General features: G+C 35.1%; 1 protein-coding gene and 1 long non-coding RNA gene across 3 annotated transcripts; both read right to left on the bottom strand.

The window, feature by feature from the left end:
* Nucleotides 1–27,370: 27,370 nt before the first annotated feature.
* On the bottom strand, nucleotides 27,371–64,835 carry DCN (decorin). Of its 2 annotated transcripts, none has more exons than XM_012753880.2 (8): nucleotides 64,644–64,835; nucleotides 60,468–60,714; nucleotides 46,431–46,543; nucleotides 40,746–40,959; nucleotides 39,796–39,909; nucleotides 35,109–35,202; nucleotides 31,659–31,797; nucleotides 27,371–27,761 (listed from the first exon to the last, which is right to left on the bottom strand). In XM_012753880.2, the coding sequence occupies exons 2-8, from the start codon at nucleotides 60,679–60,681 to the stop codon at nucleotides 27,567–27,569; spliced, it is 1,083 nt and encodes a 360-aa protein (XP_012609334.1). In that variant the 5' UTR covers nucleotides 60,682–60,714; nucleotides 64,644–64,835; the 3' UTR covers nucleotides 27,371–27,566. The 2 variants fall into 2 exon arrangements, with proteins under 2 accessions (XP_012609334.1, XP_012609333.1); XM_012753879.2 differs by lacking the exon at nucleotides 64,644–64,835 and adding an exon at nucleotides 61,502–61,697.
* A 25,818-nt stretch (nucleotides 64,836–90,653) lies between these two features.
* LOC142873273 (uncharacterized) lies at nucleotides 90,654–105,839 on the bottom strand. Its single transcript, XR_012921322.1, has 3 exons — nucleotides 105,720–105,839; nucleotides 92,893–93,094; nucleotides 90,654–91,521 (listed from the first exon to the last, which is right to left on the bottom strand). It is a non-coding gene; the product is annotated as an uncharacterized LOC142873273 (long non-coding RNA).
* Between the last annotated feature and the right edge of the window lie 38,340 nt (nucleotides 105,840–144,179).

Below are 144,179 nucleotides of genomic sequence, written 5' to 3'. Positions count from 1 at the left end.
TAAGGAACACTGGTAGAATACATATTTTTTGAAAATTTCTTAGGAAAAGTTTTTAAAAGGTAACATGTACTTAAATATAGTTAATATGTGCTTTTATTTGAACCCCATCTGTTTCTTCCTCAACTCCAAATATCACATTCTTCCTAAAAATATTTTATAATTTGGAAAGGAAAAAGTAACACTGTGAAAGTTGTTTCAAACATAAATGAAATTCCAAGATCTCCCTGTCTCACCAATACATGAATCTTTCTGAAGGGGTAGTAAAAGATGTCCAAAACATTATTTGGCATTTATAGACTATGACGCTAAAGCACTAGGTTTAATCTGGTCTTTCTAAGCAGGCTTCATTGTCTAAGTGAAACTTCATAAGTAGCTTATTTTAATGCCTTGTTCCTTAAAAAAGTCTTTCATGGTAGTGATAGCCAGAGAAATTTACCAGTTTATCATTCTTGACAAAGATAATAAAGATCATTAACATTTATTTACTGATTTACAATATAGAAAACCCTTTCATGTATATGATTTCACCTGATCCTTATTAAAGCCCAGAGAAATATAAATCAAGCCTGTGTTAAAGATGAAGAAAATCAGGCCTCAGACACAGGATTTATGCCTCCAAATTCCATGACTTTTCAGCTTTACCACTATTGAAACAGATAGTATCATTTCTCATGATTTCCATAACCCTTTGGGTACTGGTTCTCCCACCAACCCTCTCCACCACCCCCAACTCAACTCAGCTTCCTTTACCACGCATAGCACATGTAATCCCTTGAGCTTTCTCTCAGCATGCTTTCTACTAGTTTCCATTGCTCTTTGTTTTCATCAGAGCGCCTATTGCAATGTGCCTTTTATTTATTCTTCTGCTTATTTTTATGTGTGTATGTGTGTGTGTATCCCTCATCAGAATGGGACCATGCCTACTTTTAACTATGTTTACTGTTTACATTGTTTCCACTATGGTACCTCCAGCATCTAACACAATGTTCTGCACAGGGGAGGATTTCAAATGTTTGTTGAATGAATAAACACATAAATGAAAACCATGCTTTAGTCTAATTATAGTTCAGAACGTTATCTATACCAAAGGATTCTGAATTCTATTAATATCCTTTTGAAATATTTTATATGAGTTAAACCATAATGGGAAATGGTTTCATCATCCAGAAATGGATGATACGATGCCTTTCAAGAGTCTGAGAGGCATCAGAATGTCCCCACACTATTTAATCTATCTCACGCAAGTATTTAGGTTTGACCCTCTTGCACTGCAGCAGTCTTTTAAAACTTCTACTACCCAACCAATCTGTGTTTCAAAAATATTCCTGCTCTGGATCCACAGTTTTAACAATCTGTCTTTACCAATTTAATATATGCTATGAACACTAAAGTTCCATGTAACTGATAAGAATACAGGACTTGAGGGAAGGTAGTAGTATTCATTTTTTCACTATTGTTTTATTTTGTTTTGTTCCTTTCTGGCAATCATTTAACATCTTTGAGCTTTACAATATTTACCATTTTAATGAAGTTAGTGAAGTATAATTAGTTAGAAAACATCAAAAGCAATAGCAAGAATAGAAAATGTCAGTTAAAATAAGGCATCATTTTGGATTTATGAAAGTAACAAAATTAAATATATGTACTTCATTTTATAATGGTAGTAATTAAAGAAATATTTCCAATTGCCAATATGTACCAAAATATTCATGCCTTTTGATCTAGTAATCTCAATATCTAGACATCAAAATATTAAGTGATTTGTAATCAGGACAATATTTATGTCAATACTATATAATAATAGAAACTTAAAAGAAATTCTAAAATAAAGGAGTATGAGTATGGATGACTATGTGGTTAATTCACACAATGAAGTATGTTATTAAAATATAGCTATGTTATATAATAAAAGTAGAAACAATTATATTCAATAAATATAAATCAGTAAATGTATAATAAAAGTTCTTAATATTTATAATTATATAATAATATGCACATAGATAGGCATACATGTCTTATAATTTAGCAAAATAAAATAAAGTGAAATCATCACAGCAATTATCTCCTTAAACTAAAGATTTAAACTTATTTGTGCATTTTGGATAAAATCTTGAAAGCTTTTCATTTAATTTTTATGCTTTGACAGTTATGATAGCTTTCTGAAATGACATTATATTTTCTGATTCAAATTGAGAAAAGAAAAATTAAAACTATATTTTCTACAAATGCCACCATCTTTTTATATAGTATGATAAATATTATGATATAATTTGTAAATCACTTCTCTCTTTGTTTTTATACCTATGTCTATTTTAAAGAAAATAATCTGGTTACTCAGAAATCATTACCTCACTTCAAAAAAATTCTTTTTTTAAATAGATGTACAGTCCAATAATTAAAGAAGACTTTTCAGACATTATGCCTAGTGTAAATATAAGCAAACCTCAAACAAGACCTGACCCAGTTTGTAAAAAGGAATCTTTTAGGTGATTGTTTTTAAACTTCATTAACTCTAATTTTCCATTTCACCAGTGACGGTATTTCACAGTTCCTAAGGACCATTCCCTGAGATGTTTTCCAAACTCACCAACACTTACACAAACCAGTAACTGCAGAAGTAACTCTCCATTTTGTTTGCTTAAAATAATGTGGTGTTCCACCACAACTATAGTTTTCTGGGTCCAAAACAAAACCAAAGAATTTCATTTGGTTTTATGATTTAATCCAGCTATTGAAATGAATCCATCTTTCCTTCCTTCCTTCCTTCCTTCCTTCCTTCCTTCCTTCCTTCCTTCCTTCCTTCCTTCCTTCCTTCCTTCCTCCCTCCCTCCCTCCCTCCTTCCCTTCTTCCTTCCTTCCTTCCTTCCTTCCTTCCTTCCTTCCTTCCTTCCTTCCTTCCTTCCTTCCTTCCTTCCTTCCTTCCTTCCTTCCTTCCTTCCTTCTTCTTTCCTTCCTTTCTTCCTTCCTCCCTCCATCCCTCCCTATCTCCTCTCTCCCTCCCTCCCTTTCTTTATTTTTTTTTCTCCCACTCTCACTCCCTTTTTCTGTTTCTTTCCACCAACCATTCTTTGGACACTTATGTCAAAATGAAAGTCATCTTGTGGAAAGAGTAAGTTTTCATCATCAAAAGTTGTACTAGCACACTGGTTTCATAGTGCAGTTATCAGTGGATATTGACAAGAAGTTAAGACTATACTAAATGTGCTGAAACTGTGTCACCCAAACCCTCTCTAGTATCCAAGGTACTCCCTGGGATTTCTCTGGAAGAACCAAAGGAAAAAAAACATCCCTTTTAACCTAACTTTCCCCCCATCACTACAAATTAAGTACAAGGGGGTAAATGAAAGAAAAGTTTACAGAGTTTTGAACAATAATTCCCAATCTTCTAAATAATGAGGGTGAGTATAGAGACTAGTCAAGTAGTCTCCTTTGTTCAATCATTCATTTATTTAATCATTCATTCATTCATTCATTCATTCAATATGGAATGCCCAGCTGTGTGCCTAGACTCATCCTATGTCCTGGGACTATCACAACTAACAAGACAGATGGAGTCTCTGCTCTCAAGGAGCTTATGTTTTGGGAAGAAGAAAGATAATAAACACTTAATATTATTTCTGAAAATAATATGTACTATAAAAAATAAGATAAAATAGGATAATAAAAGGGTGTAAAATTAGGAAAGTATGCATTGTTTTATAAATGGTGGCCAAGGAAGTGACATGTGAGCCTAGATCTGAAAGTGTCCCTGGCAAAGTGAAGAGCAAGTATAAAAGTTGTGAGGTAGGTCAAGCTTGTCATGTTAGTGGTGAGAGGTAAGGACAGAGTTGGGCAAGAAAGTGATCCTCTATAGCCACATGGCTTGTTTTGTCTAAATATAATGGGAAGCCCTTGAACGATATAATCCTGGAGGGAGTGATGTGAGATACAGCCTAAGTGTTATAAAGGACTGAGGCTGCAGGTTGAAGCAGGGGCTAGGGAGAGGGAAGAGTGGAAGCAGAAGAATCACTCCCACTATTTCACAGCCCAGGTGAGAGAACCATGGTGTTGAATAGGATGGCAGCAGTGGTGATGATCAAAAACAAAAATGTTAAGAATATGTTTGGGATGTTATGACAATAGTGCTTGCTGAGGGATTATCAAAAATGCTTCCTAGGTATCCCAAAAATGAAAAAACAAGCACCACATGTACTCACCATCAAATTGGTATTAACTGATCGACACTTAAGTGCACATGTAGTAATAACAGTCTGGTGTTGAGCAAATGGGAGTGCGGAAGGGGATGGGTATATACACCCCTAATGGGTGCAGTGTGCACTGTCTGGGGGATGGACATGCTTAAAGCTCTGACTCAGGTCAGGCAAGGGCAGTATATGTAACCTAAACATTTGTACCCCCATAATATGCTGAAATTTTAAAAAATGAAAAAATAAAGTGATTCACCAAGCAAAAAAACAAACAAAAAAATGCTTCCTAAGTTTTGCATATATGAATAAATAGTGCTATATTGCATACATAAGAAAGAACTTATGTTCATTTCTACAACCCTGAAGCAATAAAACCCACTATGCTCTCTTGGGTAAAAAATAAAAGGCTTAATATTAATACTGATTAGCAGTAAATAGATTGAAAACCAGGTACAATAATTAGTACTTAAAAATTAATAGGAAATATCCACATCTCTTGTTTAATATTCAGAAGTTTTATAGTCAGTGCATTATTCTGTTCCCTAGTGATTTGAAAAGATGTGATCTACTCACATTTTTATTTACTCATTTTATCATTCAATTAACAAATATTTATTATTAATAAATACTTACTACAATCCAGGTCCTGGTGAAATAACATAAATGAACACATAGACATAGCCAAAAGTTGTTCTCTTAAAATTCTGACAATTTTACTTTATTTTCTTCTGACGTTAAGTGGAGAAGAAGTCTGAAGTAGGAACACTTGTTTTTCCTTGGCAGAGAGTCTGTTTTATTCATTGTTGTTTGTCCCATATTATGCTTGTTCAATTTTGTTGCTGATATTGACGTTCATTTTTGAAATTCGAGTACTTTACCAGGTTTTATTCATTTTTTAATACTTCTTTGACCCACATTTAGCCTGCAGATTTGAATTTTCAACTCAGAGAATGTGTCTCCTATTTTATCTTTGATCATTCTTTCTTCACTATTTGGATCAGTTTCTTTTTAAAGAACATCAATTCTTTAGGGCAGATTTCTCTTTTAGGTTTTAATTTTCATCACATTAGATAATTCATTTCTGTGCCTTTTCCTTTTGCCTCCCAGTAGACAACTAAAATCAGAAATGTGGCTGATTTGGATTTCTGTAGTGTTTATTTACTTCTGTACTGTGTGTGAAGTTTTATTTTTTTCTTCTCATATTGTGCTTTCATTTACTTAAACTTTGCCTATCATTGAATTCTTTATTTTCCTATATTTCATTATTTCTTATTTCATGCATACTATTTATTATTTATTTAGAGTAGAGGATGGAGCTTTTGAAATTTGTTTCCTAGAAAAATGATTTTCAAAATAGAGCTTGCTTTCTACAACTTCAGCAGTGTTTCTTTTTATTTTATTTTACAGAACCTTTTCATAAGGTTGTAACTATCTTTAAATGTTTTCTCATCCTTGAATGATTCCTACTAAAGCTGGTATTTTGCCCATAAACACAACTCTCAGCTTCTACTTGACATATTTTTCTTTCTTCCAGCCTATAAAGAATAAATGTGCTAAATATTAAGCAGGAAGACCAAGTGGTGGGCAGCATTTTGAATTTTTCTTAAATATGAATTTGCTGAAGTAAGGGGAAGTTTCTGATTCCATCACCTGGTCATCTTGTCTTACCAGACACAGTAAAAAGGAAGTTTAATAAATAACTTAGGCCGGGCGCTGTGGCTCACGCCTTTAATCCTAGCTCTTGGGAGGCCGAGGCGGGCGGATTGCTCAAGGTCAGGAGTTCAAAACCAGCCTGAGCAAGAGCGAGACCCCGTCTCTACTATAAATAGAAAGAAATTAATTGGCCAACTGATATATATATATAAAAAAAAAAAATTAGCCGGGCATGGTGGCGCATGCCTGTAGTCCCAGCTACCCGGGAGGCTGAGACAGAAGGATCACTCGAGCCCAGGAGTTTGAGGTTGCTGTGAGCTAGGCTGACGCCACGGCACTCACTCTAGCCTGGGCAACAAAGCGAGACTCTGTCTCAAAAAAATAAATAAATAAATAAATAAATAACTTAGAGACTCAAGAGTCTATCTGTGGCTCTGTCAGGAAACATAAAAACAAAAAGCTTATATTAGATGTTTGTAAAATGAATCACCTCTTTATTTCCAACTTTTTACGTTGTTAGACATGAAATATCATCTTCTGTCCAATTTTGCATGCACTTCTTGAAATTCTAACCCCCATATTAGTGCCATATAAAGGTTGATTGGGGCACAGATTAGGGATTATAAAAGCTTTTGCTACTCCAGAAGTTAACTCTAGATAAATAGTGTTCTTGGTTTCCTCACTCTAGGCAACATGTATTTTAGTGATAAGATAATGCAGTGGAAAGTATGCATGGAAGGCTCTTAAATTATATTCCATGACTCCCCCAGTTCCATGGAAATTCTGTTTCATGGCTTCCCCCAATTCCATTCTATGTCTGAGATTGGTTAGGGGAATTCTTCCTTGTTTTTGACAGGGCATTTATCAATAATATTGTTTTACTGTGCTGCTGAAAACATGCAGCTTCTGGTAAAGAACCCATCAAAAATGTATATTACCTCTTCTATAGTGTAGAGCTTTCTCTGGGAAGAGCTTCCTCATCAGGGATTTCATTTTCTAGCCCTGACGATTGCAAAAGGAAGCACCATGATTAACATGCACCGAAGCAATTTGAGTGGAAATGGTGGCTGTCATTTCTAGGTTTAGATGTGTATGAGATGAGGTTTCCCTTTTCACACTCTTATCTCTCAACTTCCAGCTGAATGCAAAGATGCCAAGCCCCTCAGGGAGGGTGGGGCCACAAAATGGAAGGAGTCTGGGTCCCACCATCGCCACAGGAAGGAAAGTTGCATAACAACCAGTAAAATCGATATCAGACTGTTACATGAACAAGATATTAACTTTTACTGTATTAAGTCACCAGGAAGTAAATTTTCTTTTCTTTTCTATTAATAAAACACCCATTGCCATCTTAACTAAAATTAGTTTGTGTTTGGTTTCTCATTAACTAAATAAGAAGTTATTGGGGAAGATCAAATCGGGTATTTCTAACTTTCCAATGTCTCTCAAAAATATCTCAAAATGGCATGTAACATGAGCAGCTGTGTCCTTCAGCTCTAACAGCATTCGAGTTGCCTTTTCAATACACAACAAACGCGGATTGAGTACCTTATCCTGCATGTCTGCTGGGATTTTACAGAATTCCCCCTCTGTGTGTTTCCAAGGATCCACATGAGATGAAATTTCATGAAATACTTCACCTTGCTTGCACCTCTCACCTGGAACTTCTTCCCAAATCTCATCCAACTTTTATGTTACAATTCGTCAATACTACTGGAAGAATTTCTTAGGTCTGCCTCACATTTGATGTGGACCCTATTCTTCGGTCTGTAAAGCACAGATGATATTTGGCTTTAGGTATTAGGGAAATCATAACATGGAAAAGCAAAATTTAAAACACGACACATATCACTATTTATACAGCCTGCCAGTATGTCCCTTCACATGGAACTCCATCTTGGCTCCCTTTTTTTGTATACCCTGTACTTTTGCCATGTTGACCATGTTTCTGGGGCAGATCTTGTACTCAGCATTAATGACTCCTATGTCTTTTCTTATCTAAATCGATATATAAAATATCCTGGAAGCATTAAATGAGTTAGGGCATGTATATGACCTGTGAAACCTCTACCTTATTTAGAACTTCACCATCATCACCAGAAGTTTTTTGTTTTTTCTTTTTGCTGTCTATCTCTCCTTGGGCCCTCCTTTTATTACAGAGTACTATTCCATTTTATGAATAAAGTATTTTATTAAAAGTTCCATTCATCTGTCCATGGACATGTGGGTTGTTTCTGGTTTTTAGTTATTGCAAATAAAACTGTTAGGAAGATTTATGCCCAAGTCTTTATTTGGATTTATGTTTATTCTGGTAAAACTACAGAGTAGAATAGTGGGGTAATATGGTAGGTTTAACTATTTTTTTTTTTTTTTTTTGAGACAGGATCTTATTCTGTTACCCAGCCTAGAGTGCAGCATCATCATCATAGCTCTCTGCAGTCTCAAACTCTTGGGCTCAAATGATCCTCTTGCCCCAGCCTCCCAAGTAGCTGGGACTATAGGTGTGCCTGGTTAATTTTTCTATTTTTTGTAGAGAAGGGGTCTTGCTCTTGCTCAGGCTGTTCTCGAACTCTTGGCCTCAAATGATCCTCCCGCCTCAGCCTCCCAAAGTGCTAGGATTACAAGTGTGAGCTACCGTGCCCTGCTGGTAGGTTTAACTTCTTTAGAAATTACAGAAATGCTTTCTAAAGTGGCCCTAGTATTACACCTTGTCATTACATTATCAATATCTGAGAGTTCTAGTTATTTCACATCATTGTCAAGGCTTGGTATTAGGAGTCTTAAATTTTAGCAGTTTTCATAGGTATGAAGTAATATTTTATTATGGTTTTAATTACCATTTTCCCGATGACTATAGACATTGATCTTATCATGTGGATTTTTTTTATAGTATTTATATATTTTCTTTTGTGGAGGAGCTCTTCAACAATTTGTGCATTTCTTGAAAATTGTTTCCTTGATCTTATTGAAATTTGAAAGCTGCATGTATATACACTCAATAGCAATCTTTTTTTTTTTTTTTTGAGACAGAGTCTCGCTTTGTTGCCCAGGCTAGAGTGAGTGCCATGGCGTCAGCCTAGCTCACAGCAACCTCAAACTCCTGGGCTCCAGCGATCCTTCTGCCTCAGCCTCCCGAGTAGCTGGGGCTACAGGCATGCGCCACCATGCCCGGCTAATTTTTTTTTTTTTATATATATATATCAGTTGGCCAATTAATTTCTTTCTATTTATAGTAGAGACGGGGTCTCGCTCTTGCTCAGGCTGGTTTTGAACTCCTGACCTTGAGCAATCCGCCCGCCTCGGCCTCCCAAGAGCTAGGATTACAGGCGTGAGCCACCGCGCCCGGCATCAATAGCAATCTTTTATTAAATATATATATATATATAGTAAACATTTTATCTCAGTCTATAGCTTCATTTTTTTTACCCTGGAGATGTCTTTTAAAGAGTAAAAGTTTTCAATTTTGATGAAGTCCAATTTGTCAACTTTTATATTGTGGTTTATACTTCTTGTACCTTATCTAAAAAAATCTTTGCCTACCTCAACTTCACAAAGATTTTCTCCCATATTTCCTTCTAGAAGTTTTATATTTTTAGCTTTTAATTATACTTGTACTCCATTTTAAGTCAATTTTATGCAGACTGTAAGGTAATGGTCAGTGTGCATATCCCATGCCAATATCCAGTTGTACTAGCACCACAGTTAAAGAGATCTTCTTTCCTGATTGAATTGCCTTGTTACTTTTGTAGAAAAATCATTGGATTGTTTATGATGGACTCATTTCTGAAATCTCTCTTTTGTTCAATTCTGTCCTTTTGCCAATACCACCATAGCTTCATGGAAAGATTTAAAAGCATCAAGTCCATATTTTTTCTTCTTTATAAAAGGCTTTGTATCCATTAGGTTGTTTGCATTTCCATATAAACTTTAGAATCGGCATGCCAATTTCTGTATAAAGGCTTACTAGAATTATGATTGGCTATGCTAGGAATCTATAAGTAAATTATCTTAGCAACACTGAAACTTTAAATAATTAACATTGTATAAGTCTCTATTTTTAAGGAATATTTTACAGTTATTTATGTACATATCATGTATATCTCTCGTTGAATTTATCCAAAAGTTTATTATATATTTTCTTAATCTAATATAAACAAAATGTTTAAGAAAATTATTTCCAGTTGTTTACTACTAGTAAATAAAAATAAAACTGGTTGCTAGATATTGATGTTGCATCCTATAACCTTGCTAAATCTATTTATTAATTCTAATACGTATTTTTTATTTGTGCCTTAGTATTTTCTATAGACATTTTCATGCCATTTTTAAATGAACATGGTTTGACATTTCTCTTTCCAATCTTCATGCTTTTCGTTTATTTTCCTTTTCTACTATACTATCTAGGACTTTCTCCTGAATGTTTAATAGAAGTGTTAAGATCAGTCATACTTGCTATTTCCTGATCCTAGGGGAAAAGCATTCTGTCTTTTATTGTTTGTATGCAATATCTCAGTTAATTGTCCTATGGAACTTACATAGTAGATACCTTTATTATTATTCCTCGTTTTAAGTGTAAAGTGTTAAACTGATATGCTTACTGTGTCACAGCCATGACCACCAAAACAAAAACTAGCCCAGGTCAGTTTGACTACTGGGTTTTATTCTTAAGGGCTGCTCTGGGCTGACTCAGCAGAAGCTGAATCACAGTTTGCAGCTACAGTTGGGCCCCCTCCCAGGCTGCCTGCAACATGTTTAGACCCCCAGGCACATGTTCCTTCAGCTCTGAAACCTGGGCCCGCACTAGACACACAGCCCAAGCTCATCCTGGGGATCCCCTCTGCTGGGACAGAACTGTTCTTTATGACCCATTCATGTAGCAAGTATGTGACTCCGTGCCCGATGGAGACCAAATGCATAAATGGGAGACCCAGGGAAAAAGAAAATGAAAAGTAGAGGGGATGACACCAAGAATATGGAGTCACTAAAAAAAAACCTTTTTCTTCCCCTACTCTGTTAGCTTCTGAACTGGCTTCTTCCCCTGGCTAATGGATTAGGCCTATGTCTAATCTCTTAGCGCTATTTGTTTTCCTATCAAGCCCCTTTTACATGACTTATTCCTTGTCTCTTTTTCTTATCATGATATAACTCAATTTCACAGTTGATTGTGAAACAGCAATGAGATTATGTCAGTGAATACACTTGTAAGTCAAAAGCTTCCAGATAAATTCACGATAGAAGTGCTATTGTTGTTATTGGTACTGAAGGAAACCCAGAGAATGGATATAAAACTGAAATCCGTTTTCTATTAATAATTTCAAGAGTCAAAAATCACCAAGGTCGGCCGGGCGCTGTGGCTCACGCCTGTAATCCTAGCTCTTGGGAGGCCGAGGCGGGCGGATTGCTCAAGGTCAGGAGTTCAAAACCAGCCTGAGCAAGAGCGAGACCCCGTCTCTATTACAAATAGAAAGAAATTAATTGGCCAACTGATATATATATAAAAAATTAGCCGGGCATGGTGGCGCATGCCTGTAGTCCCAGCTACCCGGGATGCTGAGGCAGAAGGATCATTCGAGCCCAGGAGTTTGAGGTTGCTGTGAGCCAGGCTGACGCCACGGCACTCACTCTAGCCTGGGCAACAAAGCGAGACTCTGTCTCAAAAAAAAAAAAAAAAAAAAAAAAAAAAAAAAAAAAAAATCACCAAGGTAAGGTGCTCCCACAGCCTTTACCTGATTTCCACCCTTTACCGACTAGGATCTAGGTAAGGCATCCATTCTGAGAAGTGAATTTGAAAGTAGACAATAGCATCTGGAGAAAATGTAGGCTCTGTGAATGTGGCAGCAACTTTTAAAACTAGACCAAATTGTGCAGCCAACTGATAAGTAGTTAAAGTTTTTTGCACTAATTTTCCCTTGCAGAAAACTTCTAACTCCATTAGCATTCATCTTAAGTAAATATATCTCTATTATATTTATCCATGAGAGTTGCTGAAGCTAGGAAGACGTAACTTTTAAAAAAATCTATCTGTTAATCAAGATGGTGTGAAAAGAAGAAGAATCTTAAAATAACAACATCCAGAAACATCTGGTCTCCTAAGCTTTGTTTATCATTTCCTGGACCTCTGTACAAGCTTTCTTTTGCAATTTGTAGGTGGCCTGGTATTTCTTACAGTGTTCCAGATGTTTTTCCTGAAGTCAGGACAGCCACAGGAAATTTGTTTAACATTATAATTTTTAATCATGAATGGTACATAATACTTTTGACTTTCATTTCCTCTCTGAACCATCTCAGATATTGTCTTTTTATTCAATTTTAAAGGTTATTGAAATAATATCTCACTTTCACATTCCAAAGTTATCTACTAGAAGGAAGAAAATATATGCTTTTTTGGTTTTATTTTCTCCAGACTTAGCATAGTTCCTAAGTCTTTAATAAATGTGTGAATTAATGGAATAAACAAGTGAATTGTTGAACTAATTAAAATTTCATTTTATCTCATATGAGCATGTTAAAAGTGAAAGAGGACAAGGCCACACCCCACACATACCTGGTTTTATGAAAACAAGGGCAAAAGTAAATTATTTCAAGAAATTCTTTACATTTTTCATATATCAATGCCAGATCAAGTAACCACATGGGTTCCTTATAAACTGGGGATCAATGTAAGTTACTACAGAATTGTCTGGAGCCATTGTATGTTAGTATTCCATGTGAAAAAATGGCCCTAGCTTATGAAATTTATACTTATTTCCATAGGTCTCTAGTTAAATGTGCTGGTACAAGGCTGAGGCCCACTGAGCCCTCCTGAAGTTTCAGAAATACACTTTCTTTATGGTACAGAACTGTTTATTTATAACTGTCAAACCACAGCAAGTCATCAGCCCACATTCAAGGCAGGCACTAAGCCATAATTTTGTTAATGTGAATTCTTGAAGGAAACAGAAACTAGACTGTTTTTATGAATTTTAAACTCATAAGTCAAAACACAGAGATTTTTTTTTTTTTAAATAGATCCTTTCTCAAGAGGCTTTTCTTCTTGGTGTTGTTTAAGCAAGGACTGTTTTGGAAATGCTGATGGGATCACAGCAAAGGCATCCAGAGGGAAACATATAATATGTTTATTTATCTTAGAAACCACAGAACATTGCAAAAGGCCAAATTGGCCCTGTAAAATGTGTTGCTAACATGTACAGTATGATTGCTTAGTTTGGATAAAGTCAAGTCATTTCTGTTTTGATAAAGAAGGACCACAATCTATATCCTGGCATCTCCAGAATTTATGTTTGTAACCCAACCCTTTCCCCTGAACTCCAAAGTCCTCGAGCAAAATCCGCTTTTGTACCTCCGCGTGGAAGTTGAATAATTATCTCAAAATGAACAGATCCAAAGCCAAACCTTTGATTCTCAGTCCTTCCAACTCAACCTCTTTGCAGTCTTTCCCATCTCAGTAAATTGTGACTTCATCCTTCCAGAGGCTCAGGCCAACATTCTTGGAGTCATCCCTGTCTCTATTCTTTCTCTCTCACACCCCGTCTGATTTCTCAGCCATCCCTGTTCTCTGTACTATCAAAACAAATCTACATTCTGACCCCTTCTCAATGCTTTCTCTGCCACTATCATTGTCAAAACCACCATCATCTCCTGCTTGATTATTGCACTGTCATCATAATACTGTTTCTTGACCCATCCCTGTCCCTCTACAGTCTATACAGGCAGAGGCATCTTTTCAAAGATAGTTGAATCGAGTCATTCCTTTCCTGAGACTCCTCCAATAGCTTCCCATCTTGCTCAGAGTAAAAGCTAGTAAAAGCTAGTCTTTACAGTTGCCTAAAAACCCTCCAGTACGTGGTTCCCATGACCTCTCTGACCTCATGGCATATCTTGTCTCTCCTTACTCACTTTACTCTGCTTACGTGTGCCTTCACCAATCTTACCTAAACTTGCCATGTATCATCCTAACTTAGGGCCCCCTTCCTTGGCTTGTTCCCTTCTGTCTGTGCTTCATCTCTCTGCTCAAAGTCACTTCTGATAAGATCTTTCTCCAACTATTCTATATCAAGTAGCAAGTCTCACCCACTCACATTCCTTATTCCCCAGTTTTTATTGACGTTCCTCTGCTTCAGCTGTCATTCCCTGGAATGTCCTGAGGGCAAGACATTATTCATTGGTATATACCAGCCACTAGAATGGTGCCAGGCACACAGTAGGTTGTTAATAACTATTTGTTGAATAAATGAAATAATAGGTGCTAGTAGACACACCAGGGCAGGAGGGTTGGATTATTTTGATATTTTTGCTATATTTTTAAATTGATTTGTTTCTGTGCTTGTTCCCGATGGCCTGGAAGAATTAACTTAGTCCTCACAGACTCTGTTGGAATAAGAACCCTGGGAAGAAAGTCTCCTGATCTCTGATGCCTAACACATTGGTGGGTAGCATATTCAGGAAGCATCTCACCAAGCCCTTTTCTGATTATCTCATTTTTGGGGAACATATAGCCTTTCTCTGAGTTCAAAATTATTTAACCCATCTAAGGTTGTTTTACTTTCCTAGACGTTTATGTTTGTGTGTGGTTTTAGTAGGTTTAGTGTTTTTCCTCTCTTGATTTTGCTTTGTTTTCCATTATTATACTCCATTGCATGAAATTGACAGTCTGTCACAGACCTGTGACTTGAAGCAACCATGACAGATGGTATGCTCAAATACTTAGACAGATCCACTAAAAGGAATGGTTTAGCAATAAATGTGGGAATTTAAAAGTGAGCAGCAAAGTCAAGAATGAGAGGACTGCAATGTTGACTCAATAACCTCTAACCCCGCTGTTGTAGGAGGTTGGAGGCTGAAGGGTGATGGGATCTCGTGAAGAGTTATAGGGGCATAAACGGGCCGTCTTGGACCAGGCCTGGCTGGAATGTTGGATGTATGAGAAACTACTATATAAAACATTTTTAGTTTACTTGAGGGATTAGGCGTTTCTTCATTTGCATGAAGATAAGATGATGATATTCTGCAGCTGCAGCTGCAATAAAACTGTGGAATGAAGGAGTTCCTTGGAATAATAGTATGGAGAGGGAGAAATGGAAAAAAGATAATGATTATGACACACCAATAAATGACTGAACCAGAAGGAAAGAGGAGATCCAGGTTACATCTGATTTAAGTGATGAGAATGACATAGTAACACTCATTGCCAGGTCAAGGTCATGGAAGAGAAATGCTTTGAAAGAATTTAATGCTATGCTCTAGAGAATTTGAATCACTTAAATGTGCTAAGATAACTTCCCATTAGACAGAAAGTGGTACAGCTTGGGCTAGCATAAATTGGAGAGAGTTTGCCCAAGGGTCAGAAAAAAATTCAGTTTCTAACCTTTTATATAAGCCACACATAATTTGACAAAAAATTTTGATAAAAATAAAAACAAAAAAATAAGCATTTTTATAAAGCCAAAAATGGGTGTTAATGGTTAACATGCGCCTCATCCCAGAAGATATATTCAACAATCTAATCCCCAATATTTGTGAATGTGTCTTTATTTGGAAATAGGGTCTTTAAAGATGTAATCTAGTTAAGATTAACTCATACTGGATTGAGGTATTCCCTAATCCAACATAATTGGTGTCCTTTTGAGAAAAGAAGAGGCACAGACAAATGAGAGAAGCAGGTCATGGGAAGATAGAGGCAGAAATTGGAGTCATGCTGCTACAAGCCAAAGAACACCCAAAGCTACCCAGAAGCTACAAGCAGCAAGAAAGCATCATCTTCCCCTAGAGGTTTTGAGCAGGGCCCAGTTGACACCTTGGTTTTTTTACTTCTAGCCTCTAAAACTATGAAAGAATACACCATCATTTTAAGCCACCCAGTTTTAGGTTCTTTGTTACAGCAGCTCTAGGAAAGTAACACAATGGGGATTTCTTCCAGGGGCCAATCAGCAGGAGAAAAAGGACAGACATGGTGCAATAGGAAACGAGAGGACTGACTCGCTATTGCCTTATTCCTCGAAGTATGGGCCAAGGGGAAGCAATATTCCTGGAGCTTGTTTGAAATGCAGAATCTCAGATCCCAATCCAGACCAGAGACATAAGAGTTTACCTTGAGATGATTGCAGCCCAAACTATGTACCAGGAATAACAACAGTAATAGCAACAGACATATTTGAGAGCTTCCCATGTACTTGGCTCAGATCTAAAAGTCACACCCTATGTTAATTCATTTAATTTACACACCAACCTATAAGATATGTACTATTTATGTTCTCATTTTACAAACAAGGAGATGAGCCATGGAAAGGTTAATTTCCCTTAGTCACATAAGCAGTAAGTATTGAAGTCAAGGAAATGAGCTACATTTATCTTTACTTCAATTGAAAGATATATAATAAAGGAAGAGTTGTGTCGATATTTAAGAGAGGGGTGCTGAAGTATGAGGTCTCTCTCTACTTAAGATACTAAACCAAAGTAGAAATAGCCTGACTGCCAAAGTAGAAATATGTGTGTTAGAGGTTCTGCCTTGCAGATGAACATCCAAGATGGTCTTCCCCTCTTTCTATTTCTGCTTATCCCTCACCACAGTTGCCAGTTAAGCATCAGGATAAATGCAGGCTTTCCCCTCTGAGAGGAAGGCTGCAACATAGAGGGTGCATCATTCAAGGTCCAGCTTTGGGGAAAAGAAACGTCCAGTGATGGACATGGACCTTGAACATCTGAATTCCTTCCAACTGAAACCACCTCTTCACCTGTAGTCATGACAGTGGGGTCTCTTGGGAAGTGAAAAAGAGAAGAAAAGAAAGAAATTGCCTTCCTCCTATTGAACATACTGGGAAATTCACATTTTGTGGTCTCATAAGTCTGTGGAAAGAGGGAAAAGGGTAGCTTCCCCTAATGTTATTATTAGCTCTTTATATATCAAATGTATATGAAAAACTACTGCTTCTGCTTCAGAAGAAGGAAAAGAAGTTAATTAAGCCCTTCTTTATGCCAGCCTGTCAAAGATGTGTCCAGGCACATCTTGGTCTTTGAATTTACTCTCTGCCTTGAATAGCACCTCCCCACCAAATCTTCCTGTTGAACTCTTATGCATATATCAAAACCCACCTTAACCATTATCTCCTCAATGAAGTCTTCCACGTTCCTCTGCAATCATTCTACAGTTGGCAGAAGTGATCAGCCCTTTTGGTTGCTGATGTAACTTGCATATATTTCTATGATAAAATTTATCATGCTGTATTTCAATTGTTTGCTATATTTCAAATATTTAATAAATTATTAAAATGTATTCTGTTGTATCTCAATTACTGCTTCTTCTATTGAACTATGATCACCTTAAAGTTCAGGATGGCATCTTATTCATTTTTATATCCCCAGTGTTCACCATAGGCCTAGTAAATATTCTTGCATGGATAAAAATCTACTCTGTACTGTAAAAGTCATATTAAACTCATTGGTAGTGTATAGAATGGCCCTGTTCAATATGATATCAATTATTTGAAATTAAATTTATTATAATGAAATAAAATTTAAAATGTAGTTCTTCAATTGCATTAATACATTTATAGTTCTCTGTAGTTACATGTGGCTGCCGAGTGGATACCTTACTAGAAAGTGTTGATATAGTACATTTTCAAAATTGAACAGTTTGGAAAATATTTGATTTTTTTAATGAAAAAAACCCATCCCTTTAAATGTAACAATGCTAATTCAGGCTGGTGAGATTACCCATTATTTTGTAGCCCTACACTGTAATGTAAAGAAGATGGGAGATGCTGTGGATATGCCATGATTCTCAATAGTTAGACATGAGTAATTATTTTCTAAAGTAGTAGAAGGCAACTCAGCTTGACAATAAAGTGACAAAAAATTTGCCTTCTTCCTTACAAGTGGTATGTCTTCTGGCAAATTACTTGACCTCTCTGGGGCTCCATTTTTTTGTGGGTAAAAGGGGTATTAAATAACCATACAAAGCACATAAGGCTATTATAAATAATATATTGTATGTAAGCCATTAGGGCATAGTATCCAATAAATGACAGTTACTATCTTTATGGCATCTGCACTTGGGGTCCTCAAACTATGGCCCGTGGGCCACATGCGGCCTACCGAGGACATTTATCTGGCCTGCCAGGTGTTTTTGCCCTGGTTGCCTGTCCTGCTTAGCAGCTGACTCATCCCGGGCCCACAGTGTGCATGTGTGGAATGTGTGCCGCACTCTCCAATGGCCATCCAACGGTCTGAGGGACAGTGAACTGGCCCCCTGTTTAAAAAGTTTGAAGACTCCTGCCCTAACTTATTACCTCAGATGAACTTCTAAGAACCATAAATAGATTCCCATCTTAGTTTTTAAGACCCCTATGGTCTCCATATATCATGAATTGTATAAACTATTGTGAAAGCGAAGACTGACCACTGGATCAGCACATAGCAGGATTATAATTCCTACTCTGCATTTACTATATCTCAATTTCCTCATCTGTGAAATGGGAATAATGCATTCTTATGGGATTTCCATGAAAAGTAAAGACATGGTCCAAAAAGAGCCTATAACAGAAGTTGGAAATTTGTATGCACTTTTAATAAACTCCAGAAATAAGTATCTGTTGTTGTGTGTCCAACTCCCTACCATGAGTTATCTTAGGTCTACTTTATTGAATGACTTAATCAATGAAGTAAGTATACAAAATCAATTAATGCCCTCTCCCAGCTATTGCCTGATACCAGGCTATGGATAAATATTACTGACTTAATCACTTCATGAAAGTCTAACACGTAGGTAAATAGTCCATACAAAGGCTTTGTGCATTTCAGGCAGTAATTAGTATAAGGGAGAAAATGACTTTAACTGCAGCAACTTAGAGCTCTATACTCTGATTTTCTCAATTCTCATGATTATCTAAATATTATTTTTGCTTTCTGCTATATTTATATAATATATAATTGACTTCGCATTAAGATTAACTGTGTATACGTTTCCTGTTTATACTTTGATGTTTAACACTAACCATATTTTTTAAATAAGTGAAGTCTGTGTTAGGCATAGACATGATAAAAAGAGCTTGGTGAGGGGGCGGAGCAAGATGGCGGACGAATAACACCGCCAGACAGAGGGTCTCTGCAGAAAAGACCGATTCTAGCAGAAACTAGAGGAAAGAAGCAAGAAGACGAGCATACAGCGGACAAGGGCCGGAAGGAGGGGTACCTGAGACCCCGGGAGACTCCACGGGAGGAGGCTGCGGAGGAGAACTGGAGGCTGAGACCACCGGAGCAGCCCGGAGACCAGCGGCAAGGGTAGGTGGATCTGCTGTTTCCCCTCCCCTGCATTCGGGACTGCTGGTGGGCTCCCCAGCGTGTGGAGAGACCTGCGGACATCAGCCCAGAGACTGCCGCCGCCTGCCAACAGTGAGCCTGTAGCAGACGTGGCACCAGGTTCCCAACTTCCTCCGGGCACCTCCGTGTGCACGGACCCGAGCCGCGCGGCAGGCACCATATTGCCTCCTCCTCCCCTCCGCCGACCCTACCCACGGCTGCCCAGAGAGACAATACTGCCACCAGCCGGAGGCACCTCCAGGGAACGGGACCTTCCCGTTTGGGACCCCGCCCGCCCTCCCAGGTGCTGCTGGCACCGTGTTCCCAGGAGACCGGTGCCGACTCAGAGGCTGAGAGACATAGACCCAGCTTGGGCTCCCTGTGGGTGAATTAGGACCGGAAATCCTCTCCCTGGTGGGAATACAGTTTGAACTCTGGGACCCAGAGGTCGGACCTGCAGACCAGATCCCCTGCACCGAGGGCTAGCATTGCCCGGGGCACAGAAGGGTTATACGTGAACAGCCTACTGAGGGCTGTGTGCCTCCAGGGGCGGATCGGAGCCCTAGAGAACAACCCTCCTCCCAGGAGGAGGCCGTGTGCCCAACCCAGGTGGCATTCCTGTGCAGGGAACCTCCCCGCCGGCACCACAGTCCGGGGAGGCCTGGTGGCTTGTGGTCTGGCCTGCTGGCAGAGGCCCAGGAGTAGCTGCAGAGATGGGGAGGGTGGAAAGAAGCGAGGCCTGCTGCAGACTGCGGGTCTCAGACAGCCCCACCCCCACACCCAGACTTTGTGGCTGAGCGGGACCATTCCAGCCCCGCCTTGACAGCTTTCCCTGGAAGCTGAGAACAGAACTTTGACCCCTGCTAACGGCCTGAGGGCAGGCTTATTTAACCCAGCTCCGCCCAGAACGAGAGCTGATAACAGGACTCAAAATCAACACCATAGCCTGTTCCTCCAAGCAAACTCCACTTACTGACAGGGACAGCATCTTGCACAGCCTTGCCACGGCATCCACTGACTCAATATACAGGGAGTGGTCCAATTTCACCCACAGGCACCACCTAACGCCTCAGAAACTAAACAAGGTGCGTGAATACCCAAACAATAACCAAAGGAAAGAAACAACAACTGATCTACATGGGAAGAAATCAGCGAAAGAACTCAGGAAATATGAAGAACCAAACGGAAAACACACCCCCAAGGAGGAGCACCAGCCCCCTAGAAACGGACACCGACCAAAATCAGGCAACCAATATGACAGAAAAGGAATTTCGTATGTGGATCATAAGAACACTCACCCAGCTGCAACAACAACTCAATAACCAACACCAAGAAAACACAAAAAACCTCCAAGAAATGGAACAAAGGTTCAACAAAGAGATTGACACAGTGAAGAAAACTTTAACCGAAGTCCTGGAGATGAAGAATCAACTCAGAGAACTACAAAATACTGTGGAAAGTCTCAAGAACAGGGTAGATCAAGCAGAAGAAAGAATCTCAGAGATTGAAGATAACACCTTCCAATTAAATAAATCAGTCACAGAAATACAGCAGAGAAACAAGAGAAAAGACCAAAGCCTACAAGAGCTGTGGGGTTATGTGAAAAAACCTAACGTGAGGGTCATAGGTTTAGCCGAAGGGGAGGAAGACAACACTCAAGGGCTGGACAAGCTTTTTGAAGATATAATAGAGGAAAATTTCCCAGGCCTTGCTCAAAATCTCGATATACAAGTTCAAGAAGCCCAGAGGACCCCTGGGAGATTCAATGCAAACAGGAAGACGTCACGTCATGCAGTCATCAGACTGACCAAAGTATCAACTAAAGAGGCCCTTCTAAGAGCTGTAAGACAAAAGAAGCAAGTGACATACAAGGGAAAGCCAATTCGAATAACATCAGACTTCTCTAATGAGACTTTACAAGCAAGGAGAGACTGGGGCCCCATTCTCACTCTTTTGAAACAAAACAATGCCCAGCCTAGAATATTATTCCCTGCAAAACTAAGCTTCATATATGAAGGAGAAATAAAAACATTCTCAGACAAGCAAACGCTCAGAGAATTCACCAAGACAAGACCAGCCCTACAAGAAGTACTTAAAACGCATTATGCACGGAACATCATAATAATAATCCACGGATATAAAAACAACCAAAACCCAAAGATATTAAAGGCCAGATATTACAATGGCTCAAGACAGAAATCATAGCAACAACATCCAACCCAACAGAATGATCAGTAATCTACCTTACCTATCAGTTCTCTCAATAAATGTGAATGGCTTAAACTCTCCACTCAAGAGACATAGGCTGGCTGAATGGATAAGAAAATACAGGCCAAGTATATGCTGTCTTCAGGAAACACATTTAACCTGCAAGGATGCACATAGACTAAAAATAAAAGAGTGGAGATCAATATTCCAAGCAAATAGAAGCCAAAAGAAGGCTGGTGTGGCAGTTCTAATTTCAAACGATTTAGTTTTTAAACCAACAAAAGTAGTAAAAGACAAAGAGGGTCATTATATAATGGTGAAGGGCACAGTCCAACAAGAAGAGATAACAATTTTAAATATATATGCACCCAACTTAGGTGCACCCAGATTCATAAAGCAAACCTTACTGGAGCTAAGCAAATGGATTAATAGCAACTCCATAATCGCCGGGGATTTCAACACCCCACTGACGGCACGAGACAGATCCTCCAAACAGAAAATTAATAAAGAAATAATGGACTTAAACAAAACTCTAGAACAATTGGGTCTGACAGACATCTACAGAACATTCTACCCAAAATCCACTGAATATACGTTCTTCTCATCAGCTCACGGGACATTCTCTAAGATTGACCATATACTAGGACACAAAGAAAATCTCAAGAAATTTAAAAAAATAGAAATCATACCATGTACCTTCTCAGATCACAGTGGAATAAAACTAGAAATCAACCCTAACAGAAACTCACATTTCTACACAAAAACGTGGAAATTAAACCACCTCCTACTAAATGATTACTTCGTAAATGAAGAAATCAAGACGGAAATAAAAAACTTCTATGAAGAAAACGACAATGGAGAGACAAGTTATCAACTCCTCTGGGACACAGCTAAAGCAGTTCTGAGAGGAAAGTTTATCTCCATAAATGCCTATAACCAAAAGGCAAGAAGATCACAAATAGACAATCTAATGAAACGACTCAAAGAGCTGGAAAAAGAAGAACAGACCAACCCCAAACCCAGCAGAAGAAGTGAAATCAACAAGATCAAATCAGAACTAAACGAAATTGAAAACAGGAAAGCTATTCAGGAGATTAATAAAACAAAAAGTTGGTTCTTTGAAAAAATAAACAAGATTGACACGCCGTTGGCTAAGCTAACGAAAAGCAGAAAAGAGAAATCTCTAATAAGCTCCATCAGGAATAAAAAAGGAGATATCACAACTGATCCCAAAGAGATACAAGATACAATTTATGAATACTACAAAAATCTTTATGCACACAAACTGGAAAATGTGGAGGAAATGGACAAATTTCTAGAAACACACAGCCTCCCTAGGCTCAACCAGGAAGAAATAGATTCCCTGAACAGACCAATCTCAACAGCTGAAATAGAAACAGCAATTAAAAATCTCCCTAAAAAGAAAAGTCCCGGTCCAGATGGCTTCACACCTGAATTTTACCATACTTACAAAGAAGAACTAGTACCTATCTTGCAGAAACTATTCCACAACATCGAGAAGAACGGAAACCTCCCCGACACCTTTTATGAAGCGAATATTACTCTGATACCAAAACCAGGAAAGGATGCAACAAAAAAAGAAAACTACAGACCAATATCCCTAATGAATATAGATGCAAAAATTTTCAACAAAATCTTAGCTAACCGAATCCAGACACTTATCAAAAAAATAATCCACCACGACCAAGTGGGCTTCATCCCAGGGATGCAGGGATGGTTCAACATACGTAAATCTATAAATGCAATTCACCACATAAACAGAAGCAAAAACAAAGACCACATGATTCTTTCAATAGATGCAGAAAAAGCTTTTGACAAAATTCAACACCCTTTCATGATACGAACACTTAAGAAAATAGGCATAGAAGGGACATACCTAAAAATGATACAAGCCATATATGACAGACCCATAGCCAACATCATACTGAATGGGGAAAGATTGAAATCATTCCCACTTAGAACTGGAACCAGACAAGGCTGCCCACTATCTCCACTTCTGTTCAACATAGTGCTGGAAGTCTTGGCTACAGCAATCAGACAGGAAAATGGAATCAAAGGTATCCAAATAGGGGCAGAAGAGATCAAACTTTCACTGTTTGCTGATGATATGATATTGTATCTAGAAAACCCCAAGGATTCAACCAAGAAACTCCTGGAACTGATCAATGAATTTAGTAAAGTCTCAGGATACAAAATTAATACACAGAAATCAGAGGCATTCATATACGCTAACAACAATCTAATTGAGAACCAAATCAAAGACTCAATTCCCTTCACAATAGCAAACAAAGAAATTAAAGTACCTAGGAATATATTTAACCAAAGAGGTAAAAGACCTCTACAGGGAGAACTATGAAACACTGAGGAAGGAAATAGCAGAGGATGTAAACAGATGGAAATCCATACCATGCTCGTGGATCGGCAGACTCAATATCATCAAAATGTCTATACTACCCAAACTGATCTACAGATTCAATGCAATACCTATTAAAATCCCATCAGCATTCTTCAGAGATATAGAAAAAATAATTTTACGCTTCGTATGGAACCAAAGAAGACCCCGAATATCAAGAGCAATTCTAGGCAACAAAAACAAAATGGGAGGCATTAATATGCCAGATATCAAACTATACTACAAAGGTGTAGTAATTAAAACAATATGGTATTGGCACAAAAACAGGAATATTGACCAGTGGAACAGATGTGAGAATCCTGATATAAAACCATCCTCATATAGCCATCTAATCTTTGACAAAGCAGACAAAAACATACGCTGGGGAAAAGAATCCCTCTTCAATAAATGGTGCTGGGAAAACTGGATAGCCACCTGTAGAAGGCTAAAACAGGACCCACACCTTTCACCTCTCACAAAAACCAACTCATGCTGGATAACAGACTTAAACCTAAGATATGAAACTATTAGAACTCTAGAGGAAAAAGTGGGAAACACTCTCCTGGACATCGGCCTGGGCAAAGAGTTTATGAAGAAGTCCCCAAAGGCAATCACAGCAGCAACAAAAATAAATAAATGGGACATGATCAAACTACAAAGCTTCTGCACAGCCAAAGAAATAGTCATGAAAGTAAACAGACAACCTACAGAATGGGAGAAAATTTTTGCATCCTATGCATCCGATAAGGGACTGATAACTAGCATATACTTAGAACTCACGAAAATTAGGAAGAAAAAATCAAATAACCCCATTAAAAAGTGGGCAAAGGACTTGAACAGAAATTTTTCTAAAGAAGACAGAAGAATGGCCAACAAACATATGAAGAAATGCTCAACATCTCTAATCATCAGGGAAATGCAAATCAAAACCACAATGAGATATCACTTAACCCCAGTGAGAATGGCCTTTATCAAAAAATCTCCAAACAATAAATGCTGGCGTGGTTGCGGAGAGAGAGGAACACTCCTACACTGCTGGTGGGACTGCAAACTAGTTCAACCTCTGTGGAAAGCAATATGGAGATACCTTAAAGCGATACAAGTGAATCTACCATTTGATCCAGCAATCCCATTGCTGGGCATCTACCCAAATGATCCAGTGACACTCTACAAAAAAGACACCTGCACTCGAATGTTTATAGCAGCACAATTCATAATTGCAAGGCTGTGGAAACAGCCCAAGTGCCCATCAATCAAAGAATGGATTAATAAAATGTGGTATATGTACACCATGGAGTACTATTCAGCTCTAAGAAACAATGGTGATATAGCACACCTTATATTTTCCTGGTTAGAGCTGGAACCCATACTACTAAGTGAAGTATCCCAAGAATGGAAAAACAAGCACCAGATATATTCTCCAGCAAACTGGTATTAACTGAGTAGCACCTAAGTGGACACATAGGTGCTACAGTAATAGGGTATTGGGCAGGTGGGAGGGGGGAGGGGGGCGGGTATATACCTACATAGTGAGTGAGATGTGCACCATCTGGGGGATGGTCATGATGGAGACTCAGACTTTTGGGGGGAGGGGGGGAAATGGGCATTTATTGAAACCTTAAAATCTGTACCCCCATAATATACCAAAATAAAAAAAATAATTAAAAAAAAAAAAGAGCTTGGTGTTTCATAAAGGAAAACCAGAGTCAGCTAAACATTTGACAAAGTTTCAGCATATATTTTTAATTTCTTTGCACCTCTGATAAATGCAGAAAAGTCTATAAGAATCTATAATTGGAGTTCAGAAACAATGTGCAGCATATGATGTCAATGTCATACTTATCTGTGTGGCTGGTGATATTCATTCAATAATGCTACAGTTACACTAATCGTGGCTGGGCTAGCTATTCTCCATGGGTCCTGACCAAATCCATTTCCCTCCCTTCCCTGCCCTGCTGCTCATCTCCCTGGCTGTTTTGATGGTTGTCTTCCCCCTTGGGCTTGATCAGTGGGAGGTACCAGCAGCTGCGTCTGAATGACAGAAAGTAGATACTCTGCTTTGGTATTTCACCCATGTGGAAGTTGAATCCCTTCCAGGATCATAGCTGTCTGGGGATTGAAATCCTCCTCAATTGACTCACTTGGCTTCAGAAAGTGAAGTTTCTTCCCTGACCCTTTAGCCATATGGGTGGAAACGGATTGATTCCCCTCAATGCCCATCTCTGGGTGCCTCTCCATCATCCCTTGTTTGTTTCAGTAAAACCTCACCACACTCTAAAATAGTCCCTTCATCAAATCATCTTCATTTTAACTCGCTGGAGCAAATTTTGTTTTGTACCAGACCCCAATTTGTGCACATATTAAAGGAGAAAGCACTGGTGGCAGATACTTACCAGGTATTTGACTATGAGAAAGTTGTTTAATTTATCCTAACCTCAGTTTACAGATCTCTGCCAAAAAAATAGGTTGTGGAGTAGATATGTAGTAATTATAATTCATGATTATTCCTAGAAATTTTGAGATAACATGCTTGTATGTTCTGAATGTGATAAATAACAGGTGAGACTTATATTTTTCCACCATGAGGGAAGCCACCCTGAAAATGAAATGAAGAAAGATAAAGCTAAAAGAACTGTAGAGAAACTTGACCAGAGGTCTGATCAACCGGTAGCTGAAGGCTTAACCATAGCAGGACTCTTTTTATTTCTCTTTATAGTTTAACACAGTTTGGGTTTTTCTTTATGATATGCAACTATAAAGGATCCAACTTCATAGAAGAAACATACCTTTCACATGTTTACTTATTAGATGTGGATAATATAAATGTACAATTCAATAAATATTTAAGTAAATCAGCCCATTTCCCAGGCCTGTTGAATTGTCTGCTTGGATAGGTATTTCTGAATTATGTAGAAAAAATTATAAAATTGATGGTTTAACTAAAGACAATAAGTATTACTAATACATGCAGTAATTGCAGAAATGCTCAAACAGCCTGATTATATGTGTATGGTTGTTTTAAACTGATTTAGTAAATTAGCAATTAGAAATATTAGTCCTCTAAACTATCAGAAAAAGTCTGCTTTGTGCCTTATAAGCTTAACATTGAACATGGATAATGTAAGTTACCATACTAAAGTGTAATAGATGGGTAGAAGAAATGGCTGAGAACTTGAAAAGATGTGTTGTCATTGTGGACAAAGCAATGTCTACTCTATTTGGAAAATTGGCTTCAGGGACTATTTACAATTAATCTTTTATACAGTGGTAATTTTGAATATATTTTTTAATTTATTTTTCAAAAGATTGACATTAGCAAAAACTTTTACATAGCCTGTACTGAATTCACACATTCAAATGAGGCTTCACCAGTAATAATGGGGATTAATACAGAGCAAGTGTTTGGCATTTGACTTTATGTCAAAGGAGTTGATTGCTCAAAGAATTACAAAAGATCGATACTCTTTTTATTTGATTTTTTTCTGAAAATCAAAAAAAAAAGCTTTACTAAATGTTGACATATATATTTACTCCAAATTTTACATTTAGTGAAATAAAAATATCCGTAGTAGCTCAGTTAACATCAACAGAAAGCTTCAAAAAATGATTCTGAAAATGGCAGGCAAAGTATTTTTTTTATTATAGGCAATTATTTAAACTGCATATTTGGCTTTATGCATAATAAGTCATGTGGGTAACACATCCACATTGAAGTTAGGTTTCCAGTATCTAGCTTTTATTTATTTACTTATTTTTAGCAATTACATTAATGAGATTTTGCCAGGTTATAAAAATGAGGGCTTTCTTAAGAATTACTTGTAGTTTCCGAGCTGAATGGCAGAGCGCACATAGACACATCGGAAGGTAGATGGCTGGATCTCCCAGTACTGGACTGGGTTGCTGAAAAGACTCACACCCGAATAGGAAGCCTTCTTGGTGTTGTATCCAGGTGGGCAGAAGTCATTTGTTCCAACTGCAGAGATGTTGTTGTTATGAAGGTAGACAACCTGCAATATGCAACAATGGGGATGATTATTTTTCCCTAAATATATTAGGGACCTTCCTGTTAATACTTTATTCTTTTCAATATTTTCATCACTCAGTTTGAATACTTTAATACTTCTCAAACCAAACTTTTTATTTCACCTTTCTTTCCCAAACTTGCTTTGCCACATCTCAGCAAGTTTCATGTTAATCATTCCAGATACTCAGGCTATGAACGTTGTCATTATACTTGAGCCTCCTTTTTTCATACACTCTCTACTCAGTTGTCAACAATCTCACAACAATCTCACTAGGTCAACCTTCAAATGTACACATCATCCAGTTCTCCCCCTGTCTACTTCCATAACTTTGTCCATGCCATTATTTTCTCTTTCTGGATGATTGAAGTCATACTGATTGTTTTTCCTGTTTCCCTCTTTGCCTTTCTAAATTCTATTCTTTCTTTCTTTCTTCCTTTTTTTTTTTTTTAACTTCAGAGCAATTGTTTTAAAAAGTAAGTCAAATTATATGTTATTTGCCTCAGCACTCCAGTGCTTCTCCATCTTGTGCAGGACAAAATCCAAAGTTCTCACAATGCCCTACAAATTCTACATGAGCTAACATCCTTCTGCTTTGACCTCATCTCACTTCACTGTTCAAGCCAACCATCCAGTCTACTTGCCGCTGTTCTAACACACAAACCATGCTTCCTCCTTAGGTTGTCACACATTGCTTACTCAACCTAGAATAATCTTCTCCAAGGTATAACAGGGCTTGCTGACTCATGTAATTCGTATCTTCTTACCAAAGAGGCCTTCTTTGATCACCCTGTTCTGCCATTGTCTGTGGCATAATTATGTTACATTTGTTTAATTTTCTCCATGGCAATTATCAAGATGTATCATATTATGTAATTATTTGATTTTTGTCTGCTTTTCTCCTATATACTAAAAGCTCCATGAGGCAGAAACTTGTTCTGTTTGTTCATTGCTGTGTTCCAGTGCCTACCAGAATAGAGTAGGTGTTCAATAAAAATGTATTGACCGAATAAACATTATTTCAGGTATCAGGTCTATATGGACTATTTGGGGTCTACATGAAATATTATGTTTTCAGGTCAAAAATAAAATGATAGACCTTTTAATAAAATTATATGGAATGAGGAAGTACTGTGTAGTGAAAAAAGAAGAGGGCATACAGTATTGGTATTTAAATAATAACCATAAACTCCAAGAAATACTTACAGTTACAGCATTTGATATAAATATACCTAGAAAGTTTTAACAAAAATGTATCCTATGTTATTAGTTCTAATCTATGAATATAGTGGCATAATTCATTAGGATTTCTTCTGAAATATATTTTATAATCATGTTTAAGATAACAGTATTATAATTCATGCATAGACTTTTTATAGTCATTAAATATCAGATTTATACAAAGAACTTTAGAAATGAATTTACATTTCCACTTTTTAGATGTGAGTGATAACACAACCAAGGCTGGAATATAATGCTAAAGCAACCATGTCTAAAGTGAGCTATAAAACCTATGAGGAGCTTCCTTAAAAAATTGACTTGAAATATTCTACTTACAAGAACATTAACTATTTATGTTGGTGAGGGCCTTGTTTATGAAAATGCTTAAGAAGAGACTAGTGGAAGTGTGACTAGTGGAAGTCACATAAATGCAGTGCTTTAAAGTGAAAGTAATATTTGAGTATGTTTTATAAGTCTCAAGTTTTAAAAATTTCTTATTATCATTTACTATTCTCTATTTTTCAACAGTGATTAGCAAAAAGGAGAGAAGTGTTTGGTGAGTGTTTATGGCTGCCATTGAAAGTGAGGAAAAAATATCAAGACATAAAGCAAATATTAGTCTATGTAAAAGAAAGAAAAAAAGGTAGATTCCCACCCCATTTCATAAAGTCAATATTTTCTAATACCAAAGCCAGACAAAAAAAAGAAAAGAAAACTATAATCAAATATCTCTTATGAATATATGCAAAATAGTTTAAGAATATTAGGAAACTGTACTTCACAACACAATAAAGAACTATTATGTTATAATAGTATAATAGCCAAGCAAAAGATTCTTCCAAATGTGTGGAACTCTGCAAATTCCTATGAAATTCTCTTACATTCAACAAAGACTCCAAACATGCGTTATAACTTTTCTCTATGACCCACAGTAAGAAGCACATTGTATATTGGGACTTGCATATATGCATCCATGCATACGAAACAAAATTTTACTGAAGTACTTAACCATTACAGGAATCTATTATATTCTATTTCATTCTTTAAATATCCCTAACGAACCCACTAAACAGATTTTATTAACTCAATAATGTGTCCTGATATCTAAATAAACAGTGATCAAGAAGGTGAAAATAATTATTCTGGGTTAGTAAAACAGAGACAAATAAAAAACCCACAAGCAACATACTAGTAAACACAATTACTAGTCTTACTAAATCTTCTAAACATCTTGATTTTACTTGTGGCTTAAAATTCTCCCTACTTACTAATCCACCACTACATTGAAAAATACCATACCCTCACTGAAAAATAATCAGCATTAAAAAAGACTTTAAGTTTCATCTTCACACTTATAAATCAATTTATTGAAATCTAGCTGATGTAAATTGTGCTTGCCAATTAAATTTGGAATTTATGTCACAACTCAACAATAAAAAAGATCAGAAATTTATTGACATTGTTGACAGTAAAGTGAACAATATCTTGAACACCAACCAAAGTTTAGATACTAGATTATCGAAAGAGCAACTTCATAAAATAATTTAACCTATAAAAGAATGTCAAAATAGTTTCTGAGTCACTAAGTACCTATGTAAATTTCTGAACAAAACAATTTAAATATGACCTTAAAAAACTGAAAAACTAGATAAAATAAGAAAATATGTAAATTCTATGAATAATCACATTATTGAATTTTTTAATTGAATCATTTAAGTAACATTTTTGTTTTTTTTCCTCAAAGTAACAATGGAAATCTTATACTACAATACATGAAATTTTTGTTGCTGTCTAACCTAATCAGCATGCTTTTTATTTATAGATTTATAGACTGCAAAACACTGTCACCACCATAGACCATTGAACCGTATCTTCTCATTCTTATTAAGCACTATAACTTGATACTTTATATAAAATTAATTCAGTCACACTGCTAGCTAAATATTCCCTTTTGAGCTACATATTTGCTGAAGATAAAAGTTAAAACTACTTTTTTATTCCATATCAATCCATCACAGGTTTTGCCCAAGCAGTATTTATTTGTTACTCTGGTCTGTGACCTGAAACTACTGTGCTTCATAAAAGAGATTACATTTTGTCAACAAACATTAAAGCAAGTTCAATTAATACAATGGTATTAATTTTTTTTAATTAATTTGAAAGTATATTTTTCATAAAACCAGAATGAATATGTGCAAATATTAAAAATCTCTCTCTGAGCAATGGACAGAAGGTGTGTATCCCCCAAAATGCATATGTTGAAACCTTAAACCCAATGAAGTAGTATTTAGAGGTGATTAGGTCATGAGGGTGGAGCCCTCATAAATGGGATTAGTGCCCTCATGAGAACCCAGAGAGCTACCTAGCTCTCTTTCTTCCATGTGAGGACAAAATGAGAAGTTGCCAGTCTGAAACCTGGAAGAGGGCCCTCACTAGAACTTGACTATGTTGGTACCTAATATGAGACATCCAGCCTCCAGAACTGTGAGCAATAAATGTGAGTAGTTTAAGCCACCCAGTTTCTAGCATTTTGTTAGAGCAATCCTGGCTGACTAAGACACTCTGCCAAAAAACAGATTTCTAAGCAGAGATTCCTGCCTTCATCCCAGTGGGAAAGATTTAGTCTCTAGCTCCTCCTCACAATAAGTGGATTTGCATTACCTGGATGTACTTGTGCTCTGCCAGCCCACCAGGTACTTTGGTAAGCTTGTTGTTGTCCAAATGAAGCTCTCTCAAATGAGGTGTGTTGGCCAGAGAGCCATTGTCGACAGTAGAGATGCTGTTGAAGCTCAGCCCCAACCTACCAAAGAAGGCAGAAATTAGTGCAAACACCACACATGGATGCCTTACTTGTAGGTATTTTGTGATTGGTCAAGTCAACAGAAAAGAAAGTTTTTAGTTTTGCACATAGTGTTCCCTCTGCTTAGAGTGCTTTTTCCAACCTCTCTGAGCCTGGACAAAGCCCATTTGTTCTTAAGGTCTTAGCTCAGTTACCTTCTTTGAGACTCCTCTAACAGATAATGACTGGACAGGTACCCCTTATAAATGCTTTATAGCATTCTGTGATTAATCTCTTATAAAACTTACAGGACTATATTTTAAAAACTTGTGTACTCGTGTGCCTCTACTTTGGAAAAGTGACTGTCTTGAGGTACACTTGATACTTAACACAGTGCTTGAAATGCTCAATAAATAGCTATTGATTTCTATCTGTAATGAATATAGTAAATTAATATGAAAGAAATAAAATAAAAATATTATCACTTTGGTCAGTTTGCAAATAAAGCAATTACACATTTATCCTGTAAATTTATTCATTGAAAATAAAAAGTACAGAGCTCTAAACGGTCAATAAGCTTACCCACTAGAAACAGAATTAGCATTTTGCATTAGTTTGAAAAAGTTCCTCAGTAACCATCTAATAGTCACTCTGAGACTTTACCTGGTGCCAACATTTCTGGTTTCTGACCCAAATCTCTATCTCTTGGCCCCTCTGACATTCCTCATAAGTGACCTTCAGGTTTAATTCACTCAAGATTTTGGTTCATATTTTTTAAATTAAATGTGTAACACGTGAGAGTTCTGCTGCTATGATATCCCTTCATAACAAATGGGAGTCCAGAGGAGAGGAAGTTGACTTGAAGACATGGCTGATTTGTTCAACATTCTAAGTATGAACCCATCAAAAGCAGAGTGATATCAATCCAGAAGTCAAAGAAGGAATACCAGTTATGAGGCAGCAAGATAATGAAACAGAGCCTGAAATCTCCAAGAGAGAAAGGGGAAGAATTTATACAGCTCCTTCAAATGCAATGGAAGAGGAGTGGACATATTCTGTAGGGTGGTTTCTGCTAATCTTCAGTTAGTTCTAATTGTTCAGCTCTTTTGGGATTTAGATGCTGGGTTAGATAAGCAAAGTTTCCTGATTTTAATTATGGCTTGATATTTGAAATAATGAAGGTTAAAGATGGCTGACTTTATGCTATTAATAGTGCAGTTGGCTTTTCTTAGTTGTTGATTATTAACCTGGTATCTTGGCTCAGAATATTTTAGTTTTCCTTCCATCTTGGGGATCCCTCTTTTATTTATCACCTTTCCTTTTTTACTTAATAATTATATCTCCTATTCAATACCTTAAGTTCCAATATTCAATTTTGGACTAGCATATTCATTAGAATATAATATTTCTACTAATTTATTTAAGGAAACTATTCAGTTATTTAACCATTTATTTAAATATTCAATCAACAAATGTCTTTTGATATTACTATATACATAAGATTGTTATAAGTATTATTAGGGACATAGGTTACATGGACCAAAAACTACGATTGTTTTCATCAAAGACTATTTTGCCTAGTAAGAGAGATGATTACATATACATACACACATAATCATACATATATATACATATATATACTTTATAAAAAATTAAGAGAATTTTGTCTGAAAACCATCTTGCAGCTCTGTAGAGGGGTATATACTATTTGCTTTTTACTTGTTAATAACTAACTAAAACTTTTGCCCTGAAACATGTTCTGAAATGTTCTGAGATCAGTGACTTCTTTTTTCTTCTTTTCACAGTTTGGATTTTAGGCACCAAAATACTTCTCATGTTTCAACCTCAATTAGTAACAACAACATAAGGATTTGATTCCAAAAATAAATGAAAAAATTCTTGAATTTGATAAATTCAAGAATTGAGAAAATTCACTTGACCAATGAAGCAATCTACTCTAATTTAATGAATGGAATTCAAAAATCCATTTAAAGACAAATCTGAATTTCTATTGGATTTTTCAAACTTTATTAGTTCTTTATGCTTCTGTTTGATACAAAGCATATGACATCAATATTAAAATGCAGAATCTCAGAATCTCCATGCCACTTTCAGTACAAAATGAATATTTTTTTTCTAAAATAGCACCCATAATATAAATTATTTTATATATTTAGAACTTTCAAATATTATTTATTAATACTAGTACTAATAATAATCCAATGGTAATAACTGTCCCAAAGACAGTTCTATGCATTAAAAGATGCAACTTAAATCTGCCTACATTCTCCTGCAGCTAGAGGGATCTAATCAACAAAGAAAGGTAGATGATGAATAATACTATTGTGAAAAATGTTTTCAACATTAGAGACTATAATGAAAATAGCTGAATGAAGGATTTAGTATTATTTGAGACACCAGGGGAATATTTTTCAACTCACATACATATGCTCCTCTTTAGCCTTCACTATCCACCTGGGTCATTGGGGAATATCAACAGAAATGGGAAAAGCTGCATTATACATCCATTTGGTCACAGGTATGTCTCCAAGATGCAAGGATATACTTTATATTTATTTATCTACCATGAAATTTATATACAAAAATGAGAGTGAGTAAATCTGGCATAATACTTCTCTGTAGGAACATTCAGGAATGCGTGTGGATCAAGAACAGAGTGTTCCTTGAAGACAAATGAAAAAGTTAGCCAGAGCTCCCCTCTTCTTTTTACTTAACCAGATTACAAACACGAAAAGATTGGAATCAGAAAAGGCACTAGTAATCATTTATTTAAAAAAAAAACACCAAACCAAACCAAACAAAAAAATATTTTCTTTCGTTGGCCTACATTAAATTTCCAGGCACATTTTTTTAAGCTCTTTAGAGAATAGGGGATTATAGAATCTCATCATAACTATTCTAATAGTAATTTGTGGAATGCCCTATATTTCCATGTCCCGGTAGCTTTCATTTTAATGCATTTTCAAATTCTGGACACTACCTTATTTACTTAACCTTCTGTTTGATGCAAATATGTTAGAACATAGTAAATGTACATACTGAAATCAAACATCTTGTACATAAAATATAACTAAAATAATACAGAATTCACAAAATAGAAAGCTTATCTTGGTGGTTATGGTAGCTATACTATTTCATTGACTTCTCAAGAAATAATTGGATAAGCTAAAGTTTGAGGTTGTTAAAAACAACAAGAACAAAATATGGTACAGTCAAAAATAAATCATCACGTTTTTAATTCTGAACATGTTGACACTAATTTATATCCCTAGCCAATGTTCTGATAGAAAGTTATGAAAGGATATTATTACTTAGCCAAATTATTCAGTCCTTTCAGGCTGCCTGCATCAACTCTGCTGATTTTGTTGCCATCAAGATGTAGTTCAGTAAGGGAAGGAGGAAGACCTAGAATATGGAAATACATGATACTACATTAGCAGATAAACATTATAAATACAGAATGTGGAAAGACTTAATGAGGGCATATGCTATCAATGTTTTAAAAGATATACAGTTTCAAATAATAAGTTTTGCTTTTTTTTTTCTTCCTCCCTTTCATAATAATATATGCTTTTGGAAGTAGTGCAAACCCTTGATACTTTTCTCTTAGATTGACTTTAACCAAAATATGCATATTTTTTATCATGTAGTAGATTTTTGTCATTGCAATTGTAGAACTAAAGTCAAACCCTGAATTTCATAGTTATCTTCCATGTTTGTTAATGGACTAACAATAACATTGATAAAAGATATTAACTATAAAATGGGAAGATAAGCATTTGATCTATAATGAGATTATAAATTAAGCCTATATACAAACTTAACCAGCTATTTCATTAGTGAGTATGATTAATAAATAACACTGATAAACTATGCTGGCTTTAGCCTTACTTGACTTTTTCATAAAAACATCAAATGCCTCTGCAACACGTCTGTGTAGAAAGAGCTAAAGTTTACTTTTACCTACTAAATCCAGAATGTTTCTTTATACAACAGGAGTGCAGAGGCCTATAATCAAGTGATCTGCCATGTGTAGAGCACCTGGGGAAATAATCTTACATCCAGAGTACCCGCTAAACCTCCGGACAGTACTTCTTGAATGTCTGTGATTTCCAAAGATTTAGTAACATAAATACAAAAGTTTAAATATTTTTTTTCATTTCCTCCTGCCATCTGAGGATATAATTTATACAGCTTTTTAAACAGCATATTGTTCCATTTAAAAGAATAGTAACAAATACAAAGAAAATAGCAAATTGGTTACGTGTAGAATTAACATCTGATTGGCATAAAGTCTTGCTTATTTGTCTATAACGATATAGAATTGGAAAATCACAGGCTATATTTGGTCTGAAATTGTCATTCCCTCCCACTGAACTCTGTCAATATTGTCTATTTAATATAACAGTTTAGTCCATATTTGATTTGAAAATGGTTATTAGTTTCTCTCTTTTTTTTTTAATTTCAGCATACTACAGAAGTACAAATGTTTATTTTACATATATTGCCTTTGTCACACCTGAGCCAGAGCTTTAAGTGTGTCCATCCCCCAGACAATGCACACTTTACCCATTAAGTGTGAATATACTCATTCCCTCCACCTCATTCCCACCTGCCCCACACCCGACGAATGTTACTATTATATGGACACTTAAATGTTGGTCAGTTAAGTCAGTTAATACCAATTTGATGGTGAGTACATGTGGTGCTTGTTTTTCCATTCTTATGATACTTCACTTAGTAGAATGGGCTCCAGCTCTATCCAGGAAAATACAGGAGATGTTAGATCACCATTGAGTAGTTTTCCATGGTAGACATATACCACATTTTACTAATCCACTCATGTATTGATGGGCACTTGGGTTGTTTCCACATCTTTGTAATTGTGAATTGTGCTGCTATAAACATTTTAATGCAGATGTCTTTTTAGTTTCTCAATAGGAGTATGTTTTGTTTGGGAGATGCTAAGGAAAGGAACCTCTACTTACTGTATGTCTGTTAGGTACAAAACATTGATCTTGGTACTTTTCCTAGCTCAAATCCTTTAATTCTCAATGTATAAATTATTGACCATTAATGTCCTTTCATAGATAAAGAAACAGAAACTCAAAGTTATAAGTTTTTTAGTCTATCTATTTATTAAACACGGAAATTAATATGCTCCCAGATGGCCAAAGGAAGTTAAGATAGCATGCTCTTAACTAGAGGAAATGAAATAACAATTGCATTATTCTCATGTATAAATATTATGAAATCACAATCACTCTGGGAATAAGAGATTTCAACCACTTGATTATCCTTAAAATAAATAAATATGAATTTTTAAATACTCACATAAAGCAAGTAAATATGTAACAAAGCAAATTTAATGCACACTTCTCCCCTATCACCATGAAAAGATTTTTTTTAACACAGTGTCTCTAGTATACTAATTACCATCGCATTCATTACCCTTACCTAATTTCTAAGTGTCCTCCCTTTTGGAGTGTCAGTTTTCCAAAAGTGAAGCTACAACCAGAAAATTTGACTGTAGAAGAAAACTTTGTAATAAGACAGAGAGAGGTGAGTTTATAAAGAGCCTTTGCCATTATGGAATTTAGCTAAAGAACGTAACTATACTTTTATTTTTTTCTTTTCCTTTTTCTTTTTTAAGATAAAATATATTGAAACTTACATTGAGCCAGGTATTATGTGTATACATTATAAGCCTTACTTTTATCTAGTAATCCTCACAATAATCCTAGAATATAGGTGTCATTAATACTTCCATTTTACAGATTACAAAATGTAAGTTTTAGAAATGTAAAATAATTAGCCTAACAGCATAAAACAATTAAATAGTTGAGTTGGATCTATCACCCAGGTTGGTCTAACTTGAGAGTATGATTTTATAATCTATATATTCTACTGCCTTTCTGTTTCCATGACTGATGGGAAAAAATATCACCAAGAGGTTGTCAGTATTTGAGTATAATAATCTCAGCCTAAACACAGCAGAATCATACATGAGATAGGCATACATATACTTAAAGATAGAACTTAAGATAGTAACAGAGTGAAACAGTTCAGCATATGATTTCTGACATTGGTCCTGCACAATCCCAGCTCTGTCACTTCCAAGCTCTAAGACTTTGTTCACAATTTACTTAACTTATTTAAGCCTCATCTTCCACATTATGGAACAGGGATGATAATACTACTAGATAGAGATGTTGTGAGAATAGTATAGAAGAATTCATGAAAAGCATTTGGCACAATACCTGGAACTAAAAAAGTGCTTAATAAATTATAGTTATGATAACTTTTGTATTAGGTGGTAGTAAATAAAAACAAGCTAGAAGTAAAAATAAAAGATTGCCTAAGATAAGGAGAAAACATAAGAAAGTAAAAGAAAACAGATTACTAAGTGATAAAAGGTGTCACTGAAGGATATTTTGGAGGATACATTAAGAGGAACAGCAAAGTCTAAGACTGTGCTTAATGTAAGCCTTCTGGTAGCATGAAATAGTGAAAAAAATTTCAGCAAAATATATCTATATAGATATAGATATTTCATCCCTACAGTAGGAATAAAAAATATCACTTATTACATGTTACAAATTATAGACTTAAGATTAAAGCACTTTTTATAAACTATAAATCTATTTCTGTCATCTGTCTATGTATATATCTATCTAGCTCTCCATCCATCCATCTCAGTAGTTATATTAAGGGCATCAAAAGTGTACTCTGTAGCCAAAAGACTGTAAAGAGGGCAAGGGGTAGTAACAAAGCATGCCATGGAATATGTCCTCTCAGGAGTTGAAATTTCTGTGGAAGCACAATAAAGAGCAATGAGTGTTTTCTGTGCATATGCAGTCCAAGGACAAGGCATCTAAAATGAGAAAGGCACTGACTGAGAGGAAAACTTGAGACCGTAAAGGGGCTTTTTTGATACTGAAAAACCTGGAGTAGGGAAAATGTGCAAATTAGATAAATTTATCATTGGTGGTTTCACGCCTTTTCTGATTCACAAAGATTGGCTTATGTGCCTGTCTCCTGGGTATAGCATAGCAGGCAGAATGAGCTTACCCCTGTGACTATGTGGTCAGTGCTGTTTCCTTGTCTGGCTTGGCTTTAGATAGTAACTCCTAAGGCAGGTAGGATACCCTGTTCACTGGCCTGTCTCCAGTGTTTAGTACATTGTCTAAGCATAGTGAGTGTTATAAGGCAGGTAGGATACCCTGTTCACTGGCCTGTCTCCAGTGTTTAGTACATTGTCTAAGCATAGTTATTTATTAAAAATGATTTGATTTTTAATAAATAACTGAAGGTAATATTAACATCCTACTCATCTACATGCTAAACATTTCTCTAATTATTTATTTAATTTTAAAACAACCCAGTGAGGTGAATATTAATATCATTTCCACTTCATAGATAAAGAAATTGAGGCACAGATGAATAACTTGCCCAAAGTCATTGAGCCAACAGCCAATTAATGATAATTTGAACTCAAACAAGCTGACTCCAAACTTTATACTTTTTACAACACACAACCACGATTATTAAGAGTGTTATATCCCCCTATTCAGACATTAATGACTAAAATGTTCTAAAAAGGAAAAGAATTCCCTAAGGGATTGGAGATTCAAAGTAAAACTTGGCTAAATTTTAGAAGTACTTCCATAAGTCTTTTTTTTCCCACAAAGTACCAAAGTATACTATTTTTAAAATAACTTTACTTTTTTCTTTGTGATTTAACCATTGTATAATATAAAATCATTGTGCCTTAAGTTATATCTTGGAAGGGACTTTATAAGGAGTCTATACAATTCTACAGTGAGCCTTGATGGCCTGGTGGTCACCCAGGCTCTGTAGAACATTTCCAGGATTACAAAATTCACTTGAAATAAGGTTGACCACTTGGATCACAATTCAAATTTGCACAACAATTTTTTTAAATGTCTAAGTTTTCGAACTCATATTTTTCAAATGTATTAGAGAATTTTCTATCACCTTGAGGGATGCTGGTGATGTTAGAGTCAGCAACGCGGATGTAGGAGAGCTTCTTCATTCCCTGAAAGGCTCCATTTTCAATTCCTGAGCTCTTCAGCGGGTTGGTGCCCAGTTCTACAAAACAATAAGTGAAAGGCTTTTAGGGGCAATTTTAGGATATTATTTGTCAGAGTAGTGTCTGTTTCTGCAAAGAATCTAGAAAGAAATTTGGGTAAATAACAACTTGACTGAAAAACAAAAAATAATTAAAGGGCATGCTCCTCAGGAGGATAGCAAAATAGGATAAAGATTTCCCTTATTAAAACTATCAAAACCCCCAAAAACAATAAAAAAAACCAAAGATTTATGAAAAAAGAATAGTAGCAAACACAATAACATTGAAATTATGTAAGGGGCCTATGCAGGACTGTTTAAAAATCAACTAAAGCAAGTGTTTACAAATCACACCTTATGCTATTTATTATTTTCCTAAGATACTTTACAATGTCATTAAAGAATTTGAATTAAGCATTTTATAAACTTAAAAAAAATCAAAAAACTTAAAAAATTTACCATACATTTAGCAAAACATTATAACAGGTTTGTTTTTTTTTTTTAAAGCAAATGACTTATGGATGTTCAAAACACAACAAATCCCCACAATGGAAAGGTATCTCAAAATATCTTTAATTATGCTCTGTTGAAATCCATCCTGCATATTAGTCATGCGGTAGGGTGAGTTCAGCACTGGAGCTTTCTCCATATTCTCGGATCCTCAAGGACAAGGAATAAAAACATCACTGAATGGTACAGATTCAAAATCCCATTTCTTCTGGCCCTGACGCTGTAATTCATATAAACATAAGGCATGGAGGCTCTAGCTAATTTACCTTCCTGCACTTAAAGCTTACTTGAAATCTCTTAAGATGAAACTTAAATCCTGATATTAAAGTTTAAAAAAACATCTGTACCTATGACAATCATCTGGTTCATTCCATTGAACACAGCTTTTCGTACTTTGGTGATCTCGTTCTCATGGGCGCGCAGCTCCTGAAGAGTTTTGGGCATTTTTTCTGGTAATTCCTTCAGTTGATTCTTGGACAGATAAAGTCGTTCTAATTTTACCAGAGGTGTAAATGCCCCAGGGCTAATTTTGCTAATTTTGTTGTTGACAAGAATCAATGCCTGTAGATAGCAAAAAAGAAAAACATTTCCTTAAATCCAAAACCTTCCACCTATATGTAAAACAAGTGCCTAGTCTATTCATTGCATTTATGGAACTAGCAGAGACATTGGAAAATTGCAAGAAGTCAGAGGAAAAATAAGCAAATGTAATTCCTTTACTTAAGAAATGTATAATATGAGGATCTGAGCATCAGGAATAAAAGGGAGAGGAATGTTATGTGATATATAACATATATATGCACATACATGCACAGACATATGTGTATGCATATGTATGTGTCTGTGCATGTACATGTATATATGTATATGTAAGAGTGTGTGTGTATATATATAATTTTTAAACAATAAGTACTCATAAAGATTGAACTTACTTGAATGATTCAAGATAACCTGGAAACAATTAGTGCCATAGACATTCATCCCTCAGTCAGCTTTTCAACCTGAACGTTCATCTTTATTGACTGTTATCAAGGATTCCACTAAAAAATAGTAGTACTAATTTATGCTATCACTAGCAATGCAAGGGACTAAAATTTTACTGCAGCCTCATAAAACTAGATATTATCTTTTTCAAAAGTATTGCCAAAATAATATTATGTTGTGGCTCATTGCTTTCTTTTTTATGTTTCTTTGTCACTTGAAAGGTTAAACAAATTTTCTTTTGTTTCCCTACTATTTATTATTATATATTTTTTGGAGGGAGGAGATTGCCTGATCACAAATATTTCTCATTGTTAATAAATTTTAATATATTTCAATAATTACTTTAGACAATAAAGATGTAGTTAATATGGCACAAAAAACTTTAATAGAGTTTTTGTTTTATTTTTGCCTTTTTACATGTAAAGGTTTTATATGGCAACTATGTTAATATTTTGATAGTTATTTGATTTTTGTTTCTGAGTTCTCCTAATATAGAAAATTACTTCTAATTCATTATTGTTATAGGTATAGCTATTGCTAAACCTATTTTTGGACTACTTTTTTCTGTTCCCCTTATCTATATGCCTAACAGAACCACACCATTTTTATTATTTTAAGTCACCTTATTAATTAATCTTAAGAAACTTAAAATAATTTTATCAAGGTCTAAGAAACTTGCATTTTCAATTGTAGTATCCTTTTTTGCACACATGAAAATGCAGAGGGACAAAAAGGGAACTGGAGTAATAAAACAATGAGAACTTTCAGTCTCAGAAGTGCAAGAATGTTTGCAAAAGGTAATAACTGGTTTTCAAAAGGTAATAACTGGTTAATTAACCTATGTACATCCTCATGTAGTTCACAGGATTTGACAAATTAAAACTTCTTATTAGGTAATGTAATCTTTTAACTAATCGTAAAAGAGGCATTGGTTGATTAATATAAAATCCTAAGAGATTCTAATGGATATTACAGAAAGTTCAAAAAGCCCCATTAATTGACATTAATAAACAAAAAGTCAGGAAAAAGTCAGAGCCTAGAAGTGCAAAGAGTGAGGCAACTTTTATCATTACAAGGCACTCTAAACTACAGATGCTTAAGGAAAAGTGAAAAGTAAATATTCAATTGCCCTCCATAGAGGAAAATCTTAAAAACTTGATATAATTAAATATATTAAATATGATCTAAAAAATCTATTTTACATTAAATGTTGAAACCTAACTTTTAATTTCATATACATTTTTTCTCCTTATGTAGAGCTTTCACTGTACCAAGTATTGTTGTGAGGGCTTTTTTGGTTACTATCATAATTATAGGCAATTATTAGTACACTTGCTCAAGCCAGAATTCTCTCGAGTTTAGAATCTCAAGCTCTGACTCTTATTTGGTGACTATGAGCAAGTAACTTGACCTTTCTATGTCTATGAATAATATATAGTTATTTCTAAACGAATGCTTTGCTATTATTCAGTCTTTGACAATTTTTGTTGATTTTTAATTGAAAACAAAAAACCTTCCTTACTAGATTTATTAAGCTTCAATATTGAATGTTGGCATTATCACACTTCATTTTCCATTGTTTTATAGAAGAATTATGTAGTTTTTCTACTATACATAATACTACTCTTATGCAACATGTAGCACTCATAATAGGCTACAGAGTTTTAAATGGATATAATTATTGAAGAATAAAGGAACACATTTCTGTTAAATCCCCTCTATTTTAATCCTTGCTAAATTTTCATTTCTCTCCTTCCTTCCCATTCAAGTGTGTCTTTCCTTAGCCGAAATTAAGATGTTTATTTGTATAATAACAAGGACAGAAGTAATCATGAATGAAAGAGTAAGAGAGAAGTAGCTGTTTAAAATCCTTTGAATAGTTGAAAGCTCTAATAAACTCTCTCTTTTCTTCTGATGTATACTTTGAAGTAGAAAGAAAGGGATTGCCAAAATGTGGTTGCCTAAAAACATACTTGGGAGACTTGGGAAAAGAAAGAACACATGATTACGAATTCCAGCTTTAATGAGAGCATCACAGAACTAGATGTCTCTTATGTAAGGATATAAAAGAGTCTTTTTCAAATTATTTAGATTATACTTAAATGTGCAGGAAGTTGAGATTATAGTAAGAGCATTTCTCATCTTTACAAATGTAGCTTTAGGGTAAACTTATGCAAATAAGTTTTAAATATTTTTATAACTATTAAATAAAGTTATAACTTTATAACCTTTTTAAATATTTCAGTTTGCTGAAATTGATATTAATTTTTATGATCTTTTCATTAAACTTATTCCAATGACAGTTTTTTTAATTTTAGAATATTACAGGAGTACAAACATTTTGATCACATAAATTGCCTTTGCACCTCCTGAGTCAAAGCTAGAAGCATACCAATCACCCAGACAGCACACACCGCACTCATTAGGTCTGAATATACCCATCTCCTCCTCCCTGCTTCCAACTGCCCGATCCCCGATGAATGTCACTTCCCTATGTGCCCAAAAGTGTTGATTGATTAGTACCAATTTAATGTGATACATTTGGTGTTTGTTTTTCCATTCCTGTGATACTTCACTTAGAATAATGGGCTCCAGTTCCATCTGGTTAATACAAGAGGTATTAGTTCATCATTTTTTATAGATGAGTAGTACTCCATGGTATACATATACCCACATTTTATTAATCCACTTCCAATGACAGTTTAAATAGCCACATATAAACCTTGTTGGTTTCACCATCAGCTCACTCCCAGTGAAAACTTCAGATGAAAGCGAGAGAGCTGGTGAAGTAGGGCTTAAACTCGATATCTTTTCAGTGGAAACAGACCCTATCAGTCCAAGACGAGGATCACTGCTAGTTCAAGAGGTATCCTCACCTGTTCCAGAGCCCGTTATCTTTCATTCTAGCCAGCTTGTATGTGTATTTGTCTGCTGCTTATTTTTTTCTGTCTTTGCTTTCCTCTTGCACAGGTGATCCTCTTCTATCTGCCTTTCAAACTTTTACTAATCCTCTAAAACTCTTTTGTCCCATATTTTCTCAAGACACTAACTGGTAATCTGATATATGATGGTGTCTGATTTTTCTTTTGCTTTGTGCCCTTACACTTACTGTTTATATCATATTGTGCTTCTGTTGTTGGACACATCAATAAATTGATCATGGCATTGTATTATGTGCTATGCTTTTAACTGTTCAATGTAGAATATTATATTCTTAGGGGAAAAAATATTTGCCTACATTAAAAAATCTGGTATATTTTCTCTCAGTGGATAAATATTTACTTCTTTTCTCATCTTGGCTGTTGGAAAGTTTGTAACTAAATCTTACCTTGATTATATTAACTATGTAATATATTATGACAAGTTTATTCTATTTTATGTTATATTTTCCCTTGTATTTATATTTTTTATTCTAATATATAGCAGCCAGTTCATTTATTTTATATTTATATATTTTACTATGTTGCTTATTCTTACTATATATCCCCCTCAATTATTTTCTATAATGACTAAACGAAATAAATGGATGTGAAATTAGAGTTTACTAATATTATGATCCCAACCTTAAGAACATAAGAATTTCATTATAAGAAGTTGTGAATTCTTACCTCCACAGATAGATAACACATTATTAGGCAATCCTCTCAATTTTCTGAAAATTCTAGCTCTTTAAATTTCATTCTTAATGTTGAAAATGACCTGCTTCCCTTAAACTTCTACTCACTAGGATAATTCTGTTACCTTATAGTTGAAGCAAGTAAATACAATGCCTCTCCAACAGGGCCCTTCAAATATGTCACCAGTGACCCTTTACATTCAATTTAGACATTCACATCTCCATCAACTGTGCCTATAAGACATGATTTCCAGATTCCTTATTTCCATCATCATCCTTCTCTGGATACTCTTTAATGTCCTTCTTAAAATCTATGCCAAGGACAAGGCTCAGTACTTCAAGAGTGGCCTACCAGAATGGAATACAGACACAATAAGATTTTCATAGTATCTACTTAGGACATTGAAGTCTGGCTTATTTATACTAAATGTGCACTGATATTTTGAAAGGAGGCCACATCACACTCATCCCATAGGTAGAGAGCTGCACTACAGAACACATTTTATGGTGACTCTGGTACCATATGTCTATGTGAACAGACAATGCATTTGCTCTCATAGAAGGCTAACACTATTTGACTGGGTTGGTCACTCTCCATGTCTGGAATGCCCTCTCCCAACTACAGCTATGTTCAGTCTTTGCCTTTGTTGATTCTTCTTTATATCCTGGGAAGCTGACCTGTGGGGACTGCATTAACCCTCATCTTCTGTCCTCCTAGTAGATGTGGCCATATGAGACACAGGCAGGAAACCTTTTTGAGAGAATCATCTCTTTTTGATGCAATCCTGACTGATAGACTCAACATTATAATATAGAGTAGAGGTGAGTGAAAAATCAAAATAAAAACACAGATAAGGATGCAGCATGCATAATCCTAAATACAAAGCAAAAAATATACATATATATAAAAACATGAAGATAAAATTATATTTACTAAATAAAATATAGATAATTATCCCTTTTTCTCTTGATATCAATCTTTGACACTTTGGAAGGTCATTCACACCTTTCTTAGAAAATGGATGAAAGAAAAAAGAAACAAGGAAATAAAATAATACTAAGATCAATCCATTTTGTGTTTTGTTCCACTATTACAGTATAATCTAATTGGAATAATAATTTTTATTCATGAAAACATCACAGAATTATGATATAAAGAATTTTTATGAAGCAAATACTAAAGATACATGGGGTGTTTGTGAGAAAATTGAGTGAATTTTCAGCAGAGAATGATATTTTGTTATGATTATATGATTTGATATGATTACATACACTATTTTACTTCCCCACCACCACCAAAAAGAGAAGTACATAAACACTATGTGCTTATTTATTGCTAGCTAGTACTTTTGGCTTTACCTAGGTTTTGCTTTGAAAAGTACGTTGAGATATATCTTACTGTGGTTAATAAAATAAATAAAATAATTCTTACATGAAGGTTCTTCAGGTTCTTAAAGTCACCATCTCTGATTTCAGTTATTTTGTTGTTTTGCAGGTCAAGAAGTGTTGTATCAGGGGGAAGATCCTTTGGCACTTTGTCCAGACCTAGATTAAGAGTAAAAGGAATACGTGGTTAATAAAAAAGGATACATGGCTACAGAGTCTTGAAGGATTTATTTACCAAGAAATGAAGTCATGATGATAATTTTATCAGAAACATTTTTCTTCTTATAAGAATCATATTAGTTATAGTTTAAAAAGTTTGCATTATCTTTTCCAAACAAAATTCCAAATGATTTTTTTATTTAATTATAAACTGAACATGACATTTTCCTCATGTAATTACTCTTGTGCATAAGCGGAAAATTTGTATTTTGTATGGGCCAAATCTCTCAATATCTACTGTGTTTTACCTCATTGTCCTTTTATTAAAAAGCAATTCCTTTGATAAGTGTTTGGCATGAGTGATTTGTAAATCTATACATTTCTATATAAATACCCTTTTGATAGAGAATTATTGTAGCTAAATAATCAGTTATAAAGATCTTTTTGATACACCTAACACTGTCACAGATCTAAAATGGCAATTATATGAACATATATCCAGGTTGTTGTATCAAGAACTTGAAAATTTACCAAACTTTTGAAAGAACAGTTATTTCAGTTTTAATTGGCATGCCAAAACAATACTAGTTTTAGTTGATATTTTATAACCAACAGATTTGTGGCTGATTAGAATAAAATAAAATAAATTTGAGAGTGTAGCTTCTCCAAAATTACTTTTGGACTTTAGATTTAGGTCTAACTAAACAAGTTATTGTTTTTGGTTTATAAATGTAAGCAGAATGAATAACCAAATGCTCCATGGTATTAAAAAATATTTCAATAGTCATTCAACTATATGTATAAGGATAAATCAATATTATTGAAAAGGTATGTCATTTTGAATAAGTCATTATGAATATCAATGGAGAAAAATGTTACATGAGGTCTTTTGCCTTTCTCTCTTCCATTGGCATTATTCCATATTGATATAGGATATTAAGTAAAAATTTGATATTTTATTAAATAAAATATAATAATTTAGATAGTTTATGATTGCATAACATAAATCACAAATGTTTTTCAATCTTTGGTAGAAGCAACTTCTCCATCTTATCTAAAACTTGAAGTACTGAAGATCATTTTCTCATTCATTCAACAAAACATTATTGATTACCTCCTAGGCATAATCTACTTATTAGATCCTGGGGATATAGCAGAAAAAAGACAGATACTGCCCATGTCCTCATAGAAAATATAATTCAATCTACAGTTTTCAATTAAAAATAAAATCAATGCAGAGTATAATAATTGCTAAGCTTGGAAGATAACTTTCAAATTTTGAATCTTATCTAAACATATATTTATAAACTATCATGGTAGCCATATTATAACTATCCTCATTTCTTCCATGAAAATTACAGAAAATCTATCTAAAAATCTCCTAGTTCTGAGTTCTTTCCAAATAATTTTGATCACAACATCACTGCTCTGTTAGTAGTGGGGAAAATGTCTTGTTCCTTATTTGACCAGCTATCTTTATAAATTTAAATATCAAAATGCAGGTGATTCAGAACCTACATAATTATATAACTCACTATAGAAACAGTTCCTATGGGAATAAAAAGAATGAAGTGTTTTCAGTGATGAACAGTAATACACTAGAACAGCAACCTTGTAGGAGGATATTTAACAACACCAAGCAGCTATAATCGCTGCCATTTTTGGAAATGTCAATTTGCTAATTTCATGCAATTAGACATAGTAGACTTCTGCCAAATCTTTGATAATTAATGTTCTCCAACCAAAAAAAGATACATTTCTTTTAATTTGGAATATAGTTACTACATTTTATCATTATATTTTTGGATTCTTTGTCAAAGTTTTAATTTCTGCTGTGCTTACTTTTATTCATTGGTGAACTTAAATTCTAGTGACTTTCTTAACATTTGGTCAATGCCAACTGCAGATAAAAATTAAAATGTTTAGGGAAAGAATGATATGTCAGGATGGCTGACAATTTTGGTTGTTATCCTAATATTTCATAAGAATAGGAACTTATTGAGGTGAATAATATACATTTTATTTCTAAAGATTTAGAATAAAAAATACCATCTTTGGCATTGTAATTTTCGCAGTCTAGTTCTTAGAGAGCCAGCCATTTTAATAATTAAGATCATAATCCTACAACCTGCTCTGAATTAATAGTAAATTCATATATATTTGTGATATTTAACATGTATTTTATTATTAATGTTTTATGTAGTTTTAGAGTTCATTTTAAAAATTCATTATATTCATTCATTTATTTATTTAGACACAGGATCTTGCTCTGTCACTCAGGCTGGAGTGCAGTGGCATGATCATAGCTCACTGTAACCTCAAACTCCTGGGTTCAAGTAATCCTCCTGCTTCATCCTCCTGAGTAGCTAGCATCACAAATGCATGCCATCACACCCAACAAATATTTTTTCTATATTTTTATAGAGATGAGTTCTTCATATGTTGCCAGGCTAATCTTGAACTCCTGGCCTCAAGTGATTGTCCTGCCTCTGCCCCTTAAAGCATTGGGATTAAAGGCATGAGTCAATGTGCCTGGCCAAAACATTTAAAAATGTTTTATTTTATTTACCAATGAGATAGGTAAAGTAGTATATAATTTTATTTTTTTACGTGATTTTTAGAAAAGTTTGAATGACATGAACAAGCTCATCTATCTGGGAGTGACAAAATGTGGACTAGGCAGTGGTTCTCAACCTTTTGGCACCAGGGACCAAATTCATGGAAGACAATTTTTCCACAACCAAGGGTGGGTGGGGGTGGGGTGGGGGATAAGGTTTGGGGATGATTTGAGTACATTGCAATTCTTGTGCAGTCAAAGCTCTCTGCTAATGATAATCCGTGTTTGCAGCCGCTCCCCAGTGCTGGCATCACCACCTCTGCTCCACCTCTGATCATCATGCATTAGATTCTCATAAGGAGCGCATAACCTTGATCCCTCGCATGCACAGTTTTACAGTAGGGTTTGTGCTCCTATGAGAATCTAATGCTGCAGCTGATCTGACAGGAGGTGGAGCTTATGCAGTGACATAAGGAGCAGCTGTAGATACAGATGAAGCTTTGCTGCTTGTCTGCTGCTCACCTCCTGCTGTGTGGTCTGGTACCAGTCTGAGGCTTGGGAGTGGGGACCACAGGATTAAAGGACAACTCGCTGGCTTCCAGCATGATATTTTTGTCTGTCATACCTATCTGTAGCCCCTAAAAGAATGGTTTTAACATCAGAACCATAACATGCTATAATTTGAGGGCTAGACACAATATATGGAGTGTTAAATAGCTTACTCAAAGACAATCTTAAGCTGAGTCAAATGGGGATATTACCCCATTTATAACTTCCTAGAATATCATAAAGGAAAGTGCCCTTAAATATCAGCTAGTTTATGATTCCCAAATATGCTGATCAGGTAGATTCCAAGATGAGGTTTTTAATCAGTCTATTGCAAAATAAGAAAAAAAAAAAGAAGCAATCTGGTTCTTTTTAATATAAATTCTCTCTCTCTCTCTCTCTCTCTCTCTCTCTCACACACACACACACACACACACATTTCTGAGACTAGTTCCTGCCTCCACTTACATTTCTACGTTTAAATATAGCTTCTTTAAAAGATGATTATGATAGCAGATGACAGGTTGTTGTTGTTTTGTCTGTTGTTAAGTTTTGACATTAATAGGAAATTAATTTAGTCAATACTCAAAAAAGTTTACTTGTTTCATAAATCTGGGAACTTCTAAGTGAGTCTACTGCTCTCTTTCCATAGGTAAAGAAGTTAAATAGCTTATCCAATGTGCCTCATGGCTACAGTAGACCAAGGACCGAGATGGTTTAAGTCCTCACGCCAGAACTATGCGGTATGCCATTTATGCCTCTGATCATTGTGCGTATTTTTTTTAAATACTGATCTACAATTGTCCCTTGAACATACGTGTGCTCATTCTTAGCTACCCAGTTTTGTTCGTACAATGCATATTTTATGGTAAGCTCATTCATTTCCTTATATTTACATTCTAACAATCCTTTAATACTCACCCCATAGTCCCCCTCCTGTATAATACTTACCCTGACCACTCCAGATAACCATGATCTACTATCTCCAAGTTCTTTTTAGGCTATTGACTTACAAGATTTTGCTAGCTACACCATCCTGTATTTTAGTATTTTTTTTCTGTAATTTCTAGGTAAGCAGGACAAATGGCTATTTTCCATTAGAGCTTTGCTCTGGATATTTTGCTTACAGAAGATGCCTTTCCAATTAATTAATTTTAGTCATTCTGCCTGCATGGCCCATGGTGAAAAATGCATCAGCAATGCTTTGAGATCTTTTTTGCCAAGTATTTTTATAACCATCTATCCACATTTTGCTATCATAGGGGTTCTTATTTTTCCTCAGAAGAAGTAGGATACAACTAACTGGCTGTGAAGATCATAATTTCCTTTCTGATACTCCTTTGGCCAGGAACATTGCATAAATGAATGCTACTATCAAATATGTCATTTCCCTTATAAGCACCTGAAAAACTCATCTCACTTTCTTCTGTGTCTTTGACATATTTGTGAAGCACCTTTTGTCACATATGTGTCTAAAGAAGGTTGCCTTTTCTATCTTATATGGCAACTAATCCATTGGCAACAGTTTCTTTGCATGGCATATATTTCCCTAGGGAAGGATCAATTATAAGCCTCCAGATGAAGAAACATATCCTGATTCATGGATTTGTATTGTCAGAAACAAACAAATGAACAAACAATTAATCCTAAATATGATCTAACCTACATTGGATTTAACCTGATCTAGATCTAATTTAGCCTCTAGATCTAAATTCCATTTTCCAGGAAATAGATCAAAGGAACATGCTAAAGTTCACTAAATAGATGGATCCAACAAAATCTCAATTTCTTCAACAAATAAATCACAAGGCAAAATGTAGAAATGGTGAGACTATAGTTTTAAAAATACTTAAGAACTTTAAAAAATTCAATGTATGTATTTCATTTTGGATCCTGATTCACATAAACTATAAAATATGTGTTTATAATATTTATGAGATGATTAGAAATGTGTACATCAAATGGCTGTTTAATGTTAAGAAATTTTTGTTATTTTGGGGTGTAATCTAGTTGCTATAATTATTTTATTTAAGAGTTTTATTTTTCAGACAAACATACTGATGTGTATATTGTTGGGTAAAATAATAGGATAACTGGAATTTACTTCAAAATGGAAGGGGAAAGTGGGTGAAGATACATAGAAAAATAATGGCATTAGTTGATACTGCTTGAAACTCTGTGGTTGAGATACAAAGGTCTCACCTTATTCTATACAACTTGCAGATTTAAAAATGTTTCCATAATAACTTCTTTTTATAAGACTGTTATTTGAATTTCAATCCTGATTCCTCTTCTTGATTCCTAAGATCACTAGACTTGTTTAAGCCCCCTGTGCCTCAGTTTTCCTATAACTTTCACAGAATTTTTTCTGAAAATTCAATAAGCTATTCTACAAAATAATCTTCTACTATAATGCACAGCAGGGTCTCAGTGACTACTACCTACAATTATTATCCATAGGAAAAAAAGAGAGTGCAGCTCCAATTATCTTGCTGATTATTAGTCTGTAAATCTTTTTTTTCTGTACAATACAATTATAATGCATAGTATCTTGGAGGCTGAAATCATTTTTCAAGTATCTGAAATATAGATTTTTCATGTAAAGATCTTGGTCCTAGGTTGTTTTTCTTGTCAGACATTTTCTGGTCTTGCTGTATTCATCATCGTTCCCATAAAGTCTAGGGCCTCTGGAGAGCTTGTCTTCCAAGCTCTGCCTTTGGACAGGAAGCCTTCCATTTAGTAAGCACATGTTCCCCATCAAGTAATTAGACCCCTCAAACACTGTTCCTGGTCGATTCAACCCTATTTTAATGGCAGCAAAAGCTACAGTCATTGAAAATTACATTTAGGAAACTACTTTGTTCCTATTATTATTGCTGAATAAATATTATCCCTAAACATAGTGGCTTAAGAAAATAATTTTATTTTGCTCATGACTTGAAATATGATAAATTTGAGAAGGGCTCAGAAGGGCTGTTCTCACTCGAGGTTTCTCATGCATCTGCAGTCAAACAGCTGGGAACATAGGCATGGGAAGGCTAGGGCCATTTTGCAAATCTATAAAATAACAGTTTAGCTTATACATCTTTAGAGACAGAATTAATTGGGTTAAAATCAAGTCATCCACTAACTAGAGATGGCTGCAACCTATAAATTAGCATCCCTCAGCCTCTAATTCCTCATCTGAAAATACTGAGCCTAGAGTAAATTGAAGTAGAAATATAAGAGAGTTAAAGATTATTTTTGATTATTAAGAATTATTTATTTGAACTAAAATTAATATTAAGAGTATAAATCAGGTAGTATTTATGAAAAAATTTACTCAATCTTAAATTTTTAAACTTTTAAATAAACAAATCCTACTTTAGTCATATATTATTGCATGAACTATGTATGACTTTTAACTAAATAATTCTTATTGATATTGATGAATTTTATGATTATTCATAAAATTGTATATGAAAAAAGATATTAAGCATTTTAAATGATATCAATTAGCCAGGCAAAATTTGCTTCAAAAGATGTCCTATAATGGTGACAAAGTCATGGGAATATGACTTAATGCCTTTCTTACAATCTCAAGTCAAATATTTAAGTAACTATGAAGTTAACTTGTAAATTATTTAAATATAATATATTGAATCTCCTAAGTAGTTTGTAATTGTTAAATAATGACCTTCATGAGGGACAGGTAATATCTGTAGGTATTATTTATATAATACATAATTTATGCTCATACTTATTAAATACATTACAAATGTATATAAATCTAAATATAGAGATAATTATATGTTCTAAAGATGGCATTAATTAAATTTCCTATCCGACATGCTCTTCTACCATAGGAACTTATCCCAATCCCATCAAGAGGTGAAATCTAATTCCCCTTCCTTCCCTTTGAATTTGGGATGGCCTTATGATGGCTCTGGGAACCAATAGGTTAAGTGAAATATTATGACATTTGAGGCTAGGTCAGAAAAGATTGTATAGCCGCTACCCAGTTTTCCTGAAATGTTTGCTCTGGGACAGCCAGGGGCCATAGAAAAACTATTTCTGCACTTAAACCACCATGCAGAAGAGGCCACCTGAGGCACTCCAGATGACAGATCAGCTGAGCTCTCAGGTGACAGCAGCACCAACTGTTAGTAATGAGATTGACCTGCCTTGGGTGTCTCGCCCAAGCTAGCCTTCCCGTGCCTATGTTCCCAGCTGTTTGACTGCAGATGCATGAGAAACCTCGAGTGAGAACAGCCCTTCTGAGCCCTTCTCAAATTTATCATACCTCAAGTCATGAGCAAAATAAAATTATTTTCTTAAGCCACCATGTTTAGGGGTAATATTTATTCAGCAATAATAATAGGAACAAAGTAGTTTCCTAAATGTAATTTTCAATGAGCATCATTTAATATAATTCTAAATTTTTCATTAAAACACTGTATTTCCAAGGTAGACCAAATTAGTTATCTTCTCTCCTAATTTAAAGAAGATAAAGTAAAACGAGCTTTATCTTCTTTAAAATATGATTACTTACTAAAGTAAATAAGACTTTACTTATGCCATTACCATAAAATCATCTCTGCATGAAAGCTAGTCAAAAATGTACTCTTTTTTTTCCTTTCTCCTTTTGGTTGTCTCAGTGATGAATAGCATTGTTCTGCTAGCAAATGTCAGCAATCTGGTAAACATCATGTTGGACAAAGGCCAGGTCATCCTAAAACATCATACTTTTTAAATTTTTTTTTTCTGCCATGTGGCAAGAGTCCAAACTCCAAGATTTATTCTTACTGATTTCCAAGTATTTTTTTTTTTATAATTCTGTCTTCAACTTCATAATTACAACAATGGTGGTACAATTCAGTTTTTGGCAAATGAGCAAAATAATATTCAGGAGCCCCAGCCCCACTAAAAATCATTTCTGCTCAAGGCAGGCATATTTCCCTCTTTCTCACTTAAAAAAATGGCAATTTGACTGTGGTATCAGTTAGACAAGGGCTTCAGAAACAGAAGATTCTCCCCTTTAATTTCATCTTCTTTCCAAACAAACTCAAAGGACTGTCTAAGCTTTTTGGTTTTATGGTCATCCTCAAAGGAAAGAAGCAAAGGGAAAAAGCTGGACCACAGCTCCATGACTTATTTCCTAGTCAGCTATATTCCCTCCTGTTCCAGCTTGGTAGAGCCAAAAATATTGTAGAATACTCATCCAAGCACTTATCCAAGCACCAAGCTATGCATACATTCATTTATTCATTCATCAAACGTTTAATGATGTTTAAGAGCCTACCAAGTATACGGCACTTGGTTGAGCAGAGAGTGTACAAAGATTAATTATTACTGTACTTCCCTCTGGTGAAGAAAGAATATCAATATAGAACAAGGTGTTTAAAAGATATTGAATAATTATATATGTGTACAAACAACTGATTATTATAGAATGATCAAGGCAAATGTAGATTATAGTGAATGGACAGAAGTAGGCAAGCTACAGAAGCTATCTCAAAGCAGTCTTCAGACTAAGTCAAGGGTAACAGTCTTGAATGTTCAGTATAGTTGCTGCAGGGCTTTCTCCTTTTATTAAGAATGGATTGCAAACTGGTTTACTTTCTTTATCCTTATTTTCAAGGAAATGCATAATAATCTTATTGCTACTCTTTTTGATGGGAAGAACTTAAGATTAGAGGGTCTCATGGTTTTCCTCTTTTACCCAGGGAATTGATATTCCAGCTAAAGAATTCCCACCATGTCCCCTGGAGCCAGGGCTGTTCTTCCAAGGGAGAATGCATCACAGCTGCAGTCTAACAAAATGCCTTGATCCCACACAGCTGCCTCTTGCTCCCTCCTGGGACAGAGAAGGAAACCAGGGATATGTCAGTTCTCAAGTCAAGGAGACAGACGCCGCCGCCTTTGGCCTTCTCTGACTCCTCTCATCCTCTTCCCTATCTTTAACCCCTTTAGGCAAGAGACTTGATTATCTGGGTTACATTTGAGCATTACTCATGCTTCATCCAAGGATTAAGGATCAGCCATACTCCACCCGTACCCAATGCCAATTTAGGGACCCCTCTGGGCATGCTCTATGCACAGCCTCCTGCCTGTACCATGTTTTGGAGACAACCTTTGATGCGCCTGAAACTAAATGAAGGACACTCCACATCCCTGCTGCTGCAGAGCCAGACATAAACTGTGAAGGCAACTGAGCTTCTAGCATTCTGTCTTCCCCTCTACAAAACAGTGCTGATTTATCTTTTCTGGGTTGATTTCATGGGAGAAGTCTAACGGTTCATTTACCTCATACATAAGATTTGCTTCTGGAAAACCAGTTTCCCCAGCCAAGCAACAAGCTGTGCTATATTATGTCTCAAGCGATAACCACTGGCAAAATTTTCAGCAGTTCAAACAAAACAATTAAAAAAGAAGAAACTAACTTTATGCAATTTAAAAAGATTGTAATTTTTCCTGAGATATTTTTAAATTAAAATATCCTTTGCATTATGAGGTACAGCTTAGGAGCCAGTAGTTATTTGTAATGCTTTTACATGGCAAAACTAAATGTGTTCCATCTTCTGAAACCATTTCTAGAGGGCCAAACATGTGGTCTGTAAATTTTTTATGATTATAAGATAGCCAAATGCTTTATTGTTCTCAACTCAACCAAACTTATTTTGTTATAAGGAATATTGGTTTGGAGTACACTGAATTGCTTGATACTTGTACAATTTTTTGCTTCTTCTCTATATTTCAAGATGGTGTGGCCCTTTTTAGAGGGAATGGGAGAGAGGGCATTATTTTGTATACAGCTTGAAAAGCCATATATTACTAAAAACTCTCAATTTCAAGTTGAAAATAAAATTACATATCAGAAATAGCCTTATGTTGTTAGCCAACTTGGTTTAAAATAGTAAATGAAATATAACAGTTACTATGATACACATTTTCCCATATATTTTCTATTCTTACCCAGTGAAATAAGATATTTTCCCATTTAACAAATGAGGAAACAAGGTTTTGAAAGTTTCAAAGTTACAGTTATAGCAAGTAAAAGGCAAAGCAAAATTTGAATTCAGAGGTGTTTTACTGCATAACCCAAGTTTTTTCCACTATTAAATAATTTTAAGAGTATGTTTATGCTTATTCAATTTATCAGCATTGATTTGCATTTCAGCAGTGAGAGGAAAGTCATTACCAAATTATGCTACCTGGTGACACCTGATCCAAAGATGAATGGCTGAGCCAAAGAGTATACAAGTAAGGGAAACTGTCTTCCTTCAAGATACCAAGCACATAAAACATAGCATCTAATCAAGATCAATATTAGGATATTTTTAAAAGATTTAACAAGAATAAGTTACATTGTGGGTTTATTATTTTAAAATAGCCCATAGATTTCTGAATTTGCTAATCCTACATTTCTTTTCAATATTATTTTTATAAATGCTATAATTAACAGTAAATTGTTTTATGTCTTAGAAAGATAGATAAAGAAAGAAGAGAAGATATAGGTCTCATATAATTCTGGTTCAAATTACAAGCTAAATTGCAATAAATTCAACAAAACAATTTGGCCAACATCAATGGAGAATTCATATTTGTCTTTTCAAGCCCCCATGCTCTAGAGAATCTCACTTCCAAACTACTCTGATAAATTAGAGTTAGGAACTAAAACAGTCATTGCATCTTCCAGAAGGCCTCACATTTTCCCATGGAGTAATTACTTAATTTTAATTTCATAGTTTTTACTTCTTTGTTTTGAAAGAACTATTAAAAATTTTAACACTGTTTAACTTTGCCAAAACTATTTCTTAGATGAAAAAAATAGTCACATATTTTAATTTTAAAAAGTTTGTTTTACATTAAATATTGTTCAGATAATACGATGACAAAGGATTATTGTCTTCAAACTCTGTTGCTGCTCATTAAAAGCTCTGGCTGCATAGATCTGAAGACAACATTAGTCTTTGACACAGATAAGCACTAACATTGGCCATTCTCAAGTGCACTGCATTGTTTTCTTTATTGTAATAATTCAGGCTTCATTCTCAGATCACTAGAGGACATAAAACAAAGAATAAAATACGAAAGATTGAAGTTACCCATTTCTCCTTCCTTTCTCTCTTTCTACCTTTCTTCAATTTTACTTCACATAATCATCATGTAATCAAAGCATGTATGAGCTGCTACTATGAGCCAGGTACCTCACACATGTAATAAAATCTTGATGACTGTGATTTTTCTAAAGGTATCAAGGCTCTTGAGATAGCGTGCCAAGATCATACAATAAGCAAGAGTTAAACAGTAGTTGAAGATATGAATGGGGTTAGTTTTTCTTAAAGGCAAGTCGATTTCTCTCCCTTTTAAGAAATGCATTTTCTGTCTTAGAAACCATCTGATTAAAATTTTTACAATATATTTACACATGCATCATTGAATCAATAAAGATGAAAAGTGCCTTGGCTGAGGCCACTGCTCATTGGAACTTAGTTCTCTTAGTTAAACATGGTTTCTAAAAACAAATCATTCTTACAATCTTAGCTACTTGGTTAGTATATGACAGCCCTAAACCTAAGTGTAATAAAGGAATGATGTACACTTTGGACTCTTAGAAAAAAGACAGCATATATAGAAAACATTCTCATCTAAAAACAAAACAATAACAATAACAACAAAACTGTATCATAAGATTCCCATGTCAGTGAACTTGATGCTTCCTATGACTACATTGTTTTCTTTTTTTACTTTCGAGCAATAAGCTTGTGCCTTTTACATGATAGAGAATTGGAACACTGGCCCAATGCTTTCATCAGGGTCAAGCTTTATAAAATATTTTTTCATAGAAACAAATGGAAACTATGTTTATGAAAAAATAAAACTTCGATAAAGTGACTAGCCTACTCTTCCCTCCTTAAAATCATCAACCCTTCATTTTTGATAATTTATATAGTGGGAGTAATAACACATCCTTTTAACCTTGTTCTCAGAGGCAACGTGAAATTTAACTTGAGTCACATTTCTTGGGAGTTTTGCTATTTTAATAACTTCAGAAAAGTTTATCCCAAGTATATCCTACTATATTCATCAAATGATGATTTCTTTGTTCTGATTTTTTTCAACCCCATTATTTTCCTACTCAAGACAATAATGCAGGTCATCTTTAGATGCTTATAAAATAAAAGTTTCTAAAGAATTTGAAAGCAACCCAATCTCTCTTATTGTAAATACATAATTCAAAAAGGAATAGTCATCACCACTAGAATATAAGATTCACGAGAACAGGGATTTGCTCATCCCTTCCTCCCAAGGGCCTAGAACAGAACTGACCCATAGTGAGCTCTCAGTATATTTGCTATATTAGTGAACAAATTAAGCTTGTGGAGTTAACATGTAGCCTTTTGAAAGTCTTTATACACACCTTTTATTTGGGTTTAAATGGCTATACAATAAATGTCAGCATTGAAGAAGCTATCTCACTGTGTTTCAGTTGTTATTGAATATGCTTTATGTTTTGCTGGGCTTCTGCATATAGTTTATTGCAACCATAGAAGCTGGGGCATTTTTTCCCTGCAAAATACTGCTAGAAAACATGTTCTGAATAAATATAGGGCTTCTGAAAGATATACCTTACTATGTTATGGGATTTCTTACATAAGGAAATACACCATGGCAGAATCATTCTATAAGGATTTTTTTTCTTTTCAATAAGAAAACATATCAAAAGAAAAGAGGAATGTGAATCAGCTGTTGTGTAAACTAAGGTCATTACCCTTTGACCCAGCCACTGGGGCTTCAAACTTTCTGGAGATTTATCTTCTAAGTATATTACTCTTGGAATTTCCAGACCAAATTTTTCTTAAAATATGGATAATCACACTGTCTTTAGAGTGTTAAGCTTAAGATATATGCTCCAAGATTATACTGAATATTTACACCATACCTTACTTATAAATATTTCCTTTGAAATTTTCTAAAGACTCTAAACAGCTGGATTATAAAATGCCAAAGGTAAAAGCAAAACTAAGAGCCAGAGATTAAGGGAGTATTTTGGTACTTGAAAGATAAGGTTTTGTTGTAAAATGTTACTTGTTTTGCTTTTGATAACTGCATACTTTATAATTCAGTAATGTTAAAATCTGTTATCTGCATTAAGTTAAGAGTAGAGAGACTGTCCAGGTTTTCTTAATATCTAAGATTTACAAAAGCAAATCATAGAACATAAGAAAGACATCATTTTGTTCAAAATTTTATTTTGTAGAAGGAGGGCCATAAAGCTCAGAATGATTTATAAAATTGATGTGTCTAAGATTGCAAATGTTGGAGCCCTGACTGAAAGAAAAGAAAAAGAAAGTGAGCAAGCGAGTGAGCGAGAGAGAGAGAGAGAGAGAGAGAGAGAGAAAAGAAAGAGAGAGAAAGAGAAAGGAAGAAAGAAGGAAAGAAAGAAAGAAAGAAAGAAAGAAAGAAAGAAAGAAAGAAAGAAAGAAAGAAAGAAAGGAAGGAAGGAAGGAAGGAAGGAAGGAAGGAAGGAAGGAAGGAAGGAAGGAAGGAAGGAAGGAAGGAAGGAAGGAAGGAAGGAAGGAAGGAAGAAAGAAAGAAAGAAAGAAAGAAAGAAAGAAAGAAAGAAAGAAAGAAAGAAAGAAAGAGAAAAAGGAAATCTCCTAATTTCAAAGCTACTTCTCTTCTCTACTGTTCTGCTTCCTTTGCTTCTCATTAGGTGGCACTGTCTCTCACATTTGGAATTGCAGAGATTAAAGATGAAAATGCTAAACTCTCAGAGACACCATTTGCATGAATTAAACAAACAAGGCAGGTGAAGGAAGCCTGCATCCCACTCACCCAAATCAGAACACTGGACGACTCTAAGATGGCATTGGCAGCGGAAGGGACACATCGGTCCCAGGGGATCTAATTCAGGAATTTCAGGAGCGTGCTCATCTGGGCTTATCCCAGAAGCCTCATCTTCTAGCATAAAGTCAAATAAGCCTCTCTGTTGAAACGGTCCGGCCCAGGAAACTTGTGCAAGCAGGAGGAAGATGATAGTGGCCTTCATGATTTATCTCATGTATTTTCACAACCAGAGTACCTGGGAAACAAATGAAAGGTTTAAGAAAAGTAGCATTGCCTAGTCTGTGTGTTATTATTTGTATAATGCCCCACAGTGGGCATTTGGGTGAACACAGAGAAAAGAGCAAGAAATAATATTTAATTTATTATTAAGAAGCAGAGCATTAAAAATGTTTTCGGTAAGTGATAAGGTACATTAAGCAACATTTGCACAACTGTTTACTTACCAAGAGAAATTTGAATAATTATTTAAATCTGCTTAATTGAGTTTTGGGTCTGAATTAAGATGATATACTATATATTCAAATCATTTGCAAAATTGTCATGATAATAAATCACACTTTTCAATGCTCACTTAACACATGCCATACCACGCACGGTCAAATAAAATGTTGACTATACATGAGAGACCTCCAATTTCTGCATCATATCTCTGGAGGATAATCTCATCTCTCCATGCTACTTCATTTATCTTGATCCAGGCCCTTCTCACCACTCCCTGCACTATTGCAAGAGCTTCTAACCCATTTCTGCCTTGAATATTTCCTATACTCCAGGCCATCTTCCACTTTGCTGCCTGAGTCATCTTTTTAAAATTAAATTTCATCTTATTAATTTCTACTGCAAACCACTTGTTGACTTTCTACCGTTTGCCAATGACATCCCATCCTCTGTGCTGTATGGAAGACCACTCTTACTTTAGTGCCAACTGATAGTTCTAGCCACATTTTTCTGCATTTTCCCTCTGCTGCCAGTCCTCACCTCAACACTGACACTCCAAGCTACTTGCCACTTAGATTACCTACCTCGTAAGAGTGTTGTAAAGATGGAACGAGATAATAGGCTTCCCTTCTGTGTTCCCTGGCTCATCCAGGCAGGATGCTGCTTCCTTCCTCCTCTGCTCCCAAACCACGTTGCTCTTACCTCTTTTAAAGAACTTATCACATAATATTGCAATTTGTTTTGCGTGCTTGGTCTGTCCCCCCCACTAGACGATGTGCTCCTTCAGGGCGTGTCTTATTATTCCTTGTTCTGTACCCGGGCCTTGCACAATATTTTGCACACAAATGACTCAATTGACCATCATTTTATTAACAATATAATTTATTCAATTTGTTCCAAGCAACCAATCTGTCTGATTTTTTAAAACTCGAAATTATTCTTTTTTTCAATATCAAAGTTCTGGTATAAGAAAGTTATCAAATTGAAAACCTCAACTTGTATAAATAAGATTCCCTTTTAGAAATAAATCTATTGCCTAGTTTCCCCAACTGATTATTTTTAATAAGCTAATAAACACATATGGAATTCCCTAACTGGTTTTTATTTGATTTATACATTATCTGGTTATACCAACAGGACATTTTGTAAAACAAACAAACAAACAAAAAGTACAGATTTGACAAATCTATACAATATTTATCCATTCATCCAACAAACACTTATAGATGTATGCATCTATGTTGTTAAATCAACTAAAGTGAACTACATAAATCTGAATAACAAATGCATACATGATTGTAGAGAAAAAAGAGCAACCTATTTTTAAGATGACATATCTTAAAATTCCATTGAAACTATTCTAAGTATTCCCAAAATATATCATAGCTATTAATTTCCTCTACCTTATATTGTACGCTTCTAAAAATCCATATTAAAGCCGTACATTTGTAAGCAGCATTAAAGGGTTGTTTTGAGTCATTATCCAATTGTAACATAAGCAAAAAACAAAAACAGAAAACAGAAATAAAAGAAATTTTGTATGCCCTAATATATATTCTGCAAATTTTTGCCTAGATTTACTAGAAAGGAAGCAAATGAATCGCAATGTATTACATTTTTGTTCTTAGTTTATATTTACTACGGAAGTATATCTAAGGTAGCACACATACAATACAGGCTTGTGCCTTTTCACTTTTAAAAAGTACCATAAAGATTATTAGTGACACTGCCACTTTAAGTTCAGTATCAAGTTTTCTCTGGGAGCCCCCTCCCACTCAGTTACTGAGTTTCCCTTTAAGAGGAGACTATTCTTTTGGCAGCATGTTCACTTGGATTGTAGCTAAGGGTGTGGTTTTTCTATCTGTTTCACATTAAAATGCAATGTTTACGGTTTACCACAAGCTTGCTAGCCTTGCATATTTAATGTCTTACAATTTTAGAAGAAAAACAAAGCAAAGTAATTGCAGATTTAATAAATAGCAAGAAGAGTAATGCAGATGTCTCTTTGTAATCTTTTCTCCGGAGGAGAAAATGCCTGGTTGTTTCACTAACAACCCAAAAAAGGAAATGTTAAGCATTAGCTCAGAGGAATAGTATCATCATTTATATTTGTTTACTCTTGTTATTCTTTGATATTCTTTTCGATTGGAGCTGAATACAAATAGGCAGCTTATAGCTTCAATTACTTATTTTTATTTCACTTTCATTTGCGTGCGTGCGTGTGTGTTTGTGTGTGCATTTTAACCCTGAATGCCCCAGGAAAGGATATTAGCATGTCCAAAAATTTTATGTAAATGCCTGCATGAAAAAAACTTCTTTTAAATTAGTGTCATGATACTTAAAGACCCAGCACCTTAAAGATCTAGCATCTTAAAGACCATAATCTTAAAACAATTAATATGAGCTGTTGATACAAATAATTTCCTTAATCATTTCCTTCTTTCCTTAATAAATCAGAAATATAAACAGCAAAGAGCAATTACCCATGTAGAAAACCAAAGAGACTGTTATTGAGATGATATCCTTTTTAAATTTTACTGAAACTGTTTTAAGTATTCTCAAAGTGTATGATATTTTCCAAGACATTAGTTGTTAATATAATGTCTATTTTACTATAGCTAGTTGCCATAGTTTATAAATGTTTTATCAAAAGTAATAATTTCTGACTCCTAAAACTATTTCAACTCATTAAATTAAGTAAGTTATTCAGATCAACATTTGTGTAAAATATCACTTAAGACTTTGGTTTGACTTTCAAAGTCAAAATTTAACCCTCAGGAGATAAGTGAAACTATACATGCAGAGCAAAATTAAAATCCCCTAACACTAGATGAATTAAAAACTTCAACAATAATAGAAATAAAAAAACGAACAATGAAAGTGTCATTTGTCCATAAACAAGGGCTACTATAGAAGGCATTTGGCTCTTTTTCTGGTAAAAACAGCAAAAGGAAAAAAAAAAAAAAACCACAGGTATTTATATCACTGGGAGCCCACTTCACCAGTGGTCATCGTGTTATCCTGTTTTAAACTTAGAAAATTAACCCACTCACTCATTTTATAGTGAATGTTATCTAACAATAAAATTTCATATGTGCTGAAAATACTGACAGGGACACTTCTTTACATTTAAGGAATTATACAGTTGTGAAAATATCTTAGGTCTTTAATAGCATAAATATTTTCAATGTTTATTTTTCACCTCTCTGATCATAATTTATATTCATTTCTGAGTTTGCAAAAATATACATTAGCTCTCTACAGCTACTCACCAGAGTTCACTTCTCTGGGGTTTTAAAAGTTCTCAAAGTATATAAGAATTCTGGAGGGGAATAAATCCTTAAATACATAGTCCAACTACAAATAGTATGCTAGTTTAGAATACTTTTCTATTAACACTTCATAAAGAGCTAAACATTGCATTAGTAAAAGTACAAAAACATTAACAGATAGTCATAGTTTTAGGTTACAGTTTGTTTTTTTTTAATAAGCATCTTTGCAAGAACAGAAGAGAAAGAACTAAAACTATGCATTCAATCATTTTACCAAATATTTAACTTCTGTTTTCAAAGCAATACTTGTTTAAAATGTTGCATAAAGGTTACTAAAAGTTTAGTACGATTTTTTTTCTTTTCTTTTTCTCAACAAATAATTCCTTTTGCTTTCAATTTGACCAAAGTTTTATTAGTCTGTAGCAGAGTTCAGGACAATTATTGAAAACCATACCTTTTAATCCGGGGATTTGCCACAGGAGCCCTCAAAGCTGAGATGTAATTACACTAAATATTCAGCCCAAGCAACAGAGTTTGCAGGTGTGGAAAGGAGGAGGGGGTAGGTGCTGCTCTGTGACTGTCACTAGGTTGAAAACCTCCTGCTTCTACTCCATAGCACAGTTAAAAAATAAGGTTTCCCTCAATGAACACAATCCGGCTGACACCCACATTAGATCATATGGTAATGATATGTCTCTTGTATTGAAGCCAGAAACTTTATCGGCCTTTTTTTCTCCCCATTTGCTTTATTCCTTTTGCATCTGCTTAAGATTCTAAACTGCTTATGTAGTACAGTGGAGCAACTTGACTTGAAATTTGTCTTATTGCCGATTCAATTCCCTAAAATATTGTAACTAAAGGGTTTCTCTCCCCACCCCCAACACCATTCCAATATTCACCCTTTCTAGCCTTGTTTATAAGTAACATTTATTACACTTCTGAAATGACAATTTTTCTTGCTTTCTGGGTGTGTATTTCCAGAAAAAAAATGAAATTAATTTTGTAGTTGTTTTATGTATGGTCTACAAAAATAAATGAGTAGCCTCACATTTAAATACTCATTCAGATTATTACTTGCCTTGGAATGTTTGTACAAAATCAAGTATGATGCTGTGGAGTTTTTCTATAGAGTCCTGGAAGAAAGCCATGCTTTTATATGAAAAGTATGTCATTTATTACTTTTATTACTTATAGTTTAAAATATTTCTTGTTGTCCGCCAGTTTTTTAATAAAACACATAGACACTAGAAGTGGGTCACAATGTAGTTTAGTCTCTATATGAACAATTTGATTTTCATAGCCTATAATTTTATAGAATCCAGAAGTTTGAAAAGGTAATAGATTCTATGGCTCTTTCCAAATTTTATTAAATGGAAAAAAGAAAGTGCAAATACAAGGAAAGATGTTTGTTTAGCCACTGGAAAGGGTTTTGCATTTTTATAATTCCCTTGCTGGATGCTGTTAGTTGTCTCTGTCTAAGTCTCTATGTTTTGACTTGTATCTTTATGCTCTGGCCCCTAGGCTGTTACCAGGTGGAAACTTGAAATCAACATCTGTGAAACATGAGAGGATCCCCTTCCCATCCTCCTCCTTCCTTCCTTCCCTCCTCTGAACATTTGAGTGGGTATCTTGGGTGGTGTTCTTGAGGGGGAGGGGTGTAGCCACATTACAGTTTGCTTTATTTCCCAAGTTCAGCCTCCCAAGTTAACACTGTACCCCACTTATCCTCTCCTTGACATTTAATGACCACATACCTAGTTATTCCGATGGTTTAGAAAAAGGCAAGTGCAATGTTCCCTTGATATTGGTACAAAGTCCAGGATTCCTTTATCTGGAATTAATCAATTTTCTCCTCTTAACTCTCCTTGAAAGACATTTATCTCTTTTTGATGATACATAGTAACTTCTTCCTTATATTATAATTATTATGAACATGCTGTGTTCATATCTGTTGAGTCCCTGCACCCAGAATAGATTATGATATATAGTAAATTCTCAGGAAACACTTGATAAATTACTAAAGACATTAAAATCATTGGCTATGGACCATTGCATGATTAATGTTTTGCTCATCCCTGACTTACTGTTTATCAAAACCCAACCCTACTAAAGTGTATATGACAATTAATGGCAATACTTTTTCAGAGAGGGAGAGAGAGAGGAAGAAGACACATAGAGGATATTAAAGAAAAAGTAGAAAACGGAGGAGAAGAAAAGGCATATTACCCTGGTATGTAGATCATTTTATTTTTATAAAAGTGGACCATTTTAGGTTCAGATTTTGGGGTCTTCCCTCTGAGAGAAAGCTGTGTGAATTTAGGCAACCTGCTTAACCTCTCTGAGTCTCACTTTCTCAGTTTCTGGGTTTTATAAAAAAAAGTTCCCTATAAGTATTAGCTTTTATTATTTTCTGATGTATTTTGCAAAAATCAAAACCCAATGACCTTCCCAAGTTCACAGAGCTGGTAAGAAACAGAGCAGAAATTAATACCTAGTTCTTCTCATATCTAATCGAGTTTTCATAGCTATACTACATCTTAAGAAAAAGAAAACTCTTAATAAATAGAAAATTAATTATGAAAATTTGGGGATAACATGTCTTTGCAGACTACTATAAATACTTGACCAAGTTACAATTCCTTTTAAATTTTATTTATATTTATACAGGGACAAATACACATTTTTTAAAAATTTTAATAAGAACCTCATCTCCCAAATCCCAAGCACTTAACCAAACATTGTGTTATATAAAATCTGGATCTTTAATCACACATTAAATTATATATATTGTCACACCTATTTTTAGATAGAAGAAACTAAGTTGCAACAAAGTCATATGCAGTTAAGTCACAAAGAGGTCATGGCGCTATCAGCATAATCCAGGTCTCCTGCAATCTGACATAAAGTGGAACAATTTATGGCTAGAAACAGCACTTGCACAGAGATTGCTTAAACTCATCCTGGCTTAGAATGTTTGGGGGTAGGATTCCCTGAAACTCTGGCTGTCATATAGATATTTGAAATATTCCAATTCACAGCACATACCACATCTGCTGTTAAAACCACTTAAACTGTGATTTCTACTGACAACCCCCTAGCTAACAGGGTAACTGTGTTCTGAATGTTGACAAAGTTCATTTCAGGGCCAGTCACTCTTTCTAATCAACATCACATACAAAAGATTTAAATTGTACCTGCACATTAAGGATGTGAAGAATGCCAGAGCTTAGAAAGGTCTCCTTCTGACACCCTTTTATTTTCTAAGAGGCCTGGAAGCAAATGATTATCTTCACTAACCCAGTGTGACTGGTTTATTCATAGACTGACTCTTCAAAGTCAAATCAGGAGCTGACACGAACTGTCTGGCTCCATACTTTGCCACTCTAGACAGAGTTCTTCCTCAGCCAAGAAATAAGGCTAGGGTGGAATTGAGGACAGCCTTGAATATAGGATAGCTTGATACAAAATTTGGTGTAGAAAACGTTTACTTTGGCTGTCTTCCATGCCTCTACTCCTCTGACTCTCACCACTGCATTGCATGTCCTTGTACTTTGCACAATTTAACCTCTCTGTTCTTCAAATTTTTAACCTATACATGTAGTTAACCATTGTACTATCTCCTTCATGGGTTTGTGGTGAGATTTAAGGAAGATTAATACATAAAGCATTTAGAACTGCGCCTGACACATATCAAACACCTCATAAGCGTCTGTTATTGCTTCTGCTGCTGCTTCTCTTGTGTTTTTGGCTGTTAAAAACTTTACCTTGGATATGTCAGTACAATAACCAAACTACTTCCCTTTTACAACTCAACAGGTTTTCTGCCTAACAATCCAAGAAATCACCTAAACCATGAAATAGTTGCAAGAAAAGACTTTGGAGTTAGATAAACTTGAGTTTAAGTCTCCATTTTGTATTGTTAAATAACTGCCTTGCTTTCTTTATGCATAATATTTTACTGGATTCCAAGTCCTGCTGAAATCCATTCATGGGATTTATAAAAAAATAGAGACTTGTGGTTAAGAAGCGCTACTCTGAGCAATAAACTAGAAGTGTGAATAGAGACAGAGAAAGGATAAGTAATGAATTCAGGAAGGGAAAACGTATAGAGGTAAGCACCTATCTTTCACTGCAAGAGGTATTTAATTCCTTAATTCCCTGACTCTTTCTCTTGAATGCTCTGGAACATGTCTTTCCATAATACTAATCAATCAGTTTGTATTTGGACAATAAACCAACCTCTATTGCCTATCTTTAGCCTGTGCAAGGCACACACCTCTCTGTTAAATACAAGGAAATTTCCAGTATCCTATTAGTCAATGAATCAGCACATATTGGCTAAAGAACCCACTATGGGAAAAAGTGTTAATACCAGGCCCTATGGAAGATATCAAGAAACACAAAGTACAATGTGAAGGGCATTACTTCAAGGGATATGTAATACATTCATAAACTAATGTGTTAGTGTTAGCAGACCAGAAAACTTATAATGCATAATTCCTAGCCAGAGTAAAGTATGATGCAATTAAAAATATTAAATAATTGTCTTAGCAAGTCAGAGGAGGGATGAGGAGAGATCACTTTACACTTGCAAGGTTAGGTAAGGGTTTATGGAGAATGAGGTACGATTTAAGCTGAATCCTGAGGGATAAAAAGAATGTACATGGAGTGAAAGGAGAGAAATAGCATTATAGGCTGGCAAGATGGCATTAAAAAAACTTTCTCAATGGGAAAGCAGGAGAAAATAAATACATCAATGTAGCTTAAGTGGATGCTTTTGCTTTTTCTCAAAGAACTTGTGTGCTCCTTTATCATCCTTGAATATTCAACAGCTGCCATGGTGCTTGATATGTCAAAACCACACAATAAATGAACGTTCCATGTTTATGCAAATAACTAAAGAGAGATAAAAGAAATAAATGAAGGTAGAGTTTAACTGTGGAAGGACTTGAAGGTCTCCCACAGGGCACTTACCCATTTATTCATTCATTTTTTTCAGCATATATTCTTTTGGTGATTAATATGTGCCAATTACTGTGCTTGAAGCTGGATGTTATCTACGGTAATTGAATGAGGTAATAACATGATAAAAATTTTATTTTAGCAAATAAAACCTAGCAAATATATGGAAGGTGGTAAGACTACAGTCAAGGAAATTAGTTAGAAGTTTCTTCATTTACTCTCAGTGTATTAACACCTTAGAAAGGAGGTGATGAGCATGGTGGACGTAGAGCCACTTCTTAGAAAGCTGTGATAAATTAAATATTTGGAGCCCACATTCTGTACCAGGCATTATGGTATTGTCTTTAAAAGTATCATCTTGGCCAGGCACAGTGGCTCAGACTTCTAATCCTAGCACTCTGTGAGGCAGGCAGATCGTTTGAGCTCAGGAGTTCAAGACCAGCCTGAGTAAGAGCAAGACCCCATCTCTATCACAAATAGAAAAAATCAGCCGGGCATGGTGGTGCATGCCTATAGTCCCAGCTACTCAGGAGGCTGAGGCAGAATGGTCACTTGAGTGTTGAGGAAAGATGATTGAGGAATTAATGAGATGTGGCTCACAAGATTATTATTTTATCATCCAATATTGCTATATTAAAGACAGAATTGATTTCAGGAGTTTTTTGCAGGGTTTTGCCCTACGGGAATATGTGAACACATTAGTTTGAATATCAAGGGCTGCCTCACCCTGGGAGGGCTGTCAAAGCTCCAGGAGATGCATTCCATGAGGCTTCTCATTATCTCTGATCTGTGATGCCACCTTGATCTTGAAAGACAAGACAGGTAAATCCTTGGTGTCATAGAATGGGTGTCGGAACAATAAGCACCCTAGCCCAGAGATTCATCCCCTGTGGTTATGAGCAATTTGGAATGAAGAGCCCAGTTCCTGCTTTCTCCTGACTGTCTGTCTCAAATCCACAATAACTAGATAAAAGAAATATAGAGCCACTATATCTCTGTGTTACTTCTTTGTTAATTGATAGCTATCTCTTAGAAGTTAGTCCTTGAAAGATTTTGTAACTGTTCACATAGATAAAATAGATTAGAAATTGTTAGAAGCCCTTTGAAAAAGCTTTTTAATCCAAACCCTACTTGTTACTATGTAAATCTGTGCAACCGATAACTTATATCTGTGATTATAAAACCTATGTGAATCTAACCTCCTGGCTTCACTATTGATGGAGATGTAGGTGGAGACCCCTGAGTACCCTGGCTTTATCTTAATTACTTCATATAAATGTATAAAACTATACCTTCATCTATTCTTTTATTTCCATTATTCTCTCTATTTCCTATTAATTTCTTATACTCTGTGATGACTACTAACTAAGGGACCCAGGTTTTTCTTGGGGAGAAGTAGCTGCTCTTCTCGCAGCCTACCGCACTTGAGCCCAGGAGCTTGAGATTGCTGTGAGCTAGGCCGACGTCATGGCACTCTAGCTGGGGCAACAGAGCGAGACTCTGTCTCAAATAAATAAATAAATAAAAGTATCATTTCAGTTAAGGCTCATAATAAACCTGTGGGTTACACATTATCATAATCAATTTTCATAATCAATTTTAAAAGGAAAGAGATAATGAGTGATGAAGCCATGTACTCCAGGCACTGTTCTCTGTACCACTATAATCAACTGCTTCTGTCATGTATGTGATGGCAAGGAGGGTTGAATGCTTTGCTTACATTTTTTTCTTTATCTCCAAGGATAATGCTTTTTCAATGGAAAGGAAAAACAAACAAAAATGATTAGATTAAACCTCTTGATGTATGCAAAAATCACAAAAAGTTAACCATTCTATGTGAGTTGAACTTTGAGGGTACTAAAATAATGTGTAGTCTTTATTGTGACTCTAGTCTTAGCAATGTTGGATAAATCATGCAATCTGAATTATAGAATGGAAGAAGGAAGGATTTACATGGAACTTTCCCCTAATTGGTGGAATTCTCACATGGGATAGGACTTTGTGTTAAATGGAGGCTTCTTGCACTGAATGATGGCAACAATGTTGAAATTTTACAGCTGAGGCCAGCTTTGGAGTTGTGTGCTTGGGATTGAGGGTAAACTACAAATGAGAAAGATAAAATCCAGACATTATTTGGAAGACCCACTCCCATCCCTGGTCCAGCTCCTGCCTGTTTGCAAATTAGTTGAGTAATGCTGCTGGGAACAAGGCCTACCACCATAAACCTGCCAAAGTAGGTTCCTTTGGCAATGCTATATTTCCTTTTCAAACAAAGACAACTATGCTATATGAAGATAAAAGTTGAGGCCAAGTACAAGATAAGATAGAATAGAATAATGTGCTATTCCTAAATTATAGAAAACAAAGAAGACCCTGTATTTGTGATTTCCTGCAGTAAAAATATCTTCTCTTTACTAGCTTTTTAGGGAGATGGCACAGTGTACTAACTGAGCCCATAGACCCTGGGGTCAGATTGCTTGGGTTTGATTCTTCGCTCTGCTACTAACTACATGTATGACCTTATACACTCTCTCCATTAATGATAGCCTCTTCTTCACATAAGGATAAATGGGTCAGTATGTGTAAAGGTTTAGAATAGGTCTGGCACATAGGACAAGTTTTGTAAGTTTATACCAGGTAAAGAAAATTTCATAATGGATGGAAGATTTTAAGAGATTGTTTTCTTCTTTTGCTTGATTTTAATTCATACTCCAGCCTGAAAGTTATGCCCTGTTTAGTTTGGAGCATTCAAATGCAGGTCATGTCTGTGCAGTGTGTATTTACTGCAGGGTACCTACTTGGTGTGTAAATATTCTCCTTTCAATTTACCCTGTATCCTAGGAAAAGTAAATGCTCCACCACAGAGAACAGCCCTCCAGAATTTAAGTAGGCAAACGAATCAAAAGTTTTATTCTAATGTTGGTACCATAAAATAATGATTAATTTAAGAACTTTTTCTGAGATAGTTTCAGCCCCTTCAGAACTATTTGATTTGATTCAAGTTATCCCTTCAACACCAATAATTCATCTCTTTTAATTTGCCTTTTTGAAGTTATTTCTTTAATAATTCATGAGATGAATTTTTGGTGCAGATATATATTAACATGACAACAAAGTAAAACATGCTTTCCATGTGAATCACATGAGTTTTTATTTTTGGAAACAATCCTGTGTCTTGAATAAATCCACTTCAACTACCTGAGGAAATATTACTGCTTAGAAATAATTTATGTGCCCATTCTTTATAGAATAATGTCTGAGATTATTATTTATAAAAGCATTAAATCTCTGATATGGAAGCTTACTTTATAATTATGAGCCTGTGGGAATAACAAAAGAAAATTGGGGCATGATTACATTTGGTGTTACAGATTTAAATCTCTATGGAGCTTTTTTCATCAAAAGATTGGCTTCTCATGAAACATCTTTATTCCTGGAGGCCAGTTTCAATAACTTCCCTAGCATTACTCATGGTCTAAGACAATACAAAATCCAACTAGAAACAGAGTAATTAATTCTTCCCATAGGCCAAGAACTGCAGAAGTTTCTGCTATCAAAACACTCTCTAAATAGGTAATTTGTTAACCCTCTGAATGATAAGAACATTATGTTCCTGTCTGTAAAGAGGAAAAGCTACTGAGAGATTACAGGAAATACTGTGAAGTTGTTTTTTTGTTGTTGTTGTTGGTTTTAATTCCACAGAGTTGCAAATCTTGATTATTTCCAGCTGACAATTAAAACGTGGTGATATCAACATTACATTAACAAATATTTAATGATACCATTGAAAATCCAGGGATTTCTTTTTTCTTTTGGTATTTTTTTATTGTGGTAAAAATATACATAACACAAATTTTACTATTTTACATTTTAAGTGTTCACATTAGTGGCATTAAGTATATTTACAATGTCATGCAACCATCATCACTATTTACGGAACTTCCTACCACCCCAAATAAAATGCTGTACCAAGTAAACAATTACTCTAGATTTCCTTCTCTCAGTCCCTCATAACCTTTATTCTACTTTCTATCTCCATAAATTTGCTTATTCTAAGATAGTTCATATAAGTAGAATCGTACAAGTTTTAAACTTAGGGAAAAGATAAGCTTTCTTTACCTTTTGTGTTTATTTTTGCTAGGTTTTCTTTTCAAATTTAAATGAGAGGAGAATGAAATAAGAAGAAACTATTGGAGGCAATGAAGGAGCCAGCACTATGATGTTTTAAGGAAGAGACTTCTAGGAAGACAGTCCTGACTGCACCCAATAAACCCTAATAGATGGGCCTGTAAGCTTGCTAGGATTATATCAATACTGTAATTTGGAAAGGCTTAACCCTCTTTATTAAAATAAATACCAAACAGAAACATAACAATGAAAATGTACAGATATTCTGCAGAATATAATCCATCAAAGAATTTTTGATCACCTAATATTTGTTTACAAAATATCCATTGAGGATATCATTTGAGGACCAGCTACCATATTTGGAAGAATGGTCCTGACTCTTTATTAGCAGGTACATATTTTGAGTTCTCTAATCAGTACTTGTAATAGAGCTTCAGTAATGTATCTGTCTTGTCTCAGTAATTCTGTGAAACAAGGAGAAAAATATATTTTGTGACTATAAAATACAGTTAAACTAGCTCAGCATAGTCAACTAAAAGCTTTAATCTTGATCTTATTAGAAATATTTCCTACAAAAACTCGCTATTTTTGTGAAAATACTTAAAACTGATTAATATCTTTCTGAAAGAATAACATCTATTTTGGTAAAGTGTTTTTTATTTCTATTAAAATATTGAGTATGCTGAAATTAAAAACAAACCACTTAAGTGTTTAATTCTAAATTCTAAACAATAGAATTAATTTAGACATGTGCAAAAAATTTTAGAAAAAAATCAGTACCAGACAAAAGTTGTCTTGGGTTTAAAATCCATAATGTAGTTCACCATGATCCTAATTCATGCTAAACTATCTTAGTTGTGGCTACTAGAATACAAGCTCCATAAAAGCAGACATATTGTCACTTTCGTTCACTGTTGTCTCTCTCATGCCTAAAACGTGCATGGCACATGGTGAATCTAGGTTAATAGTCATTGAATATTATTAGCTCTATAGGAACTAAGATTCTGCAAACCCTAAGGCACATACATTGAATTTTTCCATGACAGCCCCTTAAACACCTAAAAAAATCTGTATTCACTTGCAAAAGCCTCTTATATTAGCATAAACTCCAGTCCAAGTTTCACCTAAGTTGAATGTCCCTTCAGAGTAGTGATTTTGGAAACCTTAGTCCTTCCTGCTTTCCCTGCAATGTTGCAGAGATGAGAGTTCACCATCCCTAATTGTTCTCTTTGAAGCCACACAAATGACTCCCAGGCCTGCACACATTGAATTGCAAAACCCCGTCTATCTATACTTCCTCTCTACTTCCATTTTATATTCCAAGGCTTTTTCCCAAGCTACATGTTTTCCATCACCACAATTTTCCCCCATAACTCAATAATCCTCAAAATTCAGTCAATTACCAACTTGATAACTTTGATCATTTTCTATGTGATTTACTTAATGAGTATTCTTCTAAATAATGGTAAAGTCTGCAAAATCATATCATTGTATGGTAATTATATTTTCTGTTATATATTACATAAATACATGACTATTATAGTAAAACTATTTATCCATGTAACACTTAAAATCATTTTACCTACCATTAGTGATATAGCTTTTCTTTTTGGAAAATATTGAATAACCCCTAGCCCAGTGCTCTTAAAAAAATTCAAAGACATTATATTTAACTTAACATTGTTAAGGATTAACTCCTAAAAGGTGTCAGGCACATAGATGTTTGGAGTATTCCCATCTTAATCCCTCTTTAGTTTTTTGAGATTATATCAAAAACATATCCCTAGGTTCTCCAAGCTTCTGAGATCATTCAAACCTCTATCTATAATGTTACAGAGTATTTCCTATAACAGCAAACCAAAGGCGACACTGATCTTATGTCCTATGTGTGTGCTACTTCATATGGATCCCAGGCATTTTTATATCTATATCTGTATAGATTTTTTGGTGATAAGGCACTTAACATGAGACCAAACCTCTCAAAAAAATATATGTGTATAGTGCAGTATTGTTAACTATCAGCACAATTTTGTACAGCAGAACTCCAGAAATTAATCATCTTGCATAACTGAAACTTTTATCTCTTGTCTAGCAGTTTCCCATTTCTGCCTCCCCCTAGCTCCTGGCAACCACCATTCTACTTTCTGTTTCTAATACTTAGACCCTTCATATAAGTGGAATCATATAGTAGTTGTCCTCTTGTGACTGACCTGTTTCACATAGCATAATACTCTCAAATTTCATCCATGTTGTTGCATGTGACATAATTCCCTTCTTTTTTAAAAGCTGAATAATATTTTTTTGCATATATATACCACATCTTCGTCATGCATTCATTAATAAATATTTAGGTTATTTCTACATCTTGGCTATTGTGAATAATTCTGCAATGAACATGGGAGGGCAAATATCTCAAGATCTTGATTTAACTTATTTTGGATAATACTCAAAAGTGGGATTTGGGGGTCACACGCTATTTCTATTTTAATTTTTTAGGAACCTAAGCACTATTTTGCATAGTGACTGCATCATGTTACATTCTCACCAATGGTATATAAGGGCTCCAGTCGCTTTACATCTTTTCCAATATTTGTTATTTCTTGTTTTATGGAGAGTAAGCATCATAAACGTGTAAAGTGATACCTCATTTTTTTTAAGTTTCAATGTATTATGGGGGTACAAATATTTTTGGTTATATGGATTAATTTTAAAATACTTGAGTCATGGTTATAAGTATGCCTCTCATCCAGATAGTGTTCATTTTACCTGCTAGGAAGGTTTTTGCCCACGTCCTCCTCCCCTGTCCCTTGTTTGATTTATGTTGAGTTTTACTTCCCTCTAAGCACATGTATGCTTATAGGTTAGTTCCAAATTAATAGTGAGTACATGTGATGTTTGTTTTTCCATTCTTAAATACTTTACTTAGGAAAATGGTCTCCAGTTCCATCCAAATTGTTGCAAAAGACATTAAGTCATCATTCTTCATGACTGAATATTACATGGTATACATATGCCATATTTTGCTAATCCACTCATTAGTCAATGGCCACTTGAGCTGATTCAACATCTTTGCAATTGTGAATTGTGCTGAAATAAACATTAGAGTGCAGGTGTCTTTTTTTGATAAAATGACTTCTTTTCCTTTGGGCAAATATCCAGTAGTGGTATTGCTCTATCAAATGGTAGGTCTACTTTTAGTTCTTTAAGGTATCTCCCTAATGTTTTCCATAGAGGTTGTACTAATTTGCAGTGCCACCAACAGTATAGAAATGTTCCTTTCTCTCTCTCTGCAAACATGCCAGCATCTGTTATTTTTGGACTTTTTAATAAAAGTCATTTAGTCAGGGTTAATGTGATATTTCATTGTGGCTTTAATTTGCATTTCCCTGATGATTAGCGATGTTGAGCATTTTTCCTGTGTTTATTAGCCATTTGTTTATCTTCCTTTGAAAAGCTTCGGCTCATGTCTGTTGCCCACTTTTTAATGGGATTGTTTGATCTTGCTGGTTTGCTTGAGTTTTTTGTAGATTCTGCTTATTAGTTCTTTATTGGATGTATAGCTTGTGAATATTTTCTCCAATTCTGTAGGTTATTTGCTCTGTTTATTGGCTGTGTAGAAGCTTTTTAATTTAATCAAGTACCATTTATTTATTTTCGTTGTTGCTTTAATTGCCACTAGGGTCTTAGTTATAAATTCTTTGCGTAGGCCGGTATCTAGAAGAGTTTTTCCAACATTTTCTTCTTCTAGAATTCTTATGGTTTCATGCCTTACATTTAAGTACTTTATCCATCTTGAATTAATTTTTGTGAGTGGTGAGAGATATTTATCCTGTTTCATTCTTCTGCCTGTGGTTATCCAATTTTCCCAGAGCCATTTATTGAATAGGAATTTTTTTCCCCATTGTAAATTTTTAACTGCTTTGTCCAAAATCAGTTGGCTGAATGTGCATGGTTTTATATCTGAATTTTCTGTTCTATTCCACTGGTCTATATTTTTGTGCCAATACCATGCTGTTTTGGTTATACTATATCCTTTTACTATAGTTTGAAGTCTGGTAATGTGATGCCTCCAGATTTGTTCCTTTTGGTTAAGATTGCTTTGGCTATTTGATCTCTTTTCTGGTTCCAAATGAAGTATAGGATTATTTTTTCTAGATTTGTGAAATATGACATTGGTATTTTGATGGGGATTGCATTGAATCTGTAAATCACTTTGGGTAGTATGAGGTTTTTAACAATGTTGATTCTACCAATCCGTGAACATGATATTTTTTTCCATTTGTTTGTATCCTTTGCAATTTCTTTATTCAGTGTTTCATAGTTCTCATTTTAGAGATCTTCACCTCTCTACAAAGATCTCATTGTGGTTTTGATTTTCATTTCCTTGGTAATCAGTGATGTTAATCATCTTTTCCTATTTCTGTTGGCCATCTGTAAGTCTTCTTTGGAAAAAAGTCTCTTCAAGTCCTTTGCTCAATTTTAAATTGGGTCATTTTTTTTCTATTGAATTGTATGAGTTACTTATATATTTTCAATATTAACTCCATATCATATATATTCTTCACAAATATTTTCTGTCAATTCATAGGTTGTCTTTCTACTCTGTTAATTCTTTTCTTTTTTTTTTGTATTTTATTCTTAGAATAGTGCTTTTCTTTTTTATTACTGTTTTTTATTACTTCATATTACGGGGGTACAGATATTGTTAGGGTTACATATCTTGCCCCTGCCCTCTCTTCCCCACCCCGCTATGCCAGAGCTTCTAGTATGTCCAGCCTCCAGGTGGCACGCACAGAACTCACCGTGTAAGTACATACCCTTCCTCTCCTCCCTCCTTCCCCCTGCTGTGCAGAAGCTTTTTGGTTTTATGTAATCCTACTTGTCTATATTTGACTTGGTTGCCTGTAATTTTGGTGTCCACACCAATGCAATGAAGATTTTCCCTTATGTTTTCTTCTAGAAACTTTACAGTTTCAGGTTTTACATTAAAATATTTAATCAATTTTGAGTTGATTTTTGTGTATGGTACAAGATACAGGACTGATTTCATTCTTTTGCATGTGGATATCCAGTTTTACTGATGCCATTTATTGATCATAATCTATTTAAAAATTGAGTACATGATCGTATAAATATCTATTCTGAAAACAACTTCATAAAAGTTTGATAGAGACAAAAATATATTTCATTTTGTAGGCTAACATTTTAAACATTTATAAATTTACATTTATATATATACATATGATTTGAAATTAGTTGTCTTTACAGAGGCATAATCATAGTTCCCTTTAAGTTGCATCAGTGCATCCTTGTGACTATACATACGAGATTATTTAAAGATACTGAAATTTGAGAAACTGTGAATGTCAAATCTAGTGCCAAGTGGTCCTACTACACTTTGTTTTCATGGTAGGCCTTCATTATCAAATATAAAAATATAGGGGAGAGGGGATTTGTCTTTGCACATGTAGAAAAAATTCCTGTTTTTGAAACTTTTACAAGTTTTTTAATGAGAGAATATGAAAATAGATGGGTTCACAAGTGCCCATCAATACATGAGTATATTAATAAAATGTGGTATATGTATACCATGGAGTTCTACTCAGCCACAAAAAACAATGGTAATCTAGCACCTCTTGTATTATCCTGGATGGAACTGGAGCCCATTCTAAGTGAAGTATCACAAGAATGGGAAAATAAGCACCGCTTGTACTCACCATCAAACTGGTATTAACTGACTTAAACGACCAACACTTGAGTGCACATATAATAGTAACATTCATCGAGTGTTGGGCAGCTGGGAGAGGGGAGGAGGGGACAGGTATATATATACCTAATTAGTGTAGTACACACTGTCCGGTGGATGGACACACTTGAAGCTCTGATTCAGGTGGGGAAAAGGCAATATATGTAACCTAAACATTTGCACCCCCATAATATGCTGAAATTAAAAAAAAAGAATACATGGATTCAATGATTTGATAATACTGTTTAAAACAATTGAAATTGTTAATCTAAGATTTTCAAATTTCTTACCAATTGATTGCCATTTTCTCCCTCATTGCTTTTTATAAGTCATTATTGACTAAACCTGGTTGTTTTTTATAATAAATTCATTGTCTCATAATATTTTCATGGAATATAGGGCTATGAATCAAAAAGACACATAATTTATGTATTTGGAGGAATGCATTACTGCATGTTTTATTTTGCATTAAATTATACCCTAAAGATAACTGAAATATTATTCAAGCTGCTTTTTTGTTTGGCATACAAACACAGAATTTTTTAATTTATAGTGTGAATGAAGATTAGAATTCAGAAGTTATTTTTATTCTTAAGAAAAATATTAGCTTGCATAAAGTAGTTCATTTGTTTTATGAGAATTTCCATCTATGGACAAAAGAAATTGCAATAGCCATGAATTAGCTCTGCCAGACCCTTAATTAAGTTTGCTGTTTTAGAAATTAATTTCTTTAAGGACAAATTTTTCTCACATTCACGCATCAAAAGCAGAATATGTTGACAACTACATATTCTACATGACATAGTTCACATTTTCAATGAGGGTAATGTTCTTTAATCACTCAAGATTATACAATCTGATCTCATATGTCTTTTCTTACTCTCTTTTCACCACTGTGAATATATGTTCCTTGGTTTCACATGGCTAATAGGAGTAACTTTCTATGAAAAACAGAAATGCTCTAGGTGAACTCTTTTTCTGGGGAGGCAGCACTTGGGAATTTGCTGTTGCCATTACAAAACCCTCAAATATTAGGACGGAATAGTGGAAGAAAAGAAAACTGTTTTTTAAAAGGCTCAGAAATGGAAAGGAAAATAGTGCAGGAGGCTGGAAAAATGACAAGCCAAGTTACCCATTCATAGTAAAAATTTACTATTGTGAATTAGAAGATAGTAAATGGATCCGATGAACTTGTAGGTTTGGGAAAATGGCCTCCAGGCAAAATATTGAAGCAAGTACTAATTGCTTTAAGAAGCATATGATATGTTACTATAAGAAAGATGATCTTTAGTGTTAATCAGGCATGTATATGAATCATTACTTCACTACTTGATAGCTGAGAAACCACAAACCAGTTTTCCTCCATGAAACTTGGTTTATAAAATCACACTTAAAATAAAGAAAATAATCACTCCTATCTTAGAAAGTTATTTTGGGGGCTTTTACTTTTACATAAGATGTACATTGTGCTTGCCATAGTGCCTGAAATATAAGCCATCAATAGAGTCCCAAACATTATAGTATATTAAATGAATGAATATGTTTCAAAATAATTGAATAACTGTGGTCTTTACAAGGAAATATAATAGAGAATTTATCAATCCCCATCAAAATCTCCATACAGTAGAATGTAATCTTCACAAGGGCCGGGAAATTGACTTTTCCATTGCTTTATCCCAGGATCAAAATAATGTACAGAGCAGACACTCAATACACATACAAATATTGGGTGAATTAAAGAAAATGTTAACTTCTAGAATCGGAGAAAGAAGGGGACTAATGGGACCCTCTTCTTGCTTAAAGCCTGCAAATGCAAATGGATTTGCCTATGCTGAGTTAGTTGCTAAAAGGTGGCCACTTAAAAGGGGCACACCTTTTCTAAGTGGGTTGCTACTACTTACTTCAGTCTGGTGCCATTTTAGAATATCGAATATGAAAATATGGATTCTATGTGAAATTTACCAACTTCAAATATTTGCCTGAATTTCTTGTGATATACCCTAAAGTCTAAACAAAACACAATAGGAACATATACTCCACAGTCCAGGTGTTTGCAATGTCTGAACTTTACCTTGTCCTAGTACTTTATGTTACAATCATTATTATATCATCAGCATAGTGTATATATTATTACAAGTGCACATACTTGTACTACTTTAAAAGACAGATTAAAGGCTGAATTTAAGCTTTCTCTCTCATCCATGTGTACTCACTATGAGCTAGCACCTAAACTGCCCAAAGGCACCTAGGAACCTTGTGTAAATAAGCCCCTGGTAACTAATTTCCTTGCTTTAACTTCCTAAAGGACTTTTAAAAGTACTTGCTTTGTTCTTTTGTCATGTAAACAGAGGTTGTTATATGCTAATTAGGCTATGGCCCATCCAAAGACATGGGTAAATGTAAAGTAGAATACTTTGTGGCTTAGAGAATGCATCTAAAAATGAGAAAACAACTGTTTCCCACAATTATTATGAAGATCTAGTGAAATAATGACTCCCAAGGGAAAGGTTTTACAAATGGTCAAGGGCTCCACAGGAGTAATTGATTATTAATGTTATTCCATAGCATTTATAGTAGGCTCTTATGGTTCATCAAGGTTACTAACACTCATCTCTAAGTAATTACTGTGGTGTTTCTGTTCTTATTTGCATAATCGCTTTACATTTACCCATGCCTTTGGATGGGCTATAGCCTAATTAGCATATAACAACCTCTGTTTACATGACAAAAGAACAAAGCAAGTACTTTTAAAAGTCCTTTAGGAAGTTAAAGCAAGGAAATTAGTCACCAGGGGCTTATTTACACAAGGTTCCTAGATGCCTTTGGGCAGTTTAGGTGCTAGCTCATAGTGAATACACATGGATGAGAGAGAAAGCTTAAATCCAGCCTTTAATCTGTCTTTATCTGCCCAAAAGGTGTTTTTTTTCCCCTTTAATTCACCTGCCTAAAATGAACACCTTATAATTTCTCACCAAAGCTCTCTTCACAAAGTCCTATGTCAGTGTTGAAAGTGATACTTTCTACTCCTCAGAAGAGTAATATGGCTCCACCAAAAAATTAAAAAAAAAAAAAAGCTGGAATTTTCAGGTAAGTCTAGATAAAATTGAGGGCATTTCTTAATGATTAAAATAAAATAAAATCCTGTTCTGAGGCAAATAACTCTCAACATTCTTCTTTCACTTGAATTAGTGTTTCAAAAATCCGTAAAAGCTTTCAGAACAGTACTAGAGAGGCACATTTTGATACTGGGCAATAAAAGGTATAGAAGGATTGTTTGCCTAGAGTTAGCAACCCATTTAACAGAAAAGGCCCTTCACCTGGATCAACACATTTCATTTACATAGAGGGAAATCTGCAACTTAAAGATTTTTAAATATAAAAGTTATGTTAAAAGACTGAAATCCTCACCCATGTGCCTAGTCTAAGTGAGGTTTTCCTGGAGCCAGGAGGCCACATTCAAATTTCAGTTCTTCAGAAATGGTTGTAATTTTGTGAAAACAACGTCTTCTATTTACTAATATCCCCTTTATTTACATTGCATGTGTTTTTCCTGGATGGTTACTCAAAATTTTGCAGGCAAGTTGGTGAATAAATACATAAGAAAATATTTATCACTGATCACATGCACTCACTTCAAGGAATTCAGCTTTCATAGAAGAATGTGTTCTAGGTGTGTTTTATAAATTGCTTCTCTTATAAACATTGGTAAGAAAAAGAAGCCTCAGAGCCTTAAATCTCTATCTTAGAACTCCACGTTGCTAAATGAAAGCAGTGGTGGTGGCCTTAGGGGACTCTGTTGAATTCTTTCTAAATTCTAGCCTCAGACATGAAGGAGAGATAAAAGTGGTCAGGGGTGGGTGAGCAAGTATATGTTCTGAGGATCCAGAATTAAGGATCAAAGCATAGCACAGCATCTTCCACAAACTGATTCTTTAAAAGGAACAAAAAATATATGGCATGAACATACTTAGAATGCATTGTCCTAAATTACCATGAAGAGAACAAAGGGTGATTAATATGGTTTTCAATTTCTTAATGCTGCCCCACCTGAATTCCATGGCACTTCACATCCTCTGGTTGGCTCTTGTTCCCTGTCCAGGTAGATCCCATATAAAAGGCTGGATTTCTACTAAACGAATAGGCCTGAGGCAGCTCCAATTCAGAAAGGCAGCTTAAGTCCCAAAGGCCATCATTAACCTAAACTAATAATAGCCATTTTTACTAGTATCTAAAATAGAACAAGTTAGTCTTAATGTTGGATTTTTTTCACAAAATGTTTTGGTTTAGTGTTAGATTAAAAGGTAGAGTTAAATGGACATGATGCATTGTTTGGGAGTTCTTTTGCTTTGGAGTAATCTGTACTTTTGTAACCAGTTTTTACTGACAGAGCCACAGAATGACAGTGTGGTTTAAAATTGCCTATAAAGCACAATATGTTCATGGAAAAAAAATGTTATAGAAATGCTATTTCCTTGCCCTTTTATTCAATTTCTCTAAAAGCAGGCATTTCACTGAGGTAAGAAAGTTCACTATTTCATACTTCTTTCTTCAAAACCTCCTGTATTTTATTTCTCAAAGTATACCAGTGGCAACTTACTGGCCACTTCTGCACAGCAGCTGCAATTTCTGCTACCTCCTCCAATGCTAACTCAGCCCTTAGATCTCAGTCTTTGATTTAATCCTTGACCATTTGAGTACAGGGAGACAATATGGTATTGGTTAAGAATTATTTGTCTCTGCAGTCTGTATTAGTTTTCTATTGCTGCTGTAACAAATTCCCATACATTTGGTGGCTTAAAACAACAACAACAAAAATATTATCTTATAGTCACAGAAGTCAGGAATCTAAAATTGTTTCACTAGTCTAAAATGAAGGCGTAGGCAGGGCTGTATTCTTTTCTGGAGAGTTTAAGGTAGAAGCTGTCTCTTGTCCTATGACACTGACTCTTCTGCCTCCATCTTCCTCAATTAAGGAAGGACCCTTGTGATTACATGGAGCCCACCTGGATACTCCAAGATGTGGTGGATATTTTGAGGTCAGCCAATTAACTATCTTAATTCCATTGCTACCATTAACCTCTTTGTCATATAATGCAACATATTCACAGGTTCCAAGTATCACGACATGGACATCTCTGGGGAGGTGAGTTTTCTGCCTACCATAGAGTCTGACCCAGATTTGAATCCTTGTTTTCTGATACCAGGACATATCACATTATCTATTGAAGACATAGTTCTCTGAATAAAAATGAGAACATTTATGCCTTGTAGTAGTGATAACTACTATGCATTAAACATTATGTACCTGGCATTTTGCTCAATCATATATAGTTAAATTATTTTAAATTCATAAGCACAGGGAGTACCTCTCTATTTATTCTATTATCTTCCCTCTTTAGCCCAGAGATGTGGGGGTGTGATCACTGGTAAATGGCATTTTTATTAGAGAACTCAATATTACAGAACTCAAATATTCCTTGGGCAGGCTATTCTAATTCCTGAAGTGGGAATTAGAATGGCTATAAAGAAGAGAGGGCATTATCAAATCCATTTGGCCATTTCCTAAGCCACATCCTTAATCTAGGTTTTATTGGTAACAAAGCTGACATGGGTGGCCCATGTCTGTATCTTCTGTATCCAAGATGAGTTCTATTTGTGACCCCTTGAAAATTCAACACCCCTTCTATATAAAAATGCTGGATTCATTCTCTAGTTTTTAGCGGGGACTCAAACACAGGCCTGACATCAAAGGCCTTATTCTTAACTGTTAATCATCTTTGCCTACATGCTACAATTATCATAAGGTTTAAATTATTTTATGAGCCAACATCTCACACATACATCTCAACATACATCACAACATCTCACACATGTTCAATAGCTATAAATTCCCCCTCACTTGTCTAAAAATAGGGAGAGAATTAAGTAAACTAGAGATTGTAATCAGTTATATAAGGTAATTATTAGATTAATTAGCTCTCAATATGTAGGGCAAAATAATTTTTAGTCTAATAGGTTGTTCATTTGTTCATTCAATGATTGGTCCCTTCATTTATATGTACAGCTAGTTTTACTTCTTAGAGAAAATACAGGTAATAAGAATAAGAATGAATTTGGTTTTGAGTATGGCATTCATGCTTTAAAATGAATAACATAAAAGAATGGAATTCAACTATGCCCCCATATGTCTTGGAGCTAATGCTTCCTTTTTTCTCCCCATGATACAGAATAGAATAACCAAAGGAGATGAAACTGCCTGGACTCTCTAATAAAAATGCCAACTCAGCTGATAGCCATGGTTGTCACTCCATTGTTCCCAGCACGAATTCATACTTACATCTTAAAACAGTTACATATAATATTTTAGCATAATTCTAACAGACAGCATCTAATTATTACATTCCATATAATAAATAGGCAAAGTTAAAATAAAATTTTATTTGGTTTAAAAAAACATAGTGGACAAGATACTCTCCAGTATTATTAGGCTTTCCTGGAAAAGATAACTACTAACATTTACTAACTAATGACAAATTCTCTGTTATGGCTGGTGATAAATTTTACAGATTAGTAGATATTTCTCAGAACATCAAATGCAAGAAGAGATCAGCCTGCCCTTAAGGGATTAGTCTGCACAGCTATTGGTGTTTTTGAGGAAAAACAGGGACAGATGTTGTATCATTTACTCTTGTTGTTGGGCAGATTTACATAGGCTTTGCACTACCACGTAGCTAATGTTAAAACCAGAATTTCCACATGTAAAAATATACACTGTTGGTTTAAGGGATATGAATACCTGCTGTATCATCTTACACTGTAATAGGCACAATGTGGAAATTTTATGCTTTTGGAAAAATAATTTGAAAAGCCAGTTAAGGTTTGATTTTTCTCAACTAAAAATTTTTCCAAGCCCTTTCATACGTAGGTTCCTTTGATATTTGCTCAAGGGTGCTATGATTTTTGAGGTAGGATCATGTGATCATTAAGAGACTCTGGCATCAGAAAATTTGAGCCTGAGCCCTACATCATCCATATGAAATGCATGACCTTGGGGAAGTCATTCGACTTCTCTGAGACTCAGAATATTTATCCATAAAGAATGTGTATAATAACTTAGGCTGCCCAGTTGTTATACGCTTTTGTGAGAACAGTCATTTTAATTTCTTTACATAATACGTGGTATAGAGTAATATTTATTAGCTATTATTATTGCCTTATATGTATTAGAGTATGAGCAGAAATAGCACATTCACAGTGTTGAATGGAAAAGAGTTTAATGAAGACGCTATATAAAGGTGTGGTCAGTCAGAGGAGGATCAAGATGGTGGACAAGAAATGCCGCCAGAAAGAGTGTCTCTGCAGAAAAGACAGATTCTAGCAGAAATTAGAAAAAAGAAGCAAGAAGGCGAGCATACAGCAGATGAGGGCCGGAAGGAGGGTTACCTGAGACCCCGGGAGACTCCAAGGGAGGAGGCTGCTGAGGAGAACTGGAAGCTGAGACCGCCGGAACAGCCCAGAGACCAGCGGGAAGGGTAGGTGGATAAATCACCTTTCCCCTCCCCTGCATTTGGGACTGCTGGTGGGCTCCCCAGTGGGTGGAGAGACCTGCGGACACCAGCCCAGAGACGGCCGCTGCCAGCTAGTGGTGAGCCTGTAGCTGACGTGGCACCAGGCTCTCAACTACCTCCCAGCACCTCCGTGTGCACAGACCCAAGCCGAGCGGCAGGCACCATATTGCCTCCTTCTCCCCTCCGCCAACCCTACCTGTGGCTGCCCAGAGAGACAATACAGCCACCAGCCGGAGGCACCTCCAGGGAACGGGACCTTCCCTTTTGGGACCCTACAGCTGACTAAGGGGAACTCAGACTGTGAGCTCCCTACCCGCCAGCCCTCCCAGGTGCTGCTGGCATGGTGTTCCCAGGAGACCGGTGCCGACTCAGAGGCTAAGAGACACAGACACAGCTTGGGCTCCCTGTGGGTGAATTGGGACTGGAACTCCTCTCCCTGGTGGGGATACAGTTTGAACTCTGGGACCCAGAGGTCGGACCTGCAGACCAGATCCCATGCACTGAGGTCTAGCATTGCCCAGGGCACAGAAGGGATATCTGTGAACAGCCTGCTGAGGTGTGTGTGCCTCCAGGGGCAGATCAGCTTCCTAGAGGGCAACCCTCCCACCAAAGGGAGGCCGTGCGCCCAGCCCAGGCAGTGTTTCTGCGCAGGGAACCTCCCCGCCGGCATCACAATCCAGGGAGGCCTGGTGGTGTGTGGTCTGGCCTGCTGGCAGAGGCCCAGGAGTAGCTGCAGAGTTGGGGAGGGTGGAAAGAAGCGAGGCCTGCTCCAGACTGCAGGTCTCAGACAGCCCCACCCCCACAAGCAGACTTTCTGGCTGAGCGGGACCATTCAAGCCCCACCCTGACAGGTTTTCCTGGAAGCAGAGAACAGAACTTTGACCCCTGCTAATGGCATTGGTGGTGCCTGAGGGCAGGCTTACCCAACCCAGCTCCACCCAGAACAAAAGGTGATAACAGGACACAAAAACAACAGCATAGCCTGTTCCTCCAAGCAAGCACCACCTACTGACAGGGACGGCATCTTGCAGAGCCTTTTCATGGCACCCACTGACTCATTATACAGGGAGTGGTAGAATCTCACCCACAGACACCACCTAATGGCTCAGAAGCTAAACAAGGCGTGTGAATACCCAAACAAAAACCTAAAGGAAAGAAACAACAACTGATCGACATGGGAAGAAATCAGCGAAGGAACTCAGGAAATATGAAGAACCAAACGGAAAACACACCCCCAAAGAGGAGCACCAGCCCGATAGAAACAGACACCAACCCAAATCAGGCAACCAAAATGACAGAAGAGGAATTTCATATGTGGATCATAAGAACACTCACCAACCTACAACAACAACTCAATAACCAACACAAAGAAACCACAAAAAGCCTCCAGGACCTAGAACAAAAGTTCACTAAAGAAATAGACACAATGAAGAAAAGTTTAACCGAACTCCTGGAAATGAAGAATCAATTCAGGGAACTACAAAATACAGTGGAAAGTCTCAAGAACAGGGTAGATCAAACAGAAGAAAGAATCTCAGAGATTGAAGATAACACGCTCCAACTAAATAAAACCATCACAGAGATAGAGCAGAGAAACAAGAGAAAAGAGCAAAGCCTACAAGAGATGTGGGATTATGTGAAGAAACCTAATGTGAGGGTCATAGGGTTACCAGAAGGGGAAGAGGACAACACCCAAGGGTTGGACAAGCTATTTGAAGATATAATAGAGGAAAATTTCCCAGGCTTTGCTCAAAATCTTGATATACAAGTTCAATAAGCTCAGAGGACCCCTGGGAGGTTCAATGCAAACAGGAAGACGTCACGACATGCAGTCATCAGACTGACCAAAATATCAACTAAAGAGGCCCTTCTAAGACCTGTAGGACGAAAGAAGCAAGTGACATACAAGGGAAAGCCAATTCGAATAACATCAGACTTCTCTAATGAGACTTTACAAGCAAGGAGAGACTGGGGCCCCATTCTCACTCTTCTGAAACAAAACAATGCCCACCCTAGAATCTTATTCCCTGCAAAACTAAGCTTCATATATGAAGGATAAATAAAGACATTCTCAGACAAGCAAAGTCTCAGAGAATTCACCAAGACAAGACCAGCCCTACAGGAAGTACTCAAAACAGTGTTACGCACGGAACACCATAATAAAAACTCATGAATATAAAAACAACCAAAACCCAAAGATTAAAGGCCAGATAATACAATGGCTCAAGACAGAAATCAAAGCAACAACATCCAACCCAACAGAATGAACAGTAATCTACCTTACCTATCAATTCTCTTAATAAATGTGAATGGCTTAAACTCTCCACTCAAGAGACATAGGCTGGCTGAAATGGATAAGAAAATACAAGCCAAGTCTATGCTGTCTTCAGGAAACACATCTAACCTGCAAGGATGCATATAGACTAAAAGTAAAAGGGTAGAGATCAGTATTCCAGGCAAGTGGAAGCCAAAAGAAGGCTGGCGTGGCAGTTCTAATTTCAGACGATTTAGTTTTTAAACCAACAAAAGTAGTGAAAGACAAAGAGGGTCATTATATAATGGTGAAGGGCACAGTCCAACAAGAAGAGATAACAATTTTAAATATATATGCGCCCAACTTAGGTGCACCCAGTTTCATAAAGCAAACCTTACTGGATCTAAGTAAATGGATTAATAGCAACTCCATAATCACCAGAGATTTCAACACCCCACTGACGGCACAAGACAGATCCTCCAAACAGAAAATTAATAAAGAAATAATGGATTTAAACAAAACCCTGGAACAATTGGGTCTGACTGACATCTACAGGACATTCTACCCAAAATCCACTGAATATACGTTCTTCTCATCAGCTCTCTAAGATTGACCATATCCTAGGACACAAAGTAAATCTCAAGAAATTTAAAAAAATAGAAATCATACCATGTACCTTCTCAGATCACAGTGGAATAAAAGTAGAAATCAACTCTAACAGAAACTCACATTTCTACACAAAAACATGGAAATTAAACAACCTCCTACTAAATGGTTACTTCATAAATGAAGAAATCAAGATGGAAATAAAAAAATTCTATACTCCTATACTGCTGGTGGGACTGCAAATTAGTTCAACCTCTGTGGAAAGCAATATGGAGATACCTTAAAGCAATACAAGTGAATCTACCATTTGATCCAGCAATCCCATTGCTGGGCATCTACCCAAAAGATCCAATGACACTCTACAAAAAAGACACCTGCACTCGAATGTTTATAGCAGCACAATTCATAATTGCAAGGCTGTGGAAACAGCCCAAGTGCCCATCAATCCAAGAATGGATTAATAAAATGTGGTACATGTATACCATGGAGTACTATTCAGCTCTAAGAAACAATGGTGACATAGCACATCTTATATTTTCCTGGTTAGAGCTGGAACCCATACTATTAAGTGAAGTTTCCCAAGAATGGAAAAACAAGCACCACATATATTCACCAGCAAATTGGTATTAACTGAACAGCACCTAAGTGGTCACATAGGTACTACAGTAATAGAGTATTGGGCAGGGGGGAGGGGGGTGGGTATATACATATATAATGAGTGAGATGTGCACCATCTGGGGGATGGTCATGCTGGAGACTCAGACTTGTGGGGGGAAGGGGGGAAATGGGCATTTATTGAAACCTTAAAATCTGTACCCGCATAATATGCCGAAACAAAAAAATAAATAAATAAATAAAAAATAAAGGTGTGGTCAGGAGATAAAGAAACCAAGAGAAAATGGTTAATCATTCAGTAACCAGCAACAGCAGCTAAAAATAACCATCATGGTAGGGTAAAAAGGGAAGGACAGATGTTATCCACATCCAGGGAAAGCTGTAGTCTTGGGGGTTGGGTGTGTGGTCACTGAATCAGTGCTGTGGCACATGCAGAGGTATACAGCCAGAGACATAATCGCAGTTGGTGGGAGAGGAGAAAGAAATCTATAAATCCTCCCTCTGCTCTGTAAATGTGTCTCAGTGCATCCCATTTATTATATCAAAGGGGAGCCAGATACTAAGAAAGTGCCTTAATGAAGTCCAGAAAGGTCAGTCCTGGGGGCACAGGGCAAGACAGAGATGGGTATAAACTGACTAGGAGGGACAAAGAGAGAAGAGCCACCATGGTTTTAAATGTAACAGTGTCCTTCCAAGGCTCTGTATCTCCCCACGCACAGATTGGGATGACAGGGCCTGCTAGCTGGGCAGACACTCTGTCCTGCTGAGGACATGGCTGCAGCCTCCATTCAGCCTCATGGCTTCGGACACCAAGACTCTCTCTCAGCCATTTGGAATTCTTTGAAATCAGAGATCTTGAGGTCACAATTCCACACAACTTCCCCGTGCAAGTAACCTTCTCAGCCTGGCCTGGCAGTGGAAAATCATTGCCAAGGGTGTTTGGGTGTGAAGACAAGGGCATAGGCCCACTTGTGTGACTCTATCAGGTCATTTCCAGTACCCGCAACTCTGAGACCAGCAGCCAGACCATTACCAACCATATTTTCCCTCTCCACAATCTCTCCCCAAGACATACTTTTGCAAACGCAAGTAGTAGTAGTATTCAATTTTCTGGATCCTTAACAGAAAATGCTGAATAGAAGAAGATGAATTTGGCTGGGCGGCATGGCTCACGCCTGTAATCCTAGCTCTCTGGGAGGCCAAGGTGGGAGGATTGCTTGAGCTCAGGAGTTCGAGACCAGCCTGAGCAAGGACGAGACCTCATCTCTACTATAAATAGAAATTAGCCAAACAACTAAAAATGGAAAAAAATTAGCTGGGCATGATGGCACGTGCCTGTAGTCCCAGCTACTCAGGAGGCTGAGGCAGGAGGATCGCTTGAGCCCAGGAGTTTGAGGTTGCTGTGAGCTAGGATGACCCCATGGCACTCTAGCCTGGACAACAGAGTGAGACTCTGACAAAAAAAAGAAAAAGAAAAGGATGAATTTATTAAGTATAAGATACTTTTTGATAATTGCCCTATTCCTCAGTAAATCTTATTTAGGAACGCCTTTTTGGTGAAATAATTGGTACTTCTAAATTGTTTCATCCACCAAAGTGTTTCATAGGGAATAAAATAAAGCATGATATGTGATTAAACAGAAAACACATTTTCATAACATCCCTTATCCATTGCTTTAGAAGCAGCTAAGTATCATTTAAAGCAGAAGATTGAGGTAAAGTTTTGAATTTACCCCTCACTAGCTCAGAGAGTGCATTTAACTTCACTGAGTGGCCAGGCTTTCATTTGTGACATTATGATATTAATACTTGCCCTGCTCTAGTGATGAAATTGCATGACAGATATGGGAATTTTTATGTAAATTATAATTTATTTGAGAAGCTCATTCTTTTTCCTTCCTTTCTTTTTTTCTGGTAAAATGTACTCTTCTCTCCTTTCAGTAAGAGAGACCTGGGATTTTGATCATGAGTTATGCACTGCCTAGCTTTGAGGCTTTGAAGAAGTTATGTAACACTAGACAAATAGATATATTCTTTTAAAAATATTGAATAAAAGACATTTAATTTTTTCTTTCTTTCACTTTTTAACTCTGCGAAATTTTATCTCACTATGATATGCATGCTAATTCTTTTTTTTGAGATATGATTTTATAGTTTCTTGCTAAGTTAGTGAAGAATAATATTGTTTCAAATAATTTGATTGATAAAAGTAAATATTGTTATGCTAGTAGTATAATTTATTTTTTAACATTTTGCCCTCACTATAGAAGAAGAATGATATAATGCACCAGGTGGAAATCTACTTACTCCTTAGTGTCCAGGAATGCAAATAAAACAGCTATGTAATAATATGGCCCAGCTGTGCTTTGGGGGTTAGCAGAGGCCCCAGTGGGGTGTGACATCTGAATAATTTTTCACAATGTATTTTTCCAGCTGAAATTTGTCATGTCCAGATACAGGATCTACCAAATTACAAAACTTTACACAGATGCTAGATTTTTAAAAAGAAAGGATTTATACAAATTAGGAATTGTTCAGTTACTGCCACTCCCTGCCCCCTCTTAAAAGCATTCCAGCAACTGAAAGAAATATTGTTCAATGAACCTACAAAATAAGCATATTCCCCTAAGAGTTCATCTTAATTTCTTTATATGAAACTCACCAAAAGTTCCTCATAGCAGATGTTTACATATGTGAGTGTGTTTGTATGCCCAGTATATATGCACTTGTGTATGTGTGCGTGTGTTTGTATGCATGTGTTTGTGTTTTCAAAATATGGATAATTATTAGGAAGACAGAAAGCATTTAAGCCATGTATACTCACATTTTCACCAATGTTCAAAAAGTCTTAATGCTTGGTGATTCTGCACCGTTGATTCTTTCACATCACTGCATCAGACAGTTGGTGTCATGCAAGGTGTTATGAACTACAAGTCAAGTGGACTGGGTTCACAGGTGGTCCACATTCTCCCTCTTGCATTCTTTGTGGCCATGTGGACAGTTGTTAACTTTTTGGATTTGAGTTTCTAAAACGAACGAAGAGGTGTATGGAGAATCTTCAAGGCCCCCTGAATTCTGAAAAGTTTTGAGACTTATTCTAATTTTAGAATCTAATTATTCTTGGCTTACATTCCCCAAAATATGTGTGTCTTCATTTTTAATAGTCTTCATTGTTTAAGAGACAGCATTTGGCTCTGTTGCTCTGGCTGGAGTTCAATGGTTCACTTATACCTCACTGTAGCCTCGAATTCTTGGGTTCAAGTGATCCTTCTGCCTAACCCTTATAAGGGTTAGGCAGACTACAGGCCCATGCCACCATGGCCAGGTAATTTTTTATTTTTATTTTGTGTAGAGATGGGGTCAGGCTATCTCGAACTCTGGCCTCAAGGGACCCTCCTGCCTTGGGCTTCCAAAGTGCTGGGATTACAGGAGTGAGTCACCAAACCTGGCCAATAGACTTCATTTTTTAAAGCAATTTTAGGTTATGGAAAAATTGTGCAGAAAGTACAGAAAGTTCCTGTATACTTTCTATCTCCCCTCATAGCTTCTCCTGTGATCAATGTGAGTTTTGACAAATGCATATTCATGCATCCACCATTACAGTATCATACTGAATAGTTTCAACACTCTATGCTCTGTGAATGGGTGAAGATGTCTCCATACATGTTCCCCTTCCCTTAAGCCTTTAGAAACCTCTGATATTTTTACCTGTCTCTATAGTTTTGCCTATTATAGAACATCATATGGTTGGAATCATTTAGTACATAGCCTTTTCAGATGGGTTTCTTTTTCTTAATAATATGTATTTGAAGTTCTTCCATTTCTTTTTGTGGCTTATAGTCCATTTCTTTTCTTGTGGGTAATATTCAATTCTATGGATGTACCATATTGTATTTATCCATTATCCTATTGAAGGACATTTGATTGCTTCCAATGTTTAGCAATTATGAATAAAACTGCCATACACATTTGTAGGCAGGTTTTTATGTAGACATAAAATTTTAAACACATTTGGGTCAGTACATGGAAGCATGATTGCTGCATTGCATGTTAAGCCTGTGCTTTGCTTTTGTAAGAGACTGTCAAACTGTCTCTTGAAGCTGTTATAACATTTTGTATTCCCACCAGCAATGAATGAGCATTTCTATAAACAAACATTTTCATTTTAAGAAATATAATCTAAATAAAGTCAGTCGAAATTGCTTCTGAGTATGAATGGTTTAATAGATAAACCAATTAACATAAACTTCCTTCATATTTTAGGAATTTTTGTTTATACAAGAAAAAAGTCATTTGATATATGTCCACTTGTGTTGTTTTGCAGACTTTGCTATCCATTAAAATATGTATCTAAGATATTCTGTATGCATGGAAAAATTTTTTTTTGCATAAGATCCTTTAAGAACACAGTGAGCTGCATGTGTGCTAATGTTTAATATATTTCATATATATTTATATTACTGCAAGCTGTGTATAAAATTGATGAGCCTCCAGAATTCCTACAACACTTTTGAAATAATCACAAATCATGTTGATAATATTTAATCTCAGTACTTAGCCTGTACTTGATATGGATGTTTTCTGGTGGTAAAATGTGTCTTTAGAGAGATCCAAGAATTATAACTTAGGATTCCATTTTGTAAGAAATTAAATTTTCAGGCCTAAAATCTAAACTTTTAAGCATAATACCCCTTTATAACATAGCCCTTGATTTTCTCCCTATCTTAATTTATTTCCATTCCTCCTCATATCCAAGACTCCAGATATAAATACTTAACATTCTCCATTTGTAAAATGTTTTCTTTAGTCTTAAGTTCTGAAAGCCAGAAGTAAAGTACATAGTGCATTTGAATCTGGGTCCTAGAGTCAAAGAGCTTTCTTGCATTCCCAGATCTGCAACTATTTTCATATTTGAGATTGGGTAGGTTATTTAACTTTTATTTGCCTCAATTTCTCCATTTGTAAAAAGTACTTCATAATGTTGTTGTAGGGATTAAATGAGACAATATCTTCAAACATTCCAGCACAGCAGAGAGATACCAAACAAAAAGTGTTAACAGGTTTTATCATCATTAATAGTATTGGAGCTGTTTCTAATGACTGACTTCTCTTTCTTTGCCTTAGTCTTTTACAAAAGGCACTCAGGTATCATCTCTTCCCAAGAAATTTTCCTTAGAAACCCTTCCTTATACCCCACTAACAGGCTGGTAAGTTCTTGCAAGGTAGACCCTTCTCTTTCCCTTTATCCTAAAACTCATCACCCTTTACCTCTCTTGGGAGAATAAAAAACCTCTTTCTTATAAGTCCTCATAAAAAATTTTCTTCCATCACTTTGGCCCGAGTTAGGTCATATATTCATACCTGAAGGCCAGGAGTATACTTTGTTCCTATTAGATTAGTTCAGTTGGGACGTGTCCAGGGCAGGGATTATCTTCCTTCCATTCACATGGGCTCCACAGAGATGGAGGAAACCAGAATAAAACTAGAATTACTATTACTTTTTTTTTTAAAAAAAAAGATGAATGAATATGCTAAATATAAGAATAATGTCCTCTGTTTTTAAAGCCACAAAACTGAATCTGAAAATATCTTTGACCTTGGATGCTATGGCATCTATGAAAGAGGGTGATATGTTTAAGCATTTATCCCATTTTTACCTCTTTGAAATAAAATCCAAATTATGTTCATGAGAGCTAGCCTACTCTATGTTATGTATGTTGCGTATACTACTTTGAATTTCAATATGAGCTTCATGAGGGTTCTGCTTTTATTGTTCACTGCTAAATCTCCAAGCCATAGAACAGTGCCTGGCACTTAGTAGACATTCAATAAATATTTGGTTAATGCATTAGTATTTCCAATGCTTGTGGTTTACCAGTGCAGAGACCACAAATGCAGAAGTTGGGGTAAAAAATTTACATTTTCTGTCTTGATTACTGGGGCGTCCAAAAGCTCTTTGTTTACGACTAATTTACATGGTATTAGAAAACACGGAGCAAATAAAAACTATGTGTTCCAAAGAACTTGTTCAAATCATGTGAGCAGCTGCATGATAAGATGACTAATGAAGACACTGAAAGCAGTGAGGCAAGGATTTTAGACCTGAGTACTGGAGAACAGGGTTAGTGCATGCAAGGCTATTCTTAATACAGCAAGCTTGGTGTTAAAACCTAGTTCAGAACATAGCACTCCTCTGCACAAAACCTTGCAATAGCTCCTCATGTCCATTAAAAAAAATCTTAAAATGTTTATGAGGCCTTCAAGAACATCTTTACCACCACCACCACTGTAACTTCTTGGACTTATTTTGTACTAATCCCTCACTCACTTTCCTCTCACCACAGTTACTTCCTAGTTACATAACTTGCTGTTGCTCAAAGGAGTCAGGTATTCTTCCATCATTTTACATTGCCTTTGGCTGAAATACTTTTCCCTTAAATTGTGCAACTCTTTTTAAAGTTACCTCTACAGGAAGCTTAACGTGGCCACCCTATTGGATGCTGCAATCTATTCCTCCTTCCACTTTAATTCTTAATATCCCTTACTGCATTCTACCTTTATTTCCATAGAAAGATTACCTTCTCTCAAATTATTTAATGCATTTTTATCATTATCATTTATTTTCTATCTCCTTCACCAGAATGTAAGCTCCAATGAGGTAGTAATTGTTATTTTATTCACTGATTTGTTCTGAGTACATAGAACAGGACATGACATATATAATATCAATAATCTCAATACATTTTTATTAAATGAATAATTAAATGAGCTTACACTATATTAACCATTTATTCAAACCAGTAGCTCAGGCTCAAAAAATCAAATTGAGTCTCCTTTATTTCCCTATATGCTGACTGTTGTTTACCTAAGATTCTTGTATTGTAGAAAACATGTATGCCAAACAAAACATATTTTGAGCAATTATTAATACTCTGATATTTTTCCTGCATTCTAAAGGAAACCCAACTATGAAATGGAATAAAAAAATAATATAATAGGGTACTTCATAGCCAATTTTGAGTTTCTGAACATTTACCCAAATTCAGATATGTAAACCATTTTGAGTAGAAGCTCAAATATATGTTTGATTATGTTATTGTATGCCCCATGATGGTTGAAACTTGAGTTTTTCCAGCAGGACTCTGCTAGGAAGGACTGTTCGCTTGACCATAGAATGGCACATGTCTTCATCTGAAGAACAGGAATTTCTAAAAACTTATGATCCTATATTCAATTTTCTTTTAAAAAAGCATTATAGTTTTATTCTGCAGAGCTTCATTCCTTAAGACATTAAGTGTTTTGTTTTTTAAAATTCTTGTTTAATTTATATCTGTTTACTATACGCTGAAAGAAAGAAGAATATTGACTAAATCTCGAATGGTATAACTTTAAACTGCTTAGATAGCTTGATTTTCCTTAGACTAGGCCACGTATTTTTACTGGGTCAGGCTCTCTGACAGCCTCCTATCCTCCCTGTCACGTCCCATTTCTCTCAGAAATCTCTCACCTGAATTCATCCAAGCTTGCCTCTGCAATCCTGGAAATTTTTAATTGTCATTGTCCTCTAATTTAATTCTTCCCTTCTTTAAGTAACCAAGTTTTTCTTATTCCTCATATAATTTATTCATTCCTTTACCCAATAATTTCACTACATATTTGGAATAGAAAATATGCATAGAAGAAATCATATTAAGCAACAACCATGAATAAAAATACTATCCACCTCCATGATACTTTATTTATCCACTTAATCTCATGTATAACCATTTATTCTTTAATCCATTCAATATTTATTTTAATAATAATTGAATCTTTGTTTTGTATCAGCCACCAGGGACAGGAAATATGTCCATGAATAGGAGGACATAGATTTCACAGAAACTGTAAAAGATAATACATATTTGTAGTGTTATGCTACTGCTACATTGTGCAATTTGTCTCTGCTGGTGGCGACACTAGCTAGGGTGACTCATTTGGGGCACACCAATTGAAAATCCATTTTCCAGATGGCCTCACTCACATATGAGGTTACTTTATATATCTAGGTTATCTTTCTCACAGCATGGTGGTTTCAGGATATTCCAAAGCCTTTCATGGTGGGTAGCTTTTTCCAGAGCACAATAGCAGAATCTCCCATCCTTCTTAACTTTTAGACCAACAGTGGCATTGTCTGGCTTCTTTCTCCTAAGTCTTAGGTAAGTTGTTGCACATCAGTAGGTGACTAATTCAGGAGCTCTATTTCAGACTATTTCTTCTCAATCCCAAACTCATATTCTTGCTAGTCCCAAGCCCCAAAGAAACATGGTTGCTCATAAAACATGAGGCCTGAAATAAGATAGACTTGATTTGTAGTCATAGATCCATAACTTCCAAATCACATGTCTTTGAGTGAATCAGTGGGCAGTTTTGAGCAATCTGTTTCTTTCCCTCAGGAATGTTGGGCTAATGACATTTATTTCATGTGGATGTTGTGAGGATAAAATGGAACAATCATAAATGTAAGCTTCATTGTCAACTCTGTTCACATCGTCACATGTCCCTTTAGAAGGAAATCACTACCTGCTAAGTTGATAATGGAACTGGAAAATGGGAAGCAGAGCAGCTATAAGGAGACAAGTGATCAACTGCTCTTGTGACCCAGATAAGTCACAATGGTGGCATGGAGAGAGAAGGATTAATATAAGACCTTTTAAGAAAGTAAGAGAGACAAATTCTTCTTGAAATCCACTGATATATCAATAAAATTTTTATATTCCTCTTAATAAAGTGCCACATCTCCAGGCTAAGTATTTCTACTTCCTTTAAGCATTCCTCATATATAATTCTGTATTATTCTTGTGTAAATATAATTTAATTTATCTAAATCCTTCTGAACAAAAGTACTCAGAACTGAAAGAAATAGTCCAAGCATTTACTAATCAGTACAGAATTGGACCGTTGCCTCCCTTGTGTTATCTACCTACTTACTACATACTTCCCTTAATGAAGTTTGAAAAGATACCACCCTCTTGACGATAAAATCAACCTAATCTTGAATGTACTGATAACCAAAAAGCTGCTAAGGCATCTCCTCCTTATTTTATACCAGTGAATTCTGTGGACTGCACAGAGTAAGGGTCTCATATTTATCCTTGCTCAGTTTCACCTTGTAACGCATGCCCATCTCCTCAATTTATAAATGTCTTGTTTTTGTGTGCATGTCCAGATTTTGTCCACAGACATATTTGTTCTCTTCTTTATGGCTTCCCATTATTTTTAGTTTACTTAACTTTACCAAAAATATGGTTAGATGCATGTAATCCTTTATCCATATATGGATATGGAGATACAGACAGCTTTAATATAATCATCATCAAAAATGTATTTGAACATGTGTAAAAAATCATTTAAAGAAATCTAAGCCAAATAGTCATATAAGCATGATTCAAATTTGTTGTATTTATGTTTCTTTCATAGCATGCACTTATCTAAAAGTCATTCATTCACTCATACTTTTTTTAAAATATTGTCCTAGGTGCTGCTAAGATGCTGGGGATTTTGCAATGAACAAGGCAGACTAGGTCTATGTCCTTACAAAGTTACTGACAAGTTGATGGCAACTCATGACATGGGGGAGATTCTATCTCATTTACTTAATCTTCACATGGATTCTGCGTGTGTAATCAACTTTAATTGTTAAATTAATTGAAACCTTATCCCATCAAAAATAAATTTCAGAACATATTGTTCCATTACCAACATGAAATCATTTATTTTTATAACTTTAGGCTGTTTTAGAAATGCCATCGGTTTATTTTTATAACATATAGATGTTATAGAAATCTTAGTTATAGAAAATCTTAAGTTTTATTTTTCATAGTCCATATTTATGTAAAATATATAATTAACTTAAATCTAGCCTGTGCCTCTCTTTTGTATGTCAGCACTTTTTAAGAGTTGATACCATTGCAATGATTGCATAACTATGGCTGGAAGAACTATTTCATTGTAAATTCTATTTTCTTTTTTATGTTGGTTATAATTTTGCCTTTGTGGTGTAGGTAGATTATATCCCAGTGTCTATTTAGAAAGGGAAAGGTCACTGAAGATGCAGGGTGTGTTCATTGGATTACACTGACTCACAATATACTACTACAGCTTAGTGTATAAAACAAGACTGCAAAGAGAGCTTAAAAGTATTTGTTTGTATGTGCCTCATGTTGTAGGGGTGTTAAGTGAGTTATGGACAAACTAGAGGATTTCTCCATGGTAGAGCAAAGACTTGGACCCAGATTTTCTGCCTACCATTTAGTGGTGTTTCTAAAATTTAATTTTGATACTAGGAATGCATAACATTAAGTGTGTGGAAAGATATAGATGAAACAAAATTGTTTGTGTGCAGGTCCTGGGTAATAGTTTCACACGGTTCATTACGCTGTTCTCAACTTTTGTCTTTATTTGAAAATTTCCATACAAAAGTTTAACATATAAGTAAAAAGAGCTCATGTTTTCACTTAGTGTGCTATTATAATATAGAGCTAACATAGGGAATATTATATATTTGAGGAAATTAAGTACAGAGTACAAAATATTTACCAATTTAAAACACTCATACATAATAATTCTAGCAATAAGAAACCAAAAGCTATAGTTTCTACAGCATGCTATAGAGTTACCATTTCTGCTTTTGTAGAAAGTTATCTTTTGGTTTTGTTTTTATACTAATGGAATTTCAGTACTGTTAATAAAGCATTATTTCTTTGAAGTCCAAAATATGAACACATGATTTTTTAGAGGCCATATTGGTTCATTTTATGTTCAATCTAGTAAAAGAGTAATCCAACAGAATTACCCAATGGAGACCCTACATTAAAATCTTAGAGTACAGTGAACCCAAATAGATTGATAGAAAAGGTGTATTTATTTAACAGTAAATTCTAGGATATGTCTTCTGATTTCTACAGATTCCATGCAATCGTTTACAAAAACTTCCAAGAACTTATTGCAAGTTAGATGGTTCTAAGATGCATAAACATTCTACATGTCTAAAGAAAGATTGGGCTATTAGTTACACTCAAGATATTAAGGCCATAAAGAAGGTTAATGCATTTTAGAAAGTTTCTAGGTCAAGGACAACAAGAAAAAAGAGGCTTTCCTCGCATATTTTAACCAACTAGAAAATGTAATAAACATAACTAATCATTCTCCATGAATTAGGGTTACTCAATTAGTTTCAGGACAACAATACTGTGGAATAATATGTGTAAGTCAAATGAATCCAAAGCTGATAACAGTCTTGAGTGCTGATAACAATAACAGCATTTCCCTCATGTCTTATCCAATATCTACAGCAAAGAATAAAGGAATAAAAAAAAATTTCACCAAGAACCCTAAAGATGGTGGATTGCTAAACTCTCTTTTCCCAGAATCAGGACTATTTTTGTAGTTTAAGGCACCAGCAATTCATATTATTTTAATTACTCACTTTTAAGAGCATGATGTGTCATGAAACCTGTGGCTGTAACTTTGCTGACTAATTTTTTCCCCAGAGTTTACAAAATGAGCAAAAATATACTAAGCCACTGAACTCTACTGACTTGGACTTTCCAGATTTCTCCTTCAGAACCACAAACCCTCAGTATGTCATCTGACAAGATCCAAAGGTTGGCCACCCAATATACATATCCCAATTCCCAGTCTGAGCAAACACAGACACTTGACAAGGAGTCAAACCCAAGACGCATTCCTGGGCTCTTTAGAACATGGAATTGCCTAGAATTACAATTAACTTATTCAGGGACCCCAGACTGGGTTGCAGTTCTTTCACTCTTTACTGGGCTCTGCAATATATAGGGAAACAATTGTGTTTATTCATTCATTTGTTCATTCACTTAACAAGTACTTATTGAGTCACTCTTCTATGCCAGGTGCAGGGAACACAGCACAGATAAGAGAAATCAAGCTCCTTTGTCTTCGTGGAATTTATATTTGGGTGGATGTGACAGGAAAAAAGCATGTGAACAAATAAACAAACAAGATTTTAATCAGCAATAGAAGAAAATGTGATTCCAGCTCCATTCTTCTTATCAGTTGTGTGAACTAGACAATGCTTCTTAACCTTTTTGATATATTTATTTTTATGATGTCGATAAAGCAACATTTCTCCTAGGCTTTGTGTAGGGATTAAATTGGATTATGCGGCAAAGTGAAAAATAATCAATACTTCATTTGCATGTTCGGATAGGATATATGCTAGGATGTCTGCAGTGCTATTTGTAATGTGGAAAAGATAGAAATAAAACAAACAGTTTCGGCGGCAAAGGGATCAGTAATATATATTACATTCACAGGGTACAATGCTGCCCAATTGCTAAAAGGAAGATACTAGATTTTAAAAGTATAATTTGAGTTGAAAAAGTGGTAGAAAATATACAGTGTAATGTTATTAACAATGTGACATTGGTGAACATATATGTACATGTGTAAAGACATTTTAAAGGGATGGGAAAGATATATATCAAATTTCACGATGAATTCTTTCAGGAAAGAAGAGGGCAGTAAAGAAGAAGAGAATTGAAGACTACAATTGCATCTTAACCTATCGTGGACTAATTATTTTATTTTTAAAAATAAGGCATATGATAAATCAAATTGAAAATAGTATGAGGGAATGTTCTAGGGAGATAATACTCATGGTATGAATAATTCAGATTCTATATTTAAAAAAATGGTCTTTGTGAAAGGAAAGCTCTTTGTGTATTTGTGGCCAACGTTTCCACATGTCTCCTATTCGGAGTTTGACAATTCATTTTCCCCTGGATTAGCAAGATTTTGTGCAACGGTTGTGCTATTATTATTTTTTGTTTGTTTGTTTTGTTTTGTTTTGTTCTGGTTTTTGAGGTAAAAATACATTTACTTAGAATAATCAAGTAGATTTTCTCAATATTTCATTTCATTTTATTTTTTTCGTGTTTTGTTTAGACATTGTTTTTAGCCAGAGACTTCATCACATCTGGGATGCAGAACAAAATTCCTGACTGCTATTCTTGAGCTTAATTCAAGAAGTCAGGGTGTTCCAGGGCATTGTTACAGAACAGTTGACATGGTTTCTCCCTTCCATCTTATTAAAAAGATGTGATTGACTTTTACAGACTCTAAGTGTTGTTTTTTGTGTATATTTATATTACTAAATATACACATTTGTCTAATGTCGTCAGCCTAATTTCTTTTTAGTTCTGATTGTTTTTAACTTTCACTGAATATTCACAGTTCATGCACATAGTCACTGAATGAGGTTGTTAAGTTTCCATTTTCCATCTCACATAAATAGCCACTCAAGCAGATGAGGACTGGGATTGGGTGTTCCCCAAACCAGAGCTATTTGGCAAAGATCTGTCTTTTCTTTCACAAGCAGAGGGAGAGGCTGCCATGTTCCTGCACTATATTCATTGCATGAAAACCAGAATACACTTAAAATATGAGTTGCTATTGTGGTCATTAATCCCTGGCTGACGCTGAAAGGTCTAATGAAATGGTGCAAAGCAATCATAGTTTTATCACAATATCTTTTCTTTTCTGGGTTTTTAACAGAATTCAATGGAGCATATTTGTCTATTTTCTTTGGGAACACATTGCTTATGATATTTTGTTATATCTCATAAGGGAACATCACTAGAGTAGGTTCATTTAATGAAGCACGTTTATAAGAATACATTCCAGAGAGTTGAAAACTCTTACCTTCTCTGTTATCTCCCAATGACCAGATGATAGCTCCAGAACCTTTACTCTGTGGGACAGTTTGCCAAAAATTAAGAGCAATGTTTAAAAGTATTAGGTTTATTTGCTTGCGTGGCTTTTCATTTTGCCTCACCAGGTTATTTTCCATGCCACACCCAAGCCATGGTTTTGCAATTACTTAACTCCTGATGTAGGAGTTAAGATTACACTAGCCCTCAAAAAGATTCCAGAGCCCTCCTGGACCCCAGCAGTATTTTAGCCACTGGAATAGAAGAATTCATTATTGGAAAATACGTAGGACTCTCTCAGCAACTAAAAGTTTGCCTTTTTTTTTTTTAAATCCTTCTAGTGAATCAGTAATCCTGACTCAAGAGAATGTTCCAAACTTATACCTAGTAGGAAAATTCCCTAACTTTCCCTCACTTCTCTAATGAATTTTGTTTTACATTCTTTTAGCACTTTACGTGCGTAAGTTTCACCATATTATCTGATATTTCTTCGTCAAATATCAAAGAATCTTATATTTCTTTGCTCTGATGCTTAATGAGCATGTTTAATTCAACTGCTCATACCTTCACTGTCAGCATTAACCTGAGACAGATACCATGTCTTTTTCTACTGTCATATCATTCAAATAACAATTATTGAACACTGACAATGTGTGAAGGAGTCAAAGGAAGACAACATTGGTTATAATCACTAAGAATTCAACATTTTCCATTCTAATTGAGGAAATAATAAAATAAGATATGGTTTTTGTTTGTTTCTTTGTTTTTTAAGATATAGTTTTTATTTGAAAAACAAAATAAAATATTTAGGCCGGGCGTGGTGGCTCACGCTTATAATCCTAGCACTCTGGGAGGCTGAGGCAGGAGGATTGCTTGAGCTCAGGAGTTTGAGACCAGCCTGAGCAAGAGCAAGACCCCGTGTGTACTATAAATAGAAAGAAATTAGCCAAACAACTAAAAATAGAATAAATTAGCACAGTGGCACCTGCCTGTAGTCCCAGCTACCCTGGAGGCTGAGGCAGGAGGATCACTTGAGCCCAGGAGTTTGAGGTTGCTGTGAACTAGCTGACGCCACAGCACTCTAGCCCTGGCAAGAAAGTGAGACTCTGCCTCAAAAAAACATAAATAAAATAAAACACTTAAATAATTTATCATAAATATAGAGAAGCTATGCTATGTTGTTAAACAGATCCTCTTAAAATAATTATCTGAGGGACTCAAGATAGGGAGAAATTATTAATAATTCTAGTTGGGGATCAAGTTATACCATTTGAAGAATGTAGAATTTGACTTGGGAATAGTTTTAATTAACTAATTCAACACATGTTTTTTAAGTAGCCAGTATTCATCAGGCACCATGATTAACACTAGGATGAACAGAATTTTACCAGATGAAGAGAAATGAATGAAAAGTTAATGAGCAGACCTGTAATTGCAAGGGTGCTTGAATAATAGTAATGAAGCCAGTGTAGTGTTCATTTATCCATCAATATATTCAGCAAACGGTTATACTATTTCTATATGTTGGAAAAACTACATTATAGGAGACAGAGAGTGGGCTGGAGTAGATTACAGAAGAAAACAGGGGCTAGGTCAGCGAGGCTTTGTATGATATCCTAGTACATCTGAATGTCAAGCCGTATCCAGTGGGGATCTTTGAAGAATTCAAATTGGTCAGAGATCTGATCAGAATAGCCATTTTTAATGGTCAGCAATACCCATGAAGTAATGAAAATGAAGGATGGGACAGTTAGAATTCCAGGATTCAAAAGGTTGGCTTAAAAATGAGGTTAAAATGGGTTGGAGGCTACCATGAACATTAGAATAAGCAAGGGAGTCGATAAAAGATTGCTGAATAAATGATATAATAACTGTCTCCTAGTTTCTTGACTTAGAGAGAAAAAATATGAAAATTGGAAGATTGTACTTTTGTGTTTTTGTCCAAATTCCACTGAAGAGGAGCAGTGGCACCAGAGCCAGGAACAGCTCCTCGCCATACCACATGGGCACCTGCTGTCTGCAAATCCCCGTCCACAGCTTTGACCAGATGGACAGAGGAAATTGGTTGGCCTGAGGTGAAGCTAAGTGGGCCCTGGAACCACTTAGTCAGAGTTAAATAATAATTTTCTTTTGGGAAATGTACCTGTTATTATAATTATCAAACAGTTGAGTTCTGCAAACGATGGCCCATAGATTCATAGCAGGAGGATCTGTTCAACGTTCCAGAAAGTTCTGCTTTACTTTTTCAGTACTTCAATTATAGAAAATATTCAGAGGTAATTGAGAGTTGTAAAATTTGCATTATGAAATCCCCTCTTCCTATGACATCACAGCCTCTGCGGCCATTTTCCTCATTGAAAAACCTCTATGTCCCTTTTGTGTGTGTGTGTGTGTGTGTGTGTGTGTGTGTGTGTGTGTGTGTGTGTGTGTTTATTTCAGCATATTATGGGGGTACAAATTTTAAGGTTTCAATAAATGCCCTATCCCCCCCTCCCCCTACAAGTCTGAGTTTCCAGCATGACCATCCCCCAGATGGTGCACATCTCACTCATTATGTATGTAAGCTCTAATATCTTATAAGTCTCTTACAATAATAATTCATAACTATTAAATTTGAAAATTTGAGTAATTCTAATGTTTTTAACATCTATTTAAGTTCTTACTATTTTACCAACTTGACATCACTCGACTTAAGCAGGCTTTTATTACACTGCTAACCCTAGTCTCTGATTGATTGCCTTAGGTGTTTTGGCTTTGTTTTATTTTTTAGTACTGACCTCTCTTCATCACTGACAAACTCTTCTAATTATTTTTAGTACAGCCTGCCTTGGGTCTTATATCATTCCTTTCTTGTTCTTTAAGTCTTAGTTAAATTTTATCCTGTTAAGAAGTTATTTCCTAATCTTTATATGCTTACATAAAACTACCTGCCAAAACATTCCATCTAAATTCATCCAGATTGACCCAGTTAAGCCAAATGTATTATGCAATTAATCAATCATACAATCTAAGATACAGACATACACAAATATATCCAATATATTGGTAATTATTGGTCTTGTTTATCTATCACAATATTAACTGCTTAAGAGATTACACCTAACCTAATCTTATTAAAATAACATAGCACTAAAACATATTCACATTTTTTATAGGTGTGAACTAAATATGGGGCAATGGTGATGCTATACCTTGCTACAAGATTTGTGTCCCATTATCAGTTACTGAACTAAGTTTTTGTCAGATGTCTTCTGTAAACATGAATAGAAGGAATTACATTTATGGAAGGAAAATATATACCCAAAGAAATAAATATAAATACACACAAAAAAATCTTCCTCACCTAACTTACACCATTTTTCCCTGATAAGAATAGTATATTTTAAGAGAATATCTGATGAATGCACAATGAATGAGATGAAAACATCCAATTTAGCATTTTAATGCAAATGTTATACAAAAAGTTTCAATTATAAGATTTGAAGAAACCTCATTTTATTTTGTTGTTCCTTATTGATGTATGAAGGGTTGATAAATATGTATCTGTAGGATGGGGGAAACATTAAAAAGCCAAAAATAGGCTTTTTCCACTAACAGTGGGTCAGTGGAACATGCCACCACCTATGCCCAACTACAGGTCTGATACATTTAATTATTTTCTTCTTTTTGTTTTTTGGAAGATGAGGTTGTTATTGACCCTGGCATAAGTACACATTATTGGGGTTTGGTTTATTCAAAACAGCATATGCTACACTATGCTAAGTAGAGGTTTAACTTGAAAATGATGTTGAAATGCCACTTTGGTTATAGACATGTGGGAGAAAAAAGAAAACTCTTGTCTTTCCAGTGCCAATGCCTTCCACATCAAGGGCGCCAGGCCAGAGTGGTTACTAGTGCCTTTCCTTTTTTAATTTTGTACCTCAAAAGACTTTCTCTCTCCCTTCCTTTTTCTCCATGCTGGAGAAGGGTCTAGAGATCACAAACATTAGGCCAGTTTAGATTGAGAAGGTTTTTTTTTTTTTTTTTTTTTTTTTATAAATTCAGGAGGAGGTGTCCTCTCTGGAGACACACTCCCTACACCTGATTTATTGATGAGGATCATGGTAGAGTCATGGAGTCATACATTAACCTGCTGAGATTTTAGTAGTAATCTGTGTTTGATTCTTGATCTGTGTTTGATTCTTGTTCTTTATTCTCTTTATGTGAAGAAGCTAGGCAGATTCTTTACACACTCACGAAAAGTCTATGTAGTGTATTCTGGCCCAAATTTCCCTTTCTGACATTTTTAAAAATCTAAGCTACTTGAAAATAATATTGTGGGGATCAAAAAAGAGAGGAAGAAGCAATCAGATAGAGGGGAGACAATTTTGCCTCAATCCAAAGCAGAGGCTCACTGTTTCTGTGAACAGTGCAGACCAAGAGCCTTGAAGCACTCAAAGAAATGGACAGGACACACATCAAGGGAGGCTGCACCCTCCCCTTGGTACTCCAGCCCTATCAAATTTGCTTTGCTTAAGAAGACACAGAAGCATAGAACTTCTGGGCAGCAAGGCTCCCTGAGATCTTGAATAATGGTGGATAAAGGGTCCTTGGACCTTGAGTAATCTAAGTGGGAAGAGGAGAATAAGCTAATAACTAAGCCTCAATTTTTTGCCAGTTCTAAGGTATAGGGCCTCCTTGTCATATTCACTGTGATTTAAAGAGAAACATATTATATGACATGACTTACATGTCCAATTTATGGAAGAAGATTCACATCAAGTGCAATGGTCAGTATATGCCTCTGTTGGTAAAATCAAAATACTTCTTTCTGGTTAGGAAACAGTAGAGTAATTATTATTATAAATATTGGCATTAATTCATTAGTTCATTAGCTAATTAATTCATTAGCTAATTGTCCTGAATTTTTGTAAAGAGAACAAACACCACAATATGCCAATTTGTCCCATGTTAAGGGACACAAGGCAGCTATAATGTGCATTCCTTATAGTAGGTTCAACACATGTCCTGCTTTGCCAGAGGCAGTCCTGGTTCATGCAATTGTCCTGGCATAATTTTTAATAGTATCCACTTTCACATTCAAGAGTGCTCTACTTTGAATGATAAATGATTTGGTCATCCTACATGTGGAACATTCTGGCTTTGGCATAATTGCGAGTTTATCATTGTTTCCCTGGACATACATAGTTGCTGCTTCTTCTTCCTTATATATAGCTAATGTTTTCTCCTTTTTAAGTATGAAATATGTAGTAATCTGTTATTAGTAAGTTTAAGTATTTATAAGAAACACTAAAACCAAACAGCCAGAATAGGGAGAGGTTGCTATAAATTTCTTCAGCTACTTTTTAAGTTTAATAAGAATTATTCATCTGGATCTGCAGGAGAACACAGAAAAAATAATAAGAAACTTCAGCCTGGCACATTTTCTTATTCAGTACAAAAAAGAGAAAAGTCTGAAATATCATTTGATAATATTCATGAATTAATACAAGATATTGTACAAGTTACTTTGTATTTCTCAAATAACAGAACTTTCAATTACTTAAACAAACGAAAAAAAAACTATGGGTGGCTTTTTGATGCCAATGCCAGAAATGTTGGATGCAATGATACCTGTTTTCACCCCTAACAATAGGGGTGAAAATTGTTAGGGGTGAAAATGCTAAATACCTATTTGTCCAGCATGATAATCAGGCTTCATGAAATCTCTCAGGGAGAATAAAGATTGTAATCATTGAAGGAGAAATTATTTTTTAAAAAACATCATGAAACAGTTTTACAAAATAAAGTTTTTAAAATAATGCCAAAATATTTTATCAAAGAGTACTGAAACGGCAAATGGAAAAACCCACTGGTACCATCAGGATGTTTTACTCTATCAATACTAAAGTTAAAAAGAATTAATATCAACATGAGTGTGTCATCATAGTCTGGATTCATGGTTCCATTTGAACACGTATCTATTAAATGAGGAAACATGTTTTGGGGCAAACTTTTAAAATGAGGAAATAAAGTGTTGATTATCATTGAAAACACTTCAACTGCTCCACATAAAAATGCTTTAATAGTTTATTTAAAATGAAAAATTCATAATTTGGAAGATAGTTTAATAGTTTTGTTGAACTTGTGAGCTAAAGGAACCAGTATCTAGAATAATATATCAAACTAGATCCATCATAACAGAAACAATATTGTCAGTAAAATAAGATTATAGGAAAGCTTCATCTAAGTCTGTAGAGGGGAATGTATAACACTCTGGGGAAAGTCTAGAGCTAAGTCAAATTTTGGGAGAAAATAAAATGATGTTTTAATTTGTACTGACAAAACCATTGCATTCAATTATGATGGAATAATACAATAAAATAAGTAAATAGCTTTAGCTCCTTTTTTGTTCAATGAAGAAACTTGTATATCTGCTTGATATTATGCATCCAATAAATGGCAAAGAAAATTAAAATGTATCTGAAGAGATGGGAATTGAAATAATAAAAATTGGAACAATATTAAAAAATCTGATAGTCAATGATCTCTTAGTCTTCTGATCTTTAACAGTAGCCGTTAATCTGGCAGTAATCATTTATTACCTTGAATCATGCATAATCCATAATATCTTGTTCATTTTATTTATCCATATCAGGAGGGTAAATTACAATTTATAATATTTATATAAATGCAACTCCTATATCTCCTCTATACATTATTATGTTATGCTTTACCAAGGATCCTGCAGAATAAGTTTGCTGGCATGATTGTAGCTTAATAGATGAGCATCATCAAATATCCTGGAAGCCATCCAGAAAATATGTCCTTTTATAGGTGTTCTTCCACTTGACAGCAAATAGGGAAAAAAATCTTCAATTCAAAGATAGTCATGATGCTATTTATAATTTTTAATGCATAGACATTGGAAAAACACATATTATCAATGCTAAGGCTTGGGTTAAGTAAATTATAATTATTCAATACAATGGATATTAGATAGCTGATAAGAATATTTTATAAAAGTTTTAATAACATGGTAAAATGTTACTCCTGTTACTCTATGATATTAAATTGAAGAAAGTAGGATAAAAAACCATATACATTAATACAATAGGATGTGTGTATATAATTAAAGGAAATGTTCAATATTAAACTGATTGCCTGTAGCTAGAAGTTATCAAGTGACTATATTATTGTGTTTTTCCCTTTATTTTCTCCTTTATTGTCTACTTTTTCTACAACAGATATGTATAATTCCTGATTCTAAATATACATTCATTGGTCATTGACTCTTTTACACACTTATTGACAATACTAGAAAATGGAATACTACAGTAGCCTGCCTCAGGTGAATCCAACCAACAGGCTAAGGTTATAATTAACAATAGAGTTAAAACCTATCAACAATTATTACCATCAGTCATTATCTTATCACCAATAAAGAAAAGCATTTGACACAGTTTAAAATGTCCTCATGGGATTTGGGAGCTTGACACTGTAGTCCCAAAAGTCAACATGTATTTTCTTCATTGGTGATTAGATAATTATTAGTGGTTAGAATCACACTCTGAATGTTTGGTGATAAACATACTGTGCTGAAAAGATTAAATAAGATACTTTAAGAAACACATATAGCCAGTGGATGCCTTATAGTAGATGATAAATAAATGTTAGCTAATCGTTGTCTTTCTAAAATTTATACTTAATTATAGAAAGTTGTCTGATCTCTTAAAGGACTGGGACCTGGTCCTTCAATAGAAAATGTATTTAGTACGTTGTTCATTTCCATGGATACAGTCTTGGGGTTCCACTGGATGACAAATATCAAGCCTGAACACTGACTAATCAGCTTTAAGATTTTGTCTATTAAGCATATTTAACACAAACCTGCCAGATTGTGTATTTTCTGAGGAGTAATGAGTAGTTGAATTTCCAAGTAACCTCCAGAAAGTAAAGCAAAATGTACCCAAAAGTTGAAGCCAAACTTCTAGCAAAATAACATAGCCTACTGCACAGTTGTAGACTGTGAAACATCAAACAGCCATAGAATACCTTAGCTCTTCATTTATCCATTAATTAACATACATTCATGTAATCATTAATTAAACAACTATTTAGTCAGTCTCTATTAAGAGTGAGAAACAATTGGGATATATCACTGAACAAAATAGGCACTGTTCCTGATTTTGAGTTCATAGTCTAGGAGGTGAATTATCATAACGAGATACGATTCTGAGTATCCATAAGACTATTTAAGTGTTAACTTTGAGTCCAGTTGAAAATGACAACAAACTCTGAAATGGTAGAAAGTAACCTAATGTATTATATTCTGAATAATGTATGGTTGTTTGGATATTGGACTTTTTAGCTGCAATGACGTAAATGAAAAACACTTATTCATTCTACAAATGTTTATTTGATCTGGACAATACATGTACTAGCTGTTGTGAACCCAAAGAAGAAAAGACAAAGTCCCTCAATATAGAAATACTAGGTTCATAAAATAATCTAAATTGCTACTGTTATTTTTAAAGATTAAGAATAAAGATAATGTAGAAAAGAAAACAGGAGAAAAAAGTGAAGTCACTATTTGTGGATCACATACTTTGGGCCTGAAACTATGCTCTGCACTTTACAGGTTATTTCACTTAACACTCATAGTTGCTAAGTGTATATATAATTATTAGTCTATATTCATGATGAGAAAACCAAGAATCAGAAAGTAAGTAACTTGCTGAAAGCTATCAGCTAATCTGTGGTAAAGCTAGAATTTGAAATTCAATCAGCATTATATTTTCACCTATACCTTAAACCATAGCAATAATACTATTTTCTTTGTGTCTTAAAAATTTAAAAATGGCTACTGTAACGGAGCAATTAACTAGGTACATTGTCTATACCATAAGTGATAATTGCTCATAGATATTTAATTTCAAAATAATAACTGGGATATACAGGGTCTTCTATAAATGAGTAAATGAATGAATAAATACTAAAATTTAGGTAATTTAAAAAATGTCTCAATATCTCTTAGCTTAGTTTTATATGGATTTTATGTTTTTCATATAACTTTATATTATAGTAAGCGAAGAATTTTAAAATTAGCACCATTTACACATTTCAGAGCAAATCTAGTATTGCTTAATGACGAAGGAAAGAGTTGTGTTTTAAAATCTAAAAAAATTATACCTTTAGGTCATGATTTCTCTTGAGGGGAAAGAAATATATTAAGTTCTATGTCAATAAAATCTGTTTTACAGTTAGTCTATGATTTCCACCTACTACATTTTCTAATATTTGAGGGTTTAAATTGGGTAAATGAAAATGTGTCAGTGATTGAGAGCTTGAAGAAACCTAAAACTTTAGAGTCTGTTGTTAGCTTAGGCTTGGAGCTATACAAAATACTTTTTGCTCCTGGCAAAAACAATGGGAAAAAAGCATTAGTCTTCCCAGTGCTCCAGTGTGATTTTTGGTACTTCCTACTCTAGGGAAGTCCAGAAACACAAAGTGAGATCAGAATTTTTCACTAATTTTTGGCCCTTTTGATTCTCTCCATCTTGGCAATGAAATGTGGAAAACATATTTTCTCAAGGGCAATGTGAACTTTTTCTGAACCTTTCAAGACATCCACTTTAAGTCATTGAAAAACAGAACTTTTTGGATCTTTCTTAACAGCTATTGAAGCCACTAATGAATCATACGGTGATTTCTCCCAGTCCCACTCAATCAGAATTCATTCTCATTTCTTTACTTATAGTATAAGTAACATTATGCCAAGGTCTGGATTTATACAATGCTTAACAGAAGACATGAATCATTTTTGTTGCCAGAGTGAAATGCTTATATTCCTAAAAATGTCACTTTCCTAAAAATGTCACTCAACCTATTTAAGTCAAAACTAGATTGAAAATGAAGTTAATTGACTGAATGGGATAAATTCCTTTTTAAAATGTCAATATCACTTATTATGATTATCTTCATTAGCCTCCAGAGTCATTTCATCTTTTGAGGATGGCCATACAAAGGAGTTAGAGATTATTTTTTTTTATGAATGGCGGAAAAACCTGAAATGAAGACAAGAGGCAATGTTTGTTTGGATAAGTGCTATACTATGTTTGCTAGAGTCCCAAGAGTTTTTTTTTTTTTCAAAGATTAAATGCTTCTTCTAATACAGTGCTTTTCAAAGACCAGCTTGATTAATAAAAATGGGAATCTGTACAATGTCTAATGACAAAGAATTTACCCACATATAAAGTAAACAGAAAGATCACTCTAGGAAGAGAGGAAGATGCTGAAGGGGAGTCAACAATATCCCTGGAATGAAGGAAAGTGCAAAGACAGTAAAGAGGAATGACTCTCCCATCCGTCATTCCCCAGACTCTCTGCCTCATTCTTGAAGACCCTTACTGAACAGTTTCCAGGCATTATATATTGCTACCATGGCTACTCAACTGGGGACGCCATTCTGGGCTGTGAAACAGAGCCTTAGATATAGGCACTTTTATTTCTTTCCACTCAATTATTTCTAGAAGCCTTAGATTCTCTGTTTAAGAAAGTAATGGGCTGATAGCATTACCGTCAGTAGATTTATTTGTTTGCAATATTTTCAGAAATATCATCTTGAGATTTATATTTTTCTTTGATTTATTTTAAATGGGTTTAAGCTTGACATGATAGAAAACAAAAGGTGAGCTACATGACTTGGGCACAGACTGATCCAGACTATATGTTCTACCAAACTTAAGGGTGATGTGTGTGGCTGACAGTTTCCATTGTGCTATGGCTTGAGAAGCATCAGGTTCCCATTCCAATTTCCTTTATATATGTTTCAGTTCTTAAAAGTACAAAGAATAATTGCTTTATATTTTTTTTGAAAACTCTCTAATTTTCTTCTCTATCTTCAAGAAATCTCTAAATTCATCTGTTCCTAACACAGGAACATATATCCTGGCTTACAATCCATCAGAGAAGAGTCTTAAGCTTCCTAGAATAGAACACTACAAGGTTGAAAATTTCCTTTCTTTTTTTTTTGAGAGAAATTTAATTTATTTTGAATTGTTATACTGAAATCATCTAATATGGACTTACGTTTTTCCCCCTCGTGTCCAAAACTGTTTGATTTATGCTTCTCTCTGTGATTTTTAGGGATGCTGACATGGATATAGTTTCTCACTTCACTGGAAACAACTGGAAGGTGGCAGGTGAATTAGTCTTGGACTTAATCTTCAGTGGGGGACAGCCAATGGCTCTATTACTTGACCAGATTCTTTCTCCTGTGTCTTTTAGAAATAGTGTCTTTTAAAAAATATATTGAGCTCAAATTGTATATGCAATTTGGTGTTCTACTTTTTCTTTTAATATTTTATTATAGAAATTTTCCATGTCATTAAACTTCTGCAACATGATATTGAAAGCATGATTTTTAATGGCTACATACTCTTCTTTCTGTATTATATAAATATACCACAATTTAATCATTTCTATACTGCAGGACATTTAAGTTGCTATCAATATTTTCCTGTTATAAATAGCACAACATCGAACATCTTTATAGTTAGTTACATCTTTACATATGCCATGTGTGTTTCATACTACATGGAATACCCTAGTGCAGGTGTTAGTAAATATTTTATGTAAAAATATTTTAAGTTTTGTGCCCCAAAACTTAGAGTCTCTGTTGCAACTAGTCAACTATTTGAATTTCACACAACTTTCACGTCATGAAACATTATTCTTTCATTTTTTTAACCTTTAAATGGTTAAATATATTGAAATCATTCTTAGCTCATGGGTCATACAAAACAGGCTGAGGATGGATTTTTCCATGAGTTGTAGCTTGTCAGCCTCTGACCTGGTACATTGGTAAGAAACCTAAATCTTGAAGGTATTGTGCAGCCTTAGGAAAAATGCAAACCCCTGAGCCTCAATGTCTTCTGTTTTACAGGCAGAATAATAACGTAAGGGTGAAATAAATTTAAATTCATATTGTGTACTCATTGAAGTCGCTTTATTATGGGGTAAAACTTTTTCGGGAAGGGAAGAAAACGTGTATCACTTTGCTTCATCCTCTGTATGAACAGACAATAGGCAATTATTATCTTTAGTTAATAAATAACCTTTCACAAAGCTTGAAGTCTCTTTCTGTCATTCTCTTTTCTACTTCAAACTGTGTTGGTTCCTCTAGCTTTGACTTAAAGAGATATTTTCCTCCAACTCTTTAATCATGTTCTGAAATTCTCTTAAAGCCTCTGAAATGTTCATAATCATATAACCTCTGAGATTGTGATCCCAAGAATAGATGGATTTTTATGACAAAGTCTGCAGCCATGCATTCAAAATTTTTGCATAACCACACAAAACATTCCAAGAATAAGAATTGCTGGTTGATATTTTCTGAAAATATGAGTATTATATCTGATGTTTTTTTCTTTTCAAGGGGAGTAAGGTTTTTATATATTATTAAATATGAATCTTGCTATTTATGATTATAGTGATATTAACTGTTTTATATTAATAGAAGTCCTGTTGTTGTTTTATAGGCTATTCTATTTGATTCATGTTTCTTTAACTACTTACCTCAGTAATGCTCTCAAAAACAGCCTTTTTACTTTTGAAAATTTTTTTAAAATGATAAACTTATTTATAATTCATTTATAAAATATCACTGCAAGGATATCTCTGATTATATATTTATAGTAACACCTACCTTCCTTGACTCCTTCCCCACCCCCTATCCATAACACCTAACAACCACTAAGCTGTCCTCTATCTAGAATTTTGTCAATTTAAGAATGTGATTTTAATGTAATCATACAATATGCAACCTTTGGCACTGGCTTTTTTCGCTGAGAATAATTCCCTTGAGAATTATGTGAAGTATCGTGTGTATTAATGATATATTTTGTTTCTTTTTAGTGTTCCATGGCATTGGATGCTTGTTTAACCATTCACCTAGTTGAAGAACATCCAATCATTCCCAGTTGTTTGTTTGCTATTATAAATAAAACTACTGTGAGCATTCTTATACATCCTTGTACTTCTCGTTTCTCTAGGATATACACTCACAAATTCAGTTTGTGGGTCATAGAGTAACTGTGTGTTCAGTTTTATAAGAAACTGCTAAACTGTTCTTCAGAATGGCTGTACCATTTCACAGTCCTACCAGCAGTATATGAGTGATTCAATTCAATTTCTTTGCCTTCTTTATAGCATTTGGCGTTTTCACTACTTATTCACTGTAGTAATGCCTCATTATGGTTTTAATTTGAATTTTTCTAATACATGGTGATATTGAGCATCTTTGTATTTACTTATATGCTATCTGCATAGCTGATTATTGAAATGTCTGTAATTTTCCTGTTTTATAATTGAATACTTTTCTTTTAATGTTGAATTTTGAAAGTTTATTATAAATTCTAGATACTAGTCCTTTGTCAGATACGTGGTTTGCAAATGTTTTCTTCAAGTATGTGATTTGTCTTTTCATCCTCATAACATGGTCATTCACAGAGGAAAATTTTTAATTTTATTAAGGTTCTGCTTATCAATCTTTTTGGTTTTACATTTATGTCTGTTATCCATTTTGAGCTCATTTTTTAAATAAGATGTGGCTTAAATCAAGGTTCAATTTTTGCCTATGGATGTACAGTTGCTTTGACATTGTTAAGAAGGTTATCCTTCATCCATCAAATTTCTTTGGAACCTTTGTCAAAAATGAGTTTTGTATTTGTGTGAGTCTATTTCTGGATTTTCTGTTATTTACCATTGATATTTTCTTATATCCCTGTACCATAATACACCCTCTTGTTTCCTATAGCTGGGCAGTAAGCCTTAATATCGGTAAAGTACTTTCTTCCGTATTATTCTTCTTTGTCAAGATTGTTTTAGCTATTTTTTGAGTCTGTTGTGTTTTCATATAAATTTTAGAAGTTTGACAATGTCTACAAAAATCTTGCTAGATATTGCATTAAACATATGGATCAATTCGAAGATAGTTTACCATTTGAGTCTCACAGTTCATGACCACAGTCCCCTCTCTCCATTTATTTAGGATGTCTTTGATTTCTTTCAACAGCATTTTTGAATCTGCAGTACAAACATCTTATATACATTTTCTTAAGTTTACACATAGATTTCATTTCATTTGGAGGGCTTGTATTATAATGGCATTATGTTTTAAATTTCAGTTTCTACATGTCCTTTATTAATATATAAGAGGGGTTTTTTGTGTTGGTCTTATATCTTACAAATGATTGAACTAACTTAAATAGATCTAGCTTTTGCTAGACAGGTGACAGATAGATTACCTATCTAAATAGGGACAATTTTATTTCTTGCATTCCAATTTGTAAGGCTTTTATTTCTTTCTCTTGCATTATTGTAGTGACCAGAACTTGAAGTGTTATGTGGAATAAAGGAGGCAAGGGCAGACATCTTCAACATGTTCCTAATCTTAGGGACAAAATTTTCAATCTTTCAGCATTATATATGATATTAGCTATAGGCTCTTTTTAAAGATGTTTGCTATCATACTGAGGCAATTCCTTTCTATTGCTAAGTTCCTGAGAGTGTTTATACTGATTGGGTGTTGGATTTTTTAAATGCTTCTGTTTCAATTGATTTAATTATATGACTTTTTTTTTTGTCTTTAGCCTTTTGATATGGTGGATTACACAGATTGATTTTGAATTTCGAGTTGGTATTTTATAACTTGAAATAAATCTCATTTAGTCGTGGCATATAATTCTTTTTATACATTGTTGGATTCAATTGCTAAGGATTTTTGTATATGTACACAAGGGATATTGGTCTGTAATTTTCCTTTGTTGTACTATCTCTAGTTTTGGTATCAGGGTAATTCTTGCCTGATAAAATGAATTGAGAAGTTTTCTTTCCTTTTCTTACTTCAAAAAGGATTACATAAAATTGGTATTCTTTCTCTAAATGTTTGATAGAATTTCTCAGTGGAAGCATCTGGGCATGGAATTTTTTTTTCCCAGAAGACTTATAATTATGAATTCAATTTTTTAGTGGGTATAGAACTGGCCAAATTATCTAATTCTCTTTGGTTGAGTTTTTATAGTTTGTGGCTTTTAAGGAATTGGCCCATCAATCTAGGCTGAATTTATGACCATAAGCTTTTCATAGTATTTCCTTCTTATTATTTTAATGGCTGATATTTGTACCTTGTGTATTCTCATTTTTTATTTTTGTTACTCCTGCTAGAAGTTTATCAATTTTATTTTTTCCAAAGAACCTATTTTGTTTTATTGATGTTTTGCTGTTGCTTTCTAATTTTCAATCATATTGATTTCTGCTCTTGTCCTTATTATTTCACCCTTTGTCAGTCTTGTATTTATTTACTTTTGCTTTTTCTAGTTTCTTCAGTTTAAAACTTACTGATTTAAGACATTTGTTTTTTTTTTTCTTCTTTTTTTTATTGCAAAGTATTATGGGGGTACAAATATTTTTGATTACATGGATCACTTTTATAACGCTTAAGTCATGGGAATAAGTGTGCTCATCACCCAGACAGTGTTCATTGTATCTGTTAGGTAGGTTTTCGCCCATCCCCTCCTCCCCTGTCCCTTATGCTTGATTTATGTTGAGTTGTACTTTCCTCTAGGCACATGTGTGTTCATTGGTTAGTTCCAATTTAATAGTGAGTACATGCAGTGTTTGTTTTTCCATTCTTAAGAGACTGCATTGAGGATAATGGTCTCTAGTTTCATTCAAATTGTTGCAAAAGGCATTAACTCATCCTTATTTGTGGCTGAGTATTATTCCATGGTATACATATACCATATTTTGTTAATCCACTCATGAATTGATGGGCATTTGGGTTGATTCCACACCTTTGCAATTGTGAATTGTGCTGCAATAAACATTTGAGTGCAGGTGTCTTTTTGACAAAATTACTTCTTTTCCTTCGGGTAAATACTCAGTAGTGGGATTTCTGGATCAAATGATAGGACTACTTTTTGTTCTTTGAGATGTATCTCCATACTGTTTTTCATAGAGGTTGTACTGATATGCATTGCATCCCATCAACAGTGTAGAAGTGTTCCTTTCTCTCTGCATTCACACCAGCATCTATTATTTTTGGATTTTTTAACAGAGGTAAGGTGATATCTCATTGCAGCTTTAATTGCATTTCCCTGATGATTAGTGATATTAAGCATTTTTTCATATGTGTATTGGCCATTTGTCTATCTTCTTTTGAAAAGCTTCTGTTCCTCTCTTTTGCACACTTTTTTGATAGGGTTGTTTGACTTTTTTCTTGCTGACTTGCTTGAGTTATTTGTAGATTTTGATCATTAGCCCTTTATTGGATGTATAGCTTGTGAATATTTTTTATTTTTTAGGTTGCCTACTTGCTCTGTTGATTATTTTATTGGCTGTGCAGAACTTTTTTAATTTAATCAAGTACCATGTATTTATTTTTGTTGTTGCTGTGATTGCCATTGTGGTCTTCTTCATAAATTCTTCTCCTAGGGCAATATCTAGAAGAGTTTTTCCAACATTTTCTCCTATAATTCTTATGGTTTCATGCCTTACATTTATGTCTTTTATTCATCTTGAATTAATTTTTGTGATTGATGAGATATGGATCCTGTTTCATTCTTCTGTATGTGGCTATCCAATTTTCCCAGCACCATTTATTGAATAAGGATTCTATTCCTCATTGTATATTGTTATCTGCTTTGTCAAAAATCAGCTAGATGTATGTGGATGGTTTTATATGTTAGTTTTCTGTTCTGTTTCTTTGGTCTATATCTCTATTGCTGTGCCAATGCCATGTTGTTTGGGTAACTATAGCCTCATAGTATAGTTTGAAGTCTGATAATGTGATGCCTCCAGATGTGTTCCTTTTAGTTAAGATTGACTTGCTTATTTCCTCCTTTTTCTGCTTCCAAATGAAGCATAGAATTATTTTTTCTAGATATGTGAAATATGATGTTGATATTTTGATGGGAATTGCATTGAATCTATAAGTCACTTTGGATAGTACTGACATTTTAACAATATTGATTCTACTGATTCATGAACATGATATATTTTTCCACTTGTTTGTATCATCTGTGAGTTTTTCCTCAGTGTTTAGTAGTTCTCTTTGTAGAGATCTTCATCTCCTTGGTTAGTATATTTCTTGGTATTTCATTTTCTTTGTAGCTATTGTGAATTTTATTGAGTCTTTGATTTGACTCTCAGCTCAACTCACATAGGTGTATAGGAATAATACTTATTTGTATACACTGATTTTTCCTTCATGCTATAAATTCCTCTTTCAAAAAGCTTTACTTACATCTCACATTTTGACATGTTGTATTTTTTTTCATTCAGGTTTATGCATTTTTTTATTTCCTCTGACACTGCTTCTTTGAACCATGAGTTATGTAGAAATGTTTTGTTTAATTTGCAATTCTGTGGTCATTTTCTGCTGTCTCTCTATTATTATTTTTTAGTTTAATTCCATTATGGTTATAGAACATATTCTTTATGATTTTAGTTCTTTTAAAGATGTTGAGATTTGTTTTATGTCCCAGGATTTGATATATCTTGGAAAATGTTCTATGGGTACCTGAAAGAATGTATATTTATCTATTGTTCTATAAATGCCATATTATTATGGTTGATAATGTTCAAATTTATACCTTTGCTGATTTTTTGCATGGCAGTTCTATCAATTTCTGAGAGAAGGTTGTTGAATTTCCCAACTATCATTGCAGTTTTGTCCTTTTATGAAGATCATTTTAGATACTGTTTTAATCATCTCATAATTTAGAAAACTTGGTAGAATGTGATCTTGAAAATTTTTCTTTCACCATTACAAATATTCTTTTCAGAACTTAGAGTGAAGGAGTAACAGATACTTGATATATTCCACATAGTTAGTGACAAAGTCACCTGCACAAATTTGGAGTTGGAATAAATAGCTAATTTTGGTGAGGGAAGGAGTATGTGGAGGCCAAGGAGCCCAAGAGGATGCTGAAGAATTAAATCCTCTGTAGTTCTTCTGGTCCTCTGTAACATACACATATTAAGTGGAAAATTGCATAGCATCACTTAATAGACAAAATTGACTTGCTTTTTCTAACTTTTACACCCTGTTTAATAGGCCCATTGTTCATATATAAGTCTACCTTTGCCACTTCATCACAGAGATTTCTATTAAATTTAAAATGAGAAGTCTCTTTTCTTAGTTCTAGCCTTTGTGTTCCACAGTCACCAAAGACCTATTACTGAGGGATAACGTAGAGAAAATTCTTCCTGACAGTGTTGTTATCTAATGAATCACAGCTGATTTTGTTGGCTTGATAGTCTCAGAAGAAAGTTTTATAACGTGTCCAGGGTTCAATAATTGCTGAATCAGTATATCTTTACATAATAGGAAAATAAGAAAACTCTGCTGTAAGCATGTTGAACAAGGTTTTAATTAAAAGCAGTTCTACAGCTGGCAGCAGCCTCTGTCCCAACTGTGTTTTTATAAAACTCTCCAAAATATTTTAAAGTAATCTCTACCTTTACTTATTAGACAGAGTTATATTCTCCAGACTAATATGAACAAGAATCATTTTCAGCTCATATAATTAATAGGGTAACAGATTTACTTACATGTTATAGTCAGCCAGCAATGGGTGTGTGTGAAATAAAAAGCCCACCCCTATCTCCCAAGTGTATGACCTCAGCTTTGGAAAAGATAATAGAAACAGCTTATGTAAGAGATTAGTTCCTGATGTTTATGGATTTAAAATCCACATAATGTGCTGCTTATTCAAAAACAGAAATGGAGTTTACTCTTATAGTCAATGCCTTATTTACATGTACACATTATGTCATCTTTTAAAAAATTACCTCAAGTATAAACTCTTGTTAGTAGCTTCCAATTTCCATTCCACTCTTGTCCTCTGGCAACATTTTCTTTTTTATCCTCTCTTATCCCAGATTGCAAGTGGCAATCTGACATTATAAAGAAAAGCCTAATCAAAAAGTTCTGCATCTTTTTCAATTTCCAAAAAGGGTCACTAAGTTTGAGGTTTTACAAGTCGTGTTAAATGTCTTCAGTTCTTGGGTGACTTTGATAAATTACATTAAAGAAGTTTTGTTATAAGGAAACAAATCCCCAGGATATATAGTTCTCTCATTGCCTCATATCCTTATTTTTCACATGATTGTCCTGGGACTCTTTGACAACATCTGGGAGAGTTTTGATTACAAAATCTAAACTGTTTTGAGCATAGAGAAGTTTGTAATTCTGATTTTCTTTCATGCTGAATCTTTTTGGGCTCTCATCCTTTTTTCACCGTATTCAGATACTGACCATGATCCAAGATCTCTTTTAAATGGATTAAGCTAACTTCAGTTCCATATAGACAGTTTTCTCATCACTTAAGGGAAAATATGATATAACAGTTTTCATTACACATCACAGCTGATATATCATAGAGGGCAAGGCAATGTAATATAAAGAAAAACAAGGGACATACTACAGGGATCTTGGGTTGCAAAGGCAATTTCTTTTCTTTTTACTTTATTAATTTTCTTTTATTCTGAGAACACTTACATGAGACCTACCCACTTTAAAAATCTGTATGTGTATAATGCATTATTGTTGATAATGTATAGCAGATTTTCAGAACTTATTCCTCTTGCTTAATTGAAACTTTACCCATTAATTAGTAACTCCCCAGTTCCCTTCCCCCAATCTCTAACAACCATCATCTCATTCTTCAATTCTGTGAATTTGTCTACTTTAGATCTCTAATACAAATGTAATCATGCTGTATTTGTCTTTCTGTGACTGACTTATTTCACTTAGCTTGAGTCCTCAAGGTTGATCCATGTTGTTGCACTTGTATATACCACATTTTTTTTCCTTTTATTTCATCATATTATGGAGGTACAAATATTGTTAGGATTACAAATATTGCCCCTGCCCCTCCTCCCCCCAGTGTGTCCAATCCCCCGGTGGTGTGCACCACACACGTTATGAAAGCATACACCCCTTTCCTCCTCCCCCCTCCCACCTGCCCACCACCTGATAAAAAGTCTTGTTTTGTTTTGTTTTTGACATTTTGGTTACATTGTATATCTTTGGCTCTCCCTAAGAAGGGTTAGATTTATTCCCTTCCCCTCCGAAGTGCTCGCCACATCCCTAAGATTGGGTCCCCCACCCACCCACCGCCAAATCCCTGGTGAGCATTGCCACCATTTGAAAACCATAGTTTTAATCAGTCAGTACCAATTTGATGGCAAGTAGATGTGGGGCCCATTTTTCCATGTCTTGTGTCACCTGGCTTTGGATAACGGGCCTAAACTTAATCCAGGATAGCATAAACGATGCTAGCTCACAGTCATTTCTTAGGATTGAGTAACATTCCATTGTGAGCATATACCACATTTTAATTACCCACTCATGAATTGATGGACACTTGGGTTGTTTCCATGACCTTGCAATAGTGAATTGTGCTGCTATAACAGGAACACTCCTACACTGATGGTGGGACTGCAAATTAGTACAACCTTTGTGGAAAAGAATTTGGAGATACCTCAAACAGCTAGAAATAGAAATACCATTTGACCCTGCAATAGCATTGTTGGGCATCTACCCAAAAGGGCATAAGACACTCTATTATAAAGACATCTGCACCCAAATGTTTATAGCAGCACAATTCACTATTATACCACATTTTTAAAAAATTCATTCATCTATCCATGGACATTTAGGTTGTTTCCACGTCTTGGCTATTATGGATAGTGCTGCTATGAACATGGGAGTACAGATATATCTTTGAGATCCAGATTTCAGTTCATATAGGTAAATACTTAGAAGTGATATTGCTAGAACATATGGTAATTCTATTTTTAATATTTTGAGGAACTTGCACACTGTTTTCCATAATGATGCCACTGTTTTGCATTTCCACCAATAGTGTACAAGGGTTCTAGTTTCTCCACAGCTTTGTTGAGATTTTTATTTCTTTTTTTTTAATGATCTCCAGTTTAACAGTCATGAGGTGATATCTCATTGTGGCTTTGATTTGCATTCTCCTGATGATTAGTGACACTGAACATTTTTTCATATATCTGCTGCCCATTTATCTGTTTTTCTTGGATAAGTTCCTGTAAGAATTTGTTAATACACATATTAGAAACTGTAACTCAAAATTTCAATTTGGAATTCATCAGAGTTGGAGGCTGGATCATACTTTTTATTTCTGATAGGTCCCCAGTGCTTGCCAGAGACTGGCACACTTGTGAAATAAATTTACACACAATTGATAGGTAAGTAGGTAGATTAATTCTTACATAATTATTTTTTTCTTTGGAATCATTCCCATTTCCAAGATGGGAATGATTGGGAATGATTCCAAGATGGGAAGATGTGGGCCTCATTCCCATTTCCAAGATATTTAGTAAAATTTAAGCAGCAAAAGTTAAATAGACATATTGTTCAAGAATGTGTTTTTGTATGTTATACATGCTATTAAGGCACAGTTACTATTACCAGCTTAATATGTTTTATCCCTGTACTGAATGGTACAATCATAATCATAGCTATCACTTATTTATCTTTTTTCTGTATGCCTAAGACTTTACAATCATTTTTAATAACTTTGAAACAAGTCATGAATAAAGGTATCATTCCATTAATAAATAAATTTAAAAAATGGACAATGTAAATACCTTTCCCAAAACTCCATGGTTGAGATTTGACTCCAAAGCCTGAGTTCTTAACCACTGTTGATGGAACTATCCCTTGATTAAGAATGAGATCAAATTATACACCAAGCTCTCATAATAACTTTGTCATCTTGGGCAAGTGATTTAAAATTCTTTGCTATCTTCTTATTTTGAAAATAAAGGTGAAACTACTTAATGTATAAAGTCCTTTTTTAGTTTTATATCTAATAATTCTCTAATCTTAGGTAGCTGTCAGTTCACGTCAATCACTGCTATTTCTTATCTACCAAAACAGCAAAATCCTGACCAAGGCAATGAGGCAGTAGCCAGCTTGTGCATTCTCACTTGTGACTTATAAAATAAGGCATGTTTAGCTGTATCGGAAATAAATAAAATAAAATAGATTTATGGTGGGAAGTACTTAAGAATTTGTCCCTGATTTTACAAATTAGAAAATTTTTGTCCTAAAGAATTAAGACTTGTCTAAATTATGCATTTATCTTGTCAGAGATTGAACTACATCCAAAAATCTTAGCATGTATTCTTTCTACTATAAAACAATATTGATTTCTTTCATGAAGATCTTAAAATTCAAATGAAAGAATATAACATAAACATTGATGATAGAAAACATAAAACACTGAAAAAATCTGCGTCCAAAAACAAATCAATCCATTTGTGTCTTCAGCCAAAAAACATTCATTTACAACCTCTGTCTCAAGAGATGGCTTCCACAAAACATGGTTTCTGACAACAGGAGCGAATGTTTAGTGGGGGAAGCAGAAAAGCAAATAGACTGTTACAAAAAATTTTAGCAAATTCTATGATACAAGCACAAGATACTATAAGATACCACATCTTATCCAGATTGTGTGGTAGGTTAAAGCACTGTTTTCCAATCCTTTTTTTCCTCATTTAGCCTCTAAAAAGATTAAAAAAATATATCCCCTGTCATATTTTAAGTTTCATATCTAAAATTTGTATCAACAATGTAGAGTCTGCCTTCTATTAGCAATGGGTTCTGCATCCATGGACTCAACCAATTTAGGATCTAAAATATTCAGAAAATAAAAATGGATGGTTGTATCTGTACTAAACACATACAGACTTTTTTCTTATCATGATTCCCTAAACAATACAGTAACAACTATTTACATAGCATTTACATTGTGTTAGGTACTATAAGTGATCTAGAGATGATTTAAAATATACAGAAGGATGCATGTAGGTTATATGTAAATACTACACCATTTTATATCAGGGACTTGAGCATCTGTGGATTTTGGTGTCTTTGGGAAGTCCTGAAACCAATTCTCCATAGATATTGAGGGATAATTATATACAGTTCCACAGGATTCCATTTTTAGCATACCATAACTATATTTTTAAAATAAAACTGTTGTATCTCACTTTAAATATTCCCCTTGAAATTTAAATTGCAAAGCAATTTAATATCCACCATCATTCATTAAAATGTACATGAACAAACTATTCTTTGGAAGTCAGAAATTGTCCATTCTTCATTTTAATGCTTGAACTTATATCTCGATTTCAATTCTTCTACTTAAGTTTTTCAAATGTAATATAGCTTAACACTTGAAAATATTTTATAGATTGTCCTAACATCATTTCTGCAAAAAAATTTGTATACATTATATGAATTTAAAATATATTTTTTCTTTTTTTCTCAACAGCAAGTCAGAAACTATAAAATATAATTTAACATACCAATTATTAAAGAATATATAATTTTATATATACTATGTAATATAATTAAATTTATTTAGATAACATAATTTATATTAATAATATAAATTATTGTTGCATAAATAAAGCAGGTTACAACATTAACTTCATTCTCATTTTTAAAACTCAGTAGAGGTTGATGCTTACATTCCATTTTCACATAAATATATATTGTAAAGAGAAAGAATATTTTAGAACAAAAACATCAATTTTTTAAAACTTCTTTCAATTTTTATGCAAAAATTCACATAATAGACTGCCAACAAATATTTTTGATGACTCAATAGCTCAAATAAGCATTCTTTAATTTTGTTGAAAGCAAAGAATTAAAAACTGCAGGACATTAAATGAATTTGTTACAGAGTTGCTCATTTTCTGAATTTCTGAAAAGCATACCTGTAAGGATTGATCAAAGCTGATCAAATTATTATTAATTTTGTTCATTACTCCTTCATTTAGAGACACCTTTATAAGTCCAAAGTTAGGAAAATTGGGGCAAAATTCCATAAGATCAAAAGTTTCACATTTTATTGTTATTCTCTTCTGTTATTTCAATGTTGCTGATAGGGTCAAAATTGCTTTTAAAAGTAGAGAGAAACAGATTGATAATTATATTAGCAACTTGTCTTTATGGTAAATAATAATCACAATTATATGAATAGCTTTGACAGATTTTATATGGTTTTCATCAACTGGAAGAGTACTTATTCCTAATAAAATGACATGAAAGTACTTAAAAGGAAGGCATTAAGAATAAAAACATTTTAGACACAGGAGAATCTCGGACGTTATACAGGTCAGTAGTTATCAAACCTTAGTGAAAATCAGAATCACCTAGAGGGCTTGTTAAAGCACAGTATTCGCATTTCCAGAATTCCTGATTCCATAAAGCTGGGCTCAGTCCTGAGAATTTGCATTTCTAACCAGTTCCCAGGTGATTCAGGTGCTGCCTGTTCAGGGACCACACTCTGAGAACCACCGATCTAGGTCATTCCTTCTCATTTTCAGATGAGGAAACTGGGTCAGAGAGAGTGAAACTTGCCAAAATCTACATAGCTTGTTAGTAGTAGGACTGGGATTAAGATCCAAGTCCCCTGGTTACAGTTGAGTTTTCTTTTACTTTTTATATACTTCTTTGGAGGAAGACCTGGATGGAAGGAAAAGATTTCTAAAAACTGAAGTTAAGAAGGAAGGTTTCCAATGTCTAAGGAACAGGAGCACTGGTGCAAGTACAGCAAGTATAATGTAATAATTCAGGGTAAAGGGTAAGACTACATGAGCTAGGGTAGAGGTGGACCACTGAGCTACGACAGGATTGATCACTTCTGCAATTGTATATATTGAGTGGAATTGAGAATGAAGGTCACCAAACAGCTAGAATGTTGCTATAAAATCCAGTTGAGAGGTGAGAAAGGCTGTAACCAGTGTTAAGGGAGTAATAATGAAGTAACAAATTGTCTATTTGTCATTAGGAAACTAATCAGTTCCCTCTCTTAAACTAGAAAAGATCCTTAATAATAAATTCAGAATAACAAGCTGAAATTCTTGATTGCAAAAGACCACACATGTAAAGACATTAAAAATACATATGCAATCATATTTTAAACATCAGGATTAACTCTTTAATGTTGCATCAGAAATACACTCTCAATATCCCAGCATTACAATGAGTTGGAATGATTAATAATTTGAAAAGAAACATTAGCTTCCCAAACTAGATCTTAACCTTTTTATTAATAACTCAAAATATGTATAAATCATATTCATGTCTTCTGGCTCCTGATATCCATTTTAATAAATTATTTGAAAAGATAAGAAACTTTAATACTGCATTTAGAGATCTAAATATATTCACATTAAGGAATTCAAGATTTTAAACTTTAGAGACAATTTTTAATGAATATATAAATCTTCAATTTTAGGCTTTGCCAAAACAGCACAAAGGGTTTTGTTTGAGGGGAAATTAAAGGAAGATTTTGCTCAAGAATTTAATTTCCTAAATCTGACTTTTATTCGTTATGTTTTACCCACAGAAAGCCAGCACAAAATTTCAGAATTAGATTCATCTGGCATTATTTTCTACAGAAAGACTAGAATCTAAAAGATCTGTTGTATAACTAAAATCCTGCTGTCTTATTGGGTTTGAATTCATGCCTGTGGGATGTACCTTGATATTCTATCCTGTATTTGAGAGAGATCAAGGAATCAGGAGGATCATAAGGTGGGAATGATGTTCCCTGAATTTAAATTGTTTTCAACATTTCTGCAAAATTTGTACAATTTCCACTTGATCAATGGATTAGCACAGATTTGGGATTTGCCTTTTGTCAGTGCAGATCCTTTAGGTTAAAGATACCAGACAAAATTAGAAGTTCAAGAGTTATTTTGAGGGAAACACTTGTGAATGATAAAGGCTAGAGAGAACAGGAGACAGGTAGAATAGGCTTGATAGCCGAGAAAGAGAGAGTAGGAAGAGTTTCAGACTATAGTACATATCCAAGAAGGTCTGATGGAGAGCACCCAAGAAGAGATTTTCCATTAGTGGAATTCTGCGTGGAGCATAAATGGCCTGGCCCCTCCATGCTCTATCATTGGCGTAGCCCGGGTAGATCTTTGTGACTAATCAAATATGCACCAGCCAAAGCTATCAACTAACCACTTCTCCCAGCAGGTTCATCTCCTACAGAGTGGCCTTAGAATGATCCTCACTTCATGCAAATCTTCTCCACATGTATTTAGGGAGCAGCTCCTCCATGCTGCTCCTGAGTTTCTCAAACTACAGCACCTGTTGCTGCAGTGATCTCAGGGCTGTGACTAACATATGTATCGTTGTTTCACCCCTCTGCCCTGGAATAAAGAGGGACCAAAGTAGATGACTACCTGCTAGTGGCCAGTTAGTCTCTTTGAGGAATGGTGCCATACCAAGGTCTCAGCACTGGGGGTTGGCTGGAAGGTTGGACAATCATAGTTACCTGTAGTATTAGTAAATGGCATCCACTGGGTCAGATCACAGTTCCATCTTTGCCATCATGGCTACTTTTTTCATGGTGCCCATTGTGGCAGCTCTTGGGTAGCCAAAGACAAAGGCTGACTGAACCATTTTGTCAATTCAGTTGTTCAATGCCTCCACTAGGGTGGATCCTGTCTCATAGATTTAATATTACCATGTGATAACAAAAATCTTCACATTTCACATCTATTCCCATGTCTCCATTCATATGACTACACTTCCAACATCTCTGATCTAGTTATTTTCCTTCCAGTGTGTTTGTAATCCAGCCCCTATTTATTTTTGGCTTGCACCCATATGCCATGCTGACCCTTACATTAAAAAAAGTCTTTTACATCTTCTTTCATCTGGTTGTACACTGATTTGATCATAGGTAAAATGGAAAATGAAAGAAGGTCACTGATGCACCTCTGATGGGTGGCATAGAGATCTGGGCTACCTGACCGTGCAGGTTACTCAGGGCCTCTGATCCTGCTTGGGCTCAATTCCATTTTCTTCTGACAGCAGAAAGCTTCTGAGTCCTTCTGATATTATGCTTGGCAAGTCAGGCAGAGCCCAGCTTATAATGAGCTATTTCAGAGACATTGTCACTTGGTACCCTGTGATCAATTGTTCTATATCTGCCAGGGCCCAGGAACTTCCTAGGAGCTGCTTCTCAAAATGAGTGTAATTATCTGCTGATGGTATGGCCAGCATCCAGAACCCCAGCGGCCTGTGTTATGATTCTCCCACTGGGACTTGTCATACGGTCGCACTGCATCTCTTTCAACCACTTACTCTTCTAATTGAACTGGGTTGGATCATATGACCCAAGTGGCAGGGATTTTTGCACCATAGCCTAAAATTGATGCAGAGCCTTGACTTCTCTTGGTCTGACTCAGAGCTGAGGGCCTTTCATGTCACCAGGTGTATCAGCCAGAGAAGTAAACCTAGAAGTCAAATTTATTGCTTCTGGTACTCAACAACCCTTCCAGGCATTGTGTTTCTTACTCTGTAGTAAGGGATCAAAATGCAAAAATTATCTTTTACTTTGTAGATGTTGTATCAGCCTGCCCCTGACAACTGGTCCTTTTAAAATTTCACTAACTGCCATTTTCTTGAATCTTCATAGAGTTTATCTCTGTCCTTCAGGAGTACTTTGTCTTACCAAGCCTCCAGAGTCTTTGTAAACTCTTGCTTATCCTTACTGAGTAGCAAAATGTCATCAGTATAATGATGTCCTGTGCAATGTCCAGCTGGACCCTATCTCTCTGAACTACCTTTGACAGAGGTTGAAAATGTTAACAAATTCCTGGGGCACAACTGTAAAAAAATATTATTATTTTTTCCATGTAAATGTAAATAGTCTCTGTTGTTCTTTATTAATTGTGCTATTAATAGAAAATAATGCATTTGCCAAATAAATGACCACATACCATATGCCCGAGGCTCTATTTGCTGGCTCTTGAAAGGAGTATATCCCCAGCATAGCAACTCTGATCACGGCAACGACTTTGTTGGGCTTTTAAGAGACTACGGTCATTCTTCAGGACCTGTCCAGGTTTCTTTTGCAGGGACCAGAATAGCATATTCAATGAATATTATGATGAGGATCATCACCATTGTACCTTTTAGATCTTCAAGGATTGCACAATCTTCTTCTCCACTCTGGGATGAAATATGCATATATTTTTAATTTAATAACTTGGTGTGAAGGGGAGGAGGAGTTATAGATTCCATATGGGCGTCCTTGCGATATCATAGCTCTTATTGCAAAGGCTGGAGACCCAGTGTGGAGTTACCCCAATTGCCAAGCATGGCAATCCTATTTATCCATCCAGTGACTAGGAAAATGAACTCAGTGGTCCTACTGAAAGCTGGAGTTTATCAGGACTCCACTCTTTATTGCCTGGGCTTTTTATGTCATCCCTGTAATGGTTTGGAGTGGAGCACTATGAGGCTTCAGGTTTCCATGTATCATAGCCTCTCAGAACCAATGTCCAATACTTTATGAAATGTCTAGATAGTTTTCTTACTCTAATGCATAGACACTCAAGTAAATGACCATAGTTCTCTTTTTAGACAAATAGGAAAAGGAAAGCATACGTAGCAAATGCATAATAACTATCCTGGCATAAATGGAATAATAACATGTTATTTACTTTAGAGATTCATTTATTTATACAAAAAAAAATACAAAAGCCTACTTTGACATAGACCCTGTACCAGATACTTGAGCCTCCATAAAAATGATGGAAAAGAGTACACAGGCAAGGCCAGAAGGTTCTAAAATTTGCCAAATTTGTCATTTGACAGACATATAAGTTTAAGTAACTATTTTTAAAGGTAGTTGTTGGCCATTTAAAAGGATAAAAGCATATTCTATTTCAGATATTAGTTTGTATTCTTTTAAAGAGTATTAAGTTCTCACTTATAAGATTTCTATTCATTTTCTTAAAATAACTTATGGGTTCTAGACTCTTTATAAAGATCGAGACAAAGACATTTAAGTAAATTAATAAATAAAAACATTGTGAATATTTACTTGTGGCTATCTTGTTGGCACTGCTCATCTACATAAAGCACCATTCTCGGGACTATGAAGTACTTGACATCCTGTCTGGTGTACAGTACACTCCCACACAAGTTTATGTAAGGGCCCTGTAATTTTGTTACCTACAATCATGGTGTAGTCAGAGCCTACTGTGCATGAAGCAGTGAGAACATGTGCCTCATTCTCACATTTGGATGACTTGAATTTAAAATTTTGATAAATCCTAATGAAGGTATATTTCCCATTATATATATTCCCATACATGTAATTTTAAAAATGCAAAATGAGCTTTCAAAATATTTCTCTTGTAATCTCTAGCAAACAGAAAATTAAAAATAATTCAACAAGAAACAATAAATACTCCAAAACAGAAGGGTACCAGGCTTCAAAACATGCCAGTGAGACACAGCAATTATTACTATCATCATTTCCATCTATCATTAAATAAATTAAGCGAATTGCTAATGGCCATATATGCTAGATCACAAAAGCAACTTCTTTAATGTTAGTTCTAGGTTGAGCTACATGTCTATGAGGAGACAACAAAGAAAACAAAACAATGTTCTATTCCGACAAGGCAGGCACCAGTGTTTAGTTTCATAAACACTTGTACTCAGCCCTAGGGATATAGAAATAAATACAATATCCCCTTTCACATGCATTTCAGACTGGTGGAGGAGGACCAAAAATGCAGTAATTGATTGTAAGTATTTTTATGCATTATGTGCATACTATAACATGTATTATATATTCTGTGCAGTACCATGATAATTGTATGTGATTACGTAGATCATAAGCCCATGAAACAGGCACTGCACAGGGGATTCTTCCCTGAATACAAACTGAAGATGAGTACCATTGAGCCTATGGAATGGGCATCTTATTAACTCCCAAGCACCCAATCTATCCCATCCTCATTGTATAGGGTCCATTTCACCTCAGTGATCTCATAATAACCCAGTAACCCAAGTTTAAACCAAACAAGGTGAAGCCCAGTTCTAGACTAGAGAGATTTGTTCAGACTGTTCTAATCAGATTGAAGTTCAGAACTATTATGTGCTTGGGGAATAAGTCTTTTTGTAGGTGATATCAAATTTAGACGTGAGGAGCAGAATCTCTGTATGCCAGTTTCTGCCACAAAGGAAGCCAGCTTGGGCACGTAGCGCTCAGATGTCTGAATGGCTAACTCCTTCAAGTCTTTGTTCTAAGCCAATAATCCATCATGATGGCCAGGCTTGAGCAAAGAGGTAGAAGCGTGGGTTAAAATACTATGCATTTTAGAGCAGAATTTCAGGAAAAAAGAGATGAAAAAGCAGAGTGCTTGAGGGTCAATGTAGTCATAAGCCATGCAGATTGTAGTAGAAGAAGAAAAAAAAAATGTAAGAACAAAACAGGAAGTGTACAACAGTTATTTGGCTGTTCTCAGGCCTGAATATTCGCCCTTTAACCTTTCTCAGAATCTTAGTGAATGTTAACTGCTGGAGAATTTTGAAGAGGGAAAACAGGAAATTCTAAAATTTGCGGTAATGTGTAAGAGGAGAGAGGAAAATGAAAAGAGAATAAAATTAAGAAAGAAACAAGAAATTAGCTATTTAATTGTACTTATATAATACATCAAATGGAAAAATGACATAAGCAATAAAGATAGAAAGTAATATAATGAATTTGGAAAGCCACTTTCTCTGCTCTTTGATACACTTTCATTTACATTCTTCCATTAGATATCCCAAATCGCTGCCACCTCCTTAAAGCCCCACTAAATTCATGAGTTGCCCACTCTAAGCAAATTGCTTCTCCTAACACAGAAATGTGAGATCATTAGACTCAACATTCTACAATTCCAACTGTATTAGTACCTCCAGCCACAAGAATCCTGTTTCTCTTCTTTCAAGTCTCTAAAGAGAAGCTTACCCATCTCTTTCTTGAAGGTAAAATCCTCATAGATATGCCTCATCTCGAGATCTTGGTTTATCCATTTTCCTTTCAAACTTTTATTTTCTACAGAATACTCTTTTTCAGCTTATATATATGCTTAATTTCCACCTTTCAGAAATTTTTACAATACACTGTATTTTTTTCTAGATGACATTTTGAAAAAAAATAAGGAAAGAAATGCCTTTACTTGCTTCTTCTACACTTACAATACGACTGAAGTAGTATTACCGGAGAAAATAAATGTTCTGATAGCTAAATCTAAAGGACTTGACCTATTATAACATTTGATTTTTTAATTATTCCTTCTATGCCTTTGGTATTTATGACATTTTCTTTTGATTTTCTTCTTAAATGTCTGATTCATGTGCTGGAATTTTTGCCTATTTCAATTTCTATGTTTCTGCATTCACGTCTCTTCTCAATCTATTCTTCTCCCTTAGGAAACTAGAATTCCAAAAACCTCCAATTTTAATCTAATAACTTTCAACTTTATATCTTTACTTTAGACTTTCCTGCAAAGTCCCTGACCCTGAGAACCTATTGGCCTACTATTAATAGATATTTGCAGTAAAATATCTCACTGGAAGGTATGTTTTCTCCACTCATCGCTGAGGTTCCGTCTCTCACTTCCTGTCTTGGTTAGGGGCACGCAGTTACCCAAGCAAGAAACCCGGGTTTCAAATCAGCATCTCCTCCTCATTATCCACCTTCAGTTAATTACTAAGGTCTTTTCATCTCTTGCATGTTCTACTGTAACAGCTTTCTGTTCAACTGATCTTCTTACTCCCAGCTTTACCTTCCTTCATCCTTTTCTTCACATGCTGCCAAGATGGATCTCTCTAATAAATGTAAAATATAAGTCTGATCATGTTATTTTCCTGTTCCAAATTCCCCAACAGCTTCCTGTCACCTGCAGGTGATGGGAAACTAAATTATTGCTAAGCATCTCCAGCAGGCATACAAGAACCTGCATGCTTGTCCCTACATAGCTGTCTTGTCACATCTAGGTTATTAAGTGAACTGCTTAAAATTCTCAAAACACTTAAGGCTGCTTCAAGCTTTTGAACTTTTGTGCATGCTATTCCTTCTGGAAAAACTGACCTTTTGTTTTTCTTTTCAACTTTAGAAAACTCCTATGCATCTTTCAAAATCCAGCTGACATCATCCAAAAATATGTGATCTCTGTCCACTTTTGCCCCACTACATCATCATTGAATCTTAAACCTAATTCTAAACTTGTAGTTTCACGTAACATTGCAGTTTTTGTTCACTGTCTTTTCCCCCTGTTACCCCATGACTTTCTTCAAAATAGGAACCTTGTCTTACCTTGTTTCTGTTCCCAGCATCTATAATAGTTTGATTCATATTTCATCTTAACAATTCTTAACAATATGTTTGTTGAAATAATTTCAATTCCAATGCATTCAAGATTTCTTGAGAAGAAGAAATGTTATATGAATGCATTCTACTTAGTAAAAAACTGAGAGAAACTGTCCAGTAAAAGGTTATGTGGTGATCTTGATTATTATATCAGAAATTTGAACCAAGGACCATATTTATGACTCAAAGAATATTTTATGTAAGCTTCAGATGATGGAAGAACATGAATTTATTTTGGGGCTGTACCAAAGAATTAGAATTTCTTCTACATGACTGATAAAGAATACAAGCCTCTGTGGCTCATCTTCAGTAATGAAACAGTGACATAATGCTCAGCTATGTCCTGGTAAAAATATATCATAATATAGCAACAGTTACATGAAAAGTAGCAGATAGATTTAAGATTTGAACCAAAGAATAAGTATAGAAAAGAGATTTATTGTAAAGCAAATGTGATGCCTATAGCATAGATACCAGTTATTGTTTTAATCAGTTGACAGTGAGCGACTTTGGTGGAAACTAGGACTAACCAAAGAAATCCTATAGATGTTGCTAAAGCAGTAGGCATAGAAGAAGTTATGTGCAAACACCTTTATTTTGTATAACGAAAGTAATACCTTTGGGAATAAATTCCAATTGGCTCTTGGTAGAATTCTGATAGGACTCAAAGTGACCAAATCATAATCATAAAGGCAAGTAGAAATTAAGGACATATGTTTCTCTTGGAGTTGAGAAGTTGAGGATTTACAACTGGATGAATTATAAGGTTTGAAATATGGAATACCTATATATGGACACCTATAATAATATTTATTTGTACACCCAGCCTCTAAAGCCCCTTCTTATTTTTTGGTCACTTCTTCACCTGGTGAGTCTTGATGAGCACACAAACTGACTTCCACGGAAGCAAAAACTCTTTTCTCTAACCCCCCATGCAGCTAGAACACAGGTCCTATTAATAAGATGCAACTTCACCAGATTCTATAGAAATTCTTTGACTCAAGCATTTAAAGCAAAGAAACAAGACTGGTAGAAAATCCATTCTGGCAAGAGTAGGGAAGCAAGTAAAACTGCATCAAGTTCCAGAAGACATAATGGTGGTGGTTCTATCAGCCTGTCTATGTTCCAACATCCATGCTTTCCATCATATAACAGCTGCGACTGTACCCAGTGGTGACTGCATAGGGATTTTTTATGGGACCAATCCTCTGACATCACTTTGGAGATTGTTCCTGTTGATGTGGCTTCTAAACACTAGTTCTAAATATTCTATAATAAACTTATTTTCTGCCTACATTAGCCTGGGTTGATTCATGATGCCAAACATTAAGAATATTGAATAGTCATCTACCTTTCTAACAAATCCAAAACTGTAATCTATTGATTATTTACTGAATGTAAATATGCTACATGCTGGGGTGAAGGGGTAGGGGTGGAGATGAATATCAAAATGAAAGACACAGACCTGCTCTGTGAGGGCAAGCAGCATGAATCAATGATAAACTGTGGCAAGATGATTTTAGTGCTAAATAGAAGTACAAGCCTTAAAGTATGGAAGAAGTAACAATCATTTCTGACTGATGGCATCACAGGAAGCTTCATGAAAGAGACATATTTTTAATTAAGTTTGGAGGGATGAGTAGGATTTTTGACAGGGCAATGCCTGGACTGAAGTAGAGATTTTCACTGAGGGATGGTAGGCTGAAGGAACAATATAATATAATCAATAGCAAAGAAGAGGAAGTAAAAAGCGTAAGGACATAAACATACACTACTGTTTCACTCAACTATGATGAAGTGCTAAGGAACACGGCCTCCTTTAATGACAATTATCTAATTAATTTTTAGAAGAAAAGAGAGTTCTCCGCACATTCATAGGAGGATCTGAGCTTCTCCCACAAGTCTGAGTTCTGAAGGTCACATTCCAAGACCTCTGGAGAGTGTAAATATTTGGTTCTCTGTAGAACCAAGTTCCTTGGGTAGTACCAGATGTGCTAAGCTTGTCTCAGTCTGGTCCTTGTCTCATGTTGTCCAGAGCTACACAAGTCATGGGTCAAATGATGATTTTCAACATTTTTTGGCATAAAAATTATCTCTTCAAAATAAATAATATTAAGGATTCCAATATTTAAAACAGAACAAGAGAATCTTCTCTGGTAGGAACAGAGGATCTCACAGCTTTGCTCTCTGGGTCTCCTCTTTATAATGCATACACTTTCATACTTCACCTTGGAACTTCTAAGAATTTAGAGAACCAAAGTTCATAAATCACTGGATTATGCAAAAATTTAATTTCATAGCAAGAATGAGAAATTGCCTTAAGAAAAGACATGATGGGCCGGGCGCGGTGGCTCACGCCTGTAATCCTAGCACTCTGGGAGGCCGAGGCGGGCGGATTGCTCGAGGTTGGGAGTTCGAAACCATCCTGAGCAAGACCCCGTCTCTACTAAAAATAGAAAGAAATTAATTGACCAACTAAAAATATATATACAAAAAACTAGCCGGGCATGGTGGCACATGCCTGTAGTCCCAGCTACTTGGGAGGCTGAGGCAGGAGGATCGTTTGAGGTTGCTGTGAGCTAGGCTGACGCCACGGCACTCACTCTAGCCTGGGCAACAAAAGTGAGACTCTGTCTCAAAAAAAAAAAAAAAAAAAAAAGAAAAGACATGATGAAGGAATCACACTGACATATCTTAGGTTCCTTAAAGGTCCGAATCAAAAACTCTTGGAGTCACATAATCCATATTGTGATATAAAAGGAGAGAGGATGAGCAATGAAGCTACATATATAAAAAGACCATTGAGATTCATGAAAATTAAGAAGGAAACAAAAACATGTGTTATAATTTGGAGAATAAAGGCATTTTTAGATAGAAAACAAAACCTAATTGGATTAAAGTTTCCTTTTCTGAAGGTAAAGGGAAAAAATATGACGTTACTTAGCTTATTGTTAAAAACCAAGATATAGCTGTGGAAAGTATGTTGTCACTTGTTATGGAAGAAGAATTGAAAATATAGGCACAAATATGTTTTTCTTGTATTTATAAAAACAAAATCAGTGATAATTGTACCTGAAGTAGAGCTTTTCAATGCTAACAATTTAATACTATAATGAGTGGACCTTTGATGTCTTTAAGTTCAGGACATTAGGAGCAACACAGGAAACTATCAATGTGACAAATCTAGTGCCAGACCACCCAGGAGTTAATTGGACTCAGCAAAGGGTGTGCTCTGTTTGGATGATATGTGTGCATTTTCTGAGAGAAAGTAGTTTTCAGAGTGTTATATACTAATCTACACACATATGCCCTGAAGCATGTAGAGTGCAAGCATGTTTATTTGTTCTTCTGTGCCAACCCAGGGAGGGTAAGACATTTATAACTCTCCTTTAAAGCAACAAATCAAAGTGCTTTCTTGAGACGGATCCTTTGGGGAATGGTGATTGAGGATGCTAAATTTCCACCAGGGAACCACACAAAACTAGCTGTAGATTAACCCATTTTTCCCCCTTTGCATTAAGTCTAAATCAGGCTTCTGCTCAATTCTAGAAGTCATAAAGAGACATTTTAGAGAAGAATAGAAAGTGTGCCAAGATATTGTAAATGATGGGGATAAGTGTTCTCATGACATTAGAAGAATTTCCATTATAAAAAAATGTGTGTGCTTATTTATTTATGTATTTATTTAACCCTTGTCACATTGTCAAGCAATGTTTCAGCCCCAGACAAGGTCCTTAGCTTCTAGTAGGGTGAGATAACCAATAAAAAGGGAAACAAATAAGATAACCTTTGACTGCAATAGCTGTTACAGAGGAAATGAACTGGGTGATGCAGTAGTAACTATGAAAGTTACTCTGTTTTTACAGTTTTTGTTTTTAAAGTCTCTTTTTTTAAATCTTTTAGTTACTTTAATTTTATCTTCATTAGAAAGAAGGTTGCCAGGGAAGGCATTCCCAATGAGGTGCTGTGAAAGCATGGTGCTGAATCCATGTAAATTGCTTGTCATGTGAAAGTTCTAGGGAAAGAACAGGCCAGGCAGAGGCTTGCACATCTAGAGCTCAGTTTGGCATGTTTGAGAGAAGAAAAAGAGGTGCAGTGAGTCAGGTAAGGTAATGGTGTATGAGGGGGACGGGTAGAGAGGTTGGAAGGGGTCAGACCAGGTGTAGCCTTTTAGGTCATGATCAGGAGGTTGAATTTAATTCTAAGATTATCTGAAAGATTCCAAAGGATTTTAGCTGGGAAATGACTGAGCCTGCTTGGCTTTGTAAAAGAATACTTCAGTTGCTGTGCGGAGAATGGGAGATGATAGCAGAACATGTGGGAACAGGGAGATTAACTAGAGGCTACTGCTGCAGCCCCAGTGAGAGGTGATGGGGGTTGGGATTGGGAATGGCCATGGAAACTGAGAAGAAAGCCTATTCCAGAAGTACCTTGGAGGGGGAACTTGAGGAACTTTCTGGCAGTTTCTATGTGGCCACTGGGGTGGGGCTTCACCAGGGCAAAGGGAAGGCTCAAGAATGACCACAATAATTTTGGCTTAAACAACTGTTTGTACTCAGCTTCCACTTACTATTGTAAAGTGGGAAAAGATAGGGAGAATAAAAATGTTTGTGGAAGAAATCAAGAGTTCTGCGTTAAGCCTGAAGATGTTTCTGGAACATTTAAGCCAAAATGTCAAGTAGAGTAACAGCTACCCAAGCAGGGCTCTCTCATCTACTCATGCAGCTAATGCATTGCAAAAGGCACTCAGTGGCATCTCCTCAGAGAGAGCACATCTTTAAAATGCCACACAAAGACTCAGAATATGCTAGAGGCAGTGCTGCTGTGATTTGAGTCCAGAGTCTCGTCTCAATACCCAAAGTATTTTCCAAATCTACACTTCATTTGCAGTCTCCAGGATTTATAAACATTAGGACTTTCCTCCCTCTGTGCATTCTAATCTATAATGTGCAGCATACTTTCGTTATGTCCAATTGAAGATATTTTATTCCTTACCCTAACCTCAGGTGGCCTGCCTGCTGTTATTTTCCAAAGATTAATCCTGGGGGTTATATTACATCAGACTGTTCTTTGTTTGACCTGTAACATTCCTTCACTCCTAACAGACAGACAGGATGTGGCCTAAGAGGAAAAGGTTCATGAAGCTCCAGTCCTAGTACAGCTGGCATCCATTCTCTGCCTGTCCCTGCCAGCAGGGCTGGGAGATAGCTGTTCTCCTGAGCACGCTGGACGCTGCAGCTGGGAAGGTGCAACTCTCTGGGATTAGCTCTAGTTGGGCCCCCACAGTGGGTGGCATATTTATCTTTCCCCTTGAAAAACAAAAGGTCAACTAGGAACACATGTTCCTATGACAACAAGAAATTCAAAGGGGATGCTAAATCCCAGCACATGTGGACACAAGGGAAGAGGAAGAAAAACGTTGGCTCGATTTGGGAGGAGGTGACTTGGTAGTACATTGAGTCTCTTTTTATTTCAACTTAATTCCCATCTGAATTTACATGTGATGAAAGACTTTGGTGAAGAAAATATGTGAAAAAAATGAACACTGCTCTAAAGAATGTAGTCTGTATACTAACAAGTGAGGTCCTAATTTGGTACAAAAAACTAGTGGTGTTATGTTGGTAAATGATACTATATTGATTTTCAAAAGAGATATTTCATTTGTTAGTATTGGAAATGACTTAATCCAGTCTGCCTTTTGTCTTACTGAAAGATCACATCTGTAAATACTATACTTAGAAAACATGTATTTTGTCATTTGCATTTTTCAGTGATCCAATTCATTTTCTTCTGCCATGATTCTATTTTTAGTGTGTTTGCCAATTTATGAAAACGTGAAAATACTTCATCAATATTACATAGTAAATGGAAGGAGGAGAAAAAAACAGTCAGAATGAGAAAATCCCATTTGTGATTCCTAATATTTAAAAGGAGCACAGAGTGTGTGAGTTATAATCATACAGAAGAGTAACACCCCCAGAACAGCATCTGGTGTCATTCCTTTCACTGCATAAAAATGTAAAGAAATACTTCACAGAGTATTAGTAAATATTCTCTTACAAACTACCTTAGAAATAGCAAAAAAGGACATCAATTAGAATTTGTTTTTTTTTTTTGTTTTCAAAGTTACAAATCTAGCATGTACTTATTTGTGAATTTGCCAAAGAATGTACAAGAATAGGGAAAAATGAAATTCCTTTCACTGTTGTCTCCTCATCCTTGCTGTAGAAAGAAAGGTACTCTGTTTGAAATTTGTTGTGTCACTTTCCAGAGTTGTTCCAGTCACACTTTACGGGACTTGAAGAGGAAGCAGCATGAGGTAGTGGAAAAGTACCAATAAGAAAAGGTACTTCCCAAGTCTGCCATTCTGTGGCTTTTGGAGAATCGATTAACTTCCTTGGAACTCTGATTCCTGAAGTGTTAAATGAAGTGGCTCCCAGGAAGGGTTGGGTACAATTTACCTATGGCCCAGGGACTATTGGAAATCTACACCGATAGTTGGCAATTTTATTTGTCATAATGACAGCAAGAGCTACTGATGTTTGTTTTCCCAGAACAAGGTTGCTACATATCTCCAAAGCACAATAAAGAATTTTTCCACCTCAAATGTCAGGAGTACCTCCTACCCCAGGAAAAGCTAGAGTCTTACTGAGATCTCTTCCAACTAACAAAACCTGGCATAGAAAAGTTTTTGGTCATATTGACCAATATTAACACCGGTTAGCTTATGAAGAGATTTCCTTTTATAAAAATTTTTATATCCCATGAATGTTTTATTTAGATTAAAATGATTTTCTTTGTGTTCTAATTCAATAGAAAGAGTTGTTTTTTAGTTTAAAAATAGCTTATTATTTTGGTGATTTCTCAGCTTGTATTTTGCTGTAATTTTCATTTATTAAAGTATTCTGCTGTGGAACCAGTTTTGACTATTTTTTTTCCTTCCTTTGTTTTTTCTTATTATCTACATATCATTAGTTTTTAATTTTTTGTAGAAGTTTGTCTGTTTTATCACACACACAAACACTAAAGAGAAAGCACTAGAATAATACGTGTCAGTGTATACTACACCCTAGAAACCTCAAAGCTGATGGTGCATCCAAATGATTTTTAAATGATTATTTAGTATTCAATTATTTTCTAAGTTGCTCCACATATTCCATGGTGGCTCAGTAGTCAAACTCTCAATTTTATTTCAAGAAAGTCAGGTTTATAAATTGACCTAATAATAATAGTGATAATAAGCTGAGGGAAGAGAACAATATTTTATATTTGTGTACTGAAATCTATAGCTTATTTCTTCTGATGCTTTCACAAAAACATCTTCTGTGATCTTTGCAACAAATTTGAGAGGCTATGTAGGAGAAATAGCATTATTTTTTATTTTGTAGATAAGGAAGAAAAGCAACCCTGCAGAGTTAACTTGGCTTCCAGAACATCTTCTTATACCAAACTCATTTTCCTCAGGGGTTTAAAAAACACTCATGTAAACTTTATTTTTTTCAAATACACTTAATCTGGCAAGTCTCTTTGACACAGCAATAAATAGCATTTGCTGTCTTTGAGAGAGAGCCAGCTGGTCTCCTTCCTAGTCCTGAGGTAAACAGAAGGCGTCTGCTTGCCTTGATTCTGCTCCACTAATTAGAGGATTCCTATCCTGTGTCACTTTGTGAATACCTTCTACAAGATGGCAGTTCCTTTTCTTCCTCAACCTTTCTGCAGCCCAGTGTTAGAATCTCCTCTTTGAGTGCCCTTCTCTGTTCCATGGGTTGAGTGTGAGAGAATCATAAAGAGCTACAGAGGAAAAGCAAAGAAATATCTGGGCAAGGAATTAATCCATACATGCAATGAGAGCCAGGAGGAGTTTTCATTCCTATTCAAATTTAAACTAAAACATAGATCCAGCAAAATCCTTTGACCTTAGAGGCTTAACTTAAATACTGTTTACTAGTTTTTTAGTTGAAAATCCTAAGGTCAAATGGACTTCTCTCTCTCACCCCCTGCCACCCAGCCCCCACTACAACTTATTTGGTCAGGACTAAAATATTAAAGCTTGAGTTTTCACAGCCCAATTTCCTCCCATTTTAGCTAAAGAAGATTTGATTTTACCAAGAGATTTC

The sequence above is a fragment of the Microcebus murinus genome, chromosome 10 (genome assembly GCF_040939455.1).
Source record: "Microcebus murinus isolate Inina chromosome 10, M.murinus_Inina_mat1.0, whole genome shotgun sequence".
In the NCBI taxonomy this organism is placed as follows: Eukaryota; Metazoa; Chordata; class Mammalia; order Primates; family Cheirogaleidae; genus Microcebus; species Microcebus murinus.
The sequence above is the reverse complement of the archived record's forward strand: the minus strand, read 5'-3'. Positions and strand labels throughout refer to the sequence as shown.

Coding starts and splice junctions, on each gene's coding strand:
- DCN (XM_012753880.2), bottom strand. CDS start 60,681: ATGAAGGCCACTATCATCTTCCTCCTGCTTGCACAAGTTTCCTGGGCC. Junction 35,203..39,795: donor CATCACCAGCATCCCTCAAG/GTGATAGAAAAT, acceptor TCCATATTCTAG/GTCTTCCTCCTTCCCTTACT. Junction 31,798..35,108: donor GGACTGAATAATTTGGCTAA/GTAATAATATCC, acceptor CTTCTTTGGTAG/GTTGGGGCTGAGCTTCAACA.